A 109031-nucleotide genomic window follows, 5' to 3' on the forward strand; every position below is an offset into this window, starting at 1 on the left:
ACGAGGGGAACACCGTCTCTGTGCCCACCGCTGTGGGAGAGGTGATGGCCTGAAGGAGACCCATCGCTGTCTGAGGAGATCCCGCCGGCTCAACAGGCGTCAGGAGCGAGCGCTGGCTCTCTGAGGGACGCTTCTTCTTTTTGTGGTGAGATCCGGAGCTGTGATGATCTACACGAGAGAGACATGAACAACTCAACGCCAGGCTTGCTACAATAGTCGAAGTTACCGGTGTTCAGAAGCAAGACTGGTTACATCACTTGCCCACCGCGGCACCGCCCCCCCCCCCCCCCCCCCGTCGATAAAAATAAATAAATAAATAATTTAGTTCGGTTAGAGAACAGACACTACAATTAAAAACTGAACGTGTCTGCGTAATAAATCGTGAGCTGAACGAGGGTCGCAGCACATCAGCAGCAGGAGTCAGATTTCATAATCACGAGAGTGAGGAGCTGATGATGGCGGAGTGGTGTCAACACGAAATGTAAAAGCGCCTATATAAGCGATTTTGTCATCGTACAGTTTTGTTGTTGTGTTTTTCATTAAGAATAATAGGCTAATGAACTCACCATTCAAGCAATCCGCCCCCGAATTGGCGTTAATTGGAAAGCGAAACTAAAATGCGCACGTGTCATTGGGCGCGGAGCAAGCAGAATAGAGCAAGCATTTTCAGTTCATTCCTATGGAAAAACGCTCGCTCTGCTCCGCACCATCATGAATGCACGTGCAGACGCGCGCAATTTACTTTCGACCTTTAAATTAGCGATTTAAAAGCCCCCGCTGGTGATACCGGTATTACTGGTGTTGTCACAGGTCGATTAACCGGTGGTAAAATTTCCTCACCGTCACATCCCTACTCAACACGCCATCAGAGCTGCTAAACAGACTTTTCACTGCTCCGTACAGAGTCGGTTCACTTAAAGGTGCAGTCTGTAAGAATGACAGCTAGTGGTCGAAATAGGTACTGCAGTTCAAATTCAAAATATCGGAGATCGTCGTTTCTCCCGCCTCCTGCTCCTCAGGCTCGACGGCGCTCACACGGGTCAGTTTGAGGACATGCAACAGGAACGAGCGCAATTGACAATGAAAATGGGTAAATTGGCAACGTGCAGTATCGCACAGATCAAAACAAAAACAGACATTTCAACACGGAAACACACATTTCAAAGTAAAATAACTGGCTGTAGAAGTGTTTTCAGAGAAAATCTGTAATATGTTCCCTCAATATCTGCAAACATATTATGGTATTTTTATGCTTTAGTAGAGTGAAAAAGTTACATACAGCACCTTTTATTTATTTATTGCTTAATTATTATTAAGCAATATTATCAATGTAACTGTACTGACTCTTTCAGTATGAGAGACATTATGAGAGACATGAACAACTCAACACGCCATCTCAACACACACACACTCTTTTCATTGCTCCATACAGAGTCGGTTCACTTAATATTCAGCAATATTATCGATTTGACTGTACAGACCAGAGGTGGGAGTAAGTCACACATGTGCAAGTCACAAGCAAGTCTCAAGTCTTAACCTTCGAGTCTCAAGCAAGTCCAAGTCAATTTTGTGAAAAGCAAGTCAAGTCAAGTCACTGCTTTATGTCAAGCAAGTCAAGTCAAGTCGTAGCTTGGGTCACAAGTCACTGGCAAGTCATACAAACGTTTGATGATTTCACTGAATTTATATATTAAAATAAAGTTAAAACTACAGAAGTTGTGGACTATGGTTTTATTTGCAACATTTTTTTTTAAATATGCATTTCCACATACAGCTGAGTGGTTACTACAATAAAAATCTAAAAAATGAATAAAATTTCAAACTACATAGCCTAAAATGTAAATGTAACTGAAATTAGGCCAACATTAAAGCGTGAAAAAATAAATATGCCTCAAACATTGCAGAAGACCATTAAAAGGTATTAAACAATTCACAATTCAAGTATAATGGTTCCTATGCCACCCAAATGGCATTCTTCAAACTGGCACCCCCTTTATATAAGTTATATATTTTTAATTATGAAGTTAAAACCGCCAATAGGTGGCGCCAAATCACCGTCTTAATGTACGAGTCATAGAAGCATTCATTCAACTGATTTGTTCAAAACAGCAGATTCGTTCTGGAACTAAGCAACTATGGTCACTGAATCACAAATACGCATAACTCTTTCTGTGGCTTGTTTGGAACTATTGTCACTGGAGAAATAGAGCAAAAACAGAGAATATTTGGAATATTATGTCTAAAATGTCACATCACAATATTCACTCTTTGTTTACTGAACTGTTTTATAAAATCATTATAACATTTGCAATCGCGCTAATATTCTGGAAATATTTTTTAATATCTTAAGTTATAATTATAAAAATAACTCATACTAGGGCAATTTTTCCACCACATTTTGAATTTTGGGTGCATATTAATTCTGCTGGCATTTTGCCCCCAACCCCCTGATAACATATAACCCTGCTTTAAGAGAAACATAAAACACGACAAAACATTAACAGTTTTCTATGTTGTTTCTTTGTCATTGGAAAGAACGACATATTTGGCTTTAAAGCATGATTTGAAAGAAATGTGACAAATGTTATACAAAACGTATGCCATCATTAATTATCATTTGAATATTGACAACATTAAGCTACATTTGAAAACATAATTGTGTATAGGCATGCTGTTTTGACCAATATTCTCTCTAGATTTAAAGATAGTCAAATTAACTATAACAAACAGGTTAAAACCATAGCTTACTTTTAGACGTGGTGAATGAAGTTCAACTGTTGGAGGTTGTGATGGTCGTCCGATATCCCTTGCCAGTTATTATGCGTACAGCAAATCTTCTTGTATGAATATGGTCAATTTCTAGTGTTTATATCCAAAAAGAAACGATGCTGGGAGATGTTTTTGTATTTAGCGCGTGCTCACCGCAATTCTGGGCTTGTGCAGCGTCACGTAATCGCGCAGAATCTGATGACTGGCGTCAATGGTTCCGTTGCTTTCATTTTGTTCATCAATTGATGTTGCGATGATTTATATAAAAATGTATATCAAGTCATTCTCAAGTCATACAGTTCAAGGCAAGTCAAGTCTCGAGTCATTGGATCTCAAGTCAAAGTCAAGTCGAGTCATTTATTTAATTTAGTCAAGCAAGTCACAAGTCCTTAAATTTGCGACTCGAGTCAAGTCATGTGACTCGAGTCCCCCATCTCTGGTACAGACTCTCTTTCGGATGAGAACAAAACCGAATTGAGCTGAATAATGTATGGAAGCTTGTTTCCGCCACAGAATAAAACATTTTAAAAGACAATTGTGACTTTTTATCTCACAATTGCAAGTTTATACAGTGAGGAAAATAAGTATTTGAACACCCTGCTATTTTGCAAGTTCTCCCACTTAGAAATCATGGAGGGGTCTGAAATTGTCATCGTAGGTGCATGTCCACTGTGAGAGACATAATCTAAAAAAAAAAATCCAGAAATCATGATGTATGATTTTTTAACTATTTATTTGTATGATACAGCTGCAAATAAGTATTTGAACACCTGAGAAAATCAATGTTAATATTTGGTACAGTAGCCTTTGTTTGCAATTACAGAGGTCAAACGTTTCCTGTAGTTTTTCACCAGGTTTGCACACACTGCAGGAGGGATTTTGGCCCACTCCTCCACACAGATCTTCTCTAGATCAGTCAGGTTTCTGGGCTGTCGCTGAGAAACACGGAGTTTGAGCTCCCTCCAAAGATTCTCTATTGGGTTTAGGTCTGGAGACTGGCTAGGCCACGCCAGAACCTTGATATGCTTCTTACAGAGCCACTCCTTGGTTATCCTGGCTGTGCGCTTCGGGTCATTGTCATGTTGGAAGACCCAGCCTCGACCCATCTTCAATGCTCTAACTGAGGGAAGGAGGTTGTTCCCCAAAATCTCGCAATACATGGCCCCGGTCATCCTCTCCTTAATACAGTGCAGTCGCCCTGTCCCATGTGCAGAAAAACACCCCCAAAGCATGATGCTACCACCCCCATGCTTCACAGTAGGGATGGTGTTCTTGGGATGGTACTCATCATTCTTCTTCCTCCAAACACGTTTAGTGGAATTATGACCAAAAAGTTCTATTTTGGGCTCATCTGACCACATGACTTTCTCACATGACTCCTCTGGATCATCCAAATGGTCATTGGCAAACTTAAGACGGGCCTTGACATGTGCTGGTTTAAGCAGGGGAACCTTCCGTGCCATGCATGATTTCAAACCATGACGTCTTAGTGTATTACCAACAGTAACCTTGGAAACGGTGGTCCCAGCTCTTTTCAGGTCATTGACCAGCTCCTCTCGTGTAGTTCTGGGCTGATTTCTCACCTTTCTTAGGATCATTGAGACCCCACGAGGTGAGATCTTGCATGGAGCCCCAGTCCGAGGGAGATTGACAGTCATGTTTAGCTTCTTCCATTTTCTAATGATTGCTCCAACAGTGGACCTTTTTTCACCAAGCTGCTTGGCAATTTCCCCGTAGCCCTTTCCAGCCTTGTGGAGGTGTACAGTTTTGTCTCTAGTGTCTTTGGACAGCTCTTTGGTCTTGGCCATGTTAGTAGTTGGATTCTTACTGATTGTATGGGGTGGACAGGTGTCTTTATGCAGATAACGACCACAAACAGGTGCATCTAATTTAGGATAATAAATGGAGTGGAGGTGGACATTTTAAAGGCAGACTAACAGGTCTTTGAGGGTCAGAATTCTAGCTGATAGACAGGTGTTCAAATACTTATTTGCAGCTGTATCATACAAATAAATAGTTAAAAAATCATATATTGTGATTTCTGGATTTTTTGATTATGTCTCTCACAGTGGACATGCACCTACGATGACAATTTCAGACCCCTCCATGATTTCCAAGTGGGAGAACTTGCAAAATAGCAGGGTGTTCAAATACTTATTTTCCTCATTGTATCTAGAAATTTTGACTTTATAACTCGCAATTGTGAGAAAAAAGTCAGAATTGTGAGATAAAAAGTGGAAACAAACTTCCATAATAATGACAGATTTGACGAACTTTGCAGCATTGACATGGTTACTAAACTGAATCAACACTGAACTGAATAATGGCACTATTGTCTTTTTAGAGCTGCTTTACAGCATATTTTGAATGTAGTAGTATTTGAGTTTATTTCCATATCAGCATTACCGGCTATTACGTGGCAGATTCATATTAAACTTTTAACAACATAATATCATAATTACAATATAATGAAAACAAACTTAGACAACAAAAAAGTACATGTAAAAAATAAGTGCAATTCTATAAAAGATTATTTAAATGTACTTGTGTTAAAAATTGTAAAAAAAATAATAATCTGGACCCATAAATAAGAGTATTTCTTGATAAAAAGCGCTGTCTCATAACATTAAAGACTGGGCAGTCCAAATGAATATGTTTTATAGACAAGTTGGCAACTTGGCACTAGAGTATTCATAATTTGAATGTTTCATATGTGATTAAGTTTGCATCACTGATTCTGTTATTTTCCTGTTTATTACTGTGGGGCTGCTTTGAAACAATCTAAATTGTATAAAGCCCTATAGAAATGAAGCTGATTTGTTCAAGACTTACCATGATTCCTGAGGTGATGATATATGCTTCTGAGGGACTAATTCTGAATCCTGAGTCGCAGAACTACATTACCCATAATCCTGAAAAGTGATCCGCCAATCAAATCAAGTCGCTGTTACGCCTACTCTCATAAAGTGTTGTGAATTTAACCGAGTCAGTCTCCTGACAGGTCATGTCAGCTTTATTTCTATAGCGCTTTATTCAAAACAGATTATTTCAAAGCAGCTTCATGGTAATAAACAGGAAAATAATGATCAATGATGCAAACAGAATTAAATTCTGTACTAAAAGCAGCTTTTAAATAGACAATAGTGTCATTATTCAGCTGAAGTCGGTTCAGTGTGGATTCAGTTCAGTTCAATAACTGTGTGAAGTCAATCTATTATGAAATGAGTTCAATTCAGCTATAATCTATAATAATTTAGTTCAATAACGTTCAAAAACGTTGATGCTGCCAAATTCATCAATTGTGAAACAAAGTCGAATCAGCTATAAAAGTTTTACAGAAAACAGTGATGTCATCATCCAAATCAATAAAGTTCTTATTTGAGTGTCATTGCAGTCAAATCAATAATATTACTGAATATTAAGTGTCTTTTAAACCCCATATAAGCAAAACCAGAGGCGACAGTGGCAAGAAACCCAAACTCCATCAGATGACAGAAACAAAGAAAAAACCTTCAACTCTCAAACTACTGATTAACTTAAATTTTTATACTTTATGTATAATCATTTGCAATTCTTCCTGGGATAAGTAATTAATTCACTTGTTCAATAACAGACAAGGTGGTAATTCAACCTCAAAGTTTCTGGAATATTGCTGGAGAAAAAAGAAGTGAAGAATTGAAAGGTGAGTGACTGTTGCGCTCAAAAGACATAACTACAGTCACGCACCTCTGTAGAAATGATCCTCATAATGCTTCTTTTTCTTGTGAAACTCGCTGACAGGGTAAAAGTCATCAGCGTCCTGTGGAGAGCAGAGATCAGTTTCTACACAACACACACTGATGATGATGATGATGATGATGGTGATGGTGATGCGAGTCTTTCATCGGTACCTTCAGCCGTTTCTTGGAGGTCTTGCGAACCTCTGCGTCGATGATCTCTTCTTCTCTCAGCAGATCTTTGTAGGATCTTCTTTTTTCTCTCTGACTGCGGCCGGCGACCAGACTCACCTCACCCTCCATCTACACACACACACACACACACACACACATTATACAGTGGCGAGAATAAGTTTGTGAACCCTTTGTGGGCATCTGGATTTCTCCATTAATTATTTATAAAATGTGGTCTGATCTTGAGTCACGGTTATAGACAAACACAATCTGACTAAACAAATAACACACAAACGATTGTACTTTTCACAACTAAAGATGGTGTATGATCATTGACGGCAGATGTGTTCACAAACTTATTTTTACAGCTGTAAATAGAAACAGATATTGTGTTACTGGTTTGTGTGTGTGTGGTTGTGTATTTACATGTATAGGTTTGCGAGTTATAGTGAGCATATAAATATGAATGAACGTGTTCTAGTGTGTATTTGAATATGTATGAATGTATGTTTGTGTTGTTGTTATTAGCCCTCTATGCTAACACGCTAACTGGCAAAACTTTAAACACTATTAGTGATTCACAGTATAATTCAGACAAAGCGAAGCATGTTCAACTGAGAATCAAAACATTAAACATGCGTACGATCGTGATAAAATGTAGTTTCATTCATTCGATTAATTTCCATATATTACCTTCATCAAATTTCATGCGTCTCCTGTCGCCATCTTGGCTCTGCGCTGCGCGGTCAGTTTCTCGCGCGACGGTTCGAGAGTGTGGCGTCATCACGCACTCGGGCGCCTCTAGCGGACAGGCGGAACGAGCACCGCTGCAGTGCTCATCACGGTGAGCTGACTGACAAAGAGTAACTTACTCTCTTGAAATAAATATCAGCATTTAAATATGAATGTGACTGTATTTTCTTATGGAGTTATTCTTGTGCCAATAATAATGAACGTAGCTTTTCAAGAAACTAATGAAAATATAAATTGAAACTAAATAAATTATCTCTGAAACTGAAAAAGAATAAATCGCAGGAATTTTTTTTTACTTCGTTTTTAATACACTGCATGTTTTGCTAACTATTTCTCATATTTCAATCGCTGATCTGAACTTACAAATGCGCTTCCAGAGTTTTCATTTCCGCTTCTGAAGTTTTCGTTTACGCTCCCTGAGTTTTCGTTCGCCGTTCTGACACATTTCTCTCGTGGGGGCGGGGCTAGTGGCAGTGTGTTCTCATTGGTTACTGAGTTTTTGATTGACAGCTTCGTGACCTGGAAGTGAAGACGTCAGTGGTGTGTTTATGTGTGGATGTGAGCGTCTGTAATCGCAGCTTTCTATTTCATTTTAGTGATATTAAGTTTTTTTCTGTATTTATTTGCTGCTACACTATATTGTTGAGATTATTTCTTATAGAAGGAATAGTACAGACGAATGATATTTATCATTAGTCATCGTCGCTATATCAGGAGGATACTGGATAACGTTAGCTTACTCGTGGTAAGTCTGATTTTTTTTTTTTTTTCATTAATACTATACTAATACTATTTATAATACAGTACTGGCTTTTTTCAGGTGGAGAGGCATTTTAGAGCTCAGTGAGAGCCCATAACATTATACAGCTGTGTTGTCTTGATTTAACTGTTAGCCCAATCATTACATGACTTGTTTATCTACATTCGGTTACAGTCTTCGATTAGATCATATTTGCTTCGGTTAGATCATATTTCCCCCCAGCCACCCCAAACAACACTGGGCTAGAGTACAGTATCTTCTGTACTGTATCAGTCAATGACCGATGCCATAGGACCAAAGCGCTGTCAATCACTGCCTGATTCAACTTTGGCAATGTAAAGCCTTTTTTACCATGCCAATAAAGCTATTTAAACCTGAATTTCTCAATTGCTGATTAATTTGCGATGCAGAGTTTTTGAAAGAGGAGAGACACGACTTGACCACAGACCAGGTCTCTGTTCATAACATGTAAACACTCAATTTTGAAGTATCGCCCTGGTCGCAATATTTATTATGATTACTTTGTGATAAAGATGACTGATAAAGCTATTATATGTATCCAGTATGAGTAACAAAATGCTTTTTCTGTGTCCATATTTGACTAATAATAATGGAAAAAAGTGCACTTCAAATAAACATTTCTGAGAAAAATGTTTAATCTTTAATAGTCTTTAATAATAAATATATGTCCAAATTCAAAAATTAATACATGCAAGTAATTATGACTGAAAACATCCAGCAACTAGGGAATGCACAGCCATGGATATATGTTTAAATATCGGGCTATACAGCCATCTACTGGTTACACAACAGTATTACAGATGATAAATGCTGCATGACTCCGAGGTACATATTTAGTGCTGTAAAATCCCTTAAATATATATATAATAAATATTTTAAGTCTGCAGCTTGTTACTGTATGTGGGAGTTTAAAGCAGTTTGTATTGTTAGATTATAATACATTTCCTCTCTCATTTTCCAGGAAGTGGAGCAACTTTTCCATAAACAAAATTCTGATGCTGACACAGAGGATGGAGTGATAGTCCCAGAGATCCACTGTCCCTGTCAGACAATAATCTTACTCTGTTCAGACACATCACCTTTGAATGACTGGGATCTTGATCTTCAGACACCTGATTTATTTTAATATAAACTAGCAAATATTTCAATTTCCTCTAGATTAAAACAAACACAGTTCACAAGTACACAAGAGGTTTATTCTTATTAATCTATGCTGATCTTGGATTAGCATACCAACAGCATATGAATGTTAAGGGGATAGTTCACCCAAAAATAAAATTCTCTCTTATTTTGCTCACCCTCATGCTGTCCCAGATGCATTTTACTTTCTTTCTACAGATAAACACGAATTAAGATTGTAAGGAAAGTAATCCATCTCTGCGAGTCCTAAAGACGCTTTAAAAACCACACACAGTGAGCGTGCCGGTAATACATGCGACCTCAGTGGATGATCAATGCCTTCTGAAGTCAAACAATAGGCTAGATAAAATAAATACTAATAATATGACTGTTTTAACTATTAAAAATCACTTACGACCAACTGTCTTACGTACATGCGTTACAATCCACTTGTATTATGGACTCACAGAGATGGATTATTTCCTTAAAAATCTTTGTCTATGTTTATGTGAAGAAGAAAGTCATATACATCTGGGATGGCATGAAGGAGAGTAAATGATGAGAGAATGCTCATGTTTTGGGTGGACTATCCTTGCACTGCTTGTGTCCAGTCACTGCTTTGCTTTTGTACTGCAACAGGAACTGCTCAAAGAATCATTGCAACATATAAAATGTATATGAATTTTTTAAATGTATTCTGTATTTGTAATTGTGCATTTTGTATAGTAATGTATATCATGAGAATACTGTGCATTACATGTATATTATGCAGTTAATGTTTTGTGGATTCTGGTCTTTCCGGTCACAACATAATTGCATCCAAGACCTTCACTCTGATACTTGTGTATATGCTTTAGTGACAATAAAGCATACATTTATTTGAATTCATATTTTCAATTACATTCATTTAACTGGTTGTATAAGTCACGATTGAAACGGTTGATGATTGTTAAAATATATTTACAATTTTAAATGTTAGAAGATGGTGTTAATTAAATGAAATGACTAAATACAATTATCAATTAAAAAAAATGGCAACAAGAACATTCTTTGTGTGACATATGTAATGATATGCCCTTTGAGGTCTGTATCTGACAGCAGGCCACGACTGTAATTTTCATATTGTTTAAATTCCTCTTATTTAAGTGATCATTAATTTTGATTAACGTATTAACGTGTAAACTGTGCTAACAATGAGTATGATGGCCATGGTTGCCAACCTTTTTTGAGGGCTGAATATATCACACTCATTTGCTATTCTCTTTAAATTGTAACAGCTGAACCTAATCAGAGACTAACATGCAAAAGAATCATCAGGAATAGACAAATATTCTCCGAAAACATTGGACACTACAATATTTTAAGTATTATACAGTACTTTAATGTAGGCCTACAATTACACCTGAATAGACTGAATAGATCTCTTGTGCTCCTAAAAGCTTCTGCCAACTAAGTAGTAGCAGCAGGTAAATACAGATAAAATTAAAAAACAAACATAACTTAATATCACTAAAATGAAATAGAAAGCTGCGATTACAGACGCTCACATCCACACATAAACACACCACTGACGTCTTCACTTCCAGGTCACGAAGCTGTCAATCAAAAACTCAGTATCCAATGAGAACACACTGCTACTAGCCCCGCCCCCACGAGAGAAATGTGTCAGAACGGCGAACGAAAACTCAGGGAGCGTAAACGAAAACTTCAGAAGCGGAAATGAAAACTCTGGAAGCGCATTTGTAAGTTCAGATCAGCGATTGAAATATGAGAAATAGTTAGCAAAACATGCAGTGTATTAAAAACAAAGTAAAAAAATGTGCCTGCAATTTATACTTTTTCAGTTTCAGAGATAATTTATTTAGTTTCAATTTATATTTTCATTAGTTTCTTGAAAAGCTACGTTCATTATTATTGGCACAAGAATAATTCCATATTTTCTTATGGGTTTTCATTGGCACATAGATTATAATATCCCTGCTGTTTGAGTCCAAACAACCCCGACTGAAAAAGGCGAGAGAACTGAACTTATCGTTAACTGAATCAGACCGGTTTCTGCGTATCAAAACATGATTCCATATGTGTGTGTGTGTGTGTGTGAGCATATGTTTACATAATGAATCACACAGAAGTGTTGAAACTTTTCTGAAGGAAAAAAAAAGGCTGGAACAGCTAGTCTCGGGTTCAGAGTTCTGGATTGTGTCGAGTCACGTTTAGCCGTTCTGCGCGCTCATGTTTAGCCTATGTGTTTAGCGCACGCGCGCTCTCTCTCTGCTCGCTCATGGTTAGCGCATTCACGCTGACTCACGGTTTCAACATCGCTCCAGATTTACTGCTGCGTTTCTTATCTCTACTCAGTAAATCACACCCAATAATAAAAAAATCACGCGACTTTATTAGCATGCAGCTCTTATGTAAGATGATCTTCATAACAGACTTGCATCATTCTTACTCTTGATATCATCTGTTATAATGTTTTTTTCACACTGACACTGATTGCAGGGAGTTTTAGAGCTGATCATGACCAGTGAACTATTCTCCTTCTCCCCCACTGAACTTTTACTGATCACATTCAGAGAACAGACCCCATATATCCCAATATCATGTGAACACATGTAGCTCAGCAAGCAATTTTGCGTTTAAAAGACGTCTAATAGCCGTCCAAACACAGCCCAGACGTCTAGGCTAAAACAAGGCAAAATTTGGGCTGTCAGTGAAAATTTAATAGACATCTAAACCATAGCCCAAGAATAGACTAGTCATCAATCAAAACAAGGAGAAGAAATGAGTGAAGAAATTAAACCAAGCACCAGTAATCACTGTTGACTTTGCTTCCATGATGGAATATCATACATCTCGCAAGTTATTTAGGCAAAAACGACAAGTAACCAAATTCAAGGTTATTTTGGCCAGAAGTGTGTTACTCATAGCCAGACTATATCGGGTCTATAGTTAAACTAGACGGTGAAATGACGGATATTGCTTGCTGGGAGGTGATCATGTGATTGAAATTGTTCCTCAGTCATGTTTTCCACATCTCTCCTCCTCCTGAGCTGGTGAATGTGTCGTGTCATGTTTAGCTCTGCTCCTCCTCCTCTCCCTGCCTTTGTTTGAGTTCCCGTTTCTCTCCCTCAGAGAGTATAAAAGAGGAGAGAGCCGGACTCGAGTTCAGATCCTGAGCCGCTCACATTCAAGAGATCCGCTGAGGACCGACACACACAGACCGAGTGAGTAAACCTTGATTTTGTTCCAAGTTTCTTTCTTCTGTTGAACACAAAAGAAGATATCTTAAAGAATATTGATAAGATTTTTGGGTGAACTGTCCCTTTAAGAGATTTTTAATTTACTGTCTGCATCATCAGATGATGGAGTTATATTCACACGAGCAGCATCAGGATGCACTTTATTCACTGGTGCAGAGTTTCATACAGAGTTGATTTGTTTTTCAGAGAAATGGAGACGATTGAGAAAACACAGACAGCGATCACAGACAGGTAATACTAACATCTATCTATCTATCTATCTATCTATCTATCTATCTATCTATCTATCTATCTATCTATCTATCTATCTATCTATCTAGTCAAGTCACCTTCATTTATACAGCGTTTTTAACAATATAGATTGTTTCAAAGCAGCTTTACAGTGATAATAGGATATAAAGTAACAGAGATTGTTTTGGCTTTCTAGAATAAAGTTATTGTTCAGCTAAAGTTAGTTTTGATTGATTCACTTCTGTTGCAAAGATCATTAGTTATTAACTTAGGGGCCGCTTACACGACACCGTTCTAACAGAAAACCCTTAATGCGCTATCTATCTATCTATCTATCTATCTATCTATCTATCTATCTATCTGTGCTTAGTGTGTGTTACTGACTTTATTATGATTGTGTGTTTCATGTTGAGTGAATCTGTGTGTTTCCTCACAGTGATCTATCAGAGTTGATCAAAGCTGCGACTAAAGAGAGTCACGTGCGAGCGGAGAACACCGAGCTGATGCTGAGCTACCAGAGAGGAGACGTGTCCCTTCAACAGTACCAGGTGATTCACCCCGCAGTGTGTTTAATACGACAGGCTGCGCTATACAGCGACGGGTGTTTAGACGCGACACACAGCGAGTGACTATATTCACTATATCACACCGGCTCAAGTGTCATGATTGACTGAATGATGTTTTAGACATGTAAACTAATGTTAGTAGTTTGGTATTAACCGTAGTTTATTATTATTACAATATTATTACTAGTTTATTATTTATTATTACACGGCTCTGAGGAATACTTGATTCTGATTGGTCAATCGTGCCATCCAGCGGTATATTATTCCCAGATAACAACAGAAACACAGGCTCATCCGGGTCACTGAAGTCAGCAGTGCTATACGCTCGCTGGGAATGGTTTTCCTTCGAGGAAGTTTTGCTTTTGTTGAGCTAATAAAATATTAAGAATCAGCCGAATCAATATTTTGTGTACAGTTATTTAATCATGCCATCCAGTATCGTGGACTCGCTCTCTCGTTTCATGCAAACGCAGCGGCCATTTTGCGACTATTGTTTTGTACACTGTTGGATTATAAGATACAAACAGGTACGATTTTAAAATCTGAAATCAATATCTCTTATAATTATTTATGTGTTGAAATGCTGTGTAATAAGTGATAAGATTGTAACGTATCCCTGAAATGTCCGGTCCTCTCTCTGCGGAAGCTTTGCGATTAAAAAGCTGATAAAATATTTAGACTCAGATCAATATTTCATGTCTAATTATTTACTTATGTGGCAAACAGCCGTGTAACGTACATAATGTACATCCAGCCGGTTGTTATCTCAGAAGAAACATCTTCAGGGTGATGCAAGACCCGCTGGCTTCAGTTGCATAAACCGCTTAGACTAGTCTTACAAGTTAGTCATTGAAGATGCGATGTGACTGTTATTGCATTTCCGATCTAAACGGTCAGTACCACCCAAGCGTAAAGCCGGATAAGATAACAACCGGCCGGATGTACACTATCCCTTACCAATCACAATGCACCAACACAACTCGCTGTAAACCAGCCTAATTAATAACAGCTTGACCAACAGTTTTAAGGTGCTCGTTTGCAGCGTTTGTTTCAGAACCTGGTGCGTTTTTTCGTTAGTGTATGAACACAACAATCACTCCAAGATCCAAGATCGTGACTTGCATAAACACATTTTGGTACGCTTTGAAATGTTGCCTTGTGAAAGCGAAAATGCAACATTGTAACAAATTAAGTCCTTGTTTCGGTCTGAAAACGGCCTTAGATTTGGTCTTCGTAATGAATCTAACCTGGTTTTCTTCTGCTCTGTGTTTCAGCTGCTCTTGTGTTCGCTGTATAAGATATACGAGGCGCTGGAGGAAGAGCTGGACAGGAACGCTTCCCATGATGCCGTGGCTCCCATATACTTCCCTCAGGAACTGGGCCGGCTGGAGTCCATCGGGAAAGACCTGGAGCATTTCTACGGCCAGGACTGGAAGGAGAAGATCACGGTGCCGGCCGCCACACTGAGATACGCCGGCAGGCTGAGAGAGGTGAACACAGAGAACTCATTAATCCACTGATATCTGGCCATTTTGAGATTATCGGCAGTGACTGAGAATCATGCTTAAAATTAAAATGCTTTAGAAGTATTTTTAATTGTTAGTTCATCTGAACTAATGTAGATAACTAATGTTAACAACTGGAACCTTGTCCATTTGTACACTTCTCCTAAGTGTTACCCACAGGGCTTGACATTAACTCTTTGCTCTCCAGTCACGGTGGCTAATGGTTTCCAAAGTCACTCAGCATTTTCACTGGCCACAATTTTGACATCGATACCATTGGGAAAAACTGCCATACAGATATTTTTAATATTATCTCATCATTTGTCAGCAGGTTTATTAGGCTGCTGTCACTTTAAGACCTGACGCACGGATCATTATACTGTTACACGTGCGTTTCTTTCTCAACTGTTTACGTTCACTTAAAACGTACGTGAATACTCATCAAAACCAGCATTTTGACATTATTTTGTGTGTATTTAACTGTTTAAGCGCAATAAGCAGCGAAAAAGAGATCAATTTAGTTCTGAGAGGCGGCTTTATGTGCCACACTTTTGTTGTAAACATAAAATCTGAGGGAATGAGTAAAATTATGCTCAATATGAGCAATCCCTCAGTGAAACTCAAGCCCTGTGACACCAACAATATTCATCCGGAGCGAATGAAGTGAGTGAGTGAGTGGAGGCGGGTTTGTGTGTCTCTCGCTGTCGGAGAGATGAGAGAGAAAGAGCAGCTGGTATTGTGTATCTATTCTGAGGAAAATGAGTATTGGAAGCATTTTAGATATTTCAGAATCGATGTATTGAAAAATCAACATTTTTGACACTACATTGCACTTTGTTTATTATTTCAGATGCCTTTTTAAAAGATTACAATTGAAAAATGTATATATTATACATAAAATTCAACCCGCCAAAGTGACTGCTGAAATACACCCGCTTTTTTTAATGTCAAGCCCTGGTTACACATCTGAGACATGTTTAAGATGTCGTACGTCATTTACACCTCTATTGCTTGAGAATACCGTGACTTTGCTCTGAATCGGTTGTGTTGTGTCTCTCAGGTGGGCAGAGATCACCCTGAGTATCTGGTGGCTCACGCGTACACACGGTACCTGGGCGACCTGTCGGGGGGGCAGGTGCTGGGCCGCATCACGCAGAAGTCATTAGGGCTGAGGAACGGAGAGGGCTTGTCGTTCTTCTCGTTTCCGGGCGTCAGCAGCCCGAACCTCTTCAAGCAGTTGTACAGGAGCCGCATGAACAGCGTCGAGCTGACGGAGGAGCAGAGGAACGGGGTCCTGAACGAGGCCGTCCTCGCATTCGAGCTCAACGTCCAGGTGAGCGACCCATCACTGCAGCTCCTTCTCAAGTCAGCTCACCTTTATTTATACAGCCCTTTTTACAGTACAGATACTGTAGTTTCAAAGCAGCTTTACAGTGAAAACAGGAAAATAATGCAACAAAGTTTGTTTCTAGAAGAAAATAGCGTCATAGTCCAGCTTAAGTAAGTTCAGTGATGGTTCATTTTTGTTGTAAAAAACGTATTAATTTAGTTCATCATCCAGTTCAGTTCTTATATGATGGGGTCAATGCAGGCAGATCAATAATATTGTTGAATATTATATTAAATGTCCCCAACTAAGCAAGCCAAAAGACTAAGGCGACAGTGGCAAAGAACTAAAACTCATCAGGTGAAGGAATGGAGGAAAAAAAGTGCAGGTCCTCCATCTGATCTGGATCCGGCCCGGATCCGGCTGACTACAGTAAACCTAGGAATAAGCAGAAAGACTAACATTAGCGTAGACGCCATTCATCGTATGATGTAACGAGTACATCGGGTGTTATAGGAAGAGTTCCCGGTTCCTAATTTATGCAGCCTAATACAAGCAGCTCACTGACGAGTGACTGAAGCTGTTGTGGACGAGCTGATAGTTTGCTCTCGTTTCCTCAGGTCTTTAACGAGCTTCAGGACTCGGTGAGCCGCATGTCAGAGACAGAAACTGAAGTGAGACAGAGACACACACAACACAAGCAGTACACGACGACCACAGCAGGTAAAACGCTGGCTCATGTTTGTACTTGTGATGGATGTTTCGGTGTGCCGTGTGTTAAGCGTGTTGTAAGCGTGTTTGTCATGTTCTCCTCAGCTGACGCAGCGTGTGAATCACTGCAGAGCTCCTCGTCTCTGATGCCCCGGTTCCTGCGGGCGCTGCTCGGCGTGTTCGTGGTTCTGGCCGTCGGGATGGGCGTAGGCGCCTTTTAAACGGGCATCATTAGCACTTTTGAAAACATGACGTCACATTTTGGAGACAATAAATGTGTTATTTTATCATATCATTAATAATTAACGTGACTGTATGTTAGTTCATAGTGATTCAAATGACAGATCCTCCAGAAAAATTCTTTTGTCAGAATTATTTTGTAACCATGTGTATATATGCATTTGTATTATTAATACTATATTTTTTATAATAAAATCTTACTCATTATTCCTGAATGTTGCATGATTTTCTGGCTTCTTAAATTAAAATCAGAGATGGCGCACATTTTGTCTAATACACATTAATTTGCTCGTGATTACTGTATAATGGTGGAAATATTCACAATAGAAAGTTTAGGATAGGTTAGTTGGTTGGTTGGGGAGTTCTGGTTACGATAGTGTACTGACATGTTATAAGACCTATCACTATGCAAAGGCATGTTCACACCAAGAACTATCTATAAGGATAGTTTTTTTATTATTATTATACCAGCTGATGGATGATAAAATGCTGACAGCTAATCAGAACCCATCCAACTTTAAAGAGCTCAAGTGTGCTTTATCGGCCTTAATTCCTTATACGTGCGCTGTTAGTTAAAGGTAGGGTAGACAATTTCCGAGAGGCTAGCAATAGCAAGTTAGCCTTGAAAGCATGAGATCTCGTCTCCAAAGCCACGCTTCCTTCAAAACACATGAACGCCAGAGCAGTTCCAGCACAGCATCATAAGAGATGCCATTAAACTCCCTCATATCTCAAAGCACATCGCACTACAATAATTATAAACGTGAACAACTTACAGAGGTCTTACTTGTACCACCTGACTGCTGCAGATTCATTTCAGCATTAATAGTGTTGCCAGAGAAACGCATAAATCTGAGTCTGAAGATGTGAACAGCTCCGGGTAGAACGCCAGTGGATTGCCGTGTCTAAATTACAGTTTTTACATGGCGTGAACACAGCAAATACTGTTGTTTTGGTTCAGGAGGAACTGTAAAAAGTGGCTGCTGTTTGTTTGCGGTGCTCGGTGACTGACCTCTGTCTAAAGGCGGGCATACACTGTGCGATTTTCGTCCGATTTTGAGCCGAATTCTGACTCGTGCGACTCTTTTTTGGGTCGGGCCGATTTTTAGCTTTGTCGTGCGTCGTTTGTCGTGCCGTGTTCGTGCAGTGTACAGGGGGAAACGAGAGGCGATTAACCTCTCACGACCGGCAATCGGATGGTCGGATGAATTTCTGGCATGTTAGAAATTTTGGTCGCTCCTCGTGACTATATCGCACAGTTGAAGCAGAGCTACGAACCGATTGCCCTAAACTCAGTGTTTTTTCCCTCACTGCGCCTGCGCGAAAACAGTTTCATCTGCAAAAAAAAAAAAAAAAAAAAAAAACGAAAAAAGGGAGATCTTTAAGTTCTGTAGTTCAAAGCTATTACTGTTGTTTACCTCCAGTTCGTGTTGCAAAATGGATTAAGCATTACCCACTTCTTCCAAGCCACCTGCGATGTACACTTTGCCTCTTTTATTATATAAAAAAATTTGTTTTAAATAAAGCTGTTTTTAATTTTCATTGATGAATTATTGCAGTGTTCGGACATATTATAGACTGTTAATAATTAATTATATGTATATAATTCATTGTAATCGACCTACAGTTTTAGACAATTTTTAATGAGGAGAAGTAAAGCTTCTATGTAGGCTAATATTTTATTATCCTCACAGCGCGTTGGTTATGCGGTGATGCGCTATGAAATTTGTTGCGTGGCTATTTAATTATAATAGCCTATCAGTTTAATAATAAAAGTAGCCTTCCCTAATAATAATAATAATAATAATAATAATAATAATAATACAATAATACTAGCCTACTATTAATTTAATATATAAATTGGAAATGCTAAATCTTCTTGATATTGATAGCTGATGCTTGTTTTGACAATATCTCTGGATAGGCTACATGATATCGTCCATAGGCGCAACCTGGCACGAGGATTTATCGCGCTGATTCGCGCATATTTCACACGTATAGTGTGAGCAGTCAAGTCGCAGCTCGACGTTCGGACCGTACAGTGTGAGCACATAAATCCTGAGCTTTGGCTTTACATCGCATGCGATCTACTCGTTCAGTGTGAGTAGGTTCCTTGCTGAAATCGCACAGACATCGCACAGTGTATGCTCGCCTTAACTCTGCATAGCATGAAACGCGCAGATGACATGTGATGTCTGCGCGAGCAGGTGCACTGAGTTATGGAATTACATGCTGACAGGCAGATAGGACATCATCATATGCATTCGGACTGAGAACATTTTTTTTTTTATCCTGAGACTTCCACAGAAGATATATGTACATTTTTAGATTAATTCTATTATTGATTGCTATCAGGATGTGGTGTGAAGAGAGTTTCAATCAGAAAAACAAAAAGTGTTTATGAAAAAAACATTGCCTACCCTGCCTTTAATGTAACAGAAGTCCGTTCAGACCTAGGGTGATATCTGTTTATTGTAAGCGCTCACTGCAGTTTTATCGTCTGCCACTTTAAATGCTCAATCGCTTTAAAGCAGGATGTATTTTAATTGGCTGTCCATGTTTTTATTCTTGGTAAAAATCGTTTTGAAAGTGATTTCAACCATAGGAAGTCAGCTGACAGCTGAACGTTCTCGGAGCTTTAGCTAACACTCTGGCAACTTTTGTTTTTCACAAAGTTATGAACTAATAGAACGTTCGTTAGTTATCTGGTCTAATGTTCTCAAAATATACCAAAGATGATTTATACATCATTCACAGAACTAAAAAAATTGTAAAAAAAAATGTAGACATCTATCATTTTTTAAATGTTACTACTTGTTTCAGAACGTTTAGAGAATATTTAACGTAACGTTCCCATGATGTCAGCAAAATGGGTGGAATGTTCCATTGACATTCGCACAACCAATTTTTTTTTTTTTTTTTTTTTTACGTTTAAAAACGTTTGAACGTTCAGAGAACATTCAGAAATAGCATTAGCAAAACGTTGCTAGAACATATTTCCATTTTCTGTTCTCTGTGACATTATTGCTATAGTCGTGGTGTGGACTGCTATTCCAAGTTATTTAAAAAATATACATTATTAAGGCCACAATCATTTAAAAATACATGATGTGCACGGGTAAATCACTTAGCCTTAATAAATACTGCAATATTCTATTAAAAAAACAGTCCATTTTATTTTCATGTTGGCTTTTATCTGATTCTCCATCCATCACATATTCAACACCCACATCGGCTTTGGAACGCAAACGATGCCAGAAGTCTCATTTTTGAGAACTATCCCTTGAGCGATGAAACTCAAACAAGACGCACTGGTTTGCCTGCTTTTATACGTTTTTAAGTGAGAAATTCATACATGAACACACAGCTAATCAACCATCACACAAACCACACGATCTGAAACAAACATGAATATTATAGTGTCAGTTTATTCAGTTAGAGGTAAGACAAGTCCTTCTTATCATCATGGTTAATTTACAACCTAAATTAATGCTTTTTACACTCAGTGAATATGCACGTTAATAAAAATTAACTTACAAAGGCAAAAAACAGCTTATTGGTTGTTTTAATGAATGGTCAAAAGGTTGACACACACACACACACACACACACACACACACACATTAAAGGCCAAATTCAGTATTAGAAACAAAACTAAAGTGAAATGAAGATGAGGATCTGCTGTGGGAGTCTTCTTCAATGAACATGAGGATTTGAGCACAGGAAGTGATGCGTACGGGACTTCCTGTGTGATGTAATCAGAGCGTGAAGATCTGCTCGTGGTTTTGCTCCTGCGTCGCCTGTCGAGGGCTTGAGTGAACGACGCCGGCAGACGAGACGTTATTCATCGAGGGAAGATGATCTGCAGCTTCAGCTCTGCCCGCTAAAAACTTATCAAACTCTGTCAGCGAGAAGAAAGAGAGCAGAAACATGACAAATGACTTACAGTGTGTGTGTGTGTGTGAATCAGATATAATGAGCAACACACATCAGCACAGACTCTCACCTTCACTGGTCACACCCTCACTGTCATCAACGTCAGGCTGAAAAACATCATCAACATGTTTAGAAGGGAATACCAGCAGTTTACCACCTACTATCACACTGACATGGAGACAAAAGGCATTATTTCATGATAAACAATTCTTAAATCAAGATGCATTTACTAGATAATTAAAATGACATAAGATGTGACAATAAGAATTAAGAAATCTAAGTTTTTGCTTCAAGCAAGTAAAATGATCTGCCAGTGGAGTAAGAAAAATAATATTGTTTTCCATTTGATATTTTTTCTTACCCCAGTGGCAGATGATTTTGCTTGTTTTAAGAAAAGACTAGCTTTTTTTTCTTCAGAAAACAATTTCATTTTACTTATCTAGTAAAAAAAGTAAGAAAAGCATTTTTTGCAGTGTGGTGTTCCCATTTATCATAGTTATTTAGCTGTTTTTTTGTATTTTGTATGGCAAAAAATTGTGTCAGGAGAGGTAAATAAATCACGGCTGATGTGGAAGATCAAGCAAAGTCTTGATGTTGTTTTCAGGCTCTACTAGAACAGGTTTTCCTGCTTGAATGTTGATTATTCTCCTCATATTCTCCATTGTTGCGGCTCCTCTCTTCCCAGTCTGTCAGTAACGCTCTGTTTAGTTCCTGTCTCTATGAAGCCCCTCCTTCTGAAAAGCACACTGTGCTCTGATTGGTCGGCTGGAGCAGTGTGTTGTGATTGGTCGAGCGCTTCGAGTGTGTTTGGGAAATGCCCCGCCCCTTTATCATAACCGCCAGTTTAACACACTACTAACTAACTCAGTTAGCCCCTTTATTCTGCGTATGAATTATTATAATGAGGAATATTGTGACGTGTTCGTTCCCGGAAGAAACTCAAGACTACAATGGAGGCGTTTCAGGAGTTCAGAAACATTGACTCTGATATAGAGGAGAACTCCTGCTGGAGGGACTTTGTGCTGTTTGAGCATGAAACATTACACACTACAGAAAGTATTAAAATCATAGACTGTAAAAAAATATGGGCGTAGTGTGCGTGACGTCACCCGTACGTTTCTGAAGAGCATTTTTGAAGCCCAAAGTGGGCGGAGCCGGCCGTCGCCATCTTGGCAGCGTGTCACTCCCGGATAAACGAAAAAGAGGCGGATTAGCTGAGGTGACGTGATGCTAACAGACAGCAGACAAACGGCTAGTAGTGACATCAGATTCAGCGGCAATCCACCTGTCACTCAAGTGGCCACGCCCTTAATTATGCAGAACTTTAAGGCTTAATATAATTTAAACGGATGAGTTATAAAAATATTCACCCCCTCACAGTCGTCATGAAGGGCAAAATTAGCAATATAGACCAAAACCACTTTTTGCACCAGGCTGTAAACATGTTTTTCTGCTGTAAAGTTGGGCATTTTAACATGGGGGTTTATGGGATTGACTCTCTTCTGCAGCCGGCCTCTAGTGGCCAGTCGATGAACTGCAGTTTAAGTCACTTCTGTGTTGGATTCAAGAGAGAGACCGGAAGGATGCCGCTTGGTTAAAAAGCAGAATATATCCTCATCAGTGTGTGCTGTGCTATGACTCCAGCAGGGGGTGCCGCTGATCAGCATTACACACACACATGTATTGATCAGACTCAGAGTAAAAACAGATCTCTCTTTACCATCTCTGCACACAACCACCTCTCGATGTCATCCATGGCGGAGCTGTGTGGAGCCGGAGCCTGACGGACACAAAACAACACAAAGATTCCTCACAAGATCTCAGTTTGTTTTATATTGATGATACTGATCCATTAGAGATGATTAGAAAGTTACCCTTCATCTGTCAGTACATGCAAATCACACAGATAAGAGAGCCAACGGCCAACCATCACCTGACGGTGGAAATACACCTCACAAACATGCCTGTCGCAATTATTAATCATCATTTTTTGATCTAAAATTGAATCTGCTCAATTATTGCAGTTATCTCAAATAATTGTGATTAATCACATTTCCAAATAAGGGAAATTTAAACTCTTAAAGAAATGGCATCAAATGCATGATGTGCGAGTCTCCTTTTCCGGTATATAAATAAATATTAAAAAGCACCGTTATAAAGTGCATAAAGATATTTGACAAGATTTGTGAGTTTAATCAGTATGGAAGCTTGTTTCCGCCACGATATAAAACAATTTAAATGATAATTGGGACTTTTTATCTCACAATTCGGACTTTTCTCCCCTCAAAATTGCCTGATTTAAAGTCAGAATTGCGAGTTATAAAGTCAGAATTGCTTTTTTCTTGCAATTGCGAGTTTATATCTTGGGAATCTGACTTTTTTTCTAACAATTCTGACTTTATAACTCACAATTGCCTCTTTAAAATCACACAATTCTGAGGGAAAAAGTCAGAATTGTGAGATAAAAAGTCGTAATTAGCTTTTTAATTTTTTATTTTGTGGTGGAAATAAGCTTCCATGAATCAGACTGCATTATATATATATATATATATATATATATATATATATATATATATATATTATATGAATTATATTACAATTAATTATATAAATATTAATTTTCACAGCATTAAAGTAAATCTTATTTTAGTACACTTTTTATTATTATATATGATTCACGTATTACGCTTAAACTGTAAGTGACAATAACAAAATAAACATTATTTTTATGGCAATTAATCATCAGCACAAAATTCATGATCGGGACAGGCCTCATTTCACACCAGCTGCAAAGAAACCCAAAGCATTATTGTAGATTAAACGTGAAGTTTAATTTGAGTGAATGAATGGAAGTGTGTAGCGGCGACTCTGAAACCCACCAGACCCTCACTGTAAATCCACTGAGACTGACGGACCCATTCGCTCTCGCCGTCCTTCACACACAAACACACTCCTGCATGTCAGACACAGTACTGTACACGTGTGTGTGTGTGTGTGTGTGTGTGTGTGTGTGTGTGTGTACTGACCCCTGCCGTCACCTGTAGCCGCGTGTCCAGAGCTTCAGCCAGACCCTCCACTGCACCCGGGTGCTCGTACCGAACACTACACACACACACACCACAGCATCATCATCACACACACACACGTCTCACTTCACATGCCCTATAAAGACCTTCAGATGAACTGTGTCAAACACAAACCTCTTCCTCTGTTCCGCCAGAGAGCTGCTCCTCGTCTGAGCAAACATGTCAAACTCCTCGTCTTCAGGCGCTGAGACACACACACACACACACACACACACACACACACACACACACACACACACACACACACACACACACACAGACACACACAGACACACACAGACACAGACAGACACACACACACACACACGTTACGTCCAGGTCTCTTACACTCACTGAAACCACAGAACTGGATCTCTCTCACCTGAGTGGTTTGTGAGGTCAGATGGAGGGTGGGGCTCTTGTTGATTGACAGCTGGGGGAGTGATCTGATTGGGTGATGGAGACTCAGGGCTGAGGTCAATAAGGTTTCCATTTTCAGTCTGGTCACATAAATCATTGTGTAGATATATGGATCAATATGCAATCATATAATTACAAACGATCTTTATAGATGTTATTGTAAAGCTGCATTGGATTAGATATTAGATATTTAGACTATTTTCTAACAGGTGTGATTCCACAATGTTTCATTGGTTGCTTGGTTTATATTTCTGTGCAGTTGGGCTGTGTAGCTCCGCCTGTGTAGATCTGAACAAGTTGTGTTCCAAATATGAGGTTGATATCTCAAATAATGAGCTTTCAGTCAGATGTTGTTTGGCTGCAGTACCAAACGCTTCCACTAGAGGAAATTCGTCTCCAATTCATTTTTATATCATTTAAATACATCTATCTATAAATTACAGAAACGTCTGTCTGTCTGTGTGTGTGTCTGTGTGTGTGTATGTCTGTTAACACATATCTCTCGAACCGTTAGTCCGATGGATTTGAAATTTGACAGGTGTCTTGCCACGGGAACGAGTAAGTGCAGTGCCAAGTTTGACGTTGTTTGGGTGAGAAATGCTAAAGATATCGTTAAATATATCATTTTTAAAAGGTTGTGGTTTAAAAATAAACATTCTGACATTAGAGGGTTGTATCGGTCAAAGAAGCCCCAAGAAGGTTGTGGTTTAAAAATAAACATTCTGACATAAACACTCAGTCAGCTACACTGTTTACTTCTGAATATTATAGTTTGGTTCCAGAACGTGATAAATCCATTTTGATTAATTTTAGTAAAAATGTGTTTTCTTTACCAAGAAAGTGGCAAGATGAAAACGACTATTTTCTGTTTCAAACTTTCACATAGCATCTTTAGGTTATAATATCATAAAAAATTCAAATCCAGATTTGGATTTTCAAAGATTTATTATAAAAACGGATTATTTTTCCCTAAAAATGCAATAAATTCATGACACTTTTTTTTCCAAAATGCTATCATATTGAAACTGTTGAAATCAGCCATCACTAAGAAATATCTCCTGAACTTTTTTGACGGCGATCAGCTCACAAAAACTGATTTTGCACGGGCACTTTGCACTGCTCCCTGAATCGACGCACTTATTCATTTGTGGATGTTAACTGAATCTGTAAGTCAGCTATGCTGTTTACTTCTGAATATTATATTTCATTCTGGTGCGCTTAACGTTATCGCTGCTGTGTAATAGTAGCCTATGCTATTCACCAACTAAACATATTCTATTCAATGTGTTCACAGTCTCTTTCACGGGCATCATTTGTAGTAGCCTATTCACAAACTGTTTCCTCAAGCATAGCGTTTTCTCGGAGTTCACTGTGTGCTTTCTACCATGCACAAATAAAAATGTCACTGAACTTTTGCTGTGTAATTGTAACAATGAGCACTCAAACACACCAAACCAACAATTACTAAAAACACACTCAAAAACTGATTTTGCACGGGCATTTTGCACTAGCACTTAGAAGGTTGTGGTATTCATAAACACTCAGTCAGCTACACTGTTTACTTCTGAATATTATAGTTTATTCACAGCCATCATTTGTAGTAACCTAGCCTGCTCCCTGAATTCAATGCATTCACAGTCTCTTTCACGGGCACCAAACCAACAATTACTAAAAACACACACAAAAACTGATTTTGCATGGGCATTTTGCACTAGTATCTATAAATTACAGAAACGTCTGTCTGTCTGTATGTCCGTCTGTCTGTCTGTGTGTGTGTGTGTTAACCACATATCTCTCGAACCGTTAGTTATCTATAAATTACAGAAACGTCTGTCTGTCTGTATGTCCGTCTGTCTGTGTGTGTGTGTGTTAACCACATATCTCTCGAACCGTTAGTCCGATGGATTTCAAACTTGACAGGTGTCTTGCTATGGGCACGAGTAAGTGCAGTGCCAAGTTTGACGTTGTTTGGATGAGAAATGCTAAAGATATCGTTAAATATATCATTTTTAAAAGGTTGTGGTTTAAAAATAAACATTCTGACATTAGAGGGTTGTATCGATCAAAGAAGCCCCAAGAAGGTTGTGGTTTAAAAATAAACATTCTGACATAAACACTCTGTCAGCTATGGGGATTGGGGGGGATGTAAAAAAATTATTGCATCACAATAAGTGTATTGTGATTGTCAAAACATTTTAGTAACTAAACTGAATTTTATTAGGCTTAGTGACAACATCTTACAATGTTTAGGCTACATGGTACAATTTCTGGTTTTCAATTCAATTATTGTGATTGATTTAATATTGAAATAAATATTAGGTAGGCTACACAAGATAGGCATTAATTTTTCTTAAGAAAAAACAACTCACCTAATGCTGTAAACATACAGAGAGATATATAATGCGTTTTTTTATTATAATAACAACTTTATTTAATGATATAAGTAAAAATATAATAAATATGTAATATCGTACACATATTTAGCAAAATACTCTCTATAGCTCTTTTTTTCTAGCCAACTAATGTGCTATAGCCTATATTATGGTCATCAAATGGCTTTCCTGAGGTAAATGTTATGTGACATAATTGTTCTCCAGCTGTTTTTTTGACCCATTTGTTTGATTGATTGGTCGATATTATGTATGAGGAATATACATTTCGGTATGTTGTACTGTATCTTTCAACATTGTTCATTCGTGTTTATTTACTAGCTAGAGATGATCGGTTCACCTGCCGCTATGGGATCTGTCGTGTCACATTTACAAGCGCCAAAACGGTATTTATATTGTTTGAATTTCGTAATAAAATTGACAGAATCTGAGAGCTGAGATTTTTTTATATCATAACTAACCTGCTCTGTCTAGTCTGTCGGTCTCCGTGTCCTCTTTGCTTCGCGATTTTTCTGTGCGTGAGAAAATGGATGTGTGTCGTGAGCACTTGTGAAAAGGAGAAGGGTCTGCAGACAGATATTATTGGAGAAAAGTGTCAATTCGCACGCTCATAATGGAAGCGACGCGGTCGCGGAGGGGTTTGGGGTGCTCAGGGGTTAAAGGTCAGGGGTCTGGGGTGCTCAGGGGTTAAAGGTCAGGGGTTTGGGGTGCTCAGTGTTTGTGTGTGTGTGTTCTGACTGGTTTTCCTCCAGAAGCAGAAGCTGAGATCTGAACTGGATCTGGTCAGAGGAAATCTGACCGTCATGACTGAGATGTTGAACCACGTCAAACCTGGAGAGACTTCAGCATCGGACACAGAACTGCTGCAGGTGTGTGTGTGTGTGTGTTAGCCTGCGTTTTAGTAGTCTTGTTTTGATCATGACTAACCTGTGTGTTTTGACTAACCTGACTGACATGACTAACCTGCTGCTCGCAATAAAAAATTGTCGACAAAATATCTTGTTGTCGAGTAGTCGTTTGATCCCACGTGACCTAATGTAAGGGCCTGCAATATCGCGATTTGACCGCTACGGCGCTGTAGCGCTAGAGAGTAATGCAGCCGTTACAAATGCTATTGCGGTAGAAGAAAACACAGCGTGAATTATGACGGAGTCAGAATGTCTAAACGAATCCGAACCCACGCCGAAAGTGCCTCCGACTGTAACGTTAATTTACAGCCTGATAAATAAATTTTGCCTGCGCCGAGGCCGGACCTGCCCTCAAGCCGGAAATCCGGCCCCCGGCCGGAATACTTTAAGCCCTGTATTTCATTCTGGTGCGCTTAACGTTATCGCAACTGTGTAAATGCTATTCACCAACTAAACATATCCTATTCAATGCGTTCACAGTCTCTTTCACGGGCATCATTTGTAGTAGCCTATTCACAAACTGTTTGCTCAAGCATAGCGTTTTCTCGGAGTTCACTGTGTGCTTTCTACCATGCACAAATAAAAATGTCACTGAACTTCTGCTGTGTAATTGTAACAATGAGCACTCAAACACACCAAACCAACAATTACTAAAAACACACTCAAAAACTGATTTTTCACGGGCATTTTGCACTAGTATATATAAAAGATTATGAGTCGGATAAAGCAGATGAAGACTTACCTGTGATTCCTGCTGTTCTTCTGTGTTTGATTTCTGCATGTTGAAACGGTCAAACCTTCAACCAGAGAGAGAGAGAGAGAGAGAGACAGAGAGAGAGAGAGAGAGAGAGACAGACAGAGAGAGAGAGAGAGATATGGGAAGTGTTACTGTAGATTTGGAAACTGGATTAGACTCTCACTGCACTGGAGCGTCACCTGTGTGTGTGTGTGTGTGTGTGTGTGTGTGTGTGTGTGTGTGTGTGTGTGCCACACCTCTCATAGCGGATGAACGCGTTGTTGAGATCATCATTGATCAGCAGAAGTTCTCCGATCATCTCGTCCTCTGATAGATTAGGAATCAACTCTACAACCCTCTGCTGCATCTGCTTACACACCGAATACAGCTGCTGCTCGCACACACACACACACACACAGGTTAGTCATGATCAAAACAAGACTACTAAAACGCAGGCTAACACACACACACACACACACCTGCAGCAGTTCTGTGTCCGATGCTGAAGTCTCTCCAGGTTTGACGTGGTTCAACATCTCAGTCATGACGGTCAGATTTCCTCTGACCAGATCCAGTTCAGATCTCAGCTTCTGCTTCTGGAGGAAAACCAGTCAGAACACACACACACAAACACTGAGCACCCCAAACCCCTGACCTTTAACCCCTGAGCACCCCAGACCCCTGACCTTTAACCCCTGAGCACCCCAAACCCCTGACCTTTAACCCCTGAGCACCCCAAACCCCTGACCTTTAACCCCTGAGCACCCCACACCCCTGACCTTTAACCCCTGAGCACCCCAGACCCCTGACCTTTAACCCCTGAGCACCCCAAACCCCTGAGCACCAGTGTGCGCATATGCCTCCATCCTGCCTCTGCTTTCATATTCCCGCTTTTGGTTAAACGAGATGCTTTTCCCCATTTCTGACAGTAGATGGTGATGTTTCCTTCCGGCATATTAAAACATGCGTTACATATTCGTCAGAGTTAACTAGCGTCACAGATTTAATGTTCAGTGTATAAAATGTAGCCTATAAAATGTGTGACACTATGACTTATTCTGGACAAAGATGAAATGAAAATAACAGTATGTGTAATCTTGAATGAGAATAAGTTCCTCTTCAGCATCTCTTCTCTTCTCTGATGACGAGGGCGGGGCAACCTGTCACTCACATGAGATCAGCCAATAGCAAACCACAACCATCCAATCAATTCCTCACAGACACAATCAAGCCCCGCCCACATTTGTTCTTGTTCCAGAAGCGTTTCACTCAGATATACGATAAGCGTAACTTCTGTTTCATGTCGACTAATGAGTCCCTCCTTGCTGAGCTCGTGTGTTTGTACCTCCTCAGGTGAAACAGGGGTCAGTTGTACGTTGGATGGGACACACTGAGGAGTGTGTGCCGCTGGTGACGAGTTAGTGTGTGTCCTGGAAGCAGACGGAGACACGGATGAGGGAGGCGTCCCGTTTTCTGGAATACTCTGAGAGAGATGATGAAGAGTGAGGAGTTATTCACACAGTTGTTCTAACACGACAGGTAATATTACAATATACACCCACCTAAAGGATTATTAGGAACACCTGTTCAATTTCTCATTAATGCAATTATCTAATAAACCAATCACATGGCAGTTGCTTCAATGCATTTAGGGGTGTGGTCCTGGTTAGGGCTGAAACGATTAGTCGACATTGTCGACAACGTCGACAATAAAAAATTGTCGACAAAATATCTTGTTGTCGAGTAGTCGTTTGATCCCACGTGACCTAATGTAAGGGCCTGCAATATCGCGATTTGACCGCTACGGCGCTGTAGCGCTAGAGAGTAATGCAGCCGTTACAAATGCTATTGCGGTAGAAGAAAACACAGCGTGAATTATGACGGAGTCAGAATGTCTAAACGAATCCGAACTAGCAAGGTGTGTGAAAGTTTCACAAAACTTCAAACCAAGAATGCTGTCGTGTGCAATACATGCTAGGTGGAACTTGCTTTTCACGGGAGCAAAACATGCATGTAAAAGCACAAGACGAGCCGGTGAGAGGTGAATGTTCTCCAGCTGGAGCTAACGTTAAATAACTAGCAGTAAATCTCTTTATTAGAGAATGCAATACTACTACTAATAGCAATAATATGAACAATAATAATATAATTACAGTAATGTGATGATTTATTTTTGCATAGAATAAAGCTTGATCGAGCTTAGGAGTCAGGGCTGTTTTTATTATTGTAACACTATTAGGTATTACAGTCTTATCACTTGCCTGTATTTTGTTCCATATTCATGAAGACTTACAAAAGGAGATGTTATGAAGAATATCGTGTCAGTTACTTTTTCATACTGTAAATTAAAAGGTGAATGAGAATGTCTCTATTAGATCAATTGTCATGTCAATTTTATAATATCAACTTAACTCATGTCAACTTATAATAATTGTTTGCAGATTAAGTTTGTCTGTATTGCAGCTGATTCATTTTTGTTGATTTTTTTCTATTGAAAAAGAACCGAATATTTAAACAATGCTTAGAGAGCATTTGTGTGTGATTTGAGTTGGACAGAAATCTGAAAACTTAAAGAGAATGACCTGTTTAGTTGCTCAAAGTTCATTAAAACAACCATTTCAAAAGCTGAAGTGATTTTCTTTTTTTATATTATAGTTAGAATATGTATAACTAATGTTTTAGAGTGTTTTAACTAATTGAAAAAGCTGAGTAATCGTTCTAAAACTTACTGATTAGTCGGCGAAATAATTGACGATTAGTCGATTAATCGTTCTAATAATCGTTAGATTAATCGATTATCAAAATAATCGTTTGTTGCAGCCCTAGACAATCTCCTGAACTCCAAACTGAATGTCAGAATGGGAAAGAAAGGTGATTTAAGCAATTTTGAGCGTGGCATGGTTGTTGGTGCCAGACGGGCCGGTCTGAGTATTTCACAATCCGCCCAGTTACTGGGATTTTCACGCACAACCATTTCTAGGGTTTACAAAGAATGGTGTGAAAAGGGAAAAACATCCAGTATGCGGCAGTCCTGTGGGCGAAAATGCCTTGTTGATGCTAGAGGTCAGAGGAGAATGGGCCGGCTGATTCAAGCTGATAGAAGAGCAACTTTGACTGAAATAACCACTCGTTACAACCGAGGTATGCAGCAAAGCATTTGTGAAGCCACAACACGCACAACCTTGAGGCGGATGGGCTACAACAGCAGAAGACCCCACCGGGTACCACTCATCTCCACTACAAATAGGAAAAAGAGGCTACAATTTGCACAAGCTCACCACAATTGGACAGTGGAAGACTGGAAAAATGTTGCCTGGTCTGATGAGTCTCGATTTCTGTTGAGACATTCAGATGGTAGAGTCAGAATTTGGCGTAAACAGAATGAGAACATGGATCCATCATGCCTTGTTACCACTGTGCAGGCTGGTGGTGGTGGTGTAATGGTGTGGGGGATGTTTTCTTGGCACACTTTAGGCCCCTTAGTGCCAATTGGGCATCGTTTAAATGCCATGGCCTACCTGAGCATTGTTTCTGACCATGTCCATCCCTTTATGACCACCATGTACCCATCCTCTGATGGCTACTTCCAGCAGGATAATGCACCATGTCACAAAGCTCGAATCATTTCAAATTGGTTTCTTGAACATGACAATGAGTTCACTGTACTAAAATGGCCCCCACAGTCACCAGATCTCAACCCAATAGAGCATCTTTGGGATGTGGTGGAACAGGAGTTTCGTGCCCTGGATGTGCATCCCACAAATCTCCATCAACTGCAAGATGCTATCCTATCAATATGGGCCAACATTTCTAAAGAATGCTTTAAGCACCTTGTTGAATCAATGCCACGTAGAATTAAGGCAGTTCTGAAGGCGAAACGGGGTCAAACACAGTATTAGTATGGTGTTTCTAATAATCCTTTAGGTGAGTGTATAATGACCATTCTGTCATCAAACATAAAAGACGTTTAACAATGTTCACGCTGCTCTTATATATTCACTATAGAAAACTACTAGACTTTTTATTAAAGTGCCCCTGTTATGCTTTTTCAGATAATACCTTTCACGTAGTTTGTAATAAAGCTGTTTGTGAATGTAAAAGCTCTGCAAAGTTTCAAAGATCAAAGTGCAGATAAATGGAGTTTTTGTCGATTCTGAACTGAAATGAGTCGTCAGTAATTCAGCCTCACTTCCTGATGATCCTACATAGGTTTGAAACTCATTTTCATAACACTCTTGATTGGCTGAACAGCGTCTCTTAGCTCCGCCCTTAAACACTGTAGTTTACCTGAGACTGGGAGAGTTTGGCTCGTGTTGTTCATGTCGAGAAGACGCTGTTTTCTGCTGACAAAGCAAATCCACTTTGATGAGATTGATACGGTAAAACCCACGCCATCGTTACTGTTCGCATCACTGTGATCAAGAGCTGAGATTCAGATATGATAATGAGTGTTTGCTTTCTGACAAATCACAGCAGACTGGGCCATCTGACAGCAGAGCAGCTCTCAGAGAGGCGGAGCTTAGAGAGACTGAATCCTTGATCGAAGTGTTTCAGACACTGAGAGAAAAGAGCTGATGCTGCCGTGGAGATTATGAGAGAATTAAAGTGTTTTTTGACCCTGGATGCATTTAAAATGATTGTAGGAGACTCTAAAACAACATTAGAAACCTTTAAAAAGAGCATAATAGGGGAGCTTTAATATCTATGACTGGAAAACATTGTTGTAAAATTCCCTGATTAGAATAAAAAGAGCAATGTTTGACACTGGACGACGGTGAATGTGAGATTTACCCGGTTGGGTGTGTGGATAGGAGAGAGAGAGTCTAGATCCGTCATGGGAAACTCCAGGCCTCTCCGCCTCAAATCCTCATATACGCTCACCACTCCAGACAGAGAAGGACTGTTCCTGAAGGCATCGGCCCACGCCTGAAGCACAGAAGAGCGTCAATGCTCTGTCGCATTAATATTTTCAACACCTGCAGGGAGACGCACCTGGATGAGGTTCAGCACTCGGTCGTGGAGGATCATGGGTGGGTTGTTTTTGGGCAGGATCGCTCTGACCAGAACGCCCTCCACAAACTCTTTAGCACAGACGTACACATGGAAATGCTGGCCGCAGTTCTTCACACACGTCTCCAGAACCTGAAACACACACCGGCAGTGTGGGATCAATCTAGATTGATTGGCTAGAGGAGGAGCTGTCAATCTAGAACTAGAGGACCAACGCTCTAATTAAAGGATTAGTTCACTTTAAAAAAAAAATGTTGCTGATAATTTACTCACCCTGATGTCATCCAAGATATCCATGTCTTTCTTTCTTCAGTCGAAAAGAAATTAAGGTTTTTGAAGAAAACATTCCAGGATTTTTCTACACAGGATGGACTTCAATGGCAACCAACTATTCCAATGTTCAAAGAAGGTTCAAATGTCCGTCTCAATGCAGCTTCAAAGTGTCGACACGATCCCAGTCGAGAAATAAGGGTCTTATCTAGCGAAACAATCGGTCATTTTCTAAAATAAATAAATATATATATATACTTTTAAACCACAAATGCTTGTCGTGTACCATCTCTGAGATGTGCCACGCATTGCGTCATCTGTCGTTATTTGTCTGTGTTCTCCGGTTCAAAAAGGCAGGAAGGCGAAAAACTGCATCTCATTTTCTCCTCCAACTACAAAATCGTCCGACATCTTTGTTTTAATTTATTTTATTTTTTTTCGTGACCTTTCCAACGTGATGACGTAATATGTGGTGCATCTCAGAGATGGTACAAGACGGGCATTTGTGGTTAAAAAGTATATATACATTTTTTTGTTTTTTAGAAAATGATCGATCGCTTCGCGGGATAAGACTCTTATTTCTCGACTGGGATCGTGTCGACACTTTGAAGCTGCATTGAGACGGACATTTGAACCTTCTTTGAACATTGGAATAGTTGGTTGCCATTGAAGGCAACCAACTATTGAAGGCTTACTTTAGAAGGATGTCCTGTTACTTTATCCTCTACAGTAAAAGACCTGGGTGTTATATTAGACCGCAACTTGTCTTTCGAAAGTCATATTTCATATGTTACAAGAACAGCCTTTTTCCACCTTAGAAACATTGCTAAGCTACGTAACATGCTATCAGTTTCTGATGCAGAAAAGTTAGTTCATGCATTCATGACCTCGAGACTAGATTACTGTAATGCTTTATTAGCTGGTTGTCCTGCATCCTCAATAAACAAGCTACAGTTAGTACAAAATGCAGCTGCTAGAGTTCTTACTAGGTCAAGGAAATATGACCATATAACACCAATTCTATCATCTCTACATTGGTTACCTATAAAGTTCCGTATCAATTACAAAGTATTACTAATGACCTATAAAGCCCTAAATGGTTTAGCTCCTGGGTATTTAACGGAACTTCTAACGCCCTACAATCCATCGCGCTCTTTAAGATCACTAAATTCGAGGCTTCTGGTCATTCCTAGGATATCTAAGTCCACTAAAGGAGGGAGGGCGTTTTCACATTTAGCTCCTAAACTGTGGAATGGCCTTCCTGATATTGTTCGAGGCTCAGACTCGCTGTCCCAGTTTAAAACTAGATTAAAGACGCATTTCTTTAGCCAAGCATTCACATAATACTTACCTTTTATATTACAGTTGAATCAGATTGAATGCATTATTGTTATGAACAGCAGCTACGCTAATTATTTCCCATCTGCTTTTCTGTTGTTATCTCGGGACGCTAGTCCCGAGGTAAACACAGATTGTCAGCTCCAGTTTGTATCCAGCCTCCCATGGAAACTACAGATGCCCCCACACCCGTGCAGAGACGACTCGAAGCCTGTGAAGAGACGACTCGACGCCTGTGAAGAGACGACTCGACGCTGGCGATATGTTTATGCCCTAAATTAATGTATGATTAACTAACTGTATTTTTCTATGTACATTTCTGAAATGCACTTTCTGTAAAGCTGCTTTGAAACAATATGTATTGTGAAAAGCGCTATACAAATAAATTTGAATTGAATTGAATTGAATTGAAGTCCATTCTGTGTAGAAAAATCCTGGAATGTTTTCCTCAAAAACCTTAATTTCTTTTCGACTGAAGAAAGAAAGACATGGATATCTTGGATGACATCGGGGTGAGTAAATTATCAGCAAAATTATTTTTGAAAGTGAACTAATCCTTTAAGCCCGCCCTAATTTACATGAAACTGGAACTGCAACATTTGGAGCAAGCGCAGAACGTGGAAAGAAGAGCGAAGAGAAAAACAGCACAAGCACAGAGTGAAATATGAGCAGAAAATGTAAGAGAGCACAAAGTACAGAGTAATAAAACCAAGGAAAACATCATTTTTAAGAAAGCATGAACTTAAGTTTAAGTTTTGTGCAAAATAAATTTGAATGTGTTTAAAGTTTTTATTCATGCTTGTTATTTTTTTATTCACGCTTATTGTATTTTGATCCGTGACCACATTGTTTGCTATTCTGATCATTTTGCATTATTTTTCCAGTTTGTGCAATATATTTTTACACATGCTTTTAAATTTTTGATTTACGCCTATTATTTTTTGATCCGAGGCCGCAATACTTTAGACGGGATATTGATCCCATCGGCAGCCGTCTTATGATGAAGGAGACACACGTGTGATTCGCTCCTGTAGAGGAAGTGATGTAACAAACACTCACAGTCAGAGCCAGCATCACCTCCCTGAAGTTCTTATTACCCACAATCCTCTTCTTTAAAGCTTTTGCTGCATCTTTGGGCCTGAAAAACAACACAGAAAGTCAGATGATAGGGAGAGACAGACGTCAGTACAGTGCATCCGGAGAGTGCTCACAGCGCTTCACTTTTTCCACATTCTGTTTTGTTACAGCCTTATTCCAATTTCCAGATTAAATTTATTATTTTCCTCAAAATTCTAAAAACAATAGCCCATAATGACAACGGCCAGCTCTAGGAAGAGTCCTGGTGGCTCCAAACTTCTTCATTTTGAAGTCATCGGGTTGAAATGAGCCGAAACTCAATGCTGCAGAAATGTTCCTGTGCCCTTCCCCAGATCTGTGCCTCGATACGATCCTGTCACGGAGGTCTACTGACAATTCCTCGGACTTCATGGCTTGGTTTGTGCTCTGACATGCACTGTTAAAGGTGAACTAAGTAACTTTTTTACCTTAACTGAACAGCTTCGGAGTCATTGGATTGGTTATATTACTTATTTCGGGTTGAATGGTGGTCGTTTCGCACCCCCCTGGTGCCCGTGAGCGGAAAATCCGCACTTGCAACTTTGGGGCGGCGGGCCGCCGGCCGCCGCGTCAGGAAGTATCGCGTGATATCAGGTCTCGCGATGTAAACAATTGCTTTACGGCCAAAAGAAATCTGCTCAAATACTGTCATTATTGCGCTCCCTCACGCTGTCCGAACCCGAATGAAAAAGACGTTTTAAAGAATGTCCCATCTGCTTTGATGTTGTTGATCTACTAGCCTCTGGTGTCTGAGAATCGCCAACAAGTTTTTACAACAGTGTTGTCAAATATATATTCCGAAGCTGTGGGGGGAGCTCTAGAGAGAAACCTGCGAGCAAAAAGCGAGAATACATCGAAGAAATCCCGAAGCTACTGAGTGCTGCTTTGAAGGTGCAGTCTGTAAGAATGACAGCTAGTGGCCGAAATCTGTACTGCAGTCCAAATTCAAAATATCGGAGATCGTTGTTTCCCCGCCTCCTCAGACTCGACGCTCACGTGCCTGAGGACATGCGACAGGAATGAGCGCAATTGACAACGAAAGCCGAGAAGACTTACAGACTGTAAGTTAATGAGTTGATTTTTTGTTGTTTTAATATGGTCTCGTTCATAGAGATATTTAGATGGATACTGAGGCTTTTTAGGTTGCGTGAAATCTGCAATCTCTGGCCCAGTTCGTTTGCTCGTTTCCATGGCTGCAATATGCTGTGTTTCCCGCCAAATGGCATCCCGGGATTGGCTGAACTGGCAGTGGGCGGAGTCACACAGATCAAAACAAAAACCGACTGACAACACGGAACGTGTAAAATAATAAGTAAAATAACTGGCTGTAGAAGTGTTTTTCAGAGAAACGAGTATATTTTAGTATATATTAGCATGTTTCCTAAATATCTGCAAACATATTATGGTATTTTTATGCTTTAATAGAGTAAAAAAGTTACATACAGCATCTTTAACTGATGGACCTTATATAGACAGGTGTGTGCCTTTCCAAATCATGTCCAATAGTGATTCATTCATAGTAGTTCATTGCGTCTGTCACGTGACAAATGAACGAAAGACTCGGAAGGTAAAGTAATTATTTATGTTCCCTGTAAAATATTTTTTATATTTCTTAATTCAGAATATGATCAAGATTGCGTAGGTGGATGAGTTCGGGGAATTTGCCTGTTAAAAGTTAAAAGAAAAAAGATTCGTTCATTTTGATGAACGAGATCGAACAAGAGAGTCAGTAAAATGATCCGAACTTCCCATCACTAATGTCCAATCAACTGAAGTCATCTCAAGGAGGATCAGTGGAAACAGGAGCTGAGCTCACTTTTGAGTGTCAGGCTGTGAATACTTATGTTCATGTGACTTTTTCGTTTTTTATTTTTAATAAATCTGCAAAGATTTCAAACAAACTTCGTTCAAGTTGTCATTATGGGGTGTTGTTTGTAGAATTTTGAGGAAAATAATTAATTTAATCCATTTTGGAATAAGCCTTTAACATAACAAAATGTGGAAAAAGTGAAGCGCTGTGAATACTTTCCGGATGCACCGTATAACAACAGGAAGTGACGCGAGTCGCACCCGTCTTCGGTCTCGTTGATGATGTCACAGATCTCCAGGTTGAGGCTCCAGTCCTCCGTCTGCAGGGCGGCGCTGGTGGCTCTCTCTGGCACACAAACAACCAATGAGCACGTGGAAGAGGTTTAATTCATATGACAAACGCAAAGTAGCAAAATAAAATCCCCAGAATTACAAAATGTCATGGTATTTGTACCGTCTCTTGAGGAGTGAAACTGGGGTTTCATCTTGATGATGTCAAGAGAAGTGTGACCTTTAATACTGACAGATTCAACCTTGTTTTTAGTGAAACTGCAGTGCAGGCATTCGTAACGTTAAAGAGCGAGGCTTCCCGTCTCATCCGCTTCCAGTTATTCTGGCTGTATAGTTATTCTGCTTGATACTGCAAACTGGAATTTGCTATCATATTAAATTAATTTATTATCCTAATCATAAACGCACTAGTTTTATAGAACAAAACAGTTTTACCGTTTACTGCACTTTTGTTATTCCTCAAGTTATTGACCTATTAATCAGAAGTCCTGCACATTCACAGGATAGAGCAGTTTTTGTGCACAGTCAAAAGTTTGGAATAATTAGGATTTCTTTTTATGTTTTGAAAGAATCCTCTTCTTTTCACCAATGCTGCATTTATTTGATAAATACAGTAAAATCACTGAAATATTATTACAATGTAAATCAGCTGTTTTCTATGTGAATATACAGTAAAGTGTAATTTATTTCTGTGATCAAAGCTGTGTTTTCAGCATCATTACTCCAGTCTTCAGTGTCACATGATCCTTCAGAAATCATTCTGATATGATGATTTGATGCTCAAGAAACATTTATGATTACCTTATCAATGTTATATGTATATATAACAGAGAGAGAGAGAGAGAGAGAGAGAGAGAGAGAGAAAGAGAGAGAGAAATGAGGTTTCACAAGTAACCTTGACGATTTCTGAACCTTGATAATGTCACAAAACAAAATCTTAATGAATTTATTTCACAAACTCTATTTCTCTGCCTCACAGTTGATCCAAACCACGTGAATACAGCAAACATGAGCTTCACCCTGAGACCTCACACACACACACACACACACACACACACTCACACTCTCTCTCTCTTTCACACACACACACACACACACACACACACACACACACTCTCTCTCTCTCTCTCTCTCTCTCTCTCTCTCTCTCTCACACACACACAAACAAACTCTCTCTCTCTCTTTCTCTCTCTCTCTCTTTCATGTGACTGTCAGCTGCTTTTAACCACATTCTTCAGAGGTGTTTTTGTTACATTAATGTGAAAACGACGAGAAAAAAAATACTGTGAAGAAAGTGAAAAGAGGAAGTGTCATTATTCAGTTAAAAAGTAACGAAGCTTTCTGACACAGTTGCAGCACAATGAACTTTGCCCGTTTTATATCCAGGCATCACCATGATTACACCTGAAACCACAGTCCCATCTGACACCATTTAAACACCAGCCTGACTCCATCATATTGACACTTTATGATTAACTGGACAGAATCACATCACTCTTCTATGTTGATGATCTTACGCCCTAGTTTTCGCGCATCACTCGGTTCAGTTTCTCTGCGCGTGACGCGACTGATCACTCCGTCACGTCACGCGCGCGCCACTTAAAAAGTTAATAAGCGACTCCAGCACAAACACAGTCCAAACGAAATATTATTACTGTACAACACTTACGGATCCGCTGTCCGACAGGAGAAGAAAACGCGCTGCCGATGAGAAACTCCATCTGTGAGGTAAAGTGTGTGTGAGTGACGCGGCGCGCTCACGTCAGACTGAACCATGAACGCGCGTTCACGTGAAGGAAGTGCGAAAGTGCGATCGATCAATATCAGAGAGAATGTAAAATATCGCGTGAATAATGAAGTAACATCATTTCTTAAATGTTCAAATCATAACACAAGAAACAATCTGACAATAATTTTATATTTTTGATTTTTTATTACAGTATACGCTCTATACAAGTATTATGTGCACACAAAAAATAAAGTATTATTGACAAAAATGTCAACAGCATGTCAAATGAACATGTGTTTTATATACAGAACATGACAAATAATTCTGCCTTCAGTCAGTGTGAAATAGCACCTTTGATTCACAACACTAACATGATCCACTACTGAAATCTTTGTAAAGTGTCTAATGAAGTTATATCCTAACTATATGATTTTCTTCTACACATATAACAATATAAAGGAGTTTAACACACTTCAATAACACAGAGTCGAATTGCACTCATGTCTCAATCACTAAAACATGAGGAATTGTGACATTTCCAGGATTTCTCTCAGTAAAAGGACAGCAAAACCTGAAATCACCAACATTAAGTTGCATGGCAGGTGTAAAAAACACACTTCATGTCTTAAAAAAAGGGGGTTTAGGGGTAAAACATATCAGTAAGAAAGCATCAGAAGTTTTTAGAGAGAGTGTGTGTGTTAGTATGGGATTGGTCCATAATATGCAGTATAAGCAGCAATGATCCCGGCCGTTTCAGCCATGTGTTCGCAGGCCAGATTCACTTCACACACCTCTCGCAAACTGGAGGACAGAACGACAAAAACATCTCCATGAGAATCACAGCACATACTTTTCTTCATCAGCAGTTATGAACTATCAAATAATGTGTTCAGTCAGTGATGACGAGTGTCAGCGAACAAAAATATGCTCTAAGAAAGTTTTGCTATATCATTCCCATTAAGTTATTAAACGTTGTTTGTTGTTCTCTGAAAGTGTTTAAACACCATGTTTTTTTCTTGGGAATGCGAATTTTAACATGCCATGTTATCATTTTGCAAACATGGGAATGTTTCAGAATGTTCAAAGAACATTTAAATTAGATGAAAGTTCTATGAATGAAATTTATAGTTCCAAAAAGAAAGACAGAAAAACGTTTCCGTCTATTTCTGAATGAATCAGTGAATTGGTTAAATGAATGATTCAATGACAATTTTTTTTCATGTTGTTAAACATTAAATCATGTTGTTAAATCATGTTGTTAATCTGTTTAAGAGTCAGTCACTTACTTGTGTCATTCCTAAATTATTGTGTGTGTGCGTTTGGTTTATATTACATTGTGGGAACCAAATGTCCCCACAAGGATAGTAAAACCTGAGATCACCTCCACTGTGGGGACCAGCCAGCGGTCCATGAGGGAAATGGGTTAATAAACATACTAAATTATATTTTTTTGAAAATGTAAAAATGCAGAAAGTTGTGTGTGATGGGCAGGTTTAGGGGTAGGTTTAGTGTAAGGAGATAGAATTTACAGTTTGTACCGTATAAAAACCATTAAGTCTATGGAGAGTCCCCACAAAGATAGTGAACCAGACATGTGTGTGTGTGTCCGTGTGTGTGTGCGTCTGTGTCCGTGTGTGTGTGTGTGTGCGTCTGTGTCCGTGTGTGTGTGTGCGTCTGTGTTTGTGTGCGTCTGTGTCCATGTGTGTGTGCGTCTGTGTCCGTGTGTGTGTGTGTGTGTGTGATTCACCTCTCCAGCTGTTGAAGACTCAGATCGGCCGCCGGTGTTCCTGCTCTCCGGTGTCTCAGAAGTGAAGCCGCCACGTCTCTCTTCAGCAGCACATGAGTGGCAGGCGTACCTGAAAACACACAAAAACACCTTTACTTCACCAAATTGGCTGAATAATAAACACAGATAGACACAAGACGGGTTATTTCTCACCTTCAGCGCTGACAGAGTTTGATTCAGACGAGGAAGAGGATGAATCTGAGGCAGAATCAGACGTAGAGTCGGATGTGGAATCGGATGCAGAATCAGATGCAGAATCAGATGCAGAATTGGACTCAGAGGAAGATGAAGATGAAGAGGAATCTGAGGCAGATGATGATGATGATGAAGAGGCAGTTTCAGTAGGAGCCACGGATGGAGGAACCACCACATCTGCAGGTTCAGGCTCTGTGTACACTAGACACACGCAGAACACACTGTTAAGGGCTCACCTACACAACGAGCTTCAAGAGGTTATAAAGAGCGAGTCTCACCTCCCATAGACGAGCAGACAGACAGCAGAGCGCAGACAGACAGGAGCCCCAGAGTCTTCATGGTTCCTCAGGTCTTGGGTTCTTCTCTCAGTGAGTCGATGGTGTTCGTTTCTTCTGTGTCTGTCATCCGTCCGGTCGCCGGTGTGTTTATACTGTCACTGTCACCCACACACACGGGTGCTAGAGTTTGTGATTGGTTTGAGAATCGAGTAACGTCCTTGCCCCTTTCTGCATTCCAATAACAACACACACACACACACACACACACATGGTCCAGAAACCACAGGCTGGCAAACAGACACACATGCATCTAAACCTGGGAAACTGAGCCAAACCACTAACAAACATGCGCTGAACGGCCGTCACAGGGTGACCCGTCGCTGGCTGAGTTTAACGGAGCGCTCGCCATATCTGTGGGAAATGTAGGCGATGCTTCTAAATGTAAAACGTATATTTTTCCTCCAAACTCTAAGCTATGGTCATTCCAGGGTCCAAATGTTCCTGGATCAGGTCAGATGGACACTCTGGGATTCAAAAACACTAGTGTACGAGGAAAATCTCACGGGAAAGAACCTGTGGATCCCCGTGTGTCTGTTACGTAAGAGTCGGTTCTGCAGATATTAGTCTGGAGAGTTTAAAGAAAGATGCAATAAAACCCATTTGCTTCCTTTCTATCTAAATATATACACCGACTTAGTAAACACAATGTGGATCACATCACATGTGAAACATGTCATTAGGTTTACGGGGATCCCCCATAATGCTCCGCTTCCGTTGTGGGCCCGATATATATATGGTATATATACGGATGTTTGTGTGATTGAGAACATACCATAGAGTTGTTTGATTTTTATTTAAAGCTCATTATAATGACTAACCTAAACTCTAAAAGAGTTTTCAAGCCACTTTTCTTTTTGAGCTTGTGCCCAAAACGAGCCATATTTAACTAACATCTGGGGACGTAGATCAATAAATTTGTCCCCAAACCACTAACCAGTTACAAGTTTAACTTTAAGGGCCATTCTGGGGCCAGGTGTGCTTTAAGAGGCAATTATATTTTACCTTAAATGGCATACAAATGTATGAAATTGCACATAGAATGCCATAATATTGAGCTGTTGGCTCATAGGTATACACATAGCTATGTCGATCTGCAATATAAAACACATGAAAAGGAAAAAATCCTGAAATGAGAAAGAGACAGCTCTGAAGATTTCCTTATTTTGATTGTACTAATTCAAAAATTACTTAATCGTGTTAGAACTAAACCACGACAAAGTTATTTGAGTTATAGGCAAGTAGCACTATTGTGTGATATTGCTTATAGTTAATAATAAACAATGTTAAAATGGAGTAACTTATATTTTAGATCATTTATTTTTTTGCTCCGACAACGAAAATAGTTCTAAACAAAGCCACAGAAAAATCGGTGCAAGATGTGTTTTCGTTTCAGAATGAATCAGCGAATTGGTTGAATGAATGATTCAATGACTCGTTGAGTTTCATGTTGTTAAACGAACCAGTTTAAGAATCATTCACTAAGCGCGTTTCCATTACAGATTTACGCAAAACTCTTGCGATTTTTCCTAAATGTCGACAGAAAACTATTGCGAAATGACAGCGTTTCCATTAACCGATGTTATGCGACTAAAACTTCATTTTTTCCTCTCACGATCAGTCATTCCAGAAATCATAGCAACGGACGTTGGTAGGTTTATGCATCTCAGCCACTGCACTGGCCATTATTATTAATCAAAGGACACGTATCCAATCATTAATGGTAAGGAAAGACTCTTATACTTGAGAGCGGCACATATGAGGAGTTTCTGGGTGTTTCTCCCTCATTTCTGCTTCGAGGTCTTGATTGTGGCATTTCTTTGAGGTTTAGAATCCATTATTCCTGTAATTCTTCTGTCTGTTATGAATTTAATAAAGAACTCCGTCTCGTATTCTGTCCAAACACACGCGTCATCTACGTCAGGTGACCTGTAAATGCGCAAAAACTGTTTCCATTGCAGTTTTGCGAAATATTTCCTTTTCGAATTGCCTGAAAAACCTCCTCATGCGAGCGGAAAAACCTTTTTGCGATAAATGGGAGTTTTTGCGAAATTGACGTGTTTCCATTGGGCGTATTTTCAATTCGCAATTTCAATTTGCGCAATTTGAAGGGTAATGGAAACGCGGCTACTGACTTGTGTCGTTCCTAAATTATTGCTGAATTCTGAACCACATACTAGCATTCTACTCTCACTATTTCTGCCATAGAAAGACATGGTAAAAGTTGTAGTAGTAGTAGCCTATACTAGAATGCAGTTCTGAACTCAGCACATGTTTTCGAACGAATCGGTTGAATGAATCAATCAATGACTCACTGGTTTTGTCCCTAAACTATTCACTGTTTGTTCACTCACAGTCACTTGTTTTGTTCCTGAATTAATCAGTGTATTTGAACAAATCTGTTCAATGCATGATTAAAATAATTATCTTACAGAAACAGTCACGTGTCGCCACCTACTGGTGTAACTATGTATCTCTCAGAGAGAGTCATAAATCACAGCACTAATACACAGACTGACTGTCTGGGACAAACACAAATACAAGCTTTCAAATACAATATATATAAATACAAAATACAAATACAAAAATCCAGTTTGAACAATCAGGAGGACCATTGATGATGGACAACAGGAGGACCGTTGATGATGGACAACAGGAGGACCGTTGATGATGGACAACAGACTCGATCTTTATTGCCACATGGATCCTTTTGTCACAGTAGGACATAAATATGACAACAGATGGAAACACACAGGCAGAGATGTGACCTGTCCTGGGTTAAACTCTCTCTCTCTCTCTCTCTCTGTGTGTGTGTGTGTATCACACAGAGGGAAATGAGTTTTGGCCAGTCTGCTGTGTAATTTCCATGTCTAGGTTCTGTTTAGTCCGTTGGATTTGTTTAGTGGACGTGTCTCCGTGGAAAGTTCTTCACAGAAATACGGCAGCGCTGTGTGTTGTGTTCAGGACTGTTCATCCACCTTATAATTTGCATGGTTGTATGGATGGATGTTTTCTCTGTTTGAAGGCTTCACCAGTGAAAAAAGCTGCAGAACAAGTTCATCCAGAAGCAAACGGAAAGAATTCATGATAATAAACAGAGTCTGATAATATACAGACAGTTTGATGAAGGATCTGATGCTGTTGAGCTCCTGATGCTTTTAGAGGTTTAGTGTGACTCGCATCTCTTTAGAAACATGCCAAAGAGATCCATACAAACAGTCCTCAGAGTTGAGAGAGAGAGAGAGAGAGAGAGAGAGAGAGTTCATGTAGTGCAGTGTCTGATGTGGCTTAAACTCTGGTATCCACCATCACTGCAGACACCACAAACAAAACCACAGAATGTGTGTGTGTGTGTGTGTGTGTGTGTGTTATATAAAAGCCGTATAAAAAAAGTCGTATAGATAGTTTTGAATATTTCTGAGCCGTATGTCTGCAAACTTCCGATAATTACAGTGAGAGTTTTTCTGTTTTTAGCTTGTAATGTTTTTAGCAGAATGAATTCTTGCCTCTGACTGAGTCTGTGAACCAAACCCGACTCACTGATATCAACATTCTTTAACAGATTTCCTTCTGTTTCACGTGTAATGCAAAATCAATTTTAATAAAAATTTCACTATGTAGTTAGTTTTTTTTATTTTTATTTTTTATTTTTTGAGAAATTGCCATTTGTCCTGCAAATTCATGACATTCCTCTTGAACAATAATCATTTGACCTTCCTGAGGTCGTGACATAACAAAAGTCTTTACAATCATAAGATGAATAAGATCAGTGTGTACCCAACTAACAACACATTTTTTGTTATTTCCGGATGTTCCCTGAATGTTGTTTTGGTTATGTAAAGGTTAAGGGTTAAGGTTAAGGTTATATAATAATTTTGCAGATGTTACAAATGTTTTGTGGAATGTTACTTTTGAATGTTCTCTGAACGTTCTAAAACAAGAAGTAACATTTAAATAAACATTAGACAAACGAGCCACTAAAATGTTTCAGAAATGTATAATTAATGTTTAAATATACATTATCTGCTTACTATTAAAGACCAGATAACTGAGCGAATGTTCTATTAATATTACTGGAAGGATGTTTGTTCACAACTTTGAGAGAACCTTGTCAGAACGTTCTGAGTATATTCACAGCTCTGACAAGAAACGTTCTGACAAGGTGTTCTCAAATATATGTTGTACAGCATCTCTCTCTCTCTCACACACACACACACACACACACACACACACACACACACACACACACACACACACACTGATGCTTCAGTCTATGCAGTGTTTTATGAGCTGACTTCTCCTACTCATGTATGAATGTGAATAATACACACAGGTGAGCAGAAATAAACTCATTATCAGCGGATCGTCATGTGTGTGTGTGTCATAACCTCGCTCTGAGGACACATCTCTGCATCTCTTCTTACTCTACCAATCTCTCACTGCTGCAGTTCACACAAATAAACACAAACTCAGACAATGTTGGCTTTCCAAGACTTTCAGGGATTGTAATGCTGTTTCCGCTCAGTCCACGAAACCCGCTCATTATCCTCATTCGGCCCGGCTCAGGAATCCAGACGGCTTTCAGCACATTTAGAGCTCCGTCTCTTAATTCTCAATCATTGCAGTTTACAGCTCACAATGTGGCGTGTACACCCTGTATTTCTCACAGCCAGACTCAGTGCTTCTCGTTTTGTGTGAGAAATGTAAATCTAATCGCTTTTAATTCTTCATGACACGTTCTGTCCTTCACGGTCAAGTCACTGTCATTTATATAGGCCTAGAGCTTTTAACAATATAGATTGAAAATGCCTTCCATGTTTCAAAGCAGCTTTACAGTGATAACAGGAGATTACAGTAACAGAGATTGTTTTGGCTTTACAGCAGATCTAGAATAAAGTTATTGTCCAGATAAAGTTAGTTTTGACTGATTCACTTCCGTTGTAAAGATCATTAGTTATTAACTTAGTGCTTACACGACACCGTTCTAACTGAAGACAGAAACTTTTAACGTGTTCTGGCCATTCAGTGTTTGTGGCTCGAGAACGCAAACTTTGAAACAGGATCCAAGGTGCAAGTCTTGAATTTTTTTTTAAACATTATCATCTCCATGTAAACTTCAGAAACGTGAATCTGTGAAAACGCTGACGGTGTGCACATGCGTATTACGTGTTTAATCTATAGATTTGCGCGTTTGAATACAGACCCTTTCCAAAAAATTAGAATATCATGGAAAAGTTTATTTATTTCCATAATTCCATTCAAAACGTTAAACTTCCATAGATTATAGATTCAGGGCCCACAACTTAAACGATTTCAAGTATTTAGTTGTTTATTTGTACATAATTTGGGCTTCCAGCTCATAAAACCCACGAAAACAGGATTTCAAAAAATTAGAATATTACATGAAATCACACAGTAATTACACAGTGATACCATGGTCATTGAACCAGGTTTTGGTTATTTTGGCAGTGTGGGCAGGTGCAAATCCTGCTGGAAAATGAAGGAAGCATGAAGTGCTCTGAACATGTCCTGGTAGACGGCTGCGTTGACTCTGGATTTGATAAAGCACAGTGAACCAAAGTCCTCTTTTCTGATGAGAGCAAATTTTGCATCTCATTTGGAAACCAAACCAAAAGGTCCCAGAGTCTGGAGGAAGAATGGAGAGGCACACAATCCAAGATGCTTGAAGTCCAGTGTGAAGTTTCCACAGTCTGTGTTGGTTTGGGGAGCCATGTCATCGGCTGGTGTTGGTCCACTGTGCTGTCCACTCAACGCAGCCGTCTACCAGGACATTTCCAGAGCACTTCATGCTTTCTTCAGTAGACAAGCTTTATGGAGATGCTTCCTTCATTTTCCAGCAAGATTTGCACCTGCCCACACTGCCAAAAGAACCAAAACCTGGTTCAATGACCATGGTATCACTGTGTAATTACTGTGTGATTTCATGTAATATTCTAATTTTTTGAAATCCTGTTTTCGTGGGTTATATGAGCTGGAAGCCCAAATTATGTACAAATAAACAACTAAATACTTGAAATCGTTTAAGTTGTGGGCCCTGAATCTATAATCTATGGAAGTTTAACGTTTTGAATGGAATTATGGAAATAAATAAACTTTTCCATGATATTCTAATTTTTTGGAAAGGGTCTGTATGTGCGCAGGCGTGTAGTCTCTCTCTACAAATGGACATTGCTTGTCTGGCCTGCATAATACAGAATTTTTTTGTTGCTTAGTCGTTTTAGGTCTTTGTGCATTAGAGTCTTATACCCAGCTATAGCCGGGTTCATATGTATGATTGACAAATTGAGAATCCTAAAAGATTCCTCTAATCCTGCATGGGTCAAACTCTTAAGTCTTTGATCACTAGTTTTTCTCAGATTTGGCCTCAGACATATTTCTGTCAGTGTTAGAAGATTTGACGCACAGTCCTGTAGTGAAATCAAACACCTGGAGCGCAGAACCTGATGACACGGTGCGTTCTCCAGAATGTTCTGTCAAGGTTCTCTCAAAGTTATGAACAAACGTTCTTTAAGTAATATTAATAGAATAAAAACATAAAACATTATTTATTCATCTGGACATGACAGACCATCGCAAGTCCATTTGTCCGTCGTAACAGAACTAGCACAAGAGCTCTGAGTACGTCAGGAATAGAGTGTGGCATCAGTTTACTGTCGGGGTTTTGTCGTAGTTTTGTCCAGTGTAGTATCACTGACTATGATGGACGTTCTGTTGTCTTTGTCCAGTCTAGACACAGTGTTATGAAACAGCAGAGCTCGACCGCATGTTCTCAGTGTCCCGCGACCTCAAGCTTAACCTGACAGTCCTGTGCATGAACAACAAGGTTCATCAGACTCAGTGAAATCTTGGTTGTACATGGTTGGAAATTGAAATCCATGGCTTAGTGTGGATGTCAAAACCAAAATGGCATATTACTTAACAATTAGTTAATAGTCATGTGCCTCAACAAGTAAAGTCATAACAAAATGATACATTTGCAAATCATTAGCTAATGATTAATTAAAGCAGACAAGTGCATGACTTCAACCCATTAAAGACCCACTCCGATGAAAATCATGTTTTTCTAGGTGTTAACATGTTCTTGTGGCATTTTTCTGATGTTAGAGGACATATCTTGAGAAAAATAAGTTCAAAGTTGTATTTCTGAGTATTTCTGCATTCAAATGGCTGTGAATCAGTAGCAGACGCTAAAATGCCAGCTAAAATAGACTGGAGTTGTGACGTAGTAACTCCACTGGGCGGTGCCACAAGCTCATACTCCCCTCCGCCCCGCCCGCGCGGCTCAGGTTCTGAGGAGTAGAGAAGACGATGGCGGATCAACACCTATGTGCGGTAGCTGGTTGCAATGCTAACTGTACGTTCACACCGCCGCCGACTTGAGCGGCAAAGAAGCTCTGGCCGCCCTGTCAAGGACGCTTGTCAAAAAGTACGAGGAAGCTTGTTGACGCTTTGGCCGCTCTGACGTAGCAGCATTCTATGTTCGATCATGGGAGAAGAGAAGTGTCACACCATGAAAAGTAAACAAAATAAACAAGCAATACATTGACACTAGAAACCTTTTATAATGACAGCATTTGTATAACCGTTTTGGTCACATTATTATTTATTATTAATAGTGAGTGCGCGCGCGCGGCCGAGGCTCTCTCTCTCTCTCTCTCTCTGCTATCTCTCTGCGTTCTTATATGCCCTGTCAAGCGCGCCCTGTTAAACTGGCAGGACTTAAAAACACATGCAAATGATAAACTTTCACTCTGATGGTTAAACTGCAATTAATCCGATAATGATAGGAAACCCAGCAACGGCGATGATCAGCTTCTCCTCCGTTTTCTCGGAAGCTCAAGTCGGCGGCGGCGTGAACGAGGGGGTGGGTCGTCTCCGTGCCAACGGCTCCGCCCACAACGCAGAGGCGAATTGCTAATGAGCTACTGCCGCTCTGCTGAAGCAAAGTCCCAGAAAACGGCACAGGTTTTGTGATTTTGGCTAAAAACGGCATAATCATCATTTAAAGACCACTGAGAATGTTTAAAAATAGCTCAAAATATGATCGGAGTGGGACTTTAACACATTAATAAAATATGTTAAGGAATTAATACATTATGACATTTAATTAATAACAATTAATATATTACTTAATATATTAATCATTTAGAATATAGTTACTGATGCAGTAATCATTAATTAATGGTTTAGTTCTTCATGAGTCATAAACTAACTCATGATTATCTGTGCATTAGTTAAGCATGAATTAATGCATATTAGTGCACCCGTATTGTAAAGTGTTACTAATGTTTCAGTTGGATGTTTTTTTTTGTTTGTTTTTTACTACTTGTTTCAGAACATTCAGAGAACATTCAAAAGTAACGTTCCCATAATGTTTGAAGAAAGATACAGTGGAATGTTCCCTTAACGTTCTAATAAAAAAAGGAACATGCAGGGAACATTCAGAAATAATGTTTTCGTAACATAATAGGAACATTAAAAAAATGTTAGAACATATTTTTTGCTAATTGAGTACGCACAAAGCTCTTTATAAATGTGCATAGATCAGACATTTTAATGAAAAAAAAAAAAATACAAATAAATTTCAAACAAATGTCTTGATGTACATTAGTGGAGTCATGTTGTTTATCACAGTTTGATAATCACTGATAAAAAGGTCCTATAATGAACTCCAAACAGGATCCACAGTATTTCATTTAATATTTTTATTGAAGGAAATGAAGGATCCTATTATAGTTCAGTCTTGTCTTCAGGTGTTTCGGCCTCTTTCTGCTTCTGTTAGAAAGAAGACACTCAGTGTGTTCATACAGTGTTGATAACATCAGTGATTTCCATCTGATGAAATGCTTCAGCCTCACCTGCAGTTCTCCGGCCAGGAAAGAGTCACAGAAGGTCTGCACGCGCTCAGTGGTGATTTCATCAGACGGCATGAGCCATTTCTCATCCAAGGCGCCGTCATAAATGCCGATCCGTGGCAGGTCACGTGACTCCAGGCCGAAGTATTCCAGCACGCGGGCGTTTGATTTCTCGCTTCCGTTGACCAGCACAAACAACATCTGCATTTCACAAAAACATTCAACAATCTGCACTAAGATCATCACAAACAGTGATCACGTCCTCTAGCTCATGTCGTTTCGGGAAGTCTTGAACCTGTTTTAAATAAAATAAGAGGTCACGATTCATTTTGATATTTTTGTATCGATTTTTATATTATTTATTTTTAAAATATTACTCTTACTGTAAAATGTAGGACCTAATTATCTTGTTATTACAGTAGTCAACATTTGAAGTGGATCAAAAAGTTCATTAAAGTTCTTCTAAGACAAGAACTGGTATTGTTCAAAAGTCATGTATAACTTTGATGAAAGGTTTTGATCCACTTCAAATGTTGACGACTGTAGCATATTTTGCAAAGTGAACAGTCTGTCACTTTAAACTAAAAGATTTCCCTCAAATCAGTCTCATACACTTTCCACTATTTCTGAAAGTTCTGGAAGAGGCCTGGAATGATCTGGCATGATGAATATTAGGAGAATATTAGGGTCAGGTGGGCGGAGCGCTTGTGTAATCAGTTCAGAAGCTCTTAATCCCATTAGAGAGTAAATCAGTGAGACTTTACCCCATAATCCCCTTAAATAACACTTTCTCCACCGGTTCAACGCGGGAAAATCGCTCGTTTATTACCTTGCCAGTGTATTTTGGCGCGAGATCCCTGAAGCGCTCCTGAAGCGGGTCTGAGTCCGTGCGCCCTCTAACGGCCAACAGCAGCACGTGCGTCTTCACCTCAGACTGAAACAGACCCACGGCAGACTGACACACACACACACGCCATATATTCATTCGACGATTTCTCCATGCAGCGACAGCTATTATATATCACGAAGAGATATTATATGGAATGCCAAACCTGACATAATAAATAAATAAATAAATAAATAAATAAATACATACATACATACATAAATATACAAAGAAATGTATAAAAACTAAAATAAATGAGTATTTATACTTTTATTTCTTTATGTACAATTGTATTTTTTCCACTTTTATTTATTCTCACATTTATTTATGCATATATGTATTTATTATTATTATGTCTATATTAGATCATTAGATATTTCTTTGCGATTATTTTTTCTGATCGGCATCTGAGGCGACACATAAATCACGAACATCTAGATGCATTTGCACAGACTGCTGAATGAAATATCAGAAATAACGATATGAAGTGATAAATAATGTAAATTATATGAAAATCTGTCACAACATCACTAATATCATTATTTATTGTGTTAATTTAATTAAAAACAGTGTGGAAAATATGCTTTGAATAATTCAACAGATTTGTAGGCCTATTGTATTTTAGCATTTTACAGATTCCTTTACTGTATCAAGATATTGCCCAGCCCTAGGTCTACTAGTTATTGCACAATTATTTTAATTATATAACATAATTATATATAATCAGATTAACACTACAAAGCTACTAGAAGAGACGAGACAGGAAGTTGATGTGTTCAGTACCGCTTGATTATACTCTGTGACGTAACGAACGTTATTCATGGTCATAAAGCGAACGAGTCCATCAGCATCAACTTTCTTGGCCTCTGACAGATTCAGGTGCTCCTGATGAAGATCAGCCTGTAACACACACACACACACACACACACACACACACGTCAAGACATATTCGTCCATCATACTATGATAGGCTATACGTATCAAATAAATGTTGTGTTTTTTTTTTAAATGTAACATTATGGAAATGTTACTTTTGAATGTTCTCTGAACGTTCTGAAATAAGTAGTTACATTTAAAAAAAATTAGATGAACTGAAACTTTAACAACGTTCCATGAACTATGTATAAATAATGTTTTTGTGCTAATGTTTTGAGGACATTATTAAAGTCCAGATAACTGTCAATGAACATTTTATTAACGTTACTGGAATAACTTATTTATTTTTTATTTTGCTGGGTACAAAAACATGACAAGTAAACAAATTTACAAAAAAAAATAAAATAATACACTTAACTCTACACTCACATTATTTAACATCTTAAACGTCTAATAAATCTAATCTATTCACGCCTTTGATTATATGCATTATTTCATATTTCATGATCATCTGTCGAGGAACTCCATGTTTTTCAAAAGCAATCGTTTTGTTTCTATTGTGAGAGTCATTTTCTCAAGCGCTGATGTGTCTACTAATAAATGAAACCATTATAATAGATATTTTTGTTCTATCCTTCCAGTTTAATAGTATTACTTTTTTTTTTGAGGTAAATATAAATGTTTTATTTCTTTGGAGGTGTTTCTGGAAGAACTTTGAGTGAGAGTTCTCTGTTAGCTGTGTTTACCTTCCTGAAGATGGAGATGGTGTCAGAGGCAATGCCGTATTTGGCCCAAACTTCCTTTTCACCGCACAGAGCGACAGAGAGAGCCTTCATCTGTTTAGCGGCGGCCAAAAACTCTTGGTATCCGCGAGCAGCTTCAGTCTGATGGAGAGACCGAGAGAAACTGACCATAAACACTGATCATGCAGGACGTCTGCAGTTACAAACACTGTGTCTGCGTCTCAATTCAATTATACTACACCCTAAAAGTGTGTAATCTTTTTGTGAAGAAAAAGTAGAGTGTGTAGCAAAAAGTAGACAAGCTTTGGGACAAACCATCACGTCATACAATTGCATCTTTAATGGTTGCTCTCTGTCGCATCTTATCACAGTAAACTGGCCTGTCAATCATCTTGTCACAGTTAAAATCCTCCACATTTCATTTAATTTCCTCCTGTATCGGAGAGGAATGCAGAATCACGATGATCTGCAGTCTTTCATGACGAGTCTCTCCTCATATTAATGCAGAATGATGCATTTAAAAGTTAATGGCCAGACAGATCTTTCTGAAGCTCCACACTGTTATTACAGATGAACTATAACACGGATAACATTAAATAAATATTTTTTATCAGGTTAAACTTTGATTAGTCACTCAAACCTTTATCTAAACCTCTCACCGTCGGTCGTGCATATCCGCCATGTTTTGTAGTTTAACACTCTACTCATGTTTGTAGTTCATCCTCCAAAGCGCAGTGGGTTGTGGGTAATATTAGCCTTTATAGTGAGCACGCATCCACACTTCCAAAATCCACCGGGAATAGTAGATAATCCGGGGACTTCTGACACACTCTCTTCAACATGCTATGCTTTGGGACACACTTATTCTAATCTCACACTGTTCAGGATGGACCGTATGGACATTGAGACGCAGGGTGTAACTTCTTTCTGAGAACTACAGCTCATATATTGCCGGATCTCTGGCTCTGGTTGAGCGTGTGTGTTTATGGAGCGCTGAATGTGCCAATCCCACAAATGCTGAGACGCTCCCAGATCCCGGTCCTCCTCCACACACAGAGCCGGCCAGAGGACTCGGCATTCTGGGATTCCACAACGGCAGACAAATACAACTTTCTGCATTTTTACATTGGAAAAAAAAAAACTAATTCTGTATGATTTATAAGCTTGTTTCCTCAATTTAGGCCCACAGTAACACGAGTCCCAATGAGTGTGTGCATTCAGGTTTAAGTCCCCACCGGGATAGACACACACACACACACACACACACACTAACCTCGAAGAACCCGATGACAGCCACTTCCGCTGAGTCGATGAAGGCCTCGGCCGCAGGAACATCCTTCAGTCTGGGGATGGCGCTCTCTGAAGATCAACACACATACATTCATTCTAACAGACAGAAACATTTGTAAACAATATTTAATTTAGTTAATTCAAGTTAGTTTGAGGCTTATTTAAAGCATATAATTTCTGCAAGATATTTGAAGACATTTCTCATATTGATATTTAAGGATATTTAAAGTCTTCTGACAGCTTACCTAGATCTTCTGCAGTCACACACACAGTCAATACAGAAAACACAATGAGAAACATCATGACTGCACTAAATATGGACAATCTGTGTGAAGAAAGAAAGAGAGAAGAAGCCCACCGGTTATGCTCTTGTGTGTGTGTGTGGGGGGGGGGGTCCTAACACTGGTCACATGACCGTCTCAGGGCTGATGCTGATTGGTTGAGGTGTGTGAAACGGACAGGTGTGCGGCTCACGGCGCCGGTCAGACGCTTTAGATTACGTGTCACTGAACACACACGTGTTGCTTTTCCTCCAGAATGAAACTCATTTGGAAATTAACTTCAGTGCTGAAACACAATACTGTAAAATGCAATCAGTGGTAAAGAGTAAGAGATTTTCATTGAAACTCAAGGAACAAAACACACATCAGAAGATCTCTGCTTCACATTTGTCATATTAAGAAATTATATATCATATTAAGAAATATAAATTATATATAAATTGTCATATAATTTCATATTACTGTAAGAAATTATATATTTCTATATGTAAGGGTCCATAATGTTTTTAAGAAATATATATTTCTAATTCTATATTTTAACATAAAACAAAACAACAATTAAAACAGACCAAAAATGAACAATTATGTCAAAACACATAATAATAACAAAATAATAATAATAATAATAATAATAAAATAATAATAATACTAATACAATGAAAAAATAAGTAAAAATAAGTAAATAATAATAAAAAAAAAAAAAAAAATCATACTTGTATCAATTTTAGGTTCATGTTGACCTACCAAGGTTTTGCAAAAAACGTTTGTGAAATCCTGGGACTATATAAACAAAAATCCACGTCTGTTAAATCATCCATTTTCTATATCCAGCGAAAGAAAATTAGGCCTATGAAATATTTGCACTCAGATTATGAAGTGCATCTTTTAAATGGATTATCATAAAATACACCACAGAGATTTGGATGTGTATTTGAGAGTGTGTGTTGTGTCAGTCAGGTGTCATGTGATCTGAGGACAGGTGAATCCCTCTGATGATGCTGTGAGACGGGACACGTCTGCTGACTCTCTCACATACAACTGATCACACTGATCCCAGAACAGCGTCAGGCACCTTCTCTACAGACGGCCTGCTTGGTGAAATCTTGTTTGATTTGTCATTGTAAATGACATCTAAAGTCGTCATGAAAGGGAAGTTGCACTGGTCTTTTCTCCTCTATTGTGTCGTATATCGAGTGAAACACTTCCGGAACAAGAACAAATGTGGGTGGGGCTTGATTTTGTCTGTGCGGAATTGATTGGATGGTTGTGGTTTGCTATTGGCTGATCTCATGTGATTGACAGGTTGCCCCGCCCTCACGCCAGTAAACAGAAAACATGGATTGTTGTATGGGAATGTTATGCATGAATTTGTTGTGGAAATAAAATGTGCAAATGTGCTGAAAATAATTATTAAGCTGTCACCCATCACCAGCCCCTCATTTAGTTTGAAACATATAATTTCAAAATGATCTTATTTCACAGTAACAAACAGATATAAAGCAATTATAAAACAGTATATCAAATAGAAAAACCCAACAGGCAACGTGTGTGTTTTTTGTTCAATCTTTGTGGGTCCTGCAGGAGAAACTGTGAATGTGTTTTAACTGATATTTACAGCTGATTCACTTCTGTCATTTAACATTCATTGACATAACCAGAATGTCAAATAATACTTATTATATTCCCAGTAGGGAACGTTCTAGCAAGGTTACAAACAAACATACTTCCAGTAACGTTAATAGAACGTTCATTCAAAGTTATGTGTTTTTTTTTATAATGTTCTCAAAACATTAGCACAAAAATGTTACTTATACACTGCTTATTTTTTCTGAAACGTTTCAGTTGGATATTTATATAACTCTACTTGTTTCAGAACATTCAGACAACATTCAAAAGTTACTTGAATACTTTAAAAAAAGGACGTTTTGAACGTTCAGAGATCATTCAGAAATACAGTTTTCATAGCCTAACTCAATGTGAGCATTAGCTAAATGTTTTTTGTTGTTTTTCACACGCTTCTGCTGTGACCTCAGGCGGCTGGTGGTCGTGCTCGTCTGTAATTGGTTAAGCCGATGTGTTACAACACTCCCTGATCCAGTTTAACAGGTTCACATTAACGGGACAGATTAAGAGCTGCGGTCTCTTCTCAGTACAGGATCTAGAGAGTCAGGATTTAAAATAGAGCTAATGCTCAGCTAAGAGTTAAAAACAAACTGTTTTCATACAGACACAAGTTATGCAACATTTAACATATAGAGGAAAGGTCAGAGGTCACTGCAGTTTCGGGAGAGATGTGAATAATGACAGCGATGTTCATTTCTAGATTTGCCACAACGATCAGACCTCAGAAGATGTTCAAGGATATTGGACATGAACAGCCTTTCAATTCAAATTCATGAAAATCTCATTTTGATACCCGAGTATTATAAATAACCATTTGATGCATATTGTATGTATTTTACACAGTGAAAACACAATTTATTTGACTAAAACCAGAATCAGATGACATGGTGAATGTTTGTATATGGTTGCCAATGAATAGGACGCTATCATTTTGATATAAAATTTGTTGGATATTGACTCATTACTTCAATACCTTTTGGCTTTACTAAGATTTCCCCCAAAAACAGGCAAGAATGAACCTGGTGTCCTCCATGATTCATATTTTTGCCGAAAACAAATCACTTGAATGCAACAAACTCATGATTTTGACATCAGATGTTGGAAATTTCCGACACAAGTCTCATTAGCTGTATATAAACCTGATCCTCATCAGCTAAAGATGTGTTTGAATACGTGTCACAGCACAGAATAAACAAACACACATGAGAACATTACAGTATGTTAATGAGCAGATTATGTGTAATAACCTAAATGCAGGACAGCCAATCAGGATTGTGGATTAGAGCTGCTTATTCTTTAATTAGTAAAGGTCAGATATAACCGTATGTTTAGGATCAGGTTAGATCAGGTGTGTGTTTCTCAGAATACCAGCTGCTGGTTTTTATAGCAGCTCGAAGCTAAAAACAGATGAAGTCGTCTTTACACCTCAGCAGTCGCAGGTTAGAGAAGAGACTAAGACCAGAGATCAGAAACATGAACTCACAACAAGTCTGAGTTTTACTTTGTTGACAAGAAGCATTTGATGCTCTTTAATCATTTAAACATAAAGTTGAACAGGCACAGCATCAAAATAAAACATACTGATTTATTTTTAGATTTAGATTAAATTTGCTTACAATTCATATGATTGGTTGTTAAGTATTTAATATGGAAAATAAAAATGAACGATGCAGAATACAGGGAACGTTCTCTCAAAGTTATGAACAAACTTTCTCAGTAACATTAATAGAATGTTCATTCAAAGTTATCTGGTCTTTAATAATGTTCTCAAAACATTAGCACAAAAGTTGTTAAGAGAACATTCAAAAGTAATGTTCCCATAATGTTTGGAAAATGATAATGGAAAGTTCCCTTAACGTTTGTAAAACATTTAAACTTTCAGAGAACATTCAGAAAATGTTTGCATAACCTAATAGGAACGTTTGCACATCGTTCTTCTAATATATTTTGTTAGCTGGGATGTGTTGATAATATGAAAATTAGATTAGAACTGAGGATAGAGAAAGTGTTATGTATTAATCAACTAATGACCATAAAGGTGTTTGAACACACATTCATCATATTTTAGTATATCGCTTGTTTATGTCTGTGTCTGTCAGACAAACTGCAGATGTTGTGAATAAACTATGACTGTTACCACACGCGTGTCCTCAGCTGTAAGAGCCTGAAGTGCTTAAAATACTCCATGTGTCAATCTCCTGATCCCTCTATCTGCTTCTGTTGGAGGCGTTTGAGGATCAGAAGATTAGTGGAGCGCTATAAAAGAGTCCGGCAGAGACACTGGACACGATCTGAAGCGAGACATCGCAGAGAAGCCAAGAGAACCAGAAGAGCCAGAAACTCCAGCACAGGTAAGAGATTCACCTCACCTGAGACACATTTACAGCACAATGCACTGAGAAACAGCCAGGTAAAGTACTACGGTATTTCATTTTTACCCAGACAGACTGTAGTTAATTCACAAGACATGGTTTACTGAGAGCAGGAATTCTGGGATGAGGAGCATGAGGAGAAAACCACAAAACAGACTGAACATAAAAACAAAGAGAGAAAGAGAGAAAGACTTTTGTGGACTGATAAAGAACAGACAGATTTAGTGATGGAGAGGAAATAAATAAAAAGGAAAAGCAGAATGTGAGTCAAAATGACAATCCTGGACATTCAGTTGAACATTAAACTACAGGTGAAGTGCAGTGATTTCCATGGATGCTTGATTCCGCCACGGAATATAAAGTTTGGTATCAGAAACATGGAAACTCTCCATTATCTCCATCACCTTTTTATTTTTTATTCCATGGCGGAAACAAGCTTTCATAGATTACAGCCTCAAAGACTCAAATTTCTTTGAACTGTACAGTAGACATTCAACAGCGAATTAGAGCGCTGGGATTAGAGCATCTTCTCTACGAGATTAGCATGATTATGTAAAGAGCTTATCATTCACACTGTCTGTATATCTCACAAGGAAAACAGATGTTGGTAAATAAACTCATTGTGTAACCAGCAGATTAGGATTAACACAATCCCAAAATGAGAAGATTAACAGTAAACCTGTTAAGGACATCAGTAAAGGGGACAATATAGTCAGTTTTTAAAGGAAACCTGTTTATATTTCAGTAAGTGAGAGAAATGGACGCCCCAGCACCTGTTGAGAAGAGAGCGCCACCAAAGTTCAAGCAGAGGACCACTCGCACCTTCAAGAGCAAGGCTCCTAAACCTGGCCAGAAAGGCATGGGAGATGACATCCCTGGGATGGAGGGTCTCGGCACAGGTAAACCGTGGCATTTCAGTCGCCTTCATCATGTAAATATTGTTTCAGTGTTTTGAATGAGCCTGACCACCTTCTTTCTCTGGGTTTTCAACAGACATCACTGTGGTTTGCCCCTGGGAAGCTTTTGGTGACATGGAGCTCAGCGATCTGGCGAAATATGGAATTTTGTAGAAACTTTCCTTCTGCTTTCTTCTGGAGATCTTTGATCAGCCAAGATGATCATGTAATATTCCACACACCAAGACTGAACCAGCAGCAGATGCTTCAGCCCAACACACAAAGCGGAACGACATGATTCATATTTTTTTTGGAGGGAAATAAGGACAAATGGTACAGTGACTCTTTTGCTCTTGAATCGATCTCAGAGCTGCAATATCATGCTATGGTCATCTCTCTCCTAATTGTTGTGGTAAAATACAGAAATATGTACAAATCAACTTTATTTTTTTTAACTGTACATGTGCTTGTGTCTGTGTCAGAATCTACTCATGGTTAATTAAAACCCTCGATTTGGCAGTAGAACACAATAAAAAATGTATTTTCCCAAATTTGTGTAGTTAGTCTTTTCTCTTTCAGAACTGATAGAGAATCTTTAAACTGGGTCCATTTTGAAACAAGTTCATTAATTTCACTTTGTTCAAATATGAAAAAGTCTCAGTGTATAAAATCTTGGTTTTATATCCATTGGTCATATTAGGCATCGGCACTAACAAAATACAATCTGAGAAATATCAAGGTATTATTAAGTTTATTTATTATAAGATAAATACCTTTTAGAAGGGCTTTATATAAAACTACTAATTTACCAGCATACTTTTTGTAGGATTTTTTCTGGAGCTCCTATATGAACAGTTTCTAAAATTGTTCATGACTGTAAGGTGCAGCGTTTTATTTGTTTTATTATTTTTCCACACAAAATGTCAATTATTACTTTTAACTTATTTCAGTTCTGTAAATGTTTTTAACTCAAGTCGCGATCTCTGGATTCTGCTCATGCACGACTTTCTGCGATGAGGCACTTTTACTTCACAACATATTCCAATGAAAAAAATCTTTAAAATAACATGCGTTATGATGTTGAGTTTACCTGCTGGTAAGTTGAAGAAGAAATACATCTATTTTTTTTTCTTTGAATATTCCAGTTTTCGAGTTTTCTTTCTACAAGGAGACTGACGAAAACACTTCACTCTTACACACACTATAGAAGAAGGGACACATACTGTGCCCTCACTAATATTGTCACCCTTGGTAAATATGAGCAAAGGCGATTGTGAAAATAAATCTGCATTTTATAATTTTGATCTTTCATTTAAACAATTCACAAAATTCTAACCTTTCATTGAAGTAAAACAGTTGAAAGTGGGGAAATCTCATTATGAAATAAATGTTTTTCTCTAGTTCATGTTGGCCACATGTATTGCAACATACTTTTCTCAAGATAACAGCTCTTAGAGCAGTTATCTCTATATCAGCTTATAGAGTCTTCTTCTATAATGCCTGATGAGTTTGGAGATCAGAGACCATTCCTCCATACAGAATCTCTCCAGGTCCTTCATTCCTACATATAAAATCTCTCCAGATCCTTCATTCCTCCATAGCGATTCTCTCCAGATCTTTCATTCCTCCATTCAGAACCTCTCCAGGTCCTTGATTCCTCCATACAGAATCTCTCCAGGTCCTTCATTCCTCCATACAGAATCTCTCCAGGTCCTTCATTCCTCCATTCAGAACCTCTCCAGGTCCTTGATTCCTCCATACAGAATCTCTCCAGGTCCTTGATTCCTCCATACAGAATCTCTCCAGGTCCTTGATTCCTCCATACAGAATCTCTCCAGGTCCTTCATTCCTCCATTTAGAATCTCTCCAGGTCCTTCATTCCTCCATTCAGAATCTCTCCAGGTCCTTCATTCCTCCATTTAGAATCTCTCCAGGTCCTTCATTCCTCCATACAGAATCTCTCCAGGTCCTTCATTCCTCCATACAGAATCTCTCCAGGTCCTTCATTCCCCCATTCAGAATCTCTCCAGGTCCTTCATTCCTCCATACAGAATGTCTCCAGGTCCTTCATCCCTCCATTCAGAATATCTCCAGGTCCTTCATCCCTCCATATAGAATCTCTCCAGGTTCTTCATCCCTCCATATAGAATCTCTCTAGGTCCTTCATTCCTCCATTTAGAATCTCTCCAGGTCCTTTATTCCTCCATTCAGAATCTCTCCAGGTCCTTCATTCCTCCATACAGAATCTCTCCAGATCCTTCATTCCTCCATACAGAATCTCTCCAGATCCTTCATTCTTCCATACAGAATCTCTCCAGATCCTTCATTCCTCCATTCAGAACCTCTCCAGGTCCTTGATTCCTCCATACAGAACCTCTCCAGGTCCTTCATTCCTCCATTCAGAATCTCTCCAGGTCCTTCATTCCTCCATTCAGAATCTCTCCAGGTCCTTCATTCCTCCATTCAGAACCTCTCCAGGTCCTTGATTCCTCCATACAGAATCTCTCCAGGTCCTTCATTCCTCCATTCAGAATCTCTCCAGGTCCTTCATTCCTCCATTCAGAATCTCTCCAGGTCCTTCATTCCTCCATACAGAATCTCTCCAGGTCCTTTATTCCTCCATACAGAATTTCTCCAGGTCTTTCATTCCTCCATATAAAATCTCTCCAGATCCTTCATTCCTCCATACAGAATCTCTCCGGATCCATCATTCCTCCATTCAGAACCTCTCCAGGTCCTTGATTCCTCCATACAGAACCTCTCCAGGTCCTTCATTCCTCCATACAGAATTACTCCAGGTCCTTGATTCCTCCATACCGAATCTCTCCAGATCCTTTATTCCACCATACAGAATTTCTCCAGGTCCTTTATTCCTCCATACAGAATCTCTCCCGATCCTTCATTCCTCCATTCAGACCCTCTCCAGGTCCTTGATACATCCATTCAGAACCTCTCCAGGTTCTTGATTCCTCCATACAGAACCTCTCCAGGTCCTTCATTCCTCCATACAAAATTTCTCCAGGTCCTTCATTCCTCCATACAGAATCTCTCAGGATCCTTCATTCCTCCATTCAGACCCTCTCCAGGTCCTTGATACATCCATTCAGAACCTCTCCAGGTTCTTGATTCTTCCATACAGAACCTCTCCAAGTCCTTCATTCCTCCATACAGAATTTCTCCAGGTCCTTCACTCTTCCGTTCAGAATCTCTCAGGACCCTTCATTCCTCCATACAGAATTTCTCCAGGTCCTTCACTCCTCCATATATAATATCTCCAGATCCTTTATTCATCCATACAGAATCCCTCCAGGTTCTTCACTCCTCCACACAGAATCTCTCCAGGTCCTTCATTCCTCCATTCAGAATCTCTCCAGATCCTTTATTCCTCCATACAGAATCTCTCCAGGTCCTTCATTCCTCCATATAGAATCTCTCCAGGTCCTTCATTCCTCCATTTAGAATCTCTCCAGGTCCTTCATTCCTCCATATAGAATCTCTCCAGGTCCTTCATTCCTCCATTCAGAATCTCTCCAGGTCCTTCATTCCTCCATATAGAATCTCTCCAGGTCCTTCATTCCTCCATTCAGAATCTCTCCAGGTCCTTCATTCCTCCATACAGAATCTCTCCAGGTCCTTCATTCCTCCATTCAGAATCTCTCCAGGTCCTTCATTCCTCCATACAGAATCTCTCCAGGTCCTTCATTCCTCCATACAGAACCTCTCCAGGTCCATACAGAACCGTGCATACTAAATGAGGCAAGGGTGTCAAGTTACATTCCAGCTATTTTAAGGCATGTAGAAATTTTTTCAAGGAAAAAAAAAACACTTAAATGTCATTTTGGTGATAAAAGATGAGTTTTAAGGGATAAAATGATTGATTACAGGGGGACTTTAAATCATTTCTATATAATTCCTTTTATAACATATTAGCTTTAAATAAACACTGTGTGCACCTAAACCTGTCTGTTTCCTTCTGTGTTTGTGACACTTGTCCCACACTTTAACTTATTTTTTTTTAACCAGTTGGTCTCAAGCTAATTTTATATTAGTTTATATTAGTTTGTTATATTAAAGTATGAACATGTCTCAAAATATGACAACCACGCTCTCAGAAAAATGGTACAATGCTATCAAAAAGTACTAATATGTACCTTTATGGGGTAAATATGGTATAAAGATGAATCTTTTGAAAGGGTTCTGGCCACAGTGACAGATTTTGTAGCTGTATATAAATCCCATCCGAAGAGCACAAGCTCCTCATCAGCTATAGATGTGAACAAACACACTTGAGAACATTACAGTATATGTTAATTAGCAGATTATATAATAACCTAAAGTACTGTCAGGACAGCCAATCGGGATTGTGGATTAGACTTGCTTAATCTTTAATTAGTAAAGGTCAGATATAACCGTATGTTTAGGATCAGGTTAGAGAAGAGACTTAAAGAGCTTGACCTGAGTTCAGAAACATGAAATCAACATGAACTCACAAATCTGAGTTTGAGTTTGTTGGCACAAAGCATTTGATGCTATAATCATTTGAACATAGTTGAAAAGACACAGCATCAAAATAAAACATACTGATTTATTTTTAGATTTAGATTAAATTTGCTTACAATTCATTTGATTGGTTATTTGGTGAAGTATTTATGGAAAATAAAAATGAACGATGCAGAATACAGGGACTGTCAAGGTTCTCTCAAAGTTATGAACAAACTTTCTTAGTAACATTAATAGAATGTTTGTTCAAAGTTATCTGGTTTTTAATAATGCTCTCAAAATGTTAGCACAAAAACATTATTTATACATCATTCATAGAACTTTATTCTTCAAAGTTATAGTTTGTCTAAGTTGTTTAGAGAATATTCAAAAGTAACGTTCCCATAATGTTTGCAAAATTATCAAATGGAAAGTTCCATTAACATTGTAAAACATTTAAACTTTGAGAGAACATTCAGAAAAAGTTTCCCAAACCTAATGGGAACGTTAGCACAACATTCTTCTTATATTTTTGGTTAGCTGGGATGTGTTGATAATATGAAAATTAGATTAGAACTGAGGATAGAGAAAGTGTTATGTATTAATCAACTAATGACCATAAAGGTGTTTGAACACACATTCATCATATTTTAGTATATCGCTTGTTTATGTCTATGTCTGTCAGACAAACTGCAGATGTTGTGAATAAACTATGACTGTTACCACACGCGTGTCCTCAGCTGTAAGAGCCTGAAGTGCTTAAAATACTCCATGTGTCAATCTCCTGATCCCTCTATCTGCTTCTGTTGGAGGCGTTTGAGGATCAGAAGATTAGTGGAGCACTATAAAAGAGTCCGGCAGAGACACTGGACACGATCTGAAGCGAGACATCGCAGAGAAGCTAAGAGAACCAGAAGAGCCAGAAACTCCAGCACAGGTAAGAGATTTGCCTCACCTGAGACACATTTACAGCACAATGCACTGAGAAACAGCCAGGTAATTACTACAGTATTTTATTTTTACCCAGACAGACTGTAGTTAATTCACAAGACATGGTTTACTGAGAGCAGGAATTCTGGGATGAGGAGCATGAGGAGAAAACCACAAAACAGACTGAACATAAAAACAAAGAGAGAAAGAGAGAAAGACTTTTGTGGACTGATAAAGAACAGACAGATTTAGTGATGGAGAGGAAATAAATAAAAAGGAAAAGCAGAATGTGAGTCAAAATGACAATCCTGGACATTCAGTTGAACATTAAACTACAGGTGAAGTGCAGTGATTTCCATGGATGCTTGATTCCGCCACGGAATAAAAAGTTTGGTATTGGAAACATGGAAACTCTCCATTATCTCCATCACCTTTTTATTTTTTATTCCATGGCGGAAATGAGCTTTCATAGATTACAGCCTCAAAGACTCAAATTTCTTTGAAATGTACAGTTGACATTCAACAGCGAATTAGAGCGCTGGGATTAGAGCATCTCCTCTACGGAATTAGCATGATTATGTAAAGAGCTTATCATTCACACTGTCTGTATATCTCACAAGGAAAACAGATGTTGGTAAATAAACCTACTCATTGTGTAACCAGCAGATTAAGATTAACACAATCCCAAAATGAGAAGATTAACAGTAAACCTGTTAAGGACATCAGTAAAGGGCCAGGGACTACAGGTGGAAATTAGCAATTGTTGCTATAACCTGGCCCAAGACATATTCTCTTATAGTCCGTTTTTAAAGTAAGCCTGTTTATATTTCAGTAAGTGAGAGAAATGGACGCCCCAGCACCTGTTGAGAAGAGAGCGCCACCAAAGTTCAAGCAGAGGACCACTCGCACCTTCAAGAGCAAGGCTCCTAAACCTGGCCAGAAAGGCATGGGAGATGACATCCCTGGGATGGAGGGTCTCGGCACAGGTAAACTGTGGCATTTCAGTCGCCTTCATCATGTAAATATTGTTTCAGTGTTTTGAATGAGCCTGACAACCTTCTTTCTCTGGGTTTTCAACAGACATCACTGTGGTTTGCCCCTGGGAAGCTTTTGGTGACATGGAGCTCAGCGATCTGGCGAAATATGGAATTTTGTAGAAACTTTCCTTCTGCTTTCTTCTGGAGATCTTTGATCAGCCAATATGATCATGTAATATTACTCACACAAACACTGAACCAGCAGCAGATGCTTCAGCCCAACACACAAATAGGAACGACATGATTCATATTTTTTTTGGAGGGAAATAAGGACAAATGGTACAGTGACTCTTTTGCTCTTGAATCGATCTCAGAGCTGCAATATCATGCTATGGTCATCTCTCTCCTAATTGTTGTGGTAAAATACAGAAATATGTACAAATCAACTTTATTTTTTTGAACTGTACATGTAATTGTGTCTGCGGCAGAATCAACTCATGGTTAATTAAAACCCTTGATTTTGGCAGTAGAAAACAATAAAAATTTATTTTCTGAAATTTGTGTAGTTAGTCTTTTCTCTTTCAGAACTGATAAAGAATCTTTAAACTGGGTCCATTTTGAAACAAGTTCAGTAATTTCACTTTGTTCAAATATGAAAAAGTCTCAGTGTGTAAAATCTTGGTCACTTGACTTCCTGCTCAGCTACTGTTCGGACGCCCTTGCTTACTGCTCCGCGCTTTGCTCTATGGCTTTTACATTTTATCTCCTATATTTTTATATTTTATTTCCTTTTATCACCTAATTTTAACTTCAGCAAATCAGCACAGTGCTCATACGACAAAGTTTGGATTACTACAAAAACGCAGAATTCTTTTACCCGACCAGCTTACATTCCGGGAAAGGAAAACACAATTGCCTACAAGGATAAGAGAAAATGCCTCTTCTGGTTCAAGAATCTTCTTGCTGCACTAACTGCCACAGACTTTTACAAAGGATTGCAGTTCTTGAAACAAAGTTACTTACGGGACCACCAAACCAGACGGAGCACACAACAGAGCTTCGTCATGGACACCCTCAGCATACAGCCGGTGAGTCCCATGAAACTAGTGCTCCTCGACAGGTAGAGAAACAAGCCGATCGACTTACAAATCGATGGCACAAACAGGGAGCGAGACCCAAAGGCACTCGAGACATCAGATTGTCACGAGCATCACATATTGCCGCAGTAGCATCCTCTACCCCAGATACAGCTCTGACAAGGATTGCAAACACTGGTCTCCTACCACCGCCTATACATCTTGAGAACAGATTTGAAGTGCTAATGAATGTAAATGAGGAATCCCAAAATGTGATGAATGTGATAGAACACAGACTGAATGGGCCAGTAGCTAACACTGATGCTAACTGGCGCTCAAGGTCGAGCAGACAGCGGCACTCAGCTCAGAGCGCAGCCGAGCCCAGGACTCTGATAGTGGGGGACTCCATAATCAGAAACATTAGCAGCAGGGATACAACTACGTGCTGCCTTCCACAAGCAACAACTTCTGATGTAAACAAGGAACTTCAGAACATTCTAATGAAACATAAGACTGCAAATCGACTCATCATTCATGTGGGGAAGAATGATATTCATAAAGAGCAGTCAGAACTCCTTAAGAAGGATTTCAATGAACTTTTTGAAACACTTAAAAGACTGAAAGTTCAAACATTGGTGGACCACTCCCAGCAAGAGGAACAAACAGGTTTTCACGGTTGCTTGGGCTAAATACATGGCTGCAAAAAACCTGCAACATAAAAGGAGTAAACTTCATTGACAATTTCAATCTTTTCTGGAGTCAGAGACAACTTTTTCATCGAGATGGCCGTCACTCAAACAAACTTGGTTCAAGAGTGTTAAAGGACAATATCTACTTCTTCCTCAATCATCCTTCTGCAGTGTGTGCCAATCCACTCAATCTGAACGGTACACACACACCTGGACACAGTATGAATGACCACAGGACTTCAGCAGCAAAATGGACATGCGGTTGACATATCACACAAGGACAATGATAACACCACTCCGCCACAACAACCTCTGCTCACGGACTCAATCTCTGCTGAACCCTGCCCACAGAGCTCACTACAGACAGACATATTAGAACTGCTCGAAGATTCAGCACCCAAGGACGACTTCCTGGAAAACAGCCAGGGAAGCCAGGACAGCATATCACAGCCTCCGATAACACCAGAGCAACAGCCCCTTTCACCAGACACGTTATCCCTCTCTCCAGCATCACCACTTCTGTGCTTCTCACAGAAAATGGAAGAACTGGTGTATGCTGGAACCAAACTATCCCACTCTTTTGCTGCAAGCCCCCAGATACCAACCAAAAAACGACAGGCACCACAACCACCCAAGCCTGCGGGCCCAGCTCGCCCTCCCCCTCCTGTGAGAGCTCTTCGGCCTCTGCCACAACACCAGGGCCCACACCCTCCTCCATCTGCTTGAGGTGAACCGAAAACAACTGATACCAGCTCTCAGTGATGTGTGTCGGGTCCCCGTTATGATAACAGTAACTTTCTCAAATGTTTACAGAACAAGCAGGAACCCAGTGTGCCTGTATCTTTCTCTATTGCTGTTCTATAACAAGATAGAAAGTCTAAGGCCTTCAATAGCCGTACAGCAAACCCAACTAATCTGGTGCCTATTACACGTCAAACTAAGATTGCTGTGGGGACAAAAAGTAAGACTGTTAAGTTAGCACTTTTAAACATTCGCTCACTTAAAAATAAATCACTTCTAGTCAACGACTTAATAACCACAAACAACCTGGATTTTATGCTTCTAAATGAAACCTGGCTAGAAGACAGCTGCAGTGCAACAATCCTCAATGAAGCAGCCCGCCCCCTATATTTACTTTTATGAGTGTCTGCAGAGCTGTTTAGAAAGGTGGGGGTCTAGCTGCTCTTTTTAAAGATGTCTATCAATGTAAGCAAATATCATTTGGGAATTACCCCTCTTTCGAATATCTAGGTATTGTGTTAAAAGGTGCTCCACGCATTTTACTTATCATTATTTACAGGTCTCCAAAATACTCTCCAGCCTTTGCTGAGAACTTTACAGAACTGTTAGCAACAATTACCTCAGAGTTTGACTGTTTTGCCATTGCTGGAGATTTTAACATCCACATAGGTAGTGCAGAAAACAATTTGGCAAAAGAAATCAATACTGTTTTAAAAACTTTTGATCTGACTCAGCATGTACATGGGCCCACACACAATCATGGACACACTCTAGATTTACTTATCAGTAAGGGTCTAAACATTTCACTGATTGTTATTAAGGATGTAGCACTGTCTGATCATTTCTGTATTTTCTTTGATATATTGATCTCTCCTGCCACTGAAGCTAGATCTGTGTCTGTCAAGAAGAGATGCTTAAATGAGAACACTAGTGTACTATTTATGAAGGCTATATCCTTAACACCAAGCATATCTGCAGACTCTGTTGATTTTCTCCTTGATTCTTTTAACTCAAAAGTTAAAAGTGTGATTGATGATATTGCTCCTGTTAAAGTCAGGAAGAAGAGTGGCAGACAAAAGGCACCTTGGAGAAACTCAATAGCAGTGCAAAAATATGAAAAGACAATGCAGAAAAGCAGAGCGCAGCGCACTCTTTTTGCTACTGTAGAGAGACTGACAAACCCCCCAAGCCAGATTCCCAGTGAAATGCTCTCAGACAACAAGTGCAGTGCGTTTGCTGCTTTCTTCTCTGAGAAAATCAATAATATCAGAAAGGTGATCAGCACATGCTTGAGTTGCACTGAGGTCAGACAGATCAGACCACCTGAGAAAGTAGTTACTATGTCTGATTTCAAAGAAATTGATGGCAAAATTTTGGAAGAAACCGTACAGCACCTTAAAACATCAACCTGCGCTCTTGACACACTTCCCACATCTTTTTTCAAAAGTGTGTTAAACAGTTTAGAAGCAGATCTTCTAGAAGTGGTAAATGCCTCACTTCTCTCTGGGAGTTTTCCAAACTCCCTGAAAACTGCAGTTGTCAAGCCCCTCCTGAAAAAGAGCAATCTGGATAAGACCATATTAAGCAACTATAGACCGATCTCAAATCTTCCTTTCATAGGCAAGATCATTGAAAAAGTTGTCTTCAATCAGCTGAACAAATTCTTATGCTCAAATGGATCCTTTGACAATTTTCAATCTGGTTTCCGACCGCACCACAGCACAGAGACAGCGCTCATAAAGATAATAAACGATATTCGCTTAAATACTGATACAGGCAAATTATCAGTGCTGGTACTACTCGACCTCAGTGCTGCATTTGACACTGTCGATCATAACATACTTCTTGACAGGCTAGAAAACTGGGTGGGGCTTTCTGGGATAGTCCTAAAATGGTTCAGGTCATACTTAGATGGGAGAGGTTATTATGTGAGTATAGGAGACCATAAGTCTGAGTGGACATCCATGACATGCGGAGTCCCTCAAGGCTCAATTCTTGCGCCACTCCTGTTCAACCTGGATGCTCCCAATGAGCCAAATAATGAGAAAGAACCAAATTGCTTACCACAGCTATGCAGACGACACACAGCTCTACTTAGCCCTATCGCCTAACGATTACAGCCCCATTGACTCCCTGTGCCAATGCATTGACGAAGTCAACAGTTGGATGTGTCAAAACTTTCTTCAGTTAAACAAAGACAAAACTGAAGTCATTGCGTTTGGAAACAAAGATGAAGTTCTCAAGGTGAACGCATACCTTCACTCTAGGGGTCAAACAACTAAACATCAAGTCAGGAATCTTGGTGTGACACTAGAGTCAGACCTTAGTTTCAGTAGTCATGTCAAAGCAATAACTAAATCAGCATACTATCATCTGAAAAATATTGCAAGAATTAGATGCTTTGTTTCCAGACAAGACTTAGAGAAACTTGTTCATGCTTTCATCACCAGCAGGGTGGATTATTGTAATGGACTCCTCACTGGCCTTCCCAAAAAGACCATAAGACAGTTGCAGCTCATACAGAACGCTGCTGCCAGGATTCTGAGCAGAACCAGAAAATATGAACATATCACACCAGTCCTCAGGTCTTTACACTGGCTCCCAGTTAAATTTAGGATTGATTGATTGATTTTAAGTATTATTACTGGTATACAAATCATTCAATGGCCTAGGACCTCAATATATTGCAGATATGCTCACTGAATATAAACCCAACAGATCACTCAGATCATTAGGATCATATCAGCTAGAAATACCAAGGGTTCACTCTAAGCATGGCAAGTCCGCTTTTAGCTATTATGCCAGCCGCAGCTGGAACCAGCTTCCAGAGGAGATCAGACATGCTCCTACAGTAGTCACATTCAAATCCAGACTCAAAACACATCTGTTTAGCTATGCATTTACTGAATGAACACTGTGCCACTGTTCGTCCGACTGTTTGTACTGTACTGTATTTTATTTCTATTTTTCTAAACCGTTTTTAATTATTCTTATTTCTTTTTATTATTTTAATTTCTTCTATGTAAAGCACTTTGAATTGCCATTGTGTATGAAATGTGCTATATAAATAAACTTGCCTTGCCTTGCCTATATCCATTGGTCATATTAGGCATCGACACTAACAAAATACAATCTTAGAAATATCAAGGTATTAAGTTTATTTATTATCAGATAAATACCTTTTAGAAGGGCTTTATATAAAACTACTAATTTACCAGCTTACTTTTTGTCGGATTTTTTCTGGAGCTCCTATATGAACAGTTTCTAAAATTGTTCATGACTGTAAGGTGCAGCGTTTTATTTGTTTTATTATTTTTCCTCACAAAATGTAAATTATTGGTAAAACACTGCAACCCTTTTAACTTATTTCAGTTCTGTAAATGTTTTTAACTCAAGGCACTTTTACATCATAACATATTTCAATGAAAATAATCGTTAAAATAACATGTGTTATGACGTTGAGTTTACCTGCTGGTAAGTTGAAGAAGAAATACAACTAGTTTTTTTTCTTTGAATATTCCGGTTTTCAAGTTTTATTTCTACAATGAGACTGACAAAAACACTACAGAAGAAGGGACACATACTGTGCCCTCACTAATATTGGCACCCTTGGTAAATATGAGCAAAGGCGATTGTGAAAATAAATGTGCATTGTTTATCCTTTTGATCTTTCATTTAAACAATTCACAAAATTCTAACCTTTCATTGAAGTAAAACAGTTGAAAGTGGGGAAATCTCATTATGAAATAAATGTTTTTCTCTAGCTCATGTTGGCCACATGTATTGCAACATACTTTTCTCAAGATAACAGTTCTTAGAGCAGTTATCTCTATCAGCTTATAGAGTCTTCTTCTATAATGCTTGATGAGTTTGGAGGTAAGAGACCATTCCTCCATACAGAATCTCTCCAGGTTATTCATTCACACACTGACTCTCTCCAGATCCTTTACTCTTCCATACAGAATCTCTCCAGATCATTCATTCCTCCAAACAGAATCTCTCCAGATCCTTCATTCCTCCATAGCGAATCTCTCCAGATCCTTCATTCCTCCATACAGAATATCTCCAGGTCCTTCATTCCTCCATAGCGAATCTCTCCAGGTCCTTCATTCCTTCATACAGAATCTCTCCAGGTCCTTCATTCCTTCATACAGAATCTCTCCAGGTCCTTCATTCCTCCATTCAGAATATCTCCAGGTCCTTCATTACTCCATTCAGAATCTCTCCAGGTCCTTCATTCCTCCACACCAAATCTCTCCAGAACCTTTATTCTTCCATACAGAATCTCTCCAGATCCTTCATTACTCGATACAGAATCTCTACAGATCCTTCATTCCTCCATTCAGAATATCTGCAGGTCCTTCATTTCTCCATTCAGAATCTCTCCAGGTCCTTCATTCCTTCATACAGAATCTCTCCAGGTCCTTCGTTCCTCCATTCAGAATATCTCCAGGTCCTTCATTACTCCATTCAGAATCTCTCTAGGTCCTTCATTCCTCCACACCAAATCTCTCCAGATCCTTCATTCCTCCATACAGAATCTCTCCAGATCCTTCATTCCTCCATAGCTAATCTCTCCAGATCCTTCATTCCTCCATACAGAATCTCTCCAGGTCCTTCATTCTTTCATACAGAATCTCTCCAGGTCTTTCATTCCTTCATACAGAATCTCTCCAGGTCCTTCATTCCTTCATACAGAATCTCTCCAGGTCCTTCATTCCAGAATCTCTCCAGGTCCTTCATTCCTCCATAGCGAATCTATCCAGGTCCTTCATTACTCCATACAGAATCTCTCCAGGTCCTTCATTCCTCCACACCAAATCTCTCCAGGTCCTTCATTACTCCATACAGAATCTCTCCAGGTCCTTCATTCCTCCACACCAAATCTCTCCAGGTCCTTCATTACTCCATACAGAATCTCTCCAGGTCCTTCATTCCTCCACACCAAATCTCTCCAGATCCTTTATTATTCCATACAGAATCTCTCCAGATCCTTCATTACTCCATACAGAATCTCTCCAGGTCCTTCACTCCTCCATAGCGAATCTCTCCAGATCCTTCATTCCTCCATACAGAATCTCTCCAGGTCCTTCATTCTTTCATACAGAATCTCTCCAGATCCTTCATTCCTCCATAGCGAATCTCTCCAGATCCTTCATTCCTCCATACATAATCTCTCCAGGTCCTTCATTACTCCATTCAGAATCTCTCCAGGTCCTTCATTCCTCCACACCAAATCTCTCCAGATCCTTTATTCTTCCATACAGAATCTCTCCAGATCCTTCATTACTCCATACAGAATCTCTCCAGATCCTTCATTCCTCCATACAGAATCTCTCCAGGTCCTTCATTCTTTCATACAGAATCTCTCCAGGTCCTTCATTCCTCCATACAGAATCTCTCCAGATCCTTCATTCCTCCATACAGAATCTCTCCAGGTCCTTCATTCCTTCATACAGAATCTCTCCAGGTCCTTCATTCCAGAATCTCTCCAGGTCCTTCATTCCTCCATAGTGAATCTATCCAGGTCCTTCATTACTCCATACAGAATCTCTCCAGGTTCTTCATTTCTCCATACAGAATCACTCCAGGTCCTTCATTCCTCCATAGCGAATCTGTCCAGGTCCTTCATTACTCCATACAGAATCTCTCCAGGTCCTTCATTCCTCCATATAAAATCTCTCCGGATCCTTCATTCCTCCATACAGAATCTCTCCAGGTCTTTCATTACTCCATACAGAATCTCTCCAGGTCCTTCACTCCTCCTTACAGAATCTCTCCAGGTCCTTCATTCCTTCATACAGAATCTCTCCAGGTCCTTCTTTCCTCCATACAGAATCTTTCCAGATCCTTCAATCCTCCATACAGAATCTCTCCAGGTCCTTCATTCCTCCATACAGAATCTCTCCAGGTCCATCATTACTCCATACAGAATATCTCCAGGTCCTTCATTCCTCCATAGCGAATCTGTCCAGGTCCTTCATTACTCCATTCAGAATCTCTCCAGGTCCTTCATTCCTCCATACAGAATCTCTCCGGATCCTTCATTACTCCATACAGAATCTCTCCAGGTCCTTCATTCTTTCATACAGAATCTCTCCAGGTCTTTCATTCCTCCATACAGAACCTCTCCAGGTCCTTCATTCCTTCATACAGAATCTCTCCAGGTCCTTCATTCCTTCATACAGAATCTCTCCAGGTCCTTCTTTCCTCCATACAGAATCTTTCCAGATCCTTCAATCCTCCATACAGAATCTCTCCAGGTCCTTCATTCCTTCATACAGAATCTCTCCAGGTCCATCATTACTCCATACAGAATCTCTCCAGGTCCTTCATTCCTCCATAGCGAATCTGTCCAGGTCCTTCATTACTCCATTCAGAATCTCTCCAGGTCCTTCATTCCTCCATACAGAATCTCTCCGGATCCTTCATTACACCATACATAATCTCTCCAGGTCCTTCATTCCTCCATAGCGAATCTCTCCAGGTCCTTCATTCCTTCATACAGAATCTCTCCAGGTCCTTCATTCCAGAATCTCTCCAGGTCCTTCATTCCTCCATAGCGAATCTATCCAGGTCCTTCATTACTCCATACAGAATCTCTCCAGGTCCTTCATTCCTCCACACCAAATCTCTCCAGGTCCTTCATTACTCCATACAGAATCTCTCCAGGTCCTTCATTCCTCCACACCAAATCTCTCCAGGTCCTTCATTACTCCATACAGAATCTCTCCAGGTCCTTCATTCCTCCACACCAAATCTCTCCAGATCCTTTATTATTCCATACAGAATCTCTCCAGATCCTTCATTACTCCATACAGAATCTCTCCAGGTCCTTCACTCCTCCATAGCGAATCTCTCCAGATCCTTCATTCCTCCATACAGAATCTCTCCAGGTCCTTCATTCTTTCATACAGAATCTCTCCAGATCCTTCATTCCTCCATAGTGAATCTCTCCAGATCCTTCATTCCTCCATACATAATCTCTCCAGGTCCTTCATTACTCCATTCAGAATCTCTCCAGGTCCTTCATTCCTCCACACCAAATCTCTCCAGATCCTTTATTCTTCCATACAGAATCTCTCCAGATCCTTCATTACTCCATACAGAATCTCTCCAGATCCTTCATTCCTCCATACAGAATCTCTCCAGGTCCTTCATTCTTTCATACAGAATCTCTCCAGGTCCTTCATTCCTCCATACAGAATCTCTCCAGATCCTTCATTCCTCCATACAGAATCTCTCCAGGTCCTTCATTCCTTCATACAGAATCTCTCCAGGTCCTTCATTCCAGAATCTCTCCAGGTCCTTCATTCCTCCATAGTGAATCTATCCAGGTCCTTCATTACTCCATACAGAATCTCTCCAGGTTCTTCATTTCTCCATACAGAATCACTCCAGGTCCTTCATTCCTCCATAGCGAATCTGTCCAGGTCCTTCATTACTCCATACAGAATCTCTCCAGGTCCTTCATTCCTCCATATAAAATCTCTCCGGATCCTTCATTCCTCCATACAGAATCTCTCCAGGTCTTTCATTACTCCATACAGAATCTCTCCAGGTCCTTCACTCCTCCTTACAGAATCTCTCCAGGTCCTTCATTCCTTCATACAGAATCTCTCCAGGTCCTTCTTTCCTCCATACAGAATCTTTCCAGATCCTTCAATCCTCCATACAGAATCTCTCCAGGTCCTTCATTCCTCCATACAGAATCTCTCCAGGTCCATCATTACTCCATACAGAATATCTCCAGGTCCTTCATTCCTCCATAGCGAATCTGTCCAGGTCCTTCATTACTCCATTCAGAATCTCTCCAGGTCCTTCATTCCTCCATACAGAATCTCTCCGGATCCTTCATTACTCCATACAGAATCTCTCCAGGTCCTTCATTCTTTCATACAGAATCTCTCCAGGTCTTTCATTCCTCCATACAGAACCTCTCCAGGTCCTTCATTCCTTCATACAGAATCTCTCCAGGTCCTTCATTCCTTCATACAGAATCTCTCCAGGTCCTTCTTTCCTCCATACAGAATCTTTCCAGATCCTTCAATCCTCCATACAGAATCTCTCCAGGTCCTTCATTCCTTCATACAGAATCTCTCCAGGTCCATCATTACTCCATACAGAATCTCTCCAGGTCCTTCATTCCTCCATAGCGAATCTGTCCAGGTCCTTCATTACTCCATTCAGAATCTCTCCAGGTCCTTCATTCCTCCATACAGAATCTCTCCGGATCCTTCATTACACCATACATAATCTCTCCAGGTCCTTCATTCCTCCATAGCGAATCTCTCCAGGTCCTTCATTCCTTCATACAGAATCTCTCCAGGTCCTTCATTCCAGAATCTCTCCAGGTCCTTCATTCCTCCATAGCGAATCTATCCAGGTCCTTCATTACTCCATACAGAATCTCTCCAGGTCCTTCATTCCTCCACACCAAATCTCTCCAGGTCCTTCATTACTCCATACAGAATCTCTCCAGGTCCTTCATTCCTCCACACCAAATCTCTCCAGGTCCTTCATTACTCCATACAGAATCTCTCCAGGTCCTTCATTCCTCCACACCAAATCTCTCCAGATCCTTTATTATTCCATACAGAATCTCTCCAGATCCTTCATTACTCCATACAGAATCTCTCCAGGTCCTTCACTCCTCCATAGCGAATCTCTCCAGATCCTTCATTCCTCCATACAGAATCTCTCCAGGTCCTTCATTCTTTCATACAGAATCTCTCCAGATCCTTCATTCCTCCATAGCGAATCTCTCCAGATCCTTCATTCCTCCATACATAATCTCTCCAGGTCCTTCATTACTCCATTCAGAATCTCTCCAGGTCCTTCATTCCTCCACACCAAATCTCTCCAGATCCTTTATTCTTCCATACAGAATCTCTCCAGATCCTTCATTACTCCATACAGAATCTCTCCAGATCCTTCATTCCTCCATACAGAATCTCTCCAGGTCCTTCATTCTTTCATACAGAATCTCTCCAGGTCCTTCATTCCTCCATACAGAATCTCTCCAGATCCTTCATTCCTCCATACAGAATCTCTCCAGGTCCTTCATTCCTTCATACAGAATCTCTCCAGGTCCTTCATTCCAGAATCTCTCCAGGTCCTTCATTCCTCCATAGTGAATCTATCCAGGTCCTTCATTACTCCATACAGAATCTCTCCAGGTTCTTCATTTCTCCATACAGAATCACTCCAGGTCCTTCATTCCTCCATAGCGAATCTGTCCAGGTCCTTCATTACTCCATACAGAATCTCTCCAGGTCCTTCATTCCTCCATATAAAATCTCTCCGGATCCTTCATTCCTCCATACAGAATCTCTCCAGGTCTTTCATTACTCCATACAGAATCTCTCCAGGTCCTTCACTCCTCCTTACAGAATCTCTCCAGGTCCTTCATTCCTTCATACAGAATCTCTCCAGGTCCTTCTTTCCTCCATACAGAATCTTTCCAGATCCTTCAATCCTCCATACAGAATCTCTCCAGGTCCTTCATTCCTCCATACAGAATCTCTCCAGGTCCATCATTACTCCATACAGAATATCTCCAGGTCCTTCATTCCTCCATAGCGAATCTGTCCAGGTCCTTCATTACTCCATTCAGAATCTCTCCAGGTCCTTCATTCCTCCATACAGAATCTCTCCGGATCCTTCATTACTCCATACAGAATCTCTCCAGGTCCTTCATTCTTTCATACAGAATCTCTCCAGGTCTTTCATTCCTCCATACAGAACCTCTCCAGGTCCTTCATTCCTTCATACAGAATCTCTCCAGGTCCTTCATTCCTTCATACAGAATCTCTCCAGGTCCTTCTTTCCTCCATACAGAATCTTTCCAGATCCTTCAATCCTCCATACAGAATCTCTCCAGGTCCTTCATTCCTTCATACAGAATCTCTCCAGGTCCATCATTACTCCATACAGAATCTCTCCAGGTCCTTCATTCCTCCATAGCGAATCTGTCCAGGTCCTTCATTACTCCATTCAGAATCTCTCCAGGTCCTTCATTCCTCCATACAGAATCTCTCCGGATCCTTCATTACACCATACATAATCTCTCCAGGTCCTTCATTCCTCCATAGCGAATCTCTCCAGGTCCTTCATTCCTTCATACAGAATCTCTCCAGGTCCTTCATTCCAGAATCTCTCCAGGTCCTTCATTCCTCCATAGCGAATCTATCCAGGTCCTTCATTACTCCATACAGAATCTCTCCAGGTCCTTCATTCCTCCACACCAAATCTCTCCAGGTCCTTCATTACTCCATACAGAATCTCTCCAGGTCCTTCATTCCTCCACACCAAATCTCTCCAGGTCCTTCATTACTCCATACAGAATCTCTCCAGGTCCTTCATTCCTCCACACCAAATCTCTCCAGATCCTTTATTATTCCATACAGAATCTCTCCAGATCCTTCATTACTCCATACAGAATCTCTCCAGGTCCTTCACTCCTCCATAGCGAATCTCTCCAGATCCTTCATTCCTCCATACAGAATCTCTCCAGGTCCTTCATTCTTTCATACAGAATCTCTCCAGATCCTTCATTCCTCCATAGCGAATCTCTCCAGATCCTTCATTCCTCCATACATAATCTCTCCAGGTCCTTCATTACTCCATTCAGAATCTCTCCAGGTCCTTCATTCCTCCACACCAAATCTCTCCAGATCCTTTATTCTTCCATACAGAATCTCTCCAGATCCTTCATTACTCCATACAGAATCTCTCCAGATCCTTCATTCCTCCATACAGAATCTCTCCAGGTCCTTCATTCTTTCATACAGAATCTCTCCAGGTCCTTCATTCCTCCATACAGAATCTCTCCAGATCCTTCATTCCTCCATACAGAATCTCTCCAGGTCCTTCATTCCTTCATACAGAATCTCTCCAGGTCCTTCATTCCAGAATCTCTCCAGGTCCTTCATTCCTCCATAGTGAATCTATCCAGGTCCTTCATTACTCCATACAGAATCTCTCCAGGTTCTTCATTTCTCCATACAGAATCACTCCAGGTCCTTCATTCCTCCATAGCGAATCTGTCCAGGTCCTTCATTACTCCATACAGAATCTCTCCAGGTCCTTCATTCCTCCATATAAAATCTCTCCGGATCCTTCATTCCTCCATACAGAATCTCTCCAGGTCTTTCATTACTCCATACAGAATCTCTCCAGGTCCTTCACTCCTCCTTACAGAATCTCTCCAGGTCCTTCATTCCTTCATACAGAATCTCTCCAGGTCCTTCTTTCCTCCATACAGAATCTTTCCAGATCCTTCAATCCTCCATACAGAATCTCTCCAGGTCCTTCATTCCTCCATACAGAATCTCTCCAGGTCCATCATTACTCCATACAGAATATCTCCAGGTCCTTCATTCCTCCATAGCGAATCTGTCCAGGTCCTTCATTACTCCATTCAGAATCTCTCCAGGTCCTTCATTCCTCCATACAGAATCTCTCCGGATCCTTCATTACTCCATACAGAATCTCTCCAGGTCCTTCATTCTTTCATACAGAATCTCTCCAGGTCTTTCATTCCTCCATACAGAACCTCTCCAGGTCCTTCATTCCTTCATACAGAATCTCTCCAGGTCCTTCATTCCTTCATACAGAATCTCTCCAGGTCCTTCTTTCCTCCATACAGAATCTTTCCAGATCCTTCAATCCTCCATACAGAATCTCTCCAGGTCCTTCATTCCTTCATACAGAATCTCTCCAGGTCCATCATTACTCCATACAGAATCTCTCCAGGTCCTTCATTCCTCCATAGCGAATCTGTCCAGGTCCTTCATTACTCCATTCAGAATCTCTCCAGGTCCTTCATTCCTCCATACAGAATCTCTCCGGATCCTTCATTACACCATACATAATCTCTCCAGGTCCTTCATTCCTCCATAGCGAATCTGTCCAGGTCCTTTATTCCTCCATACAGAATCTCTCCAGTTCCTTCATTACTCCATACAGAATATCTCCAGGTCCTTCATTCCAGAATCTCTCCAGGTCCTTCATTCCTCCATAGCGAATCTATCCAGGTCCTTCATTACTCCATACAGAATCTCTCCAGGTTCTTCATTCCTCCATACAGAATCACTCCAGGTCCTTCATTCCTCCATAGCGAATCTGTCCAGGTCCTTCATTACTCCATACAGAATCTCTCCAGGTCCTTCATTCCTCCATACAAAATCTCTCCGGATCCTTCATTCCTCCATACAGAATCTCTCCAGGTCTTTCATTACTCCATACAGAATCTCTCCAGGTCCTTCACTCCTCCTTACAGAATCTCTCCAGGTCCTTCATTCCTCCATACAGAATCTCTCCAGGTCTTTCATTCTTCCATACAGAATCTCTCCGGATCCTTCATTCCTCCATACAGAATCTCTCCAGGTCCTTCATTACTCCATAGTGAATCTCTCCAGGTCATTCATTCCTCCATACAGAATCTCTCCGGATCCTTCATTCCTCCATACAGAACCTCTCCAGGTCCTTCATTCCTCCATACAGAATCTCTCCAGGTCTTTCATTCATCCATACAAAATCTCTCCAGGTCCATATAGAACTGACCGTCCAGCCCCCAGAAGTCGAGGCCGGCCCCGGCCCTGTCGCCGAGTCAGTCAGCAGTCAGGAGCCGGCCGTGGAGGAGGGGCTACTGTCACAGAGTCAGCCACACTGTCACGGCCCCAATCATCACACAATCACCAGGACCCACCCACTCGTTCACAATCACCTGAATAGTGACTCACTTCATCTGCACTTCCTCATCAACACAACCCTTTAAATTCACAGTTCACCATCCGCTCATTGTCTGGTCTCGTCGCAGTATACACTGCTTTACGTCAGACTCCTTACCAATCTACTCACCTGAGATCTTCTTGTCCTGTATCCAGTCTCGTCTTGTATCCAGTCTCCTGTCTGTCTTCCATTCATCATCCTGATCCAGATCGCCTGTCTTCTTGTTCACTCGTCACCTGCACAGAGAATCCACTTCAGTCATCAGCAGCTAAGTCACCATCATCATTCTACAAGACACCATCCTCTCACCATCATCTGGTTCCCATTATTCCACCACCACTCTGCTTTAAATAAACACTGTGTGCACCTAAACCTGTCTGTCTCCTTCTGTGTTTGTGACACTTGTCCCACACTTTAACTTATTTTTTTAACCAGTTGGTCTTAAACTAATTTTATAGTTTGTTATATTAAAGTATGAACATGTCCCAAAATATGACAACCATGCTCTCAGAAAAATGGTACAAATGCTATCAAAAAGTACTAATATATACCTTTATGGGGTAAATAATGTATAAAGGTGCACCTTTTGAAAGGGTTCTGGCCACAGTGACAGATTTTGTAGCTGTATATAAATCCCATCCGAAGAGCACAAGCTCCTCATTAGCTATACAGTAGATGTGAATAAACAAACACACATGAGAACATTACAGTATATGTTAATTAGCAGATTATATAATAACCTAAAGTACTGTCAGGGCAGCCAATCGGGATTGTGGATTAGAGTTGCTTAATCTTTAATTAGTAAAGGTCAGATATAACCGTATGTTTAGGATCAGGTTAGAGAAGAGACTTAAAGAGCTTGACCTGAGATCAGAAACATGAAATCAACATGAACTCACAAATCTGAGTTTGAGTTTGTTGACACAAAGCATTTGATGCTATAATCATTTGAACATAGTTGAAAAGACACAGCATCAAAATAAAACATACTGATTTATTTTTAGATTTAGATTAAATTTGCTTACAATTCATTTGATTGGTTATTTGGTGAAGTATTGATTATGGAAAATAAAAATTAACGATGCAGAATACAGGGACTGTCAAGGTTCTCTCAAAGTTATGAACAAACTTTCTTAGTAACATTAATAGAATGTTCGTTCAAAGTTATCTGGTTTTTAATAACGTTCTCAAAATGTTAGCACAAAAACATTATTTATACATCATTCATAGAACGTTTTTCTTCAAAGTTATAGTTTGTCTAAGTTGTTTAGAGAGAACATTCAAAAGTAACGTTCCCATAATGTTTGCAAAATGATCAGATGGAAAGTTCCATTAACATTTGTAAAACATTTAAACTTTGAGAGAACATTCAGAAAAAGTTTCCCAAACCTAATGGGAACGTTAGCACAACATTCTTCTAATATTTTTGGTTAGCTGGGATGTGTTGATAATATGAAAATTAGATTAGAACTGAGGATAGAGAAAGTGTTACGTATTAATCAACTAATGACCATAAAGGTGTTTGAACACACATTCATCATATTTTAGTATATCGCTTGTTTATGTCTGTGTCTGTCAGACAAACTGCAGATGTTGTGAATAAACTATGACTGTTACCACACGCATGTCCTCAGCTGTAAGAGCCTGAAGTGCTTAAAATACTCCATGTGTCAATCTCCTGATCCCTCTATCTGCTTCTGTTGGAGGCGTTTGAGGATCAGAAGATTAGTGGAGCGCTATAAAAGAGTCCGGCAGAGACACTGGACACGATCTGAAGCGAGACATCGCAGAGAAGCCAAGAGAACCAGAAGAGCCAGAAACTCCAGCACAGGTAAGAGATTCACCTCACCTGAGACACATTTACAGCACAATGCACTGAGAAACAGCCAGGTAAAGTACTACAGTATTTCATTTTTACCCAGACAGACTGTAGTTAATACACAAGACATGGTTTACTGAGAGCAGGAATTCTGGGATGAGGAGCATGAGGAGAAAACCACAAAACAGACTGAACATAAAAACAAAGAGAGAAAGACTTTTGTGGACTGATAAAGAACAGACAGATTTAGTGATGGAGAGGAGATAAATAAAAAGGAAAAGCAGAATGTGAGTCAAAATGACAATCCTGGACATTCAGTTGAACATTAAACAACAGGTGAAGTGCAGTGATTTCCATGGATGCTTGATTCCGCCACGGAATAAAAAGTTTGGTATCAGAAACATGGAAACTCTCCATTATCTCCATCACCTTTTTATTTTTTATTCCATGGCGGAAACAAGCTTTCATAGATTACAGCCTCAAAGACTCAAATTTCTTTGAACTGTACAGTGGACATTCAACAGCAGATTAGAGCGCTGGGATTAGAGCATCTCCTCTACGAGATTAGCACGATTATGTAAAGAGCTTATCATTCACACTGTCTGTATATATCACAAGGAAAACAGATATTGGTAAATAAACCTACTCATTGTGTAACCAGCAGATTAAGATTAACACAATCCCAAAATGAGAAGATTAACAGTAAACCTGTTAAGGACATCAGTAAAGGGGACAATATAGTCAGTTTTTAAAGGAAACCTGTTTATATTTCAGTAAGTGAGAGAAATGGACGCCCCAGCACCTGTTGAGAAGAGAGCGCCACCAAAGTTTAAGCAGAGGACCACTCGCACCTTCAAGAGCAAGGCTCCTAAACCTGGCCAGAAAGGCATGGGAGATGACATCCCTGGGATGGAGGGTCTCGGCACAGGTAAACCGTGGCATTTCAGTCGCCTTCATCATGTAAATATTGTTTCAGTGTTTTGAATGAGCCTGACCACCTTCTTTCTCTGGGTTTTCAACAGACATCACTGTGGTTTGCCCCTGGGAAGCTTTTGGTGACATGGAGCTCAGCGATCTGGCGAAATATGGAATTTTGTAGAAACTTTCCTTCTGCTTTCTTCTGGAGATCTTTGATCAGCCAAGATGATCATGTAATATTACTCACACAAACACTGAACCAGCAGCAGATGCTTCAGCCCAACACACAAAGAGGAACGACATGATTCATATTTTTTTTGGAGGGAAATAAGGACAAATGGCACAGTGACTCTTTTGCTCTTGAATCGATCTCAGAGCTGCAATATCATGCTATGGTCATCTCTCTCCTAATTGTTGTGGTAAAATACAGAAATATGTACAAATCAACTTTATTTTTTTGAACTGTACATGTAATTGTGTCTGCGGCAGAATCAACTCATGGTTAATTAAAACCCTTGATTTTGGCAGGAGAACACAATAACAATTTATTTTCCGAAATTTGTGTGATTAGTCTTTTCTGATCTGATCTCACAATTTGTTCATTAATTTCACTTTGTTCAAATATAAAAAAAATGTCAGTGTGTAAAATCTTGGTTTCATATTCATTGGTTATATTAGCCATCGGCACTAACAAAATACAATCTGAGAAATACCAAGGTCAGTCAGATAAATACCTTTTAGAAGGGATTTATATAAAACTACTAATTTACCAGCATACTTTTAGTAGGATTTTTGTTGGAGCTCCTTTATGAACAGTTTCTAAAATTGTTCATGAATGTAAGGTGCAGCGTTTTATTTTTATTTGTTTATTTTTCCTCCATTTTTCCAAAATGCCAATAATTGGTAAACCACTATTATTGCAACCCTTTTCACTTATTTTAGTTCTGTAAATGTTTTAACTCAAGTCGCGATCTCTGGTTTCTGAGATTACATTTACATTTTTATTCATTTAGCTGACGCTTTTATCCAAAGCGACTTACAATTGCTATATATATATGTCAGAGGTCGCACGCCTCTGGAGCAACTAGGGGTTAAGTGTCTTGCTCAGGGACACATTGGTGTCTCACAGTGGATTCGAACCCAGGTCTCTCACACCAAAGGCATGTGTCTTATCCACTGCGCCACCACCACCCTTTTCCTCCATACAGAATCTCTCCAGAATCTCTCCAGATCCTTCATTCCTCCATACCGAATCTCTCCAGGTCCTTCATTCCTCCTTACCGAATCTCTCCAGATCCTTCATTCCTCCATACAGAATCCCTCCAGGTCCTTCATTCCTCCTTACCGAATCTCTCCAGATCCTTCATTCCTCCATACCGAATCTCTCCAGGTCCTTCATTCCTCCTTAACGAATCTCTCCAGATCTTTCATTCCTCCATACCAAATCCCTCCAGGTCCTTCATTCTTCCATACCGAATTTCTCCAGGTCCTTCATTCCTCCTTACTGAATCTCTCCAGATCCTTCATTCCTCCATACCGAATCTCTCCAGGTCCTTCATTCCTCCATACCGAATCTCTCCAGATCCTTCATTCCTCCAGGTCCTTCATTCCTCCATACCGAATCTCTCCAGATCCTTCATTCTGAATCTCTCCAGGTCCTTCATTCCTCCATACCGAATCTCTCCAGATCATTCATTCCTCTATACTGAATCTCTAAAGATCCTTCATTCCTCCATATAGAAACCCTCCAGGTCCTTCATTCCTCCATACTGAATTTCTCCAGATCCTTCATTCCTCCTTACCAAATCTCTCCAGATCCTTCATTCCTCCATACAGAATCCCTCCAGGTCCTTCATTCCTCCTTACTGAATCTCTCCAGATCCTTCATTCCTCCATACCGAATCTCTCCAGGTCCTTCATTCCTCCATACCGAATCTCTCCAGATCCTTCATTCCTCCAGGTCCTTCATTCCCCCATACCGAATCTCTCCAGGTCCTTCATTCCTCCTTACTGAATCTCTCCAGGTCCTTCAATCCTCCTTACCGAATCTCTCCAGATCCTTCATTCCCCCATACAGAATCTCTCCAGGTCCTTCATTCCTCCTTACCGAATCTCTCCAGGTCCTTCATTCCTCCATACCGAATCTATCCAGGTCCTTCATTCCTCCTTACCGAATCTCTCCAGGTCCTTCATTCCTCCTTACCGAATCTCTCCAGATCCTTCATTCCTCCATACCGAATCTATCCAGGTCCTTCATTCCTCCTTACCGAATCTCTCCAGATCCTTCATTCCTCCTTACCGAATCTATCCAGATAATTTATTCCTCCATACTGAATCTCTCCAGGTCCTTCATTCCTCCATACCGAATCTCTCCAGGTCCTTCATTCCTCCATACCGAATCTCTCCAGGTCTTTCATTCCTCCATACAGAATCTTTCCAGATCATTCATTCCTCCATACCGAATCTCTCCAGGTCATTCATTTCTCCATAGAGAATCTCTCCAGGTCCTTCATTCCTCCATACAGAATCTCTCCGGATCCTTCAGATTCCCTGCTCCATGTTGGTGCTTCTTCTCTTCAGTTCACCCACTCATTTTCTATAGGGTTCATGTCAGGGGACTGGGACAGTCATAGCAGATGCTTCATTTTTTCACTGACCATTTTTTTGTTAATGTTTTGGATCATTGTCCTGATGGAAGATCCAACCCCGGCCCAAGATTTCTAGATTTTTTATTTTTTTATTTGTTGGTATTTACTAGAATCCATGATGCCATATATCTGAACAAGAAGTCCAGGACCTCCTGCAAATAAATAGGCCCACAACATTAAACATCCAGTGGTATATTTAACCGTAAGCATGGGGTAATTTTGATCCCATCTGGTGGGTTTGCTGCCTAAAAGCTCTTTTTTTGTTTCATCTGACCACAGAATCTTGTCCCGTTTGAAGTTCCAGTCATGTCTGACAACTGAATATTCTGGAGTTTAGTTTTGGATGAGCGAGGAGGATTTTTCTTGAAACCCTCCCAAACCACATGTGCTGATATAGGTACTGTTTGATTTTTTTTTAGGCTTTCTGACCCCAAGGCTCAAGTAATCTCTGCAATTCTCCATCTGTGATCCTTGGAGAGTCTTTGACCACTCAAACTCTTGCATTAAGACAATATAGACACACATCCTTTTCCAGGCAGATTTGTAACATCTTCAGTTGATTGAAACTTTTTAATCATTGCCCTGATGGTGGAGATGGGGATTTTCAATGCTTTAGCTATTTCCTTACATCCACTTTCTATTTCAAAAGAAAGTGGATGTATTTTCAGTCTCAAACACACGGTCTGAAATCGCTGGTGTTTCTGACATCACAAACTACCTTGTAACCAGATCAACGTGTGATTGTCAATGAGTGGATCTCTGAGCTGCTGTGAGTGAGTGGAGGCGGGACTCATTTTCATATTCATGATACCTCCAGTACTAAATGAGGCAAGGGTATAGAGTTACATTCAAGATATTTTAAGGCATGAAGAATTTTTTTAAAGGAAAAAAATTGTTTTAAGGAAAAAAATGATTGACTACAGGGGAACTTTAAATAATTTCTATATAATTATTTTTATAAGACAATAGGTTTCTCACTCTTTTTTTCTGCCTCTCCGTGTACCAATCTAGTTTTACTATAAATGTTTAGTTTTATGACAAATTGCTTATGATGTTCCTCATTTAGGCCTATAAATCACTTTATATAAAAGTGTCTTCTAAATTAATATATCTAAATTTAATAAATAATATTAAATCTACATTAAATTAACTTAAAGGTAACACTTTATAATAACGTTCAGTTGTAAGTCATTTATAAGTGGTTAGTTAATGATGAACTAGTCATTTACAGAACATTCATAAATGAGTAGCAAGTGATATACTAACATTTTATGTATGTTTTGTAAATTCCGTTACAAGTCATTTACATGTGATTAGTTAATGATTAACTAATTATTTACGAAACATGACTATGCGTTCATAAATGATTAATAAGTGATATGTTAATTATTGTATGCATGTTTTGTAGATTCAGTTATAAGTAATTTACAATTGATTAGTTAATGATTAACTAGTCATATACAAAACATGAATATGCGTTTCATAAATGTTTAATAAATGTTTGTTTTTTTGTATATATATAGCAATTAGAGGGTGCAAAAAGTGTTGTAAATGCCTTGAATACACATACAGATCATTTGTAGGTATATGTAACACATTTACAAGTGATGAATAGTTTACACTTTAGATTAGGGGATGCAGAAAGTGTTGTAAATTATTTACAACACTTTCTGCATCCCCTAATCTAAAGTGTAAACTATTCATCACTTGTAAATGTGTTACATATACATTCGTAGATAACATTCGCAGACCTTATGCCTTTTTGATTCTTGAAGTGGTAATCTACAAATGAAGTGTAAGACATTTACAAGTGATGAATAGTTTACACTTTAGATTAGGGCAGTGGTTCCCAATTCCAGTCCTCGTGACCCACTGCTCTGCACATTTTGTATGTCTCCCTTATTTAACACACCTGAACCAGATCATCAGCTCATTAGGAGAGACTCCATGAACTGAACTGAGTGTGTCAGATAAGAGAGACATACAAAATGTGCAGAGCAGTGGGTCACGAGGACTGGAATTGGGAACCACTGGATTAGGGTATGCAGAAAGTGTTGTAAATGATTTATTCATGCGTTTACACATCTATAACAGGTGTTGAACACTGTAGTGTGTACTGCAGTGTAAGTGCTGACTGGTGAGGGTATAGACAGCTTCTCTGAAACACATGGAGTCTTTAACCACTGTGCACCTGATGTGAGCAAAACACACAAAAAATTTAACATCATTTATTAAACATTTATAAAACGCATAGTCATGTTTAGTAAATGATTAGTTAATCATTAACTAATCAATTGTAAATGACTTGTAACACAATTTACAAAACATACCTAAAATGTTAGTATGTCACTTGCTACTCATTTATGAATGTTTTGTAAATGGTTAGTTCATCATTAACTAATCACTTATAAATGACTTACAACTGAACGTTATTATAAAGTGTTACCAATTTGGATATTTGCAATGTAATGAATGCATTTTTGTTTAACACATTGATGTTTATTTCACTTTTACTCTTTATTTTCTTTGTTGATAAAACAGTCAGCATGAAATGGAAGTTTATAATAAATGCTGCAATATTCCATTAAAACAAGAATTGTCAATTTTGATTTCACAGTGACTTTAATGGTTTACTAGTCTAGTGTTTTTACAGTTTTACCAAACGTGTGAATGAGAGAGCTGGAGACAGATTTTCATCTGCAACTCTATTAACACACTCACTATATGCTTTACTATACCTCTGGTTTACTGTTCCCCATTTCACAAGCTCTTTATGACCAGTCACTTTGCTACCTTGGTTCTTGGTTTACAGTAAAAGTGGTTAAACTTGGTATGAGGGACGAAAGTGGAATGAAATTTTATGTAGTTTTAAAGAAAGAAACATCATAAATGTAACTTTATTGACAACAACAGTTCCTATATCAATATCCTAACCAATAGGATAGCCTTAAATAATGTTTAGTCGCCTAAAGAGCGTTTTACACGATATATATACGGTAAGCTATTCTTGAGATCTTGCTGCCTCTTTCACACAAAAACTATTTTAGATGCTATCAGTAAAATATTAATAGAATGAGGAAAATCAGCAACAGTGTGTATTATTTTTCTACATTTTGTTTTAGATCACAGATTTTCTCATTCATTTCTGTGAAGGACCGAATTAGACACACGTCTTACAGATAATTTTGTAATTTAAAATTATACAATAATATTATATTATATCATAATATTTTCAATAAATACATTCCCTCACACCAATATAATGTATTTAATGTATATAATTGAAGAGTAAGTATTTGTAATTTGTAAATGATGCTCAAGCATTTCTCAAAAATATTGTCACTTTTTAGACCCACACTTTAGTCTCTAACTCATTGTATAGTTTGTTATATTAAAGTATGAGCATGTTCCAAAATATGACAACCACACTCTCAGAAAATAGACACAAAAGCTGTCAAAAAAAGTTCGAATATGTACCTTTAAGAGGTAAATAATGTATAAAGGTGCACCTGGCTACAGTGACAGATTTTGTAGCTGTATATAAATCCCATCCGAAGAGCACAAGATCCTCATTAGCTATAGATGTGAATAAACAAACACACATGAGAACATTACAGTACATGTTAATGAGTAGATTATATAATAACCTAAATTACTGTCAGGACAGCCAATCGGGATTGTGGATTAGAGCTGCTTATTCTTTAATTAGTAACGGTCAGATATAACCGTATGTTTAGGATCAGGTTAGAGAAGAGACTTAAAGAGCTTGACCTGAGATCAGAAACATGAAATCAACATGAACTCATGAATCTGAGTTTGAGTCTAATTTAAACATAAAGTTCAAACACAGCATCAAAATAAAACATACTGATTTATTTTTAGATTTAGATTAAATTTGCTTACAATTCATTTCATTTGTTATTTGGTGAAGTATTTAATATGGAAAATAAAAATTATCGATGCAGAATACAGGGACTGTCAAGGTTTTCTTAAAGTTATGGACAAACTTTCTTAGTAACATTAATAGAATGTTCGTTCAAAGTTATCTGGTTTTTAATAATGTTCTCAAAACATTAGCAGAAAATCATTATTTATACATCATTCATATTTTTCTTCAAAGTTTTAGTTCGTCTAAGTTGTTTAGAGAACATTCAAAAGTAACGTTCCCATAATGTTTGGAAAACGATAAAATGGAATGTTCCCTTAACATTTGTTAAACATTAAAACTTTAAGAGAACATTCAGAAAATGTTTTTCAAACCTAATGGGAACGTGAGCACAATAGTCTTCTAATATATTTTGTTGTGCTAATAATATGAAAATTAGATGAGAACTGAGGTGAAAAATGATTGTGATTTTAATGGTAAAAGACAGTAAAAATGCTACAGTGAAAACTGTTAATTGGTTAACAGAAATTTTACATACTATGTATGGTAAATAACTGTGATAGATCTAACCCTACATTTAATGTAATTTTACAGTAAAATACAGTTTTTAGAATTGACAAAGAACAAGTCATTGTATAATTTACAGTGAAAAATTGTAAATTGACATTCATAGTTTTTCTTAGTTTTTTTTTTCTAATCAGTTATGTACATGTTATATGTACGGGTTTTATATTACATTTAATGTTGTTAGATTAATGTTTATTGCATTTTTAAAAATTCATGTGTGTTACCATTAGTTTTTGTGTGAATGACACTGTTCAGCTTCTGTATATTACTACAATCTTGTGCAAAAGCTGCTTGAGATGAGCTTTGATTCATCATGTGACTCTCATCACCACTGTGATTGGTGGTTGTCAGTATATTAAAATGGTCCAAAACAGATATTAGTACTTCAATAGGTCGGTAAATTAACATTATGGGCCCTATCTTGCACCCAGCGCAATTGACTGTACACCGACGCATGTATCATTCCTATTTTGCACCCACGCAAAGCAGACTTTTCCCTCCACAGACGCACGTCGGTTAACTAAGAAATACACTTGCGCTCCCCGGGGCGGTTCAGCGCAAAGAGGAGGCGTGTTCCGGCACAAACGTTCCCTCATGCTATTTTACAGGTTTAGAAAACAATTCCGCCACTGGCCGGAAAAAAAACTGTTTAAAGTCAGTGGCGCGTTGCGCATGTTATTCATATGCTATTTTAAGGGCCATAATCAATGTAGCGTGTGCTCAACGCGCATACACTTTAATTCTCTCATCTACACACAGATGCAGCAGTTATCATTTTTGCAAATCATACATTATTACGATAGATAGATAGATAGATAGATAGATAGATAGATAGATAGATAGATATTTTATTATAAAAGCATACATCTAGCTTACACATTTACCCAAATTATCGTACGCCTGTTTAACCGAAGTTAATTTGGGTGTGTTTCTCCATCCCTAACGTCCCTGACGAGAACGTCGGTCTCCTCGGCTGTGAACCGCTCCTGGCAAATCCACCGTTATAATAGCAATCCGCCATGGAACAAGCGCGCCTGCTCTTAAAGGGAATGTGAGATGTCGCTCTGATTGGTTTATTTCACGTTACGCCCAAACCACACCTATGAATAATGAAGCTACTTCAGACCAACCCATTTTAGATTTGCGTCGATTTGCGAGACCCGCCCACAAAGTTACTTGCGTTTTGCGCTTGATACTTGCGTTTCAGATCGTTAAAATAGGGCCCTATATCAGATAATTATATAAGTTATTTACTGTAAATTTAAGTTAAGTCTGTAAAACCTAAAATATTGCTACCGTATTTTTTACGGTAGATTTCTGGCAACCGCAGCTGACGATTTTTACCGTAAATTTAACAGAATTATTTTTACAGTGTACGTATTAATCAACTAATGGCCATAAAGATGTTTGAACACACATTCATCATATTTCAGCATATCGTGTGTCAGACTCACAGAAGACAAACTGCAGATGTTGTGAATAAACTATGACTGTTACCACACGCGTGTCCTCAGCTGTAAGAGCCTGAAGTGCTTAAAATACTCCATGTGTCAATCTCCTGATCCCTCTATCTGCTTCTGTTGGAGGCGTTTGAGGATCAGAAGATTAGTGGAGCGCTATAAAAGAGTCCGGCAGAGACACTGGACACGATCTGAAGCGAGACATCGCAGAAGAGAAGCTAAGAGAACCAGAAGAGCCAGAAACTCCAGCACAGGTAAGAGATTCACCTCACCTGAGACACATTTTACAGCACAATGCACTGAGAAAGTCAGGTAAAGTACTACGGTATTTAATTTAAATGTTCTCAGACAGGCTGTAGTAAATACACAACACATGGATTTACTGAGAGCAGGAATTCTGGGATGAGGAGCATGAGGAGGACAAGAGAGAAAACAGAGGAAGAGAGAAAGACTTTCGTGGAATGAAAAAGAACAGACAGATTTAGTGATAGAGAGGGAATAAATAAAAGGAAAAGCAGAATGTGAGTCAGAATTACACACCTGGACATTCAGTTAAACATTATCCCTCTGGTACTGTTTGCGTGTTGGTCAAAAATTATGGTTGGTTGAAAAAAAATTTATCTTAATGAAATGATTGTACTATATTTTAGTCGATAATGTTTTTTTATCTAATATTTTGTATTTTTAGGGGATTTTGAGGTACTCAATTATATGTATGCACTTGGCAGATTATTGTTGAGGTGAAATAAGTTTTGTGGCCTTGAAAAGTTATACAATTTTTCATTTATTGTTATGAAAAATGCACAAAAATACAATTTTAAATTTTTATATGAATATGATTTTCCGAAACACGTTTTACTCTAAAACTGTGAGAAAATCAAAGCCTTAAATCTAAAAAAACTGTGTCCCAAATATGAGGTTGATATCTCAAAAAATTAGCTTTCAGTCAGATTTTGTTTGGCCGCAGTACCAAACGCTTCCACTACATGAAATTAGTCTACAATTCATTTTCAATGCGCTCCTTTTTTACCGTGAACAATACAAGTGTGACTATTTTTTTCAGGACCATTTAACCTTTCGAATCATGTCCATGTTTATTTTGGGTTCACACAGCAAGTGGCAAAACATAACCATAACCAAGTTTTGTATGGTAACTTAACCATTCCGATTAAGTTAAAAATTCTAAAAAGAAAAGTATAAATATAAAGTTGGAATTGTGGAGAAAAAAGTCAGAATTGTGAGATAAAAACTCGCCATTTCTGTACCTTTTTTATTTGTATTCCATGGTGGAAAGAAGCTTCCCTATATTACAGCCTCAAAGACTTGAATTTACTATATACTTCTTTAGGTGAAGCTGAAATGTACAGTAGACATTTAACAGCAAGAGCCAATTTAGGCAAAAACAGACTAAAAACAGAAGCTCTGACACATTTCTCCCAGGATTCCAGAAGTAGGCTGGGATAAATGTGATGGAATTAGAGCGCTGGGCATCTCCTCTACGAGATTATGTAAAGAGCAACAGATGTTGGTAAATAAACTCATTGTGTAACCAGCATATTAGGATTAACACAATCCCAAAATGAGAAGATTAACAGCTAACCTGTTAAGGACATCGGTAAAGGGGACAATATAGTAGTTAATAATAATATAGTTTTTAAAGTAAGCCTGTTTATATTTCAGTAAGTGAGAGAAATGGACGCCCCAGCACCCGTTGAGAAGAGAGCGCCACCAAAGTTCAAGCAGAGGACCACTCGCACCTTCAAGAGCAAGGCTCCTAAACCTGGCCAGAAAGGCATGGGAGATGACATCCCTGGGATGGAGGGTCTCGGCACAGGTAAACCGTGGCATTTCAGTCGCCTTCATCATGTAAATATTGTTTCAGTGTTTTGAATGAGCCTGACCACCTTCTTTCTCTGGGTTTTCAACAGACATCACTGTGGTTTGCCCCTGGGAAGCTTTTGGTGACATGGAGCTCAGCGATCTGGCGAAATATGGAATTTTGTAGCCAACTTTCCTTCTGATCACGTAATATTACACACATCAAGACTGAACAAGCAACAGATGCTTTCAGCCCAACACACAAAGAGGAATGACATGATTCCATTTTTTTTTTTTTTGGGAAAAAGGACAAATAGCACAGTGACTCTTCTTCGACTGCATCACTGGAATCGATCTCAGAGATGCAATATCATGCAGGAACTAAGTACAAATTGGCTTTATGTTTTTGAACTGTACATGTGATTGTGTCTGTGTCAGAATCAACTCAGTTCATTAAAATCCTCGATTTGGCAGTAGAACACAATAAAAAATTTATTTTCCCAAATTTGTGTGATTAGTCTTTTGTCTTTCAGAACTGATAGAGAATCTTTAAACTGGGTCCATTATGAGACATTATTTCATTTGAAAAGAAGGTTCTCTGCGCTTCTGTAATCCACAAACAATCCGGTGCAACCAGGGCAGGACAAAACAAACCAGACAAAAGGAATCGCCGGTGCAGCACAGATGTCTACTGATTAAAATATTTATTTAAGGTGCATAACAATGAATGACTAACGTTTCGATGTAAAGTTACATCTTCATCAGAGTCCTTGGAGAGAATGAGCAATGAAGCCATTAATAAGGATCATCAACAGGTGTGATTAAGGGGGCGTTGGCCACCCAAAAATACACCCCTCTAAACCAAGGTGTCACACTCATAAATCAGTCATTAAAGGGCAAGTACCCACATACAGATAAAAAAAAAAAAAAGAAAAAAAAAAGTAATATAAAGTTCACAATACAATGGGAATAAAAATATATTCATCTTAAATACTGTATTTTAATATGCTTAAGTGTTTAGAGAAAGCATGTTAAACTCAATTCTTCATTTAGACCTAAAGGTTCTCGAGTGTTAAGTGTATGTATCCAAAACGCTTCCCTGCATAGGAGTTTATTAATAATATCACCACCTCTGGGTGGAGGTATTATTTTCTCAATTCCCCAAAACTTCAAAGATGCAGGGGAACCATGATTGGCCTGCTTATAGTGCCTCGCCATGGCATATGTTAAGTTCTGGGTATGAATTGCTGTTTTGTGTTCAGCTATCCTTAGTTTAAGTTGACGTTTTGTTTGACCCATGTACACCAGTCCACAGGGACACTTTAGAAGGTATACTACATGAGTACTGTTACAGTTGATAAATGAAGAAATAGAATATTTCTTACCAGTACGGGGATGTGAAAAATCTTTCGCATTGGTCGAATTGGAGCATTGCGCACAGTTGCCACATTTATAGAAACCCAGAGGTGGGCTAGGAAGCCAAGTAGTAGAAGGTGGGATAATCATATCTGAGTGAACCAATCGGTCACGAATGTTGCGGGCGCGTCTGAAAATGAACCTGGGCGGCTCAGCGCAAATGTCCTTAAGTGTTTAAGAACGTGCCAATGTTTACAAATGATGTTCTTTATTCTTCCTGCTGCTGGAGTGTAGCTAGTTGAAAAAAATACTTCAGATGTCGTGTGAGGCTTAGGTTTTTTCTTTAACAATGAGGCACGGTCTGTATTAAAAGCCCTATCCCATGCTTTAGAAATATCAGATTTATCATAACCTCTTTGATCAAAAAGACGTGGCTTCATTGCTCATTCTCTCCAAGGACTCTGATGAAGATGTAACTTTACATCGAGACATTATTTCACTTTGTTCAAATATGAACCTCTAACTATACAAAAAAAAATCTAAAATTATATCAATTGGTCATATATGGATCGGCACTAACAAAATAAAATCTGAGAAATACTAAGGTTTTAATTCAGATAAATACCTTTTAGAAGGGCTTTATATAAAACTACTAATTAACTTTTTATGGTATATGGAGTCTTGTTGCAGACTGTAGCTGCGTTTCCATTACCCTTCCAATTGCGCAAATTGAAATTGCAAATTGCAAATAAGACCAGTGGAAACATGTCGATTTTGCAAAAACTCCCATATATCTCAAAATCGTTTTTACATGTGCATGAGTTGGTTTTTCAGGCAATTCGGAAAAGGAATATTTTGCATAACTGCAATGGAAACTGTTTTTTCGAATTTACAGGTCACATGGCATACGTAAAAGTCACATGATCATCGGTATGTTTGGACAGAAGAAGAGACAGTGTTCTTTATTAAACTCATAAAAGACAAAAGGTTGAACTGTTCTAGAAATTCTGAATCCACAGTTCCTCTGTGAAATCGCGTAGCTACTAACCTCCGAGAAACAACTCAAACATGGCCGCTAAAATCATAATCACAAGAGAGGGAAATAAACAGGTGCAAAATTGTTATGGCAAATGCAGACTTTCACATCAAATACATCTGGTTCTAGTGAACCTAAACCAAAGCAGCACTGGGCTTAAACTGGTGCAAAATAAATGATGTTTATACAATAAAATAAAAGTTTATCAAAAATGCTCGATCACAAATTAAATTAACAACAACCTCTCACGTTCGCCCTGCACAGGTAACCAACATGACAAATGTGACTACCTTTATGTGCTATCGGAAATCGTGCTATCGCAAATACCAGTTTCCTAGTAAAAAAAACTTTGGATGACCTCGTAATCAAGACTTCAGAAGTGGCAAAGTAGAAAACGTGAAGGCAGCATTATTAACAATACTTACAGTCTAATAGTCTGTAGAGAACCTGGTGGTATTAACTGAAAGCAAAAAAAGCTAAATTCAGACTGACCCAAAGCTGACTACTAACACACGACACGATAATTTGAATATATTTTAGTGATCAAGATCTGCGAATAAACCTTTTATGTGCTTTACCTGATATAGCCTACATGAGAAAGACGGTATGTTCCTTTCCGCAGTTCAGTCAATTTACCAATCAAATATAAATTGTAATGAATAATTCAGTCAAATGTGAGTCCAGTGCGAGTTGATGTAAGTGTTTAGTGAACATTTCCCCCTAGTGGCACACGTCATCTTCACATTCTCAAGTAACACAACGTGCACGTTAAAGGGGCAGTTCATCCAAAAATTAACATTCTGCCATCATGATGTCGTTCCAAACGTGAATTACTTTCTGGAACAAAAAAAGAAGAAGATATTTTGCCATCTTGGACAGGCTATCAACTTTAGTCACTGCATATCACGCTAGCTTCTTGAGATTCTCTGTGGAAAACAATCGTGAAGTTTACAATTCTAACACATCTGCATACCAGTGGCGAGCGGTGACTTTTTTAACCGGGTATACTGGGTGACGCGTTATGTCAAAAATGCACCTGTGCATACAGAAATAATGCTTTTAAACACAAAACTTAGTTTTTTTCAAAAATGGGTTGATAATGGCATCATATTTGTTATTTAACAGTTATTTAATGAAAATGGGCACCTGTATACCTATGTAGAAAATTGTATAGTGTTTGATGCTATACCATCCGGTTTAAAATGTCTGTTTAAAGGAAATGTGAAGGAGGAGACTATGAGTCTCAGACCTGATGTTATAATTAAAGGAGTAAGTATTACAGATAGAAGATGAAATTATTACTTTATTAGGAAGTTACTAACAGAATACAGCCCAATATCTTCTAAAATGTCCTGGCATTCTACATTTGAGTGCATTGACTGGAAATATGCATGGTTGCTGCCTAAAAAATATTGCATAACAAATAAGGTGAGAGAAGAACATTTTAAAATACTTCATCTGGTGTACCCTGTTAAAACTCTTTTTCTTAGGTTTTGTACTGATTTAGATGTTAAATGTGATTTCTGTGGGACTGAGAAAAAAAATGTTGTCCAACTATTTTTTAATTGCATTTATAGCTAAATGTTTTGAGTAGATTTGGAATGTTAATAGACAAAGATTACCACCAAACGTGGCCTTTATTGTTAATCTTTGATTATGGGGAAATACCATATACATTTTTTTTAAAAATGGGCTAAAGGGTTGAAAAATATGGAAGCAGATTAGTCTCAAATATAATTCACGCAAAAAATATGATTCACAAATGCGTAGACAATTTCACATGCATGAAACCTAATTCACGTACACACAAAAAAAATCCACGTGCGTGAAAAAAAAAATATATTCACAAAAAGCAATTCACATGCGCAAAATAAAATTATATAATCATAAAATACATTTCACAAATGCAAACCACAATTCGTAGATATACAACTGTGCACAAAAACCATTGAATGTTTAAAATGTACGAGTGTATCCTTGCATTTGAATGTGCAAATCGTCATTCACGTACGAATCGCCTTAGATATGTGTGTGTGTTTTTGAGACTTTCCTGGCAGCATAACACTCATAACACAGAGCAGTCGTACTCTTTAGCCAATCAGATTTAAGCTTATCAATCGACCAATCAGTATCACGTGAGGGCGGGCCTACCTACATGTTACGTCATCAGCTTTCGACCAGTTCATGGCTGAGCAGAGGTAAGTGCAGTTAAAGCAGCACTCAGTAGCTTCGGGATTTCTTCGCTGTATTCTCGCTTTTTGCTCGCAGGTTTCTCTCTAGAGCTCCCCCCACAGCTTCGGAATAGATATTTGACAACACTGTTGTAAAAACTCGTTGGTGATTCTCAGACACCAGAGGCTATAGATCAACGACATCAAAGCAGATGGGACATTCTTTAAAACGTCTTCTTCATTCGGGTTCGGACAGCGTGAGGGAGCGCAATAATGACAGCATTTTAGCAGATTTCTTTTGGCCGTAAAGCAATTGTTTACATCGCGAGACCTGATATCACGCGAGACTTCCTGACGCGGCGGCCGGCGGCCCGCCGGCTCAAAGTTGCAAGTGCGTATTTTCCGCTCACGGGCACCAGGGGGGTGCGAAACGACCACCATTCAACCCGAAATAAGTAATATAACCATTCCAATGACTCCGAAGCTGTTCAGTTAAGGTAAAAAAAGTTACTTAGTTCACCTTTAATCGTTCATTTCTGTGTTAACTGAAGTTAAAGAAGTTTGAGATCAGTTGAAGCAATAGTTTATGAACTATTAACTGATGTAAGCAAGTGTTGTTGTAATCAGATGTCCCATATCGTGTCAAAAATGAAGAATGATGCTTGTTTTGTTGTATTTTAGCTGAAGGTACAGACAGCTCTCACAGCTACAATCACGCTAATGATTGCAAAACAATCATCTGTGGTCAATACCCATCGAGACTGTTCTTAAATAGTGAATAGACCTATTTTAATGAGCAGCCAGTGTTTTTTGCCATTTGTGTATGATGTTAAATTATTATTAACACTTGTTTCCCTGCATTTTTCAGGATTACTCACCTTTGGTGTGACATCTGGATAGCAGTCACGGACATCTTAATTCATGTTGTTTCTTTATTCTCTTTTATACTTTTTTTTTTTTTGTATTTATGTCTTAATTGGTAACACTTTATTAAAACGTTTCATTAGTTAACATGAACTAATAATGAACTGCACGTGAACAGCCTTTATTATTTTTTGTTCATGTTAACATTTACTAATACTTCATTAAAATCTTGTTAACATTAGTAAATGCACTGTAAACTAACAATGAACAGCTGTATTTTTAACTAACGTTAACAAAGATTAACAAACACAGCAACAAATGTATTGCTCATGGTTATTTAATACATGAACTAATGTTAACTTAGTTATTGTACCTTATTGTAGAGTGTTACCAATATATTCAACATGCATTTCCTTATGCTGTATTGTAATGTCAAGGTTTTTAAATAAGGTTTTTTATTGTCATCTTAACGTCTCACAGGACAATATTGTGAAGCATTAATTTTACTTTGCCTAGTAAAATAGGCAAATCTGATTTTATGCTGATAAGACAAAGGTACTTATCATAGAGAGGCAATTAAGATTATGCGACTAAGATTACTCAGTAAACTCTATTCAAATATCATCATTTAATTTCCCACATCCTCTGTCTGCACCTCTTGTACTATAGGGTTTTAGTCCTTTAAATATCAGGACAAAATCTTATATGTCCTAACAGAGAGGTCTACTGATGACCGGACTGAACACAATTCATTTTTTAACTTTTCACTTGATGTATTGCACTTATTGTTAAAAAGGCCCATTGTGAATTGTGTATTGAGTGTGAGACTTGCCCTGGCAATCATTCAATCTCAGAGCACGCTGTCAAACCAGCAACGTGATAACAATAGGCTCCGCCCATCTCCAGCAGGTGGCATTGATTTGCATTGGCAGTAAATAGCTCTGCATGTGAGTGTAGCAAACAGACTCTGCTTTCTTGCCATTGATGTGTGCATGTGCGTATCTTATACAAGTAAGTTGGTTTATGTATTTCAACTCATGTCAACTGTTTAATGAAATGCATTAGTTTGTTTGATACTATTTTGTCTACTCATTGTTTAAGGATACTTCATATATAATTAGGGATTTTATTTGTGTTTATGCTTGTTGTTGTTTACATTTCATGAAATAGTTTCTGCTGCATCACATTGTATGTATTTATCTTGTTATTGATTTGTTTTTGTTATGTTATATTGATATATATTGTATGCTTTGTTTTAGACCACATCCATACTCATGGTCACAAGAATATTCTCAGCTGCACTCATGTGCTAAGCTTAATGAAGTATTATGAAATTGCTGTGAACCAAATAAAGCTACAAAGGAAACTTTCTGCTCCTTCTCCTTGTCTCTAACCGGACATCTGTGGTGAACTAGTCCCCCACTGGCAAACTCAAACTGATGCAAAAACAGTTTTCTTTATGGTCCTTCGAGCCGGAGCAAGAGTTTCCACAGTTATGGAGAAGCAGATATCAGCGGAAGTCCCTGTTGTGCGGCCCAGGAGACAATCGTCTTTTCCAGCACATTTGCAAGATTATGATTTGACTGGTTATAACCTACATAGATCCTTATCACCACCCAACTATTCTCACAAATCTTCATGTGCTGCATCTGTCGACGAGGCTGTCAGGATGGACACCCCACAGGCACCAGCACATCAGAGTGATTATCACAGTCCACAACGGTGGTATATTACAGATCAGTGGGACCAGCAAATGGAAGCCCTGCGGGATGAAAATGCTGATTTAAGGAAACTCCACCGAGACCTGATTGTCACGGTTCAGCAGCTGAATGAGGAAAGAGATGATCTGAAGCAGGCCAACACTAAGTTTACATCACAGATGTCTCAATTGAAAGAAGAGGTGAAAGAATTGCTAAGTTGGCGAAATCAACAGTCACAATTTCCTCAGATATTATCTCCACTTCCTGTACTTGGTTCATCAAAGACCCAAGACCGCTCTAGACCAGTACCAGCCCCACGAAGGTCCAGAGTAATTGAGCCGGTATCAAAGGCAAAAAGCGCCCAGGCATCATATGAAGCATTACAAGATCGTAGAACAGCGGAAAGTTCGGAAAGCTCAGACGATTCAAGCAGTCAAGAAAGTTATTCCTCTTCTGTTGATGATGGCATGAGAAACCTGCGTCTGCGCTCATCCAGGTACCAAAAGGTTAACACCAGTCCACCAATGGACCAACAGATCAATAGGAGTCAAGATGGAAGACCTGAGGTCAACATGGTTCCAAGAAGTCATGTCCGATCACCATCTCCACAATCATTCATCAGGCCAAGGCACAAGTTATCATCTAGGAGTAGAAGGCATCACCACTCTCCAAGATTACTGGTTGAGCAAGAAAGAGTATATCGTGGACCTACTCCTACGATTCCTAACCTGATTCACCCAAACCCCAGAGAGTTTGCACACCTTAAGATTGCTTTGGAAAACATGCTGCCAGTTGATTCCACAGAGCAATTCAAATTCCATATTCTGCTAGAACATCTCAAGCTTGAAGAAGCTCAGCTAATTGCTGAATCTTACAGCAGTTCACGTCATCCTTATACTAAAACCATGGGTGCCCTTGATAAGCAGTATGGTCAGCCACATCAGATGGCGTTGCAGCGAATAGTGGAATTGATGGAGGGACCAAGCATCAACACTGGAGATATCAGAACCTTCCGAATGTATGCTCTGAGAGTGAGATCCTTGGTTGGGATGTTGCGACAACTAGGCAAGCCTGGTAAAGTAGAATTAAAATGTGGATCTCATGTGTCCAGACTTCTGGGTAAGTTGCCACATGATCTGCGAAGCAGTTTCAGAAGATTCATCTATCCATTAGATGTAAAGATTCCAACGCTCCTTGACTTCTCAGACTGGTTAGAATATGAAATCCAGGTTCAAGGAGATTCCACCAGATATGTAAGCCAATCTGGTAGAGGGTACTCGTCCAGGTCATCCTGGGACGACCCACCAAGAAAGTCCAAATCTTTCCACAAAGGGACAGAAGTTCTACTTGGTACTGAGAAATACCCTTCAGTATCTCAATCACCTGTCACAGTTAAGACCACCATGGCAAAACCTTACTGCCCTTACTGTGATAATAACAAACACTCATTGAATAACTGCGCCAATTTCTCTCAACTCTCCAAATTTCAGAGGCAAGATTGGATTAAGGGCCAGAACAGATGCTGGCGCTGTGGACGGGACCATAGATCATCAGAGTGTAATCTTAAGATGCGCTGTAAGGCATGTAATGGGCGTCACTTACTTGTTCTTCATGAAGTTAATGTACGGAGCAAGGAGAGAACAGTAGAAAGAGAGGACCCATATACTAGCCCTATCAAGGGGGAGGCCGCCAACGATGTACTATTCATTGACAAGCCCCCAGGAAGTCGGAAGGTACTGTTGAAAGTATGTAAAGTCATTCTGAGAAATGGAGATCGATCCATGAAAGCTTACGCCATTCTTGATGATGGCTCCGAAAGGAGCATTTTACTACACACTGCAGCTAGCCAGCTGAAATTGAAAGGTAATCCGGAGGACCTGCCCCTGCGCACAGTCAGACAAGAGTTAAAGGTCCTGCATGGGGCGGCTGTATCCTTCAACCTTTCACCAGCCTGTCAGCCAGACAAGGTATATCCAATCAGCGGAGCTTTCACTGCGCCAGAGCTGGGGCTTGGAGTGCACTGTCATCCTGTTAAGGCTTTACGGAAAAGGTACCGTCACCTTAAAGGACTTCCCCTCCAAGAGATTAAAACTGCTCATCCAGTTTTGCTCATTGGCTCAGACTACCCTCATTTAATTGCTCCAGTCGAACCAGTTCGCTTGGGCCCACCAGGAGGTCCTGCAGCGATTAAAACTCTCCTTGGATGGACTTTGCAAGGACCAGTTCAGGCTTTGCAACACAGCCTCACAGAGCAACAATGTCTGTTCACAAGTTTGTCACCTTCTGTTACTCTGCATGAACAAGTTGAACGACTCTGGCAAATGGATGTCCTTCCTTGGAGGGATGAGAAGACCAGTACTAGATCAGTACGCGACCAGCAGTCATTAAAACTACTGGAACAAAAGACTGTCAGAGTTCAAGTCGATGGGATTCAGCGATATGCTACCCCACTTCTCAGAGTCCAAAATATGCCCTCTCTTCATGCACCCAAAGCAGCAGTAATGTCTCATCTAAGAAGCCTAGAGCGTCGCCTCAGTAAGTCTCCTGATCAGGCAGCTATCTACCAGGCTGAGATTAAAAGACTGGAGCAGGCAGGTTACATTGCTGAACTACAGTCAGGAGCCGAAGACAGTCCAGTAAGTTGGTATATCCCACACCATATGGTTGAACATAATGGGAAACATAGAGTAGTTTTCAACTGTTCATTCTGGTTTCAAGGAAACAACCTCAATGAACTGTTACTTCCAGGACCTACCCTGACTTCCTCCTTACTGGCTGTGCTACTAAGATTCAGAGAACATTCTATCGCTATCAGTAGCGACATCAAAGGAATGTTCCACCAGATAAGACTCCTTCCTGAAGATCGACCCCTTCTCCGTTTCTTATGGAGAGACCAAGAAAGAGAAGTTCAGCCCAGAGTGTTTGAATGGCAAGTTCTTCCCTTTGGGACCACGAGTAGTCCATGTTGCGCCATCTTTGCCTTGCAGAAGCATGTCTTGGAAAATAGTCAGCCTGGTGGAAAGATGCATGATGCTGTACTGAAGGCATTTTATGTAGACAATTACCTGCAAAGTCTGCCCTCGGTAGATGAAGCAAAGCTCATGGTAGACCAGCTGCAAAGTACCTTGGCAGAAGGAGGTTTCGAACTCAGGCAATGGGCCAGTAATGCGCCTTCCACCATCAGTCACTTACCAGCAGCATCCAGATCGGACAGTGCTGAGCAATTGATATTCAAGGGTAATGCCTCAAACCACGAATCAGTGCTTGGATTGCAGTGGAACTGTCTAACTGATACTTTGTCCTATAAGCTCCGTGCCGTAAAGTACCAAGAAGTTACTATGCGCAATATTTATAAGGTGCTTGCCAGTCAATATGATCCTCTTGGCTACATCATCCCGTACACCACACGTGCCAAGGTGATTGTGCAGCGACTATGGGACAAAAGGAGAGATTGGGATGATCCCAGGTTACCAGAAGATCTGATGAATGCTTGGAACAGATGGGCAGAGGAGCTTAGTGACTTACAAAATATAGTCTTACCCAGATGCTATTGTACTGCACTGAAGGATGATCTTTTCAGCCAGCGAGATATCCATATCTTCTGTGACGCGTCTGAGTCAGCTTATGGGTCAGTCGCCTATCTTCGAACTGAAGACCGGCAGGGAGAAGTGGAGATCACATTCATAGTGGCCAGATCAAGAGTGGCTCCTAAGAAACGGCTGTCAATACCTCGTCTAGAACTATGTGCAGCCCTGACAGGTGCGCAGTTAGCTAAGACCCTACAGAAGGAATTGACTTTGCCGATTCGACAAGTTTTCATTTGGACCGATGCCACCACTGTTTTGACCTGGATTAGATCCGAATCCTGCCGATTCAAGATTTTCGTTGGTACAAGGGTGACAGAGATTCAGGACCTTACCAGCCACTGTGAGTGGCGCTATGTGGAGTCAGATAGCAACCCGGCAGATGATATCACCCGAGGGAAAAGGCTGGCAGATCTAGGGCCACAAAGTCGTTGGAATACAGGCCCCCCATTCCTTCATCTTTCATCTGATCAGTGGCAGGTTACACCTCCATCCTCTTTGATTGACAGTGATGAACTAAGAAACTCTACATTTTGTGGTCTGATTAATACTGCACCTCACTTGTCCATGCCCGATCTAAGCAAATTTCTGACCTTTCAAGAATTACTGACAGCCATCGCAGAATCTCTCAGGGAGGATGGGGCAAATCTGTCAGCCGAAGACTTTCAACAGGCTGAGATAGCTATCCTTCAGCAAGCCCAATGGGAAAGCTTCCCCTCCGAAATGGCACAACTTACAGCGGGGAAACAACTGAATAGTAACAGTCGGCTCCTTAGCCTTGCTCCCGAACTTGACTGTGTAAGGTCGTCTTCGCTGCTGTAAAGAGATTGAGCCTGAGTTGATGCATCCTATTGTGCTGGATTGTCATCATCCTGTCACTAATCTTCTTATTAAAGACTATGATGCAAAGCTGCTTCACCCAGGACCTGAGAGAGTACTGGCAGAAATGCGTCGAAAATACTGGATCCTTCGGGGTAGGGAAGCAATCCGACATTATCAGCGCAAGAATTGTTTAGAGTGTCAGAAGCTTCGGAAAAAGCCACAGATACCCAGAATGGCAGATCTGCCTCCAGCCAGACTACGTCTCTTCAAACCTGCATTTTATTCTACTGGTATTGACTGTTTCGGGCCATACATAGTAAAAATTGGACGGAGAAATGAGAAGCGCTGGGGTATTTTGTTCAAGTGCATGACAACTCGTGCGGTGTACATCGACCTCCTTCCAAGACTTGATTCAGACTCCTTCCTTATGGCCATTAGGCGTTTCATAGCCCGACGTGGGAAGCCTTTGGAAGTTTTATGTGATCAAGGCACGAATTTTAAAGGAGGGGAAAGGGAGCTACGACAGGCATTTGGCGAACTAGTTCCGGAGCTTCAGAAACAGCTTGCCAGTCAGCAGATTATCTTCCGTTTCAACCCCCCTCATGCCCCACACTTCGGTGGGTGTTGGGAAAGGGAGATTCGTTCCCTGAAACAAGCTCTACAGGTCACTCTGGGAACTCAGTCTATACCTGAGGAAACTCTTCTCACTACACTCATTGAGATCGAAGGGATCTTAAATTCTAAACCCCTGGGGTATACCTCCTCGAATGCCTCTGATCCAATTCCTATCACTCCAAATTCGCTCCTTATGGGGCGGCCGGATTCGTCCCTTCCTCAAGTGATATACCCTCAAAGTGAAATACTGAGTCGACGTCGTTGGCGTCATAGCCAAGTCCTAGCAGATCACTTTTGGAAGCGGTTTATCAAGTTTTATTTGCCTGACCTTCAAACTCGTAGCAAGTGGCAACGAGAGTCACCCGATATCAAGGTGGGAACTACAGTTATGATTGTGGACCCTCAATTTCCCAGGGCCCTGTGGCCCACTGGTCAGATCTCACAAGTATTCCCTGGGGTGGATAATAAAGTCAGGACTGTTGAAGTGAGAATTGGGGACAAGGTTTATGTGCGACCTGTGGCTAAGGTTATACAGTTGCCTGAGATTCCAGACTAAAATTGGACTTTGACCTTTTTTTATTATGGACAGATTTCCTCATTTTTAGAAATCTGGGGGCGGCTGTTAAAAAGGCCCATTGTGAATTGTGTATTGAGTGTGAGACTTGCCCTGGCAATCATTCAATCTCAGAGCACGCTGTCAAACCAGCAACGTGATAACAATAGGCTCCGCCCATCTCCAGCAGGTGGCATTGATTTGCATTGGCAGTAAATAGCTCTGCATGTGAGTGTAGCAAACAGACTCTGCTTTCTTGCCATTGATGTGTGCATGTGCGTATCTTATACAAGTAAGTTGGTTTATGTATTTCAACTCATGTCAACTGTTTAATGAAATGCATTAGTTTGTTTGATACTATTTTGTCTACTCATTGTTTAAGGATACTTCATATATAATTAGGGATTTTATTTGTGTTTATGCTTGTTGTTGTTTACATTTCATGAAATAGTTTCTGCTGCATCACATTGTATGTATTTATCTTGTTATTGATTTGTTTTTGTTATGTTATATTGATATATATTGTATGCTTTGTTTTAGACCACATCCATACTCATGGTCACAAGAATATTCTCAGCTGCACTCATGTGCTAAGCTTAATGAAGTATTATGAAATTGCTGTGAACCAAATAAAGCTACAAAGGAAACTTTCTGCTCCTTCTCCTTGTCTCTAACCGGACATCTGTGGTGAACTAGTCCCCCACTGGCAAACTCAAACTGATGCAAAAACAGTTTTCTTTACTTATATTTATATACTTTAAAAGCAAAGTACACTCTGACTGGATCTCACAACTCCTGAAGAGACGTATATTTCTCTGTACTGAATATTGTGCTTCACAGTTTAGACTGTCAGTTCATGATCTTCATATGTAACAGGAACATTAATCATGATCAAGTCATTTTATATATTTTATTCCCAAAGGATTCGGAAACTTTCAAATTAATAAAACGTGTACATCAAATTGAACTATGTCTGAATCTTTTAATTCTTACAAGAACATTTAATAATGCATGCATAGCAAGGCTTTATTCCTAAAGCATGTACATATAGTCCGCAGGAGACAAATTAATACAGTAACAATGCATCACTTTCAACCACTTGTTGAAACAACTGTCAAAATGGATGGCTTGCAACATGACTGTAATCAAAGAATTACAGTAGAAATGGTAAGATCACAGTACTGGTTGTCTGCAACTTCATATATCATCTGTCTTGGAAATCTGAAACAATAAAACTACATAATATATGCAGATCA

The 109031-nt window shown here is 39.4% G+C and overlaps 9 protein-coding genes across 14 annotated transcripts in view; 5 read left to right on the forward strand and 4 right to left on the reverse strand.

Moving 5' to 3' along the window:
• Positions 1-7453, reverse strand: part of hmgxb4b (HMG box domain containing 4b) — an 18609-nt gene extending 11156 nt beyond the window's left edge. Inside the window, exons 1-4 of the mRNA XM_084129335.1 lie at positions 7353-7453; positions 6660-6788; positions 6496-6568; positions 1-168 (exon numbers count right to left, since the gene is read on the reverse strand). The exon at positions 1-168 is cut by the window's left edge and continues 195 nt beyond it. Coding sequence (XP_083985461.1) covers positions 1-168; positions 6496-6568; positions 6660-6788; positions 7353-7358 — 376 coding nt within the window. The 5' untranslated portion in view covers positions 7359-7453. The remainder of the gene's footprint in view (positions 169-6495; positions 6569-6659; positions 6789-7352) is intronic.
• Positions 7454-10984: 3531 nt separating this feature from the next.
• hmox1b (heme oxygenase 1b) lies at positions 10985-17370 on the forward strand. 2 transcript variants are annotated; one of them, XM_084129736.1, is made up of 8 exons: positions 10985-11054; positions 12448-12539; positions 12762-12806; positions 13243-13354; positions 14647-14862; positions 15938-16210; positions 16825-16927; positions 17021-17370. In XM_084129736.1, the coding sequence occupies exons 3-8, from the start codon at positions 12766-12768 to the stop codon at positions 17134-17136; spliced, it is 861 nt and encodes a 286-aa protein (XP_083985862.1). In that variant the 5' UTR covers positions 10985-11054; positions 12448-12539; positions 12762-12765; the 3' UTR covers positions 17137-17370. The 2 variants fall into 2 exon arrangements, with proteins under 2 accessions (XP_083985862.1, XP_083985863.1); XM_084129737.1 differs by lacking the exon at positions 10985-11054 and having other exon boundaries at positions 12437-12539.
• Positions 17371-20563: 3193 nt separating this feature from the next.
• On the reverse strand, positions 20564-40239 carry LOC311091754 (target of Myb1 membrane trafficking protein). 5 transcript variants are annotated; one of them, XM_084127831.1, is made up of 16 exons: positions 40113-40239; positions 38414-38498; positions 36287-36365; positions 33602-33751; positions 33401-33535; positions 29955-30092; positions 29089-29205; positions 28867-29000; positions 28616-28670; positions 24538-24655; positions 24291-24360; positions 24129-24192; positions 23970-24023; positions 22811-22870; positions 21161-21197; positions 20564-21055 (listed from the first exon to the last, which is right to left on the reverse strand). In XM_084127831.1, the coding sequence occupies exons 1-16, from the start codon at positions 40162-40164 to the stop codon at positions 20913-20915; spliced, it is 1491 nt and encodes a 496-aa protein (XP_083983957.1). In that variant the 5' UTR covers positions 40165-40239; the 3' UTR covers positions 20564-20912. The 5 variants fall into 5 exon arrangements, with proteins under 5 accessions (XP_083983957.1, XP_083983956.1, XP_083983959.1 ...); XM_084127830.1 differs by having other exon boundaries at positions 24117-24192; positions 40113-40235; XM_084127833.1 differs by lacking the exon at positions 23970-24023 and having other exon boundaries at positions 40113-40235.
• Positions 40240-40379: 140 nt separating this feature from the next.
• On the reverse strand, positions 40380-42553 carry bglapl (bone gamma-carboxyglutamate (gla) protein, like). The gene is made up of 4 exons (XM_084129598.1): positions 42432-42553; positions 42112-42354; positions 41920-42028; positions 40380-40973 (listed from the first exon to the last, which is right to left on the reverse strand). The coding sequence occupies exons 1-4, from the start codon at positions 42490-42492 to the stop codon at positions 40871-40873; spliced, it is 516 nt and encodes a 171-aa protein (XP_083985724.1). The 5' UTR covers positions 42493-42553; the 3' UTR covers positions 40380-40870.
• An 8601-nt stretch (positions 42554-51154) lies between these two features.
• On the reverse strand, positions 51155-55541 carry erp27 (endoplasmic reticulum protein 27). Its single transcript, XM_084129910.1, has 7 exons — positions 55405-55541; positions 55143-55228; positions 53873-54010; positions 53034-53150; positions 52194-52319; positions 51368-51565; positions 51155-51284 (listed from the first exon to the last, which is right to left on the reverse strand). The coding sequence occupies exons 1-7, from the start codon at positions 55460-55462 to the stop codon at positions 51240-51242; spliced, it is 768 nt and encodes a 255-aa protein (XP_083986036.1). The 5' UTR covers positions 55463-55541; the 3' UTR covers positions 51155-51239.
• A 3741-nt stretch (positions 55542-59282) lies between these two features.
• Positions 59283-60882, forward strand: pde6ha (phosphodiesterase 6H, cGMP-specific, cone, gamma, paralog a). The gene is made up of 3 exons (XM_084128991.1): positions 59283-59414; positions 60181-60334; positions 60429-60882. The coding sequence occupies exons 2-3, from the start codon at positions 60193-60195 to the stop codon at positions 60503-60505; spliced, it is 219 nt and encodes a 72-aa protein (XP_083985117.1). The 5' UTR covers positions 59283-59414; positions 60181-60192; the 3' UTR covers positions 60506-60882.
• Positions 60883-65621: 4739 nt separating this feature from the next.
• Positions 65622-67274, forward strand: LOC311092592 (retinal cone rhodopsin-sensitive cGMP 3',5'-cyclic phosphodiesterase subunit gamma-like). Its single transcript, XM_084129416.1, has 3 exons — positions 65622-65747; positions 66573-66726; positions 66821-67274. Exons 2-3 carry the CDS (start codon positions 66585-66587, stop codon positions 66895-66897), a joined length of 219 nt encoding a protein of 72 aa, XP_083985542.1. The 5' UTR covers positions 65622-65747; positions 66573-66584; the 3' UTR covers positions 66898-67274.
• A 16389-nt stretch (positions 67275-83663) lies between these two features.
• LOC311092593 (retinal cone rhodopsin-sensitive cGMP 3',5'-cyclic phosphodiesterase subunit gamma-like) lies at positions 83664-85253 on the forward strand. The gene is made up of 3 exons (XM_084129417.1): positions 83664-83789; positions 84552-84705; positions 84800-85253. The coding sequence occupies exons 2-3, from the start codon at positions 84564-84566 to the stop codon at positions 84874-84876; spliced, it is 219 nt and encodes a 72-aa protein (XP_083985543.1). The 5' UTR covers positions 83664-83789; positions 84552-84563; the 3' UTR covers positions 84877-85253.
• An 8117-nt stretch (positions 85254-93370) lies between these two features.
• LOC311092943 (retinal cone rhodopsin-sensitive cGMP 3',5'-cyclic phosphodiesterase subunit gamma-like) lies at positions 93371-95579 on the forward strand. Its single transcript, XM_084129977.1, has 3 exons — positions 93371-93510; positions 94937-95090; positions 95185-95579. The coding sequence occupies exons 2-3, from the start codon at positions 94949-94951 to the stop codon at positions 95259-95261; spliced, it is 219 nt and encodes a 72-aa protein (XP_083986103.1). The 5' UTR covers positions 93371-93510; positions 94937-94948; the 3' UTR covers positions 95262-95579.
• The last annotated feature ends 13452 nt before the right edge of the window (positions 95580-109031 follow it).

This window comes from Abramis brama (assembly GCF_963993115.1).
Source record: "Abramis brama genome assembly, chromosome: 11".
In the NCBI taxonomy this organism is placed as follows: Eukaryota; Metazoa; Chordata; class Actinopteri; order Cypriniformes; family Leuciscidae; genus Abramis; species Abramis brama.

What these genes read in the sequence shown, in the direction of transcription:
- hmox1b (XM_084129736.1), top strand. Translation starts at nt 12,766, where the DNA reads ATGGAGACGATTGAGAAAACACAGACAGCGATCACAGACAG. An exon ending in TGTCCCTTCAACAGTACCAG is followed by an intron (nt 13,355 to 14,646) that starts GTGATTCACCCC and finishes TCTGTGTTTCAG; the next exon opens with CTGCTCTTGTGTTCGCTGTA. An exon ending in ACGCCGGCAGGCTGAGAGAG is followed by an intron (nt 14,863 to 15,937) that starts GTGAACACAGAG and finishes TGTGTCTCTCAG; the next exon opens with GTGGGCAGAGATCACCCTGA.
- LOC311091754 (XM_084127830.1), bottom strand. Translation starts at nt 40,164, where the DNA reads ATGGAGTTTCTCATCGGCAGCGCGTTTTCTTCTCCTGTCGGACAGCGG. An exon ending in TCCTGTCGGACAGCGGATCC is followed by an intron (nt 38,499 to 40,112) that starts GTAAGTGTTGTA and finishes TTTGTGTGCCAG; the next exon opens with AGAGAGCCACCAGCGCCGCC. An exon ending in GGTGGTTGTGTGCAGAGATG is followed by an intron (nt 21,198 to 22,810) that starts GTAAAGAGAGAT and finishes GATGTTTTTCAG; the next exon opens with CCTGACGTTGATGACAGTGA.
- bglapl (XM_084129598.1), bottom strand. Translation starts at nt 42,492, where the DNA reads ATGAAGACTCTGGGGCTCCTGTCTGTCTGCGCTCTGCTGTCTGTCTGC. An exon ending in AAACTCTGTCAGCGCTGAAG is followed by an intron (nt 42,029 to 42,111) that starts GTGAGAAATAAC and finishes GTGTGTTTTCAG; the next exon opens with GTACGCCTGCCACTCATGTG. An exon ending in AGTCTTCAACAGCTGGAGAG is followed by an intron (nt 40,974 to 41,919) that starts GTGAATCACACA and finishes TCTGTCCTCCAG; the next exon opens with TTTGCGAGAGGTGTGTGAAG.
- erp27 (XM_084129910.1), bottom strand. Translation starts at nt 55,462, where the DNA reads ATGATGTTTCTCATTGTGTTTTCTGTATTGACTGTGTGTGTGACTGCA. An exon ending in TGTGACTGCAGAAGATCTAG is followed by an intron (nt 55,229 to 55,404) that starts GTAAGCTGTCAG and finishes GTTGATCTTCAG; the next exon opens with AGAGCGCCATCCCCAGACTG. An exon ending in TCCTGGCCGGAGAACTGCAG is followed by an intron (nt 51,285 to 51,367) that starts GTGAGGCTGAAG and finishes TCTTTCTAACAG; the next exon opens with AAGCAGAAAGAGGCCGAAAC.
- pde6ha (XM_084128991.1), top strand. Translation starts at nt 60,193, where the DNA reads ATGGACGCCCCAGCACCTGTTGAGAAGAGAGCGCCACCAAAGTTCAAG. An exon ending in GATGGAGGGTCTCGGCACAG is followed by an intron (nt 60,335 to 60,428) that starts GTAAACCGTGGC and finishes GGTTTTCAACAG; the next exon opens with ACATCACTGTGGTTTGCCCC.
- LOC311092592 (XM_084129416.1), top strand. Translation starts at nt 66,585, where the DNA reads ATGGACGCCCCAGCACCTGTTGAGAAGAGAGCGCCACCAAAGTTCAAG. An exon ending in GATGGAGGGTCTCGGCACAG is followed by an intron (nt 66,727 to 66,820) that starts GTAAACTGTGGC and finishes GGTTTTCAACAG; the next exon opens with ACATCACTGTGGTTTGCCCC.
- LOC311092593 (XM_084129417.1), top strand. Translation starts at nt 84,564, where the DNA reads ATGGACGCCCCAGCACCTGTTGAGAAGAGAGCGCCACCAAAGTTTAAG. An exon ending in GATGGAGGGTCTCGGCACAG is followed by an intron (nt 84,706 to 84,799) that starts GTAAACCGTGGC and finishes GGTTTTCAACAG; the next exon opens with ACATCACTGTGGTTTGCCCC.
- LOC311092943 (XM_084129977.1), top strand. Translation starts at nt 94,949, where the DNA reads ATGGACGCCCCAGCACCCGTTGAGAAGAGAGCGCCACCAAAGTTCAAG. An exon ending in GATGGAGGGTCTCGGCACAG is followed by an intron (nt 95,091 to 95,184) that starts GTAAACCGTGGC and finishes GGTTTTCAACAG; the next exon opens with ACATCACTGTGGTTTGCCCC.